Source organism: Dendrobates tinctorius, unplaced genomic scaffold, assembly GCF_039654945.1.
Source record: "Dendrobates tinctorius isolate UK_male_01 unplaced genomic scaffold, ASM3965494v1 ptg000037l, whole genome shotgun sequence".
Taxonomy (NCBI): Eukaryota; Metazoa; Chordata; class Amphibia; order Anura; family Dendrobatidae; genus Dendrobates; species Dendrobates tinctorius.
In genome coordinates this window covers 32,960,531-33,104,709 of record NW_027361705.1, presented here as the reverse complement: position 1 = coordinate 33,104,709, position 144,179 = coordinate 32,960,531, and the positions used below count along the sequence as shown (strand labels likewise).

The following is a 144,179-nucleotide window of genomic DNA, read 5'->3' as shown; positions in this document are numbered from 1 at the left end:
GGGTATATGGGCACGGGACTATGGGATGGAGGATGTGTGATGGGTATATGGGCACTCGACTATGGGATGGAGGATATGTATGATGGGTATATGGGCACGGGACTATGGGATGGAGGATAATTATAATTTGCTATAACTAACCACAGTTAGTTACTATGCCCGGGCAGCACCGGGCTCTTCAGCTATTATATATATATGTCATTGACACACACATATATATATATATGTATTTCATAGAGATATAGATAGCAGTATAGGTTAAAATACAATTGTCGGCATCTGTAAAATCATTTCAGAACCTGACAGGATATGAAACATGGTTTACATATAGTAAACCATTGCATAGCCGTTATTTTTTTATCTGTCCCTCACTAATAATGTTAGTAGAGTATGTGTGTTAAATTTTGGAGCTGTAAGTCTTAAATTTAATGATTAATTCACAGAAAAAACTGGCGTGGGCTCACGTGCAATTTTTAGGCCCCCCTGGCTAAAAAAATCTGCCCCCAGCCACCCCAGAAAAGGCGCATCTGTAAGATGTGCCAATTTCCGCACTTACCTGCTCTCTTCCCATTGCCCTGCAGAGGGTGGCATGCAGGGTAATAAGGGGTTAATGTCATCTTGCTATTGTAAGGTGACATTAAGCCTGGTTAATGGAGAGGCGTCAATAAGAAACCTATCCATTATTTATCCATTAGTCTGAAAGGGGATAAAAAAAACACACACATTAAGAAAATGACTTTTAATGAAATAAATTAACACATTTTTTCCATCTTTATTTCTCTCCCATTCTATTCGAAGCCATCGTTCTTCTGTAAAAAAAAATCCAAAATAAAAAAGCAACAATATCCCATACCTGTCCTCCGTACAGTCAAGTCCCATGCCACAATGCATCTGCAGGGGTTAAATAGTTTACAATCGGCACCGGTGCTGATGCGACCGGCCCGGCTGTAAACCATGGAGGAATGAAAGAAAAGCTGCCTGACCGGAGATGAACTGATTAGAGTGGGAACATTTCTGAACACTTTCCCACGCTGGTGAGTTCACCTCAAGTCAGGCGGGGAGTCTGCGCAGCCTCACTGACGTCAGCGGTAGTCACTGAGGCTGCACAGACTCCCCATCTGACCCGTGGTGAACTGACAGCATGGGAAAGTATTCAGAAACTTTTCAACACAAATCAGTTCATCTCCATTCAGGCGGGGAGGCTGCGCAGGCAGCTTCCCAGACTATGAGAAATAAGATTCTCTGGTCTGATGAGATGAAGATAGAACTTTTTGGTGATAATTCTAAGCGGTATGTGTTGAGAAAACCAGGCACTGCTCATCACCTGCCCCATACAATCCCAACAGTGAAACATGGTGGTGGCAGCATCATGCTATGGGGGAGTTTTTCAGCTGCAGGGACAGGACGACTGGTTGTAATTGAAGGAAACATGAATGCGGCCAAGTACAGAGCTTTCCTAGCTGAAAACCTCTTCCTGAGTGCTCTGGACCTTAGACTTGGCTGAAGGTTCACCTTACAACAAGACAATGACCCTAAGCACACAGCTAAAATAACAAAGGAGTGGCTTCAGTTCAACTCTGTGATTATTCTTGACTGGCCCAGCCAGAGCCCTGACCTAAACCCAATTGAGCATCTCTGGAGAGACCTGAAAATGGTTGTCCACCAACGCTCACCATCCAACTTGATGGAACTGGAGAGGATCTGCAAGGAAGAATGGCAGAGGATTACCAAATCCAGGTGTGAAAAACTTGTTGCATCATTCCCAAGAAGACTCATGGCTGTACTAGCTCAAAAGGGTGCTTCTACTCAATACTGAAAGTACTGTCACACTTAGCGATGCACCAGCGATCCCGACCAGCGATATCACGCGGTGAGGATCGCTGGTGCATCGCTAAGTGGTCGCTACTGAGCTGCCACACAGGCAGATCTCACCAGCGACATAGCAGGGGGTCGGCGGTCGCTACTTACTTGTCAGACGAGGCGATCCTGACGTCCTCCCGCCCACGTCCACACGTCGCTCGTCTCCACAGCGGGAAGCCCAGCAGGAAGCTGACGACGAGAAATGGTCCAGGACGTTCTGGCGCGATCAGCGATAACCAGCGGGGGAGCCGTCGGTGATAACTATCAGACACAGCAATATCGCTAGCAATATCGCTATAACATCACAAAAACCAGTGACGTTATAGCGATATCGCTTAGTGTGACAGGCCCTTGAGCAAAGGGTCTGAATACTTAAATACTTATGACCATGTGATATTTCAGGTTTTCTTTTTTAATAAATTTGCAAAAAATTCTACATTTCTGCTTTTTTCAGTCAAGATGGGGTGCAGAGTGTACATTAATGAGAAAAAAAAACTTTTTTGAATTTACCAGATGACTGCAGTGAAACAAAGAGTGAAAAATTTAAAGTGGTCTGAATACTTTCCGTGCACACTGTATATTATTACACTGGTTGGTCCACCTAATTGAACCTTTAGTTTTTCTGCATTCTCTTTTCTTTGAATTTACATACAGTACTATTCTTCTAACTGTATCTGTATACAGCACAGTGTTGTCCACTGTTCCTAATAAGATAGTAGTTGTTTATCAGTCTAGAGCAGTATATTGTCAAAAGTCAAAATTGCAAAAGATTGGCCGGCCGACCAACATGTATGGGGCCTTCTGACATTTCTCTAACAGATTATGTCAGGGAAGAGATGGATTTTGCCATTGGAATTTACAGGAAACCGACAGTTCTTTTCTTCAGGGGTGATATTAAGAACAAAAAAATGCCCTAAATTATAAGCACGGAGAACCAAGATAACACCAAACACCTATGTAGAGCAAAAAAAGTCCTCCAAACATAGAAATACATACAAAATAAATTTTATTGAATCATACACTTAAAAATGTTAAAAGGAAGTGTTCTGGAGATGTATACAGACCATACAGACAAAAACAAGCCAAACACTTGGCTCAAAAAATAAATGCATAATATCAAAAGAATAATTATATTGCCTCCATAATTATAAGCAATCTGCAACTACCTGCATAATGAATTATAATTACAAGGTGAACTTATAAAGCAGTTTTATGCAATAATCATCTATAGAATTAAATAAAGTGCAGAGTGCAAAAAAACTTATAAATAAATATACCTGGAAACTACTGAGGTTTCATCCCTGGCTGCCTCTAATGAGGCTAGCAAATTGTTAATACTATGATTGCAATGGGTAAATACCTCAAAACATAAAGCAGATAAGTAAATATCTCATAAGGGACGCCAGAGACAAGAGAGAAATGCATACCATAGCTCATGGTGCAGAGTAGAAAGATCAATATTAATCATAGGCATATAATGAGGAGCCAGAGGGATGAATAGTTACCCAGAGTGTCAGAAATCCCAGTGTACCCCTTAGGCTATGTGCACACGTTCGGAATTGCCGCGGAAATTTCGGCTGCAATTCCACAACTCTGTTGGGAGTTCATTTTCCCCTTCGTCACTGAGGTCTGGTGAAGGAAGGTAGTGAGCCTGATTATCAGGCACCTGAGCCTAATGAGGATGATTGGCTGAGTGGAGTCACGGACTGGATATAAGGCTGCCGACGCCCTTCTGCCCTGCGGGTGACTTCTCTGTGGACTTCTAGGACACCAGTCTGATTCCTTCTCCTCTAAAGCTAAGTTTTCTGTTTTGCCTGTTAGCATTTTTGTTTTGTTTTTTGTTTTCCTTGCTTTTCTGTATTCTGCCATTCCCTGCTGGGGTGAGCTGAATCTCCTTTTGCCTGTAGCTCTGTCTTCAGAATATTCCTGAGTACTGACTTAGCTTTTTTGAAGCCTAGCGTCTTCAGGGCCTTTTTCACTGTCAGTTTGTTGGCTCTTATTTTCATAGGGTTTTTCACGGATTGCAGACAGCAGCCTTCCAGTCCTTTTCTATCTAGCTAGCTTGGGCCCCGTCTTTGCTCAGTCTATCTTTCTGTCTGTGTTAGTATTTTCATCTTGCTTCACCGTCATTATATGTTGGGGGCTGCCTATTGCTTTGGGGTCTGCTCTGAGGCAGTTTAGTTTTCCCCTTTCTTTCTTTAGGCCTATTTAATTCTCCGGCTGTGATCGAGGGGTCTAGGGCATCGTAGGAAACCCCCACGGCTACTGCTAGTTGTTTGATAGGTTCAGGGGTCTGCAATCCGATAGCTGCCAACTTCTCTGGTTTTTGGACTTAGCTAGCTTTTCTGTTTTTGCCTCCTACGGTGACTCAATCATAACAGAATCACCCGCCATACCGCAGATCCTAGGGTACTCAATAGCAGGAAAGAATTGTGTTTAAAAAAAAAAAAAAGAGTGTGTATATTCTTTCCTCTATATCTCTGAGGCCGTAGGGGGAATTTTTTTTTCTCTCTCAATGGAGATAAAACAATTGTCTGATCGTGTGGAGCAGCTCGCTGCGGAAGTGCGGGGTATTTCCGCCTACCTTGCTCGTTCGCATGCTGTTGAACCAAAGATCCCTACACCTGATGTATTTTTTGGGGATCGATCTAAATTTTTGAGTTTCAAAAATAATTATAAATTATTTTTTGCCTTGAAGCCTAACTCGTCAGGCAGCAGGTTAAAATTGTCATCTCTTTGCTGCATGGCGATCCCCAGGATTGGGCGTTTTCTTTGAAACCAGATGGTCCTATTCTGACTAATGTGAACGCATTCTTTCAAGCTTTGGGGTTGTTGTATGACAAACCTAATGCTATTGATCAGGCTGAAAAGACCCTGTTGGCATTGAACCAGGGTCGAGATTCTGCAGAGTTATACTGTCAAAAGTTCCAAAAGTGGGCGGTCCTTACTACCTGGAATGATAATGCCTTGGCTGCTCTCTTTCGGAAGGGTTTGTCAGAAGCCGTAAAAGATACTATGGTGGGATTTCCTGTTCCCTCTGGTCTGGACGATTCTATGTCATTAGCCATTCAGGTTGATCGGCGTTTACGTGAACGCAGGATTGCACGAGAGGTGTTGCCACCGGTTGAACAGACGTCTGAACCTATGCAATGTGATAGAGTTTTGTCTAAGGCGCAATGTCAGGAGTTCAGAAGGCGTAATAAGCTGTGTTTTTTTCTGTGGAGATGCCTCGCATATTATTTCTGTTTGTCCTAAACAAGAGAAACGCTTTGCAAACACGTTTTCTGTTGGTGGTGTTCAACCTAAGTTTCTTCTGGCAATTACTCTGATCTTCTCCCTGTCCACATTTTCCGCCAAGGCTTTTGTGGATTCGGGAGCAGCGCTAAACCTAATGGACTTGGATTTTGCTAAACGTTGTGAATTTCCGATGACACCTCTGCAGACGCCTATCCCTTTGAGGGGGATTGATGCTACTCCTTTGGCTAAAAATAAACCTCAGTTTTGGAGCCAGGTGGTCATGCGGGTCGCCCCAGACCATCAAGAAAATTGCAGATTTTTGGTATTGCATGGTCTGCATGATGCCGTTGTTCTGGGGTTTCCCTGGTTGCAAATTCATAATCCAGTTTTGGATTGGAAATCTGTGTCTGTGGTGAGTTGGGGTTGTCGGTGTGCCTTTAGTGAGGCTCCGGTTTTTTCCACCTCTCCTCAGTCGCATGATGTTCCTGACTATTTGGCGGACTTTTATGATGTATTTAGTGAGAGTGAGTCTGCGTCCTTGCCTCCTCATAGGAGTTATGACTGTGCAATTGAACTAAGCCCGGGGTGTAAATTTCCCAAGGGTCGGCTCTTCAATTTATCTGTACCCGAGCACGAGGATATGCGGTCCTATATTAAGGAGGCGTTGGAGAAGGGTCATATTAGACCATCCTCTTCACCCTTAGGTGCCGGTTTTTTTTTGTGGCCAAAAAGGATGGTTCTTTAAGGCCTTGTATTGATTATCGTGCCCTCAATAAAATTACTATTAAATATCAGTATCCGTTACCCCTGATTTCGGATCTATTCTCTAGAGTTAGAGGTGCTTGCTGGTTTACCAAGCTTGACCTCAGGGGGGCGTATAATCTTATCCGCATTAAGCAGGGGGATGAATGGAAGACGGCGTTTAATACTCCGGAGGGACATTTTGAGTACCTGGTGATGCCTTTTGGGCTCACTAATGCCCCTTCTGTCTTCCAGTGCTTCATGAACGATATTTTCCGAGACTTTGTCGATAAATTTTTGATTATCTATCTGGATGATATTTTGATCTTCTCCAAGGATTGGGATTCTCATGTGGAACATATTCGGACTGTGTTCTGGATCTTGAGGGAGAATTCCCTGTATGTCAAAGGATCGAAATGCCTTTTTGGAGTACAGAGGATTTCATTTTTGGGATTTGTTTTGTCTCCGTCAACTATTGAAATGGACCCGGCCAAGGTACAGGCCATTTATGATTGGGTTCAGCCCACTTCTTTGAAGGCCCTCCAGAAGTTTTTAGGTTTTGCTAATTTTTATCGGAAATTTATAGCAAAGTTTTCTAGTATTGCCAAGCCATTGACTGATCTGACTAAGAAGGGTGCTGATGTGTTGAATTGGTCTCCTGAGGCTGTTGCTTCCTTTCAGGAGCTGAAGCGAAGATTTACCTCCGCCCCGGTTTTGCGGCAACCTGATATCTCACTCCTGTTCCAGGTAGAGGTGGATGCTTCTGAGATTGGTGCAGGAGCTGTTTTGTACCAAAAGGATCCTGTAACATCTAAAATGAATCCCTGTGCTTTCTTTTCCCAAAAGTTATCTCCATCTGAACGTAACTATGATGTGGGGAATCGGGAACTGTTGGCCATGAAATGGGCATTTGAGGAGTGGAGACATTGGTTGGAGGGAGCTAAACATCAAGTTGTGGTCCTCACTGACCACAAAAATTTGATTTACCTAGAGTTGGCTAAACGCTTGAACCCTAGACAGGCTAGGTGGGCCTTGTTTTTTACACGTTTTGATTTTGTGGTCTCTTTTCTTCCTGGAACTAAGAATGTCAAGGCAGACGCCCTCTCTAGGAGTTTCTTTGCTGATTCTCCTGTGGTGACCAAGCCTGCTACCATCTTAGGCGAAGGGGTAGTTCTTTCTGCCATCTCGCCCGATTTGAGACTTGCTCTGCAAGAGTTCCAGGAGGACCAACCTGAGCGTTGTCCCAGTGGAAAGTTGTATGTTCCTGACCATTGGAAGTAGAGAGTGATGTCTGAAGTTCATTGCTCTGCATTGGCTGGTCATCCAGGTATTTTTGGTACTAGAGATCTGGTGAGTCGCTCTTTTTGGGGGCCCACCTTGTCTCATGATGTCAGGAATTTTGTGCAGTCCTGTGGGACTTGCTCCCGGTCTAAATCTTGTTCTCGCTCAAGTGGGTTGTTGATGCCTTTGCCGGTCCCCAGGAGGCCATGGACCCATATTTCAATGGATTTCATCTCTGATATGCCTGTCTCTCAAAGAATGACTGTTATTTGGGTGATTTGTGATAGGTTCTCTAAGATGGTTCATCTTGTACCACTCCCTAAGTTGCCATCTTCCTCTGAGTTGGTGCCCCTGTTTTTGCAACAGGTGGTTCGCTTACACGGGATTCCTGAGAACATTGTATCTGACAGAGGAGTTCAGTTTGTGTCTAAATTTTGGAGGACTTTCTGTTCCAAGCTGGGAATTCAGTTGTCCTTCTCCTCTGCTTTTCACCCTCAGACCAATGGGCAGACAGAGAGAACAAACCAGACCTTGGAGTCGTATTTGAGATGTTTTATTTCCGCTGATCAGGATGATTGGGTTTCATTTTTGCCCTTGGCCGAATTTGCTTTAAATAATAGAGCTAGTTCTGCCACTTTGATGTCACCTTTTTTTTGTAACTTTGGGTTTCATCCTTGATTTTCTTCAGGGCAGGTGGAGCCTTCTGCCTGCCCAGGTGTTGACACTGTGGTGGAGAGAATGCACCAGTTCTGGGACCAAGTGGTGGATAAGTTATCTCTCTCCCAGGAAAAGGCCCAGCGGTTTTCCAATCGACATAGGACCATTGGTCCTCAGTTTAAGATTGGTGATATGTTGTGGTTATCATCAAAAAATATTGCTATGAAGGTGGCTTCTCCTAAGTTTAAGCCTAGATTTATTGGACCTTACAAGATTTTGGAGATTATTAATCCGGTCTCTTTTCGTTTGGCTCTTCCTGTCACATTTAAAATCCATAATGTGTTCCATAAGTCCTTGTTGAAGAGGTTTGTTGAACCAGTTGTTCCTGGGGTGACACCTCCAGACCCTGTATTGGTTGAAGGTAACATGGAATATGAGGTATAGAAAATACTGGATTCCCGTCTGGCTAGACGGAAACTCCAGTATTTGGTTAAGTGGAAGGGTTATGGTCAGGAGGATAATTCCTGGGTCTCTGCCTCTGATATTCATGCCAAAAGATTGGTGCGTGCCTTTCATCGGGCTCACCCTGATCGCCCTGGTGGCATGGTTGAGGGTTCGGTGACCCCTCCTCAAGGGGGAGGTACTGTTGTGAGTTCATTTTCCCCTTCGTCACTGAGGTCTGGTGAACTCCCTATTCTGGTGAAGGAAGGTAGTGAGCCTGATTATCAGGCACCTGAGCCTAATGAGGATGATTGGCTGAGTGGAGTCACGGACTGGATATAAGGCTGCCGACGCCCTTCTGCCCTGCGGGTGACTTCTCTGTGAACTTCTAGGACACCAGTCTGATTCCTTCTCCTCTAAAGCTAAGTTTTCTGTTTTGCCTGTTAGCATTTTTGTTTTGTTTTTTGTTTTCCTTGCTTTTCTGTATTCTGCCATTCCCTGCTGGGGTGAGCTGAATCTCCTTTTGCCTGTAGCTCTGTCTTCAGAATATTCCTGAGTACTGACTTAACTTTTTTGAAGCCTAGCGTCTTCAGGGCCTTTTTCACTGTCAGTCTGTTGGCTCTTATTTTCATAGGGTTTTTCACGGATTGCAGACAGCAGCCTTCCTGTCCTTTTCTATCTAGCTAGCTTGGGCCCCGTCTTTGCTCAGTCTATCTTTCTGTCTGTGTTAGTATTTTCATCTTGCTTCACCGTCATTATATGTTGGGGGCTGCCTATTGCTTTGGGGTCTGCTCTGGGGCAGTTTAGTTTTCCCCTTTCTTTCTTTAGGCCTATTTAATTCTCCGGCTGTGATCGAGGGGTCTAGGGCATCGTAGGAACCCCCCACGGCTACTGCTAGTTGTTGTTGATAGGTTCAGGGGTCTGCAATCCGATAGCTGCCAACTTCTCTGGTTTTCTGGACTTAGCTAGCATTTCTGTTTTTGCCTCCTACGGTGACTCAATCATAACACAACTCCCAGCTGCGGGCAATACGCATGCGGAACACTAGTGTGGCACCCCTGAGGCTCAGTCACCACAGAGGTACTGCACCTTCTCCTAAGGTGTGGTGCCCCACCATCCAGGTAAGTTGGAGGCTCCTGACCACGCTCCAACACTCGCACCCCACACAATAAAGTAGTTCAGCAAAACCACATTGCGGCTCCTTGCTTAGAGAGAAGCAGAGCACCTTTGGTGGTTCCCTGCTTGGAACACTAGACGTGTTGGGAGGTGGGTGGAGTTGAGAATACATATAAAAGAGCGGGAAGGTTTTAGGATTAGGTCAGGTCAGTCAGAGAGGAAGCCACTCAGAGAGGACTGGGGATCCTTCGAAGAGGGATGGAGGAAGGAATGCTGCAGCTGCCTCAGTGATCTGTGCCAGCTGGCACAGGAAAGGAAAGAATGAGAAAGACATTGAACCGAAGCCTGAGCTTACATAGAAGGGAAAGACAAGTACGGAACATGGGAGTGAAACGGAACACAGAGGACGTGGGTTAGAGGAAGAACCCTGCCTAGAAGTTCTAAGCGCAAGACCAGGGCCCGGTCCCCGAGGTTGTATGGACACTAATGGTTCTGCAGCAGACACCGGTGGAGTAGTGGGCTGTAAATGCACTACTCCCATCTAAGACTTGGGGGCACAACAGCAACACGGATAGAGAGCCGGGACTCGGAAGTAGAGAGTCCCCGAAGCAGGCTACAGCTGTCTGCCATACAAGTAGAGTTCTTGGGAACATCTGTCAGGAGGAACTCCAGTGTAACTCAGTACTAGGAGATATTCACACTTAAAGGCGCTATAGAGGAGACGTTCAGAAAAGGCACATAAGTTGGCGGAGTGTTGGAAGGGAGCATTCCATCTTGCCTGGAGGTTGACTGAGTCCCTGACCTGGAGGACATGGCACAGAAGCAGGCACTACAGACTGTGAGTAAAGCTTTGGAACTACATGCCCTGGTGTCCTCCATTCCTTCCTGCGTCCATCCGCCTGGCACTGCTACATCCCCTGCGCTAAACACTGCACCATCTAAGTGTCTCCACATCTACACTGCCCTGGGACAACAGCCCTGCCTGTGGAGGGCTATAAAATGATTGCTGCACCACACCATCTGTCCCGGAGGATCTGTATGCAGCGTCGGCTTAACACCTCCCTTGCCGAACACCACAGGTGGCGTCACGAACTATTCCATTAACTACATTCCCATCTCCACCATTGCTTGGGCGCCCAGGGCCACGGTCCGGGTCACCGCTGCTGTGACACGTCCTTGTTATGATTGAGTCATCGTAGGAGGCAAAAATAGAAATGCTAGCTAAGTCCAGAAAACCAGAGAAGTTGGCAGCTATCGGATTGCAGACCCCTGAACCTATCAACACAACTAGCAGTAGCCATGGGGGGCTTCTACGATGCCCTAGGCCCCTCGATCACAGCCGGAGGACTACATAGCCTAAAGACAGAAAGGGAAATCTAAACTGCCCCAGAGCAGACCCCAAAGCAAAAGGCAGCCCCCCACATATAATGACGGTGAAGCAAGAAGAAAGAACAAAACACAGACAGAAAGATAGACTGAGCAAAGATGGGGCCAACGCTAGCTTAGATAGGAAAGGACAGGAAGGCTGCTGTCTGCAATCCGTGAAAAACCCTATGAAAATAAGAGCCAACAAACTGACAGTAAAAAAGGCCCTGAAGATGCTAGGCTTCAAAAAAGCTATGTCAGTACTCAGGAATATTCTGAAGACAGAGCAACAGGCGAAAGGAGATTCAGCTCACCCCAGCAGGGAATGGCAGAATCCAGAAAAGCAAGGAAAACAAAACACTAATGCAAAAAGGCAAAGCAGAAATCTTAGCTTTAGATGAGCAGGAATCAGACTGGTTTCCTAGAAGTCCACAGAGAAATCACCCGCAGGCCAGAAGGGCGTCGGCAGCCTTATATCCAGTCATTAACTCCACTCAGCCAGTCATCATCATCAGCCCCAGGTGTTTGACAATCAGGCTCACTACCTTTCTTCACCAGAAGAGGGAGTTCCTCGGGCCTCAGTAGTGAAGGGGAAAATGAACTCACAACACGTCCTGCTGATACCGGCCCGGCACCGAGTACACCACGGCCCGGGGAGGATGACCCACTAGCTTTTTGCATGCATAATTAGCTTGCAGAATGCTAGCGTTTTCCAAGCAATCTGTAGCATCGCTTGGAGAAATGATTGACAGGTTGGTCACACTTGTCAAACATAGTGTTTGACAAGTGTGACCAACTTTTTACTATTTATGCTGCCTATGCAGCAACAATAGTAAAAAGGTTAGTGTACACATAACGCCATATTGCCCCAGTATATAAACTGAGTACACCGAGTAGAGACCTAGACATACATCTAGACAGGGCCTGACTAGGTTGTATACTTTTCTTATGCACTGTGCACCTTTGCTGTCATAGATGTATGTCTAGGTCTGTACTCAGTGTATATACTGGGGCAATATGGCATTATGTGTACACTAACCTTTGTGACCGTCTTCGGCATTTGTGCAGTAGACTAGCCAGTATACATATATAGGGACACCTTGGGTGCGGACGTCTAATATGATAGTTTGCACCATACACTGTGCATTTTTGCTGTTATTGATGTGTGGTCAGGTTTCCACTTGAGTATACACTGGGGTAACATAGCTCTATGTGTACACCTGCCTTTATGATCGCTCTTGGCATATTTATTGTAGATCAGCTTATATACATTCATAGGGACACTCTGGGTGGACGCTAGTTTTACTCTATGTAGATATTGTATGGGCTCATTATATGCACTTAATGTGTGCATTTGTGCTTGACCTTTTACTGTTGTGCAGGGGAGACCACATGTCTAGTATAAAATTACTATATGACCTTCATTTGTATTGACATACCACTTGGGCTATATTACAGGATGATTTACATCTTAGGTGGTTACCAGGCATGCTCTACCTGTCTTCAGTATATTATAACCTGTGCAGTATGAGTATAACAATTTTGTAGGGAGATATTTGTTAGTCATTATGATGTTACATGAGATATAATGTGATATTCCCTACTGGTAGATCATTGTTGCCATTTACAATTTTTTCTGCATTAAGTTATACTTATCTGTATACTTACCTTGTCTGGCCTGTTTGAACCGGAATCTCCTTTTATTGTGGTTTTTAATGTTTGGCCTGTGTGCCTTAATAAAATCTTATATTTTATGGCATTACTTCTTTGTCTGTTATGATATTTCTGTAATCTAGTAAGCAGTGGAGATCACATCACATGGTGGTGCATCCTAGTGTATCCTGTCTGGGGTAAGATAAGTGATGGCGTATTAATAGGATATGGTTTGCCTTCTAGGAACCACCCACTGACTATGAGAATAAATAGTCTACAGCCCTGATTTAGCACTCTGTCCACTTGAATGAGAGGTGGCTGGGGTTCCTCCGTGCAGAAAACTGAATCCGACAACAGAATTTTGGGGATCAAAACTCTTCAGATTACAAATTTAAATCCGCGTTGGGGCTCACACATTCTTGGTAGGGGTTCCAGAGGTTAGACCCACACTGATCATAAAGTGATGGCATATCCTTGTTATGCAAACACCACATGAACTTATATTTACTGTGGACTCAAGTTTCTTTTGTTCAAGATGTTCTTTTTGATGTAGAAATGTGTAGAGGAACACATCCTTCATTACATAGAATATTGGCTTTGATTGAGCCTACAAGCCTGTCCCCCGACTGCAGAGCTAACTTTCAGAGAAGCTTTGTTTTGCAGCAGTTGTGCCCTGCCATTATGGGTTATTAAAAGTCTTTTTGTGAATGAAGAGTCATCATGACAGCAAAAAGGCACCCAGGCAAAGTGGTGCTAATTACTGTGTTTGACAAAGTCTAATTACTGCAAGAGACAGCCGAGGAGGGAGAGAGAGGAGACATGCATGGGGAGCAGAGATTAGGCCAAGAGAAAGAACATGAGGTTGCAATACGAAGAACCAGAAAGAGAAAATATGTGCTAAGGAGATCTCATAAAAGAAGCGAGGCCTATAATGGCAATATAAAAAAAAACATTAAACATAAAAAATACAGGGAAAAATCAGAACCTGATTGTTTATCGATGAGCAGCAGTCTATAGAATGGCATAGATGCTCTGGAAGAGTTGCTGCTATGCGTACGATGACAACATTTGCTAGGGCTATCTACTGAGCCCTACCGTTGCTAGAAAGATTATCATAGATAGTAATATATCAAAGAACATTTTTATGTATGCTAAAACTAGCACAAAAGTGACCGACTATACAGATTCACCGTATGTTCTGTGCAAGTGAGTGTTGCAAGACGTTTTGAAGACCGAAAGATGTTAGCTAGTCATACATGAGATAAATGTCAAAATGGACAATTTTGACCTTTCTATCTGTGTGTAAATATTTTGCATAGTTGCCAACATTTTTAAGGACGTTTAAGTTACGCACCCCAAACCCTTCCTCTTTGGTATAAGATTTCTGGGTAGACTCAAGTTGGTCGTCTTGACAAAGCAATCGATTTTCAGATTACAACAGCAATATGAGCAACTATTTACTGCTCGGTTGTCCTGTGTGAGAGGGCAACACGTAAAGAGAAATGGGCCCTACTCATCAAAGCTTGTATGCCAGAAAACTGGGATAAAACGCTTTGCGAAGATGCAAAACTTGAGAGTGCGCACAAATTTTGAGACTTTTTGCCATTTTTACGTCATTTTTGACCAATTCCGAAAAAGTGGGCGAAGCTGGGTTGGGACAGGAGCATTATGGACTGTGGCTACCCCTGCTAGCCATATTCCTGACAACTAGTGGTGTTCCTTAAACCATAAGTGCATGGAGGCGTACGTGCCTCTTAATGAATCAAGCATCTTATGCACCACCCTGCCCAGTCATCAAGACCTGCTTGATGAATTGGGGTCATACACTCAATGAAAAAAATGAATACTTTTCAAAATTATGTTGATTGGTTTGGAGTCTGGACATTTACTTTGAAATTTCCTCTACTACCCTAAAAAACAGTTGTAATTCTTGACCTCTTAAAACTATATTTTTTATGGGAACATACATAGGTGAAGGTGATCGTGAGGGCTGACATTTTTCCTAACTTGCTGTAGTTGCCCCATTGAAGAGTAATAAGGAAGCTTTAAATGGCTGAAAATGAGAATAATAGATAACACAACAATGGTTAAGTTTAGCCTCTCTGTAAATGGGTTTCCCAGAAATAACAGAATACAGTAGGTAAAAAACAGTAGTTCATCCCACAGAAACATTTGTACAGAGCAGGGGTTGAGTGTGCATTTTTTTTTACCAATTCTATAACTTTTATTACGCTTGAATGCAAAATCAATAGGACCTGTGCAATAGGGATTTGCATGGCATTTAGCAGAAGGCCACCAAAAATTGTACATTGAAAGGTAAATGGGTGGATTTGTGCTGACCTGGCCAAGCCTCTGTGGTAATGGTACTGGGTCACGGTGGTTCTGAGTGCTGGTCGAGTCCGACCAAGGGCAGGCGCCAGTCTTTGTCAATTGTGGGGTTAATAATAAAAAGGTTTGTGATGCCAGTTTGGATGTTTGGCCTGGTATGGCCGGACACTAATGAGGGTTCCTGGGAGTTAAGGTACTGTCACACTTAGCGATGTACCAGCGATCCCGACCAGCGATATGACGTGGTCAGGATCGCTGGTACATCGCTAAGTGGTTGCTAGTGAGCTGCCACACAGGCAGATCTCACCAGCGACATCGCTGGGGACGGGGGTCGCTACTTACCTGTCACACCAGGCGATCCTGCGTCCTCCCGCCCGGCTCCACGCGTCGCTCGTCATCACAGCAGGAAGCTGACGACGAGAAGCGGTCCTGAACGTTCTCGCGCAATCAGCGATAACCAGCGGGGGAGCGGTCGTTGGTAAGTATCAGACACAGCGATATCGCTAGCAATATCGCTATAACGTCACAAGTTATAGCGATATTGCTAGCGATATCGCTTAGTGTGACAGGCCCTTTAGACGGTGATGGAAAGTAACAGATGAGTAACCTGTTCCCAACTAGGGCTGGCTCCCAGGGGAGTTGGAGCAGGGATGGTGCAGCAGAGAATTATCAGTGTTAGACAGGGTAATGATCAGTTGGTATCATCCTGCTGCTAATTATACCTCTGATAAAGGATTCCTTGCATCTCCAGGGGTCCAAGGTAAACAGTTACTGGATCCATGATCCCTTCCAGAGAGGAGGCAACTCAAATCCTGTGGAAAACTCCCTCTCTTGCAGCAGTGTCACTGATTCTATGCGCTGCTGAGCTCTTGGGCAAAAGCACACTTTGCTCTTTATCTGAAAACCAAGCAGTCTTTTAGTTTAGCACAGACCCTGAAAGTCTCTGTACCCTACGGACTGATACCCTGCCTCTTGCAGCTCTTCCTGGCAGAGACAGCTTGCTTCTCTCTCCTGCCTGCAGACCTCCATCATGCTACCTCTTCCTACATCTTAAGGCCTCTTTCACACATCAGTTTTTTGCCATCAGTCACAATCCAGCAGTTTTGGAAGAAAACGGATCCTTCACAGATTGTGAAAAACTGATGCGACGGATCCGTTTTTTCGCTGGATACGACTGCCCTACCTGTTAATAACTGGAGCATGCTCAGTTGAAAAAAACGGAATCCGTCGCTGGATTCTGTCATTTGACTAACAGCAACGGATCCTGAGCCCATAGGCTTCCATTATAGCCAACAACGGACGGAGCTGGAGCCGTCGCTGTCCGACTTTTCATCGGAGACAAAAAACATTACTTTGTCTGTCATCTCCGCCCAATGGACACAAAATTTAATACAAGTCTATGAGAAAAAAACGGATCCAGCGTCAGTCACTGCATCCGTTTTTTTCTAAAAACGACGGATTGCGACTGATGGCAAAAAACTGATGTGTGAAAGAGGCCTTACTCCTCTGCACATGGCAACCTCTCAGAAGCACCTCTTTCCCTCTCAGGGATAGTGCACACTTCCGGGTTCAGGCAAAAGTGCCCAATTTTCCAGTAAAATGTATGGATGCACTTATAACATCAGAGAACTTAGCCCTCACCATAGCTGGCAATACAGATAAATTATATTACACCAGCATGCATTTTGTGGTGCTACAGGCACGGGCAACACAGATTCATAACTGGCTTAGTGATCGGACCCAAAAAGTGGTCATAAAAGGCTGCACATCCAATTGGAAGAATGTCTCAAGTGGGGTACCACAGGGCTCTGCCCTGAGCCCTAACGTCTCTTTATTTAGATGAAGATGATTTAGGTAGACTTCACTCTACCTGACATTGAAATTAGCATGGAGGGTTCAGCCATAACTCTCAAGCAATAAGCTCGCTGTCTATATTTGACACACAACTTTCCTTTATTCCCTATAACTGATCACTCACTTGCTCAAGTCACTTGCATCTTAAAAGCATCTCCAGAAACCAACCTTTTCTCACTTTTGAAATTGCTAAAACTCTTACTATCGCTCTTATTCATTCTCAGCTGGACTACTGCAACTCTCTTCTGATCGGTCTCCCTCTTACTAAACTCTCTCCTTTCCAATCCGTCCTGAATGCAGCAGCCAGTATCGTATTTCTGTCCAGCAGCTTCACAGAAGCCTCCACCTTGTGCCAGTTATTACACTGGTTGCCTATTCGCTAAAGAATACAATATAAGCTCATATCTCTCACTCACAAAGCCCTCCACAGTTCTGCATCACCCTATATTTTCTCCCACATTTCTTGTTATCACCCTACACATTTCCTCCATTCACAAACTGACCTAAGACTATCATCTTCCATAATTCAAATCTCGCACCTCCAACTGCAAGACTTCTCCCGTGTTGCACCAGTTCTCTGAAATGCACTACACCACACAATCCGACTGTTATCTAGGTCCCACGGTTTTAAGTGTTCTTTCAAAAAAAAAAAAAAACACATCTCTTTAAACAAGCCTATTACCTCAATTTACTAACCTAACACTTCCCTGTTTCCTTCTTTTAAATATTATTCAGAATCTACTCCCTCCTATTCATCTGTCTCCATACCCTCCATGCACATGATAACTGCACCGTATAAGTGCACTTAACCCCTTAAGGTCCAAGCCATTTTGTAGGTCAATGACCAGGCCTTAATTTTTAAATCGGACCACTGCCACTTTATGTGCTTATAACTCTGGAAGACTTCAACAGATCCCACTGATTCTGAGACTGTTTTTTCGTGACATATTGTACTTCATGTTAGTGGTAAAATTTCTTCGATATGACTTGCGTTTATTTATGAAAAAAACAGAAATATGGCGAAAATTTTTAAAATTTTGCAATTTTCAACATTTTAATTTTTATGCCCTTAAATCAGAGAGATATGTCACAAAAATAGTTAACAACATTTCTCACATGTCTACTTTACATCAGCACAATTTTGGAACCAAAATTTTTTTTGTTAGGAAGTTATATGGGTTAAAAGTTGACCAGCGATTTCTCATTTTTCCAACAAAATTTACAAAACCATTTTTTTTTTAGGGACCACCTCACATTTGAAGTGAGTTCCCCCAAACTCACTTCAAATGTGAGGTGGTCCCTAAAAAAAAATTGACCCCCCCAGGTCAATATAACAGAAAATACCCAAAAGTGACACCATTCTAAATACTGCACCCCCTCAAGGTGCTCAAAAACACATTCAAGAAGTTTATTAACCCTTTAGGTACTTCACAAGAATTGAAGCAATGTGGAAGGAAAAAATGAACATTTAACTTTTTTTCCCCAAAATTTTTCTTCAGACACAATTTTTTTTATTTTGTCAAGGGTATCAGGAGAAAATGAACCACAATATTTGCTGTGCAATTTCTCCTGAGTACACCGATACCCCATGTGTGGAGGAAGACCAATCTTTAGGCGCATGGCAGTGCTCAGAATGGAAGGAGCATCATTTGAGATTTTGAATGTCAAATTGGCTGGAATCAAGAGCTGGTGGAGGCGTTGGTCTGCTCCTATCACCAAAATGTACCTTTCAGGTTATCCCTCAAGTACCCTCACTTGTCTTCCCTTCTTTTGAGGTCCATGCCGTCAGACTCTACACCCCCTTCTCCATGCGAGTGGCGGTGGTGTATCGTCCTCCCGGCCCCTCCCATCAGTTCCTGGATCATTTTGCCACTTGGCTTCCACATTTTCTCTCCTGTGACATCCCTACCCTCAACATGGGTGATTTCAACATCCCCATTGCTCTTCCCCTCTCCCCATCTGCTACTCACCTTTTATCTCTAACCTCCTCATTTGGCCTTTCGCAGCTTACTAATTCTCCAACGCTTGAAGACGGAAACTCCCTCGATTTGGTCTTCTCTCGGCTTTGTGCAGTGGATGATTTTGCAAACTCCCCTCTCCCGCTCTCTGACCACAATCTTCTTTCATTCTCTATCAAGAACTGCCAGGCTGCTCAGGTCACCCCCACTGTCCATACTTATAGAAACATACAGGCCATTAACACCCAGAAACTTATGAAGAACTTGCAGTCTTCATTGGCCCCTATCTCCTCCCTCTCATGTCCGGATTCTGCATTGAAGCATTACAATGAAACACTTCAAAGTGCCCTGGATGAATTTGCACCCCCTATAAATAGAACACCACAACGCAGATGGCGACAACCCTGGCACATGGTGCAAACACGTTTCCTGCAGCGGTGCTCCAGGTGCGCCGAACGTCTGTGGAGAAAATCCAATCTACACGAAGATTTCATCCATTTTAAGTTTATGCTTAGAACATACAACACTGCCCTTCACCTCTCCAAACAAACCTATTTCAACACCCTCATCACCTCACTGTCCAATAACCCTAAACGTCTCTTTGACACTTTTCATTCTCTACTCAATCCAAGAGTACAGGCCCCAACCACGGAGCTCCGAGCTGACGATCTGGCCAATTACTTCAAAGAAAAAATTGACCAGATCCGACAGGAAATTATCTCCCAATCACCTCATACCATGCACCGTCCTCCCTCCCCCACTGCATCTAACTCACTCTCTGATTTTGAACCAGTCACAGAAGAAGAAGTAAGCAGGCTCCTTGCATCTTCTCACCCAACTACTTGCACCAGTGACCCATTTCCGTCACAGCTCCTTCAGTCCCTTTCCCCTGCTGTCACCCCTCACCTAACTAAAATATTTAACCTCTCTCTCTCTTCTGGTATTTTTCCCTTCTCATTTAAGCATGCCATCATACATCCACTACTTAAAAAACCATCCCTCGACCAAAACTGTGCCGCTAACTATAGACCTGTCTCTAATCTTCCCTTCATCTCTAAACTCCTGGAACGCCTGGTCCACTCCCGTCTTATCCGCTATCTCTCAGAAAACTCTCTTCTCGACCCTCTCCAATCCGGTTTCCGCTCTTTACACTCCACTGAAACTGCCCTCACTAAAGTCTCTAATGATCTGCTAACAGCTAAATCAAATGGTCATTACTCCATGCTAATTCTCTTGGATCTCTCTGCAGCATTCGACACTGTGGATCATCAGCTCCTCCTCACTATGCTCCGTTCCATTGGCCTCAAGGACACCGTTCTCTCCTGGTTCTCCTCCTATCTCTCCGACCGCTCCTTTACTGTATCTTTTGCCGGTTCCTCCTCCTCTCATCTTCCCCTTACTGTTGGGGTCCCCCAAGGATCGGTTCTAGGTCCCCTCCTCTTCTCCTTGTACACTGCCCCTATTGGTCAAACAATCAGTAGATTTGGTTTCCAGTACCATCTCTATGCTGATGACACCCAATTATACGCTTCTTCTCCTGACATCACGCCAGCCTTTCTAGAAAACACCGGCGATTGTCTAAACGCTGTGTCTAATATCATGTCCTCACTATATCTGAAACTGAACCTGTCAAAGACTGAACTCCTGGTGTTTCCTCCCTCTACTAATGTACCTATACCCGACATTGCCATTTCTGTGTGTGGTTCCACTATTACTCCCCAGCAACAGGCCCGCTGTCTTGGGGTCATACTTGATTCCGAGCTTTCCTTTGCCCCCCACATTCGATCACTGGCTCGCTCTTGTCATCTGCACCTCAAAAACATTTCTAGAATTCGACCTTTTCTTACCTTTGACTCTGCAAAAACTCTTACTGTTTCTCTTATTCATTCTCGTCTCGACTATTGTAACTCTCTTCTAATCGGTCTCCCTCTTACCAAACTCTCCCCCCTCCAATCTGTCTTGAATGCTGCAGCCAGGATCATATTCCTCACCAATCGTTACACTGATGCCTCTACCTTGTGCCAGTCATTACACTGGCTACACATCCACTCCAGAATTCAGTATAAACTTATTACCCTCACTCACAAAGCCCTCCATGGCTCAGCACCACCCTACATCTCCTCCCTTGTTTCAGTATACCACCCTACCCGCGCCCTCCGTTCTGCTGATGACCTGAGATTAGCATCCTCAATAGTCAGAACCTCCCACTCCCGTCTCCAAGACTTTACACGTGCCGCACCAATTCTTTGGAATGCACTTCCCAGGTCAATACGATTAGTCCCCAATCCCCACAATTTTAAGCGTGTCCTGAAAACGCATTTATTCAGACTGGCCTACCACCCCAACACATTAACCTAATCTATCCTTGTGTGGCAGAGCCAAAAGATTTACCATAACCAGGTTCACCGCATCATGTTCCCACATGCTTTATGCCTCCATTAGCCCTCTGTGTCTGTACTGTTACACACTTAACATTGTGACTGGTCCATACAATCAGGGTAACTGTTACCACCCACCTTTCGTGTCTCCCTCTTTCCTCATAGACTGTAAGCTTACGAGCAGGGCCCTCATTCCTCTTGGTATGTGTTATAATCTACTGTATGTGATTATTGTTATGCTGTAATGTCTATTGTCTGTACAAATCCCCTCTGAAATGTAAAGTGCTGCGGAATATGTCGGCGCTATAAAAATAAAATTTAATATTTATTATTAAAAAAAAAAAAAAAAGAGCGAACGCAATGTCGCGTTTGTAGAGCCCCTAATGTACCTAAACAGGGTAAACCCTCCATAACTGACCCCATTTTGGAAACTAGACCCCCCAAGGAACTTATTTAAATGTGTGGTGAGCACTTTGAACCCCCAAGGGCTTTACAGAAGGTTATAACTGAGCCGTAAAATTAAAAAATCATATTTTTTCCGCAAAAATGATCTTTTCACCCCCAATTTTTATTTTCCCAAGGGTAACAGGACCCCAAAAGTTATTGTGCAATTTGTCCTGAGTACGCTGATACACAATATGTGGGGGGTAAACCACTGTTTGGGAGCATGGCAGAGCTCACAAGGGAAGGAACGCTGTTTAACTTTTTCAACGCAAAATTGGGTGGAATTGACATCTGACGTTATGTCGCATTTGGAGAGCCCCTGATGTGCCTAAACAGTGGAACCCCCCAACTAGTGACACCATTTTGGAAACTAGATCCCCAAGGAACTTATTCAGATGTGTGGTGAACACGTTGAAACCCCAAGTGCTTCACAGAAGTTTATAACGTAGAGCCGTGAAAATAAAAAAATCATATTTTTTCCACAAAAATGATATTTTTGCCACCAAATTTGTATTTTTACAAGGGTAACAGGAGAAATAGGACCCCAAAAGTTGTTGTGCAATTTGTCCTGAGTACGCAGATACCCCATATGTGGGGTGGAACCACTGTTTGGTCGCATGGCAGAGCTCAGAAGGGAAGTAGTGACGTTGTGGAATGCAGACTTTGATGGAATGGTCTGCGGGCGTCATGTTGCGTTTGGAGAGCCTCTGATGTGCCTAAACAGTGGAATCCCCCCACAAGTGACCACATTTTGGAAACTAGACCCCCCCAAGAAGCTTATCTAGATGTGCGGTGAGCACTTTGTACCCCCAAGTGCTTCACAGAAGTTTATAACGTAGAGCAGTGAAAATTAATTTTTTTGATGTTTTTGCCACCAAATTTTTATTTTCACAAAGTTAACAGGAGAAATAGTGAAAAATGAGGATGAATAAACTCATGGAGATCAACATCCAACACTGCGGAGACACCATCACATGTTTTTCAACGCAGTGATTCTAGAGCAATGCCCCCATCCCTTATGGGAAATATGCAAAAACATGCAAAACACAAGCCGCGGAGACACCATCACATGTTTCTCAAAGCAAGCAATGACTAGCCAGGTCTTTCCCCGGGAAGGAACAACCATGGGAAGGGCAGTCTCCAATGAAGGAAACCACCTATGCCAAAACATGGTATCCATCCACAGACAGCTGTTTCGGGGTATTGCCCCTCATCAGTGTGGAGTAGGAAACTGGCCAGTTGGAGTAATGCCTCTGCTACGCACTAAAAGAGGCTTTTTTTAAAGATTTTTTTGTAAGAAATGTTTGCATCGTCGTATTTTGAGAGCTATGATTTTTCTATATTTAGGCTGACAGTCATGTGCAGGCTTGTTTTTTGCAGGACAAGCTGAGGTTTCTATTGGTACCATTTTCAGGCACATAACATTTTTTTTTATCGCTTTCTATTCTGATTTTTGTGGAGGCAGAATGAACAAAAAACAGCAATTCAGGAACTGTTTTTTTTCCTCCATTCCACGTGTGGTAAAATTGATAAGGCAGCTTTATTCTTCGGGTCACTACGATTACAATGATATCTCATTTATATTTTTTTTATGTTTTGGCATTTTTTACACAATAAAAACTTTTATAGAAAAAATAATTATTTTTGCATCACTTTATTCTGAGAGCTATAACTTTGTTATTTTTTCACCGATGATGCTGTATGGTGGCTCGTTTTTTGTCGGACAAGATGATGTTTTCAGCGGTACCATGATTATTTATATCCGTCTTTTTGATCGCGTGTCATTGCACATTTTCCAAGCGGTATGATGATACCGCTTGGAAAAAGTATATTTTGCTACTTTTTTGTTTGGTGTTTTTACGGCATTCACTGAAGGGGTTAACTAGGGTGACGTTTTTATAGATGGGATTTTTACAGATGCGGTGATACCAAATATGTGTTTTTTGCTTTTTTTTTTTTTACTTAAAATGTGTATATTTTAGGGGAATTTTTTAAATTATTTTTATGATTTTTTAAAAAATATGCAAAAATAAAATTAAACAATTTTTTTTTTTTTTTACCTTGTCCCTTTATGGGACTTTCACTTTCACTTTGATTTGCAGGTATAATACATTGCAATGCTCCAGGGTGTGGTGCACGGAGTATGTACTTACTGGTGTGGGCTTCCTGGTCAAATAGCTCTCAATGCTCCAAAATGGCATGCTCTCCAGCACCAAAGGAAAGTAGTTAAAAGTTATCTTTTAATCATATAAGATAGAAAAATTGACAGAATGTGAACATATTGAAAAAAACATAATACTTACTTGTTTCAGGCTATGATTAACGGTTTTCCTACCTGAAAAGAGTAAGATTTTTTTTTTTTTAATATGTGCACATTCTATCAATTTTTTTATCCTATATTATTAAAAGCTAAATTTTAGCTACTTTACTTTGCTGCTGGAGAACATCTCCTTTTGGACCACTTAGAACCATGCAATAATTTTCAAATAAATCTGCTGTTTAGAGCCAATTTTATGCCATAAATTGAAAATTCGGCATTTGACTTTATCCACCGTATACATCATTCAACCGATTGTTCAGCCATCAGCTATCTCGGCCATCTCTTCAATGCCCAGGAGTAGGGATGAGTGAAAACTTACTGTACACTTCAGGGTCTTGTACTGGACACCTAGCGTCCAGTGCTGAACTCCGAACAAGGACTTCTCCTGGAAGTTCGTTTTACAGATGTGAAAGCCAGAGAGAGAGAGAGACAGAGAGAGAGAGAGAGATTTTCCAGCTCCAAAGTTCAGCTCCTCATTGATTTCAGTGAGGTTCGGGTACAGTTCTAGTCGGTCGGATACCAGAACCCAAACTTCCACAGGTTTGCTCATCCCTACAAGGTGGCTCTTTATGATAGTGGTGTCACCAAACTTGTCAGGTGGCGGCTTATCTCTGGGAGAACAAAGCGATTGGCAGTCTAAAATCAGACATACCCAATCAACATCTTCCCAATGATCAGTTGTTCAGGATCACCAAACAAATTAGAGTGTTGACTTAGGTTTGGCCAATATTAGTCTAAAGTGTATAGAGGGCTTTATCTTTCCTTCAGCACTCCCAAACAAATCTAAATTCTCAAGATAAAATATTATGTTATAATAAATTGTTAGCATTGAACTAAAGGTCGTAAAATTCATCAACAAGCTAATGTGGAGATGGTCTGCAGGCGTTATACTTGAAGGCTACTCTTACAAAGCGAGTGATGCTCTGCAGGATACACTGTCTGAGTCTGAGGGAGATGTGCTAAAGTACCACTGTCCATCCTCCTCCCTCAGGCTGAAATGTTGCGGTGGGGGGAGTAGTGACGCTACACTTGCAATATAAAAGCCTGGGCTTGGAGCAGGTGCAGGGAACGCACTTCTACAAATAGTAGTGATGCCTACACCAAACATCTCTGGATCTGCCGGGAAAAGCTTCAGAAGGGCTGTTTCGGAGCTTGATCCCAAACAGGCTGAGGCTATTCTGGTAAGAAGGAGAATCTAACCTTACTTTTTGTGCTCAGCGTAGTCTTCCACTTTGTGTATGTTATTTGTATTACAGCTTGCGTTTACTTTTCCTTCTTTTTATGCACGTATGTATTGTCCCAGTTGATTGGGGTTGTAGTCGAATGTAAAATGTTGTACACGTATATGTGATTGTGTAACCAATATGATTGATATAACATGGTGTATGATCAAATGTAACCCCTGATCACTATTAATCGGGATGGGGTCCATAATGACAGAGTAAGGCTTTTTTTGCGGTTAATTCCCACATATTTAATTAGTATTAAGGTGCATTCCATCCAGACGATTTTGCAAGATTAGAGAAAAATGGCTGTTTTCTTAAAAAAAAAAAAAACAAAACACAGCGCCACATCTGTCCCTAGGTTACGTCTGGTACTGCAACTGAATTGGGATACAATACAATCTTGTATAACATAGTAACATAGTTATTAAGGTTGAAGGAAGACTTTAAGTCCATCTAGTTCATATAGGTGTTGTGCTGCTTTTGGACAAACGCTGTCATACCCTTTTTAAATTTAAAACAACCACTGTAAGCAAAAAATAAAAATTTCCAAAAAATATTTGCCCTGTGTATGAAAGGGCTATTGACTAGTTAATAAATATAATAAGAAACTTACGTTCTAAGTCAGAAATATTTGTGTTGCATTAAAATGTTTTTTTCTTGTAATGAACCGATGAAAGGCTAATTAATTACAAAGCAGCTCATCCCAAAAAGTTGGTGGAACAGTAATGTCATTATTTCCCCATAAGGCTACAGTAACACAGTGGGTAAAAATCAGAAAAAACTTGACTCTTCATTTCTGGGAATAAAAGGTTACAAATGACATTATATAGTACCAATCTAAAAAATCCACCTGTGCTGTAATTTTTGCTTTGGTAACTTTACAACATAATTTTCTTGGTCACATAGTATCTGCTTGGAGCACAATTACACTAAAGCCAAGTTTGCATGACTGTATTTTTGTTCCGAGTGATGTCGGAGACAAAAATGACAAACGGACGGCACTAAGACCAATGATATTCAGTGGGGCTGTTTACTTTAGATGAGGGGTTTTTTTTTCACAGACTGAACCTTTGTGTGAATACGGTGAGCTTAGGTTAGTTTCACACTAGCGTATTTTACATGCAGCGCACGGCGCCACTAATCCCTGCCTCCTGCCCGCCCCGTCCGGTCATCTCCTCCTACTATCGCACACGGCCGCATGTCATCTGCGCACCCTATCTTTAGCATAGGGTGCGCAGACCGTGCGCTGGTCGTGCACTAGTAGGATTTTTGCGTGCGCTGCGCACTTTTGAAGGTGCGAAGAACACACCATGTTGCATTTTGGCGTGCTCAGCGCACCTTCAAAAGTGCGCAGCGCATGCAAAAATCCTACTAGCGCACGGTCTGCGCACCTTATGCTAAAGATAGGATGCGCAGATCGCATGCAGCCGTGTGCAATAGTAGGAGGAGATGACGGGGCGGGCAGGGGGCGGGGCTTAGCGGCGCCGTGCGCTGCATGTAAAATACGCTGGTGTGAAACTAGCCTTAGTCCATATGTTGGAGAAACTCGCCCATTCAAGTCTGTGGATGCGGAAAACAAAATCAGATCCCATACGGATCATCCGTACAAGGCTATGTGCACATGTTGCAGAATTTGATGCGGATCTGCAGCGTTTTTGGACGCGTGGAATTGCATCAAATCCATAGTGTAATGCACAGTCAATGGTAAATTAAGAATTGCTGTGCACATGTTGCGGAAAAATCCACGCAGATTTGCAGCATTTTTTTTCCCGCAGCATGTCAATTCTTTTTGCGGATCCGCAACAGCATTTTTTAGTGTGGCACATATATATTTCTCTTTCTTTCTCTGTCCATTCCCAGTACCGCCTAACAAATCCGCACAGTAAAAACGCTTTAAAATCCTCATGAAATCCGCAAGCGTCTTGCCCTGCGTTTTCTACCAAGAGATGCAGATTCTCTGCAAAAAATTCCACAGGCTAACCTGCAACGTTTGCACATACCCTAATAGTTCCATTGCAATTCTTTAATATAGCAAAGCGTATTTCATGCAAATTTTAATATATACTGATATACACTCACTGGCCACTTTATTAGGTACACCATGCTAGTAACGGGTTGGACCCCCTTTTGCCTTCAGAACTGCCTCAATTCTTCGTGGCAGAGATTCAACAAGGTGCTGGAAGCATTCCTCAGAGATTTTGGACCATATTGACATGATGGCATCACACAGTTGGCGCAGATTTGTCGGCTGCACATCCCTGATGCGAATCTCCCGTTCCACCACATCCCAAAGATGCTCTATTGGATTGAGATCTGGTGACTGAGGAGGCCATTTGAGTACAGTGAACTCATTGTCATGTTCAAGAAACCAATCTGAGATGATTCGAGCTTTATGACATGGCGCATTATCCTGCTGAAAGTAGCCATCAGATGCCTGTTCTTAGCTGAGAGGAGTGGTACCCAGTGTGGTCTTCTGCTGCTGTAGCCCATCTGCCTCAAAGTTCGACGCACTGTGCGTTCAGAGATGCTCTTCTGCCTACCTTGGTTGTAACGGGTGGCAATTTGAGTCACTGTTGCCTTTCTATCAGCTCGAACCAGTCTGCCCATTCTCCTCTGACCTCTGGCATCAACAAGGCATTTCCGGCCACAGAACTGCCGCTCACTGGATTTTTTTTCTTTTTCGGACCATTCTCTGTAAACCCTAGAGATGGTTGTGCGTGAAAATCCCAGTAGATCAGCAGTTTCTGAAATACTCAGACCAGCCCTTCTGGCACCAACAATCATGCCACGTTCAAAGGCACTCAAATCACCTTTCTTCCCCATACTGATGCTCGGTTTGAACTGCAGGAGATTGTCTTGACCATGTCTACATGCCTAAATGCACTGAGTTGCCGCCATGTGATTGGCTGATTAGAAATTAAGTCTTAACACACAGTTGGACAGGTGTACCTAATAAAGTGGCCAGTGAGTGTATAAAACTGGATACCATACTGGTGCCATGCAGATAACAATTAAAATGGTCCGTTTTTTCTGGATTAAAAAACGTTAATGTGAACTTAGCCTATATAAAATTTCTTTGGTAACCAACCAACCTAACTGACATTTTTGAGTGTGGGAGGAATTAGAATTTACGATCAGATCCCATCTTAACAAATGGTTTTTTGTTGTTTCTAGTGATGGACGAATCCATGGATGTTCGGGTCCGGCGGGTTCGGCCAAACATGTAAAAAAAAAGTTGGGTTTTGGTACCAGAATGGAAGAGGCAGACCCCAATACGCGTTTCGTAATGTGCTTCTTTGGGGGGCACATTGCGAAACGCCCGTTGGGTCTAGCTCTTGCACATCTGCAGCAGGTTGGTCTCCTTAGTCTGCCTATGCCATGTTACTCTGTCATTAAGTATACTAGTGTCCGTGCCTGTATTCAGCCCAGCTCCCTACTGGATTCTCACTTGTATTTAGATTTATATCCAATATTTATTAGTATGTCACTTTTACTTATTAACCTTTACCATATGACTGTCTTCTTTCAGCAGGTCTCTTTGGACCACTTATAATTTTTGCACTATGCACTTGACATTATTCTACTCATAGTTATTATCTTCCTGGGTATTATATGGCATGACCATATGACTACATGTACATAAAGCTACAACTTGTGTTCTTCTTTTTTTACTCTTATTACGCATTTACAGTATATAGACCTGTATACCACTACCTTGCGCATACGTGACACTAAGGTGTTGCTGCCCTCGGAATTTTAAATAAATGTTCATGTTTCTACTAAATATTTCCCATCAGGTTAAGCCTGCTGTCGCTGAAAACGGCTAGAGCAGGTGCCGCTGATAGGAGTATTCATCAGCTGGCACCTGTGCTATAAATAAAAAAAATAAAAAATGACATGGGGTCTTTTCTACTTTTAATAACCAGCGCAGGCACAACTGACAGCCCTCAGCTGTCAACATTATTATGGCTGATTATCAAGAATAGAGGGGTCGCACACCATTTTATAAAACCATTTAAATAAATTTTAAAAAATGGTGTGGGGTCCCCCCATTTTTAACAACTAGCCATGCAAAAGAAAATTAAAGGGGTGACTGGTAATCTCAGACCGGTGAGGTACAATGGATATTGCCCCTCCCAGTCTAAAAATAGCAGCCTGCAGCTGCACCAGAAAACGTGCATCTATTAGATGCTCCAATTCAGGCGCTTTGCATAATTCTTCCCTCTTGCCAGAAGAAAATACTTTAATTGAAATAATGACACAGACTCTTTTATTTGAAATAAAAATAAAAAAGCACAATTATAATCACCTTTTCTCCTAATCAATTGAAGCCCATGTCACCTGTAAAAAAACTGAAAATAATAAACAACCATACACTCACCTTTATGCCTAATCCAGTGACGCCCATGTCCCCTGGAAAAGAAGAACAATAATAAACAACCATATCCTTCACCTGTCCGATGTGAAGATAATACACACTGTCCCATGACTAGCTGGATGATTTGGATAGTGGTTGCATCAGTGATGGGTTTGCAATCCACGCCAGCCGACTCACACTGACACAGGAGCGTAATTGTGCTGCAGTGTGTAGCGCTGAGCTGCTGTGGGACAGTTCACCAGATTTAATAGCTGGTGAACTCCGATGACCTCACTTTCGGCCATTCTCGCTGCTTGAGAAAATTCTCACACAGCGAGCGGCACCATAAGTGAGGTATCCAGGGTTCATAAGCTTTGAACTCCGGTGAACTTTCTCACAGCAGCTCAGTGCTAGACAGTGCAGGAGCAATTACACTCCTGTCAGTGTGAGATGGCTGGCTGGGAGAGCAGTCACTGATGTAACTGCAAAATCATTCAAATCATCGGGAACGTTGTGAGACAACATGGATTATCTGCATATCGGACAGGTTAGGGATATGGCTGTTTATTATTTTTCTTCATTTCCAGTGGACAAGGGCATTGGTAGATTATGTGTAAAGGGGAGTATATGGTCATCTATTATTTTCTGTTTTTTTTACAGGTGACATGGGCTTCAATGGATAAGGTGTAAAGGTGAGTATAACTGCTTTTTTATTTTTATTTCAAATAAGAGAGTCTGTGTCATTATTTCAATTAAAGGATTTTATTCTGGCTGTGTCTATTTTACAATATAACTATGGGGTTAGTAATGGGTGTGTCTTATAAAACAGCTGACATCAACCACACAAATATTACCCTACTTGGCATGGCACCAGGGGAAGTGGAAAGAGCTGGACAAAGCACCAGAATTGGCGCATCAAATAGATGCGTCTTTTGTAGGTCAGCTGCAGGCTGCTATTTTTAGGCTTGGGGGGCCAATATCCATTGACCCTTTACCAGTCTGAGAATACCAGCCCCCAGCTGTTTGCTCAAGCTTGACTGGTTGTCAAAAATGAGGGGACATCAAAGCTGTTTTTAAAAGGAGTTATTTAAATCATTTAAAAAAAGGTGTGGGACCCTTCTATTCTTGATAACTAGCCTGGTTATCAAAAGTAAAAGAGACTCCACGCCATTTATTTAAAAAATGTATTTCTTTATAGCACAGGCGATTACTCCCATGAGCAGTGCTTTCTCTGGCTGTTTTCAGTGACAGCAGGTGTGGGTTGGTGGGAGTAGTACTCTCTCCTCAGCCGACGCCTGTGACCGGAGGTAACCTTTTTATCGCCGGTCACATCTACTGGCTCACGTTGTCATCTGACAGAGTGGGAACCGCAGCTCTCTGAACGGAAGTAATGATCTTATCGCCAATCAGAGTCATGCACATGGGAGTCTTTTGCATGGGGCAAAAAATGTATATTCATTGAGAACGTAGTACAATAAAGCCCTTAGAAATATATTTGTCTGAAGGAGATTTTATGTTTAAAACTCCAAAATACTATCGAAGACTAAGTGCACATGGAGGTTTTGGTGGAGAAACCAAGCTGAAACTATGTGGAAACTCTCTAAATCTGTCTCCAAGTCCTAAAATGACTGTTCCAGCAACATCTTTTTCATGCAGAGTCCATTTGGAATTTTCCTGAAAAATCGCTGAAAAACTGCTTAAATAAACAGACATAAAGGCTCGTGCACATGACTGTATTTTCGCTCCCTGTGCACTCTAACAAAACATTGAATTGCTGTCGGACCAATGTTAGTCAATATAGCCACGCATATATCCGATTTTTTTCTTTGGAGAGAGACGATCTGAGCAAAACATTGCAGCGAGCCCGTTTTTGGAATTGATTATTTTATCATACTCAGTCCTGTCAGTCAATGAGTCTGTGGAAGACATTAGATTGCACTCAGGTTACATCTGAGTTCAGTCCGATTTACACAGGCTGCCAGAATAGAGATGATGGTGACAGTTTTTTTTTCCATCTTCTCTTCATCCGAGAAAACAGGATCACCTTATGATAATAGTATTTTAATGATAAATTTAAAAATACACGTAGAAAAACCCTATAGTGTACAATAGCAAAAACATGCAAGCCTGATTGGATAGACTAAGACTCGAAACTAGGAGCTACAGTAATTAATGAATCCAACAATCACCACTTATTCTGTCTCCTCTTCTTATATATAAAAAATGTATCAGACTGATAACAGACACTATTCAGAGAGACAGGTGTATGATATTTGCTCCGAGTGTGATTAGCATAAACTACCCGATTCTCTCGGATGAGAGAAAATGCGCTAGTGTGTACCTGCCTTAATGTACCGCAGTGTAAAAACAACATTTGTGCACACGTCCAGTATTTTGTTACTTTTCTACTCGAAAAAAACTCCTCAAAAAACTCAGAGTGAACATACTTTTATGGCATTATAAAAGAGTCGTTTAGGTATGTACACCTGCCATGGAATAACATTTGGTAAAAAGGCATGCCCTAGAAGCACATGGGTGCACATAAAGAGCAGAATACCAAAACCTGTGGCCCTGGTGTAAAGTAACACTGATATTGTGGTCTATCACAGTGATGGGGACACAATTTTATAATTTTAACAGTCGGATGAAGATTTTATACCAATAAAGACCATGTCTATAAATGTAGCATGGGGACGTTTGCATCACCTCAAGAACCAAGAAGAAAATCTAGTCACGCAAAAGGTAAAAAAGTACGCATCCGCCAATTGTACTACAGTGTTGATCCAGAGCAAGAAATACATGTGTCTTCATGTTAGGAAAAAAAGGACCCCCCCCCAACTGTAATTATGTTCAATGAGTGGGTCCATGGTAGGAAGATCACCGTGAAATGTGTTTCAAGCTATTGGCAGCCATTATTCCTTAGGGAATTTTCACGGGATGATGATGACGTCTAGACCTTTCTAAATCCTGACACTGACTGTGATGTCTACCTTTACAGTCCTCTCGTTTCTTGGGCAGAAGGCAAAGTTTAATAGAAGATGCCCGGAAGGAACGCGAGGCGGCGGCAGCAGCTGCAGAGGCTGGAGAGTGTACTGACCCTCTGGTATTTGAGGAGAAGAATGGAAAGGCCATTGTCAACCTGCTCTTCTCCCTTAAAGGAAACAAGCCATCTTCCTTATCCCGCACTCTGAAAGTGTTTGAGGTAAGAACTTTCAAATAATAAAAGATGGTTCACATCATTAATTAACCCCACAATCATCGTATTGCCATTGAGCCTCAAGTTCAGCCCTATATTTACTTATTTCTGAAAGCTAGAAATTAAGAACAGCTTGATAATTGTATCATTGATGAGATCTAGATTATCTTTATATTAAATGTAATTGACATTTCTACATTTTCATCATCGCGTTACTAATGGGACGCTCATCTATTTGAAGAACATCTCCCATAGCCTCGATCATTGGAGCGGTGGCCACTCATATGCTGCTCTCCCTATTCATTCGTATGGGAGTTGTGAAAAATACAAAAATGAAGTCAAATCACATAAAAGTTCATAGATACATAAAAGAGCAAGAAAGAGAAACTCATGCACATCCAGTTATCAAACAGAGCTTATTGTTCAGAGCATTTTGTTGCTGCGGCCGGTCGGTGAATGGGATGACACTTGGAGTGTAAGATATTCCATGTTGTCCATGAGATGCTCCATGATGTGCCCTCTGGCTGGGATTGGGAGACAGACAGTGGTAATGTAATTTCCCTGTGGATGTGCCAGCTATCTGCTGCTGCCCCCGCTGTGGTAATGCGATCAGCGCTGTCACATTAGTGGTAATGCATTGATGTGCAGATACCTGCCACACAAATAGGGCAGGAGGAACAGTGTCTCACTGCCTCGAGCACCTGCACAATTTGACTGTCTCTGTTAACCCTTGCCTTCTGTAATGCTTGGCTTTAGAAAATAATTAACATCTCTTCTTGTCCTAAATGCAGAACATTTTAAAACATAGGCTATGTTAAAAAAAATTCTGCTGGGGGAAAGATGAGTTCATTACCGGCAAACCTTCTACCTATACCATTGTACATTGTGAAATAAACCACCTAAAAATTTAGTTATCCGTGCTTTAGTGCCAACAAGTGTTACTTTTTGTTCCATGGGCAACTGTATCTTTAAGTGTGGGTAACATTAGCCCTAATGGTCCCAAATATTTTGCCAAAATAAGTTGAGGTTTTTTTTTTTACCATTAAAAGGTATCTGTCAGCAATATTAACCCTCCCCAAAACCAGAATATTTAGGCATGTAGATGATAGAAATGAAAATTCATCAACACCTTTATATATTTTAATTGTTGCTGCATTCCTGAGAAATTAGAATTTTTATTCATATGCATATGAGGTGTTGAATGCTCTGGGCATGGCAGAGAACTTAAAGAGCCTATGTGTTTTACTGGGTTGTTTCCTCTCCCAGTACCAACCTCTTCACATTGATTGATAGCTCACTGTCTGACTTCCTTATCTTGTGTAAAGAATATGGGGGTCTATAATTTTTTGCCAATCAGCTATCATATCCAGTTCAAGATTATAGTCCTCTTACAAAGTGTGAAACTGAGACTGGAAACTATTCTCACTAGGTGACCGAGCTAAATTCACGCCTCCTGCAGATAGCATTTTTGTGATCCCAGGAACGGAACAAACGCCTGCCAAGGTCTCGACCTGTTCTAGCACCCAGGGGTAGGGAGTTATGTGGAAAAGCTAATAGAAGCCAGGTCGCAAAGCTATGTTTCATCTCCAAGTGTAACAGGGACCTGTCTGCATCCGATGGCGCCAAAACCACCTATGACTTTCCATAGAGAAGTTATGATCCATCATTGGTTTTGGAGTTTCAGCTGCCAAAGCAAGTGGTAAGGAAACTAGGGCCATCCTGGGGGCGGGGAAGAGGGTGACTGACCAAGGGGTTAAGTGCTCGTGCGATGATGTGGGCCTTTGTTCTCTGCCAAGGGAAGTCACACCGTGCAGCATGTTGTAAGAAACCAGAAATAGCTGGCCATCATACCTCCCATGTGGTTGCCAGCATCCAACGCCAGAACATCAAACCAGTAACTGACTTTTGTATCATCTGGTATTATCTGCTTATACTTTGGTACTTCACTTGTATTTGCATATCTGACCATTGCATATGTATAACCATTGTGTATATAGTGTATTTTCTAGTATAACCTAAAGGCGATTAAATATATAATTTGGCTGCTCTTTTATCTCAATCCACGCATCCATAAGTCTGTGGTCTTGGTTTTAACTTTCCATGCTACCAGGGCAGGGTTCTGGCCTAATATAATCCCTTTAACAGACCAGGCTTATATCTTATGAGAAACTGGTGGCAGTTCTAACAGGTGGATAAGGTTATGTTGCACTGATGCTAGTAAAAGGGGCCTCTCAGCCCATCAGGGTTGTGAGTGAGTGTGGAGCCACATCAGCAGCTGTGTGGGCCACCTTCTCTCACTCCCTGTGCCTCCCTGGGCCCATGTGGACAGAGGGTGTCTGTGTAAAACTGTGCCAAGCTGTCCTTATGTGTCCCTAGGGAGTGCGGTGATGTCAGGCAGGGTGGAGAAGGGCGGGTTTGTTACTTTTATGTATAGCCATTGTGTATATAGTGTATTGCTCAGTGTATCCTTAAGGAGATGAAATATGTAAATTAACCTTGGGTTGCTCTTTTATCTCGAACCACAAATCCACACGTCTGTGTTCTCATTTTAATGTCACATGCTACCTGTCTGGTTTCTGGCCGGATACAATCCAGTGAATGGACTGGGCTTATATCTGATGAGGAACTGGTGGCAGTCCTACCGGACTGGCAGAGCTCGGTTTAACTGGTACTAGTGAAAGGGGCCTCTTAGCCTGTCAAGCTTGTGAGTGAGTATGGAGGCACATCAGCAGCTGCATGGGCCACCTTCTCTCGCTACCTGTGCCTCCCTGGGTCAGTGTGGACATGGGGTGTCTGTGTAAAACTGTGCCAAGCTGACCTTGCGTGTCACTAGGGGTGCAGAAAGTCACATTACTGCAAGTGAGGAGACTGTACCACATGATCACTCTGACATAATAGTGACGTCAGGCGGGGTGGCGAAGTGTGGGTTCATCACATGTGGTGGCAGCAGAGGGATTCTGTGTGATCTCTCTGGTTTCATCCTTCACATGTGTTGACAGCGGTGGGATCGAGATAATAGTGTGTATAAGTGTTGGACCCATACTCCCAGACACTTAAGATTACCATCAGTAGCTTTTTCCCGCTGAGATCAGCTCAGCACTAGACCATCCGAGTACAAATACTGTAATGTGGGTGAGTACATCAGGTTGCAGCTGTATGTCAGTGATCAAAGATTGAAAACATTGCAGGTGGCACCAGGAACAGAGATAGGGAGATGAACAATGATACGGATGGTCAGTAGGAGGTGGAAGGCAATGTTGCTCAAACAGAGAGGGGTTGAGCCAAAGCTCCCCAAGCAACCAGTCGCCAACGGTCAATCCTGCAGTGGGTCGCTCATGATCTGCCTGTCCTCACAGCTAGACAGGCTTGGATGCCCTCCTGCAAGGTGCCCTGCGGGACTCAAGGTTGGGGACAAGGTCACCTATGAATCCTTCATGGCAGAATGTGAGCAAGAGTGTGAGCAAAAATTCTTAATAAATATAATTCTGGATTAATTATTCAGCGGCTCATATACAAAAAAATCAATCCTTAAAAGATACTTTATTGACCAATCATTAAAAAGTTTTCAAAACTTCAAAAAACAGGCAAACAAAAATAGGCTTATTGCTGATTTTCAAGATCCAGCCACAAACACTAGAGAGTCGTTCCAATGTCAGGTAGAGGGTGACAAACCTATTTGTCCCTATAGGGCCCTATATCTCTCTCCTACCTGACAGCGGAGGTTGGCACCCTCTTGATATGCAAATGGCGCCCTCGCTCCTCGGCGGCTCTCCCTAATCACCCTGTTGACTCCTATGTAAATAACATCAGCTTGGAGTACAACAGATGGCCGGGGACAAAAATATAACAGATAATAACCCCATGCCACAAACCACCAAGACAAAAATGTGAGGAATAGTAACTGGAAAAAACTCTAATTTTTGGCAGATTTGTAAACATTTGCTTTGGGAGGAAAAGGGGTCTAAATAACCCTATTTAGGTGTCTCCCTGCCTGACAGCGGAGCTTTTACACCCTACATTACTCTGGTGCCCCCGCTCCACGTGGGCTGACCCTTACTGACCCCTACACTTCTCACCCAGAAAGAGGGTGTCAGAGCATATTCTCATTTGCACAAGGAAAGACTAGAAGCAATGGGATGAAACTGAATGGGAGGAGACACAGATTAGATATTAGAAAAAAACTTTTTGACAGTTAGAGTGATCAATGAGTGGAACAGGCTGCCACGAGAAGTGGTGAGTTCTCCTTCAATGGAAATCTTCAAACAGAGGCTGGACAGACATCTGACTGGGATGATTTAGCGAATCCTGCTTTGAGCAGGGGGTTGGACCAGATGGCCCAGGAGGTCCCTTCCAACTCTACGATTCTATGATTCTATGATTCTAACATATGGCCAAGGGAGACAGGGGTAATAACTTAGAATTATCCCTGAAAAAATCCCCCCCAAAGACAAAAAATGTTTTAATAATAATAGAAAAATGTATCTGCAAACCGATGTATACAGTGTACGGGATAATAGTGCATTAGCAAAGGCAGTTGCAAGTAAAGGGGGTAAGATATCAATCAGAACAGATACACAATCATTTAAATGTTCTTAAGCAGCATTAATGTACATTTCTCACATCAAAGAACGCTGCTAATACCTCTAATCCCCAACAACACATTTTTCATATTGCATCATGCCCAAAACAATGAGCCATTGATCACTCAGGCTCAAAATTGCACTGTCCCAGAAAAAAAAAAAAAAAAAAATCAGCAAATTAACAAATATGTAAGAACTTAGCTCATGGCCACTGAAAAATCACCTCAATATATATAGTAGGCGGGGTGATAGTACTTTGACAAAGGCAGTTTCAAATAAAGGGGGTAAGGTATCAATCAAAACAGATATACAACCATCTGAGTATTCCTAAACAGCATTAATAAACATTTCTCAAATCACCAACCGCTGCATTTACCTCTAATCCCCCATAACAGCATATTTTCATATTGCTTCATGCCCAAAAACAATAAGACATTGATCACCCGGCTCAAATTACACTATCCCCAAGTATTAAATCAACAAAATTGACAAATATGTAAGAACTTAGCTCATGGCCAATGAAAAATCACCTCAACGCGTTTCCCTCCCGTAAAAGGAGTTCATCAGGAGGCCCATGATGTATTATGAATGCTCCCTCCGAGCATCAGATGTCATGCCTGGTTGCAGGTATCAAGTTCTTACATATTTGTTAATTTGCTGATTTTTTTGTCTTGGTGGTTTGTGGCATGGGGTTATTATCTATTATATTTTTGTCCCCGGCCATCAGTTGTACTCCAAGCTGATGTTATTTACATAGGAGTCAACAGGGTGATTAGGGAGAGCCGCCGAGGAGCGGGGGCACCATTTGCGTATCAAGAGGGTGCCAACCTCCGCTGTCAGGTAGGAGAGAGATATAGGGCCCTATAGGGACAAATAGGTTTGTGACCCTCTACCTGACATTGGAACGACTCTCTAATGTTTGTGGCTGGATCTTGAAAATCAGCAATAAGCCTATATTTGTTTGCCTGTTTTTTGAAGTTTTGAAAACTTTAATGATTGGTCAATAAAGTATCTTTTAAGGATTGATTTTTATGTATACAAGAGTGTGAGCACCAGCGACAAATTCTTCAGCTCCAACTCCAGCTCCAGCCACAGACCCCAGCCAGTCGCAAATGCCCTGAGATCCGAGTCCCAAAGCTACAGGCGGAGGACTTCCCATTGCGGGACAAAGGAGGGGACTTGGATTCTTTCTTCCTGGCATTTGAAAAACCTTGCTATCAATAATATCTGCTTGATAACCAGTGTGCTTGGTTTTTAATCCCTTGCCTCAGGGTTAAGGCCCTGAAAAGCTTTGGGTACCTGCCGAGTGAGATGACCCCGAGCTATGAGAACATCAAGCAGGCGCTGATCTGGCAATATAACTTGACTTCTGAGATGTACCGGAAGAAACTCCAGAGTATTCAGTGGGGTTCTGCTGACAGTTGGGCCGATCACATACAGGTCCTACTGAGAGCAGTTGACCAATGGACTACAAGATTGAAGCTCATCTTTATTCAGTAGCTGAAGGAGGTCATCACAACTGAGCAGTTTTTGTGTAACTGCCCTTCGGACCTCCAGCAGTATCTCCATGACCGGAAGCCAAAGGGGGCCTCTGCAACAGAGAGCCTTGCCAATGAGTATGCCAGCAACTGGACTCCATATTCCAAGAATCCTGCTGGATAGAGAGGGAGTAAGATGAACACAGTACCTGCTGTCCCTGTCCCATGCCCAAGGGAGCACCTGCCCATGCTTCCCTTTCCATGTTGGTGGGGGAACTCTGTCATCTCTGCAAACAGCGGGGACACTTCAGAGCCGTGTGTCCCCAGAACGGAAGGGCCTGTTGCTGTCCCAGAAACCATAGGCTGAGATGACTTTTGTGCAGCCTGAGCTGGTTGGAGGAGTCAAATTGGCACTGCCCATCACCATGATGTATTTGGAGTGGGTTGCTGAGAAGGTAGTGTAGGAGTTTGGGGTATCCTCAAATATTCTTACAAATGTTTTGGTTAGGACAGACTTGGGGAGACTAGTGTCCCAGTATGTGGCCACTGAACTCCCAAGGTCTGATCTTCCAGAGAACAATGTAAAGTCCACCCCTGTTATTGACAATGTGAATAACATGCCTACTGATGGGAATGTCGAGGTGGGTGACATACTGTGTCCCTCTTCCCTTGGGATGGAAGAATTCCATCAAGCAAACTGTAATATTGCCTTAGAGTGTGACCAGATGGCATGCTGGAACCAGTTGTCCTATGAGATTGCCACAGAGGGAGCAGACAGGGGGCAGATAGCTGCGGAGGGGAGCATGCAACTCATAGCGGGGCTGTCCCAGGAGAAATAGGGCTTCCAGGTAAGGCCTCTTTGCAGTGTCCCTCCACAACCAGGATGTCAGAGGGCCAAGTTAGTTAGTCTGGACAGGCAATTTGGTGGGAAGCAGAGAGGAAGTGGGCACTATTCGCAGTTGCATTGGCCTTGGCTTCTGTCACGTGCGGTTGTAGTGCTGGGAACCCTCGATGGCTACCCCTATTCTGGCCAAGTGGCTGCTGAATCAGATGGAGGCCAGGAGACAGGTCCGGTAGAACTGACAGAAGACGTGACAGTCTTGTCTATTTTGGTCACATCCAGTCAGGGCTTTCATGAAGTGTTGGAAACTGATGACAGCTTAAATGCTCTTAAGGAGCAGGCGGCAAAGCCTCCCTTGGACTCAGACCTTGACAGAGTGGTCTGAGACCAAGGAAAGCTGTACCGGATAATGGTCCAGCAGAGTTCTTCGGAGGCGTGGCATAGGGACTGACAGTTAGTGGACTGAATGGATAGGTATCTGCCCTATCCATTCAGGGCAGAGATGTAGATTGCACACAAGATTCCAATGGCCAAACATTTAGGGATCACTAAGACAAAGGCCAGGCTAGCCCAGTATTTCTACTGGCCAAGAATGGGGGCCGATGTTGATGCCTACTGCTATTCACGCAACACCTGAGAGTGGGGAAGGCAGGGTGGTGCCCAAAAGCCCCACTGGTAACTCTGCGAAGTATTGAAGAGCCTCTCAGGAGTGTGGCTGTGAATCTGATTGGACAGATGGCCACTCCCAGCAGCTCAGAGAAATGCTTCTTACTGATGGTAGTAGACTATGCCACCTGGGACCCGGAAGTGGTAAAAAAAACAAAAGAAATAAATAAGATCTGATATATATAGAACCAAAAGAAAAAACAGAACCTCTAAAATGTAACCTTTATTAAGAAACTCTAAAAAGCTCCAGTCTATATTGACATATCAATGAGAGAATCAGGTCAGGTTCAGGTAAAAAAAAAACCCACATATCTTTCCTTAATTACAGATATTTATGAAGAAAGATAGGTCAAGGGGATAGAGCATGATTATTTGTTTCTCTACCTGCCAGCAGAGGTTAGCACCCCATGGGAAATCACAGTGGCACCTTCCCTCCTCCACGTTGGCTTGCCCTAACTGACCCTGATAGGTATCCCTGAAAAAAGCTACTACCAACACCCGTAAAGTGCTTAAGTGCGATGCAAATATTTCTCAAACTTGACACTAAATTTCCTTTTGGTAATAACTGTGTGAGTGCCTGTTTTTTGATACATATAGATAACTATGTGCGCACTTCCTAGGTATGTTATTAGTAGAGTTGAGCAAAACAGGTCGGTCAGATTCAAAAGTCGCCGACTTTCGCCAAAATCGGGTTTCATAAAACGAAACCCGACCACAGTGTGAAGTCAGCCATGCGGTCGGCGACCCAAGCGCCAAAGTCGGGTTTCGCCGAATGCTTGCTCGTGACTTTTTTCAGCCAATGAGAGAAGCGGAGCGTAGCGAAGCGGGAGCGTAGCTGGAGTGGGAGAGAGAGAGAGAGAGGGAGAAGAAAGAGAGATTTCGCCGCCTCTAGGGTTAAAATTCATGCCAGGTGTGTTTACAGTCCTCCACTCACTGCCGACTTTTCTCCCCATTGACTTGCATTGGGTTTCATGTTTCACGACTTTTCCCTATAGTCGGCCAATTTCGTTCGACTCGACTTTTGAGAAAGTCGGGTTTCATGAAACCCGACTCGACCCTAAGAAAGGCAAAGTCGCTCATCTCTAGTTATTAGATAAATGATTTCCTTTAATATTCATAAAGATTTTTATATATAGACCAAGAATATATTTACTGGGATCCAGCCAAATCTATTGAGTACTAGGGCACTTAGTCGTAAATCGAGTAAGGTCACATACAACAATATTGTCCAAAATGGATACAGTAACAGAGTAGTGAACTAAATAACGCAGATATCACCTTCTCTTAAGTGACCCTCTCTTAAATGGGCCCCCACATAAGGGAATAGATATGTGATACGATATATGGGATCACATACAGCAGTATTATTCACAGAAAAAAACAGAGATTGATAAACTTAGTAGATGTAATAAAGCATGCGTGACCCTCTCTTCAATGTGCACTCACATACTGTATATATAGGAAATATGCAATAGAGTAAGGTTGTAAAAATGGCACATATGGGGTTACAAACCTTTTACAAACTGTGATGGTACAATTACATGCAGATAGCAAATATGTAAAAAGGCAAGATTGCAAATATAGCAACCTGGAAGCGGTAGCCATGTCATCCATTTGGGCCAACAAGGTGGCCATCGCCTTACTGTAGATTTTCTCCCGAGTGGGTTTTCCTCAGGAAATGCTCACCGACCAGATGACTAAGTTCATGTGGCAACTGATGGAGTCCCTCTGTAAGAAGCTATAAGTACAACATTAGGTGTTCAGCCCATACCACCCACAGATTAACGGTGTTTGCAAATGGTTTAATGGCACCCTGAAGTGGATACTTTGGATTTTAGTTAACTCCCATGGACGGGATTGGGAGCGGTACCTCCCGCACCTGCTACTTGCCTACCGAGAGGTGCCAGAAGCCTCAATGTGGTTCTCCCACTTTGAGCTCCTGTACAGTTGATGTGTGCGGGGGCCTCTTGCTTTGGTGAAAGAGGTCTGGGAAGGAGGCTTAGCCACCCCTGGAGTGTCACCCATCGAGCATGCTGTGCGCTTCTGAGACAAGATGCAGTCTTGGCACAGCTAGTGCATGATAATATGATGAGAGTCCAGGTCAACCAGAAGCGAAGCTATGACCAGGATGCTTGTGTGTTTCTGAGAGGACCAGGTGGGTAAAATGTGGCTACTGATATCCATACCGAAGGACAAGCTTCAGGTGGCTTGGGAAAGCCTGTACCTCTTGCACCAGTGGCTCAATGCTGTAACGTACCTGATGACCCTGGACCATGCCCAAGGAAGGTGGAAGGCCCTCCATATGATGAAAGCACATCATGAGTGGGAGGCCAATGCCCTCACTGCATGCAACCTGCCAGAAGAGGGAGAGACAAAGACCCTCCAGGATATGCCCGCCCAGGTTTGAGCAGGTGGGACCATCAAGGATGTGGAGACTTGAAACCAGCTCTTGTTGGACTAATGGTCCCAGCTGTAAGCAGCCCTACACCCCTTCTAGGATTTGTTCAGCAACAAGCACAGAAGGACCTTGTCAGCTGTCCCTCACATGGACACTGGGTATCACCCCCCAATCTGGCATTCAGCATATCGGTTCTCCATGGATGTACAGCAGCAGATGCGCTAGGAGATTAACAAAATGCTGAAGATGGGGGTCATCCAAACATCCAGTGGCGCTTGGACCTTGCCCGTATTCCTCGTCCCAAAGAAGAACTGGACAACCTTACCTAACTCAATGGGAAAAGGATATGGGTACCTCCTTTTCTGAAACACAAATTAAACACAATTATAGAAACTCCTATGGTCCCTCGCATTGCGTACGAATCCAGGAAAATTCGTTCAAAATTATAACTAGATGGTACATGACGCCCAAAAAGATCCATAAATGGCATCAAGCTACAGCGACAAATTGTTGGAGATGTGGAGAGAATGATGGCAGCTTTATCCACATCTGGTGGTCCTGTCAGATCCTTCGGCCCTTTTGGGAAGAAGTTTCCACAATCATAAGCAAGGTGCTGGGCAAACATGCTATCTTGAAACCAGAACATATTTTATTAAATCTTGCACTATGGCAGAACGATAAAGACGCTACTAAACGTGCACAATATATTCTAGCAGCTGGGAAATCCTTGATCCCTATCAACTGGAACTCCTCAAGTCCACCCAGTATACAGCAACTCTACACTAAAATTGAACAAATTTTTCACATAGAAGAATTATCAGCAAGAGTAAATTATTGCTCTGTTAATTTTAATAACACTTGGAGGTGCTGGACCTACTTTAGGTCTCATTCATCCTTCTACTCTGCAATTTCGTCATAACTCTTTACTGAACGTGTATCCCAAGGTGCTACTCCCCTCCCTCTTCAACTATTCCCCCTCCTTTCTATTCCCTCCACCTCTCCTTTTTCCCCGATTCCTTTTTATTTACTTTTATCATTCTTTCCAACAAATGTTGAAAGTTTCTATAATTCTTTTAATAACAGTGATTGAATCTGATGCACAAAATTGCCTCTGTGAACTTTGCCAGAAGCATTTAATACTGTTTCTATCATAGATACTGCTTCTTCCTCAAACACTGTTTGTTTCATTTATACCTTTTCAATAAAAAGAACATTGAAAGAAAAGAAGAAATGGACAACCTGACTCTGTGTGGACTACAGGGGAATCAACACTGTCACGGTCATTGATGCCATGCATCGATTACCTGCTCGATCAGTTGGCTGGGACCAAGTACCTGACCATCATTGATCTGAGCATGTTGGCAGATTCCCATGACTTGCGAGGTACGGGAATGCTCTGCCTTTATCACCCCTTTCGGACCGTACGAGTCCACAGTGATGCCATTCATAGTAGCATAGTTATTAAGGTTGAAGGGAGACTTTAAGTCCATCTATTTCAACCCATGTCCTATCTTAACATGTTGATCCTAAGGAAGGCAAAAAAAACCCCATGTGGCAAACAGTAAGCTTCACATTGGGGAAAAAAGTTCCTTCCCGACTCCACATGAAGAATTCCCCTGCCACTTTTCAGAGTGGATGGTCAACACGCTGCTTAAGGAACTTGAAGGGTATGCATATCTGGATGACATTGCCGTCTTCAGTCCCACCTGGTCGGATCACCTACAGCATCTGGCACAGGTGCTAAGGCAGAGCTGCGTGACCATTAAGCCAGAAAAGTGCCAGCTGGGCATGAGTGAGGTCCACTACCTGGGACACCGGATAGGTGGGTGGGTTCTGAAGCCAGAGCCCGGAAAGGTGGATGCCAGTGCATCCTGGCCCACTCCCAAGACCATGAAACAGGGGATGCCCTTCCTGGGCACCACCGGGTTCTATAAGAGGTTCTTCCCCCACTATAGTAGTCTAGTGAAGCCCCTGATGCACCTCACTATGAAGAAGCTGCCCTCTACGGTAAAGTGAACAAAAATAACTGTTAGACAGTGTGAAGAAACCAGATTATATCTTAAATATCCAGACGACTATGCTTAGCAAACCAAGGAGAGTTGACTTTTTATCTGTATGTTGGCTTTTTGATTTAAGTGTTGATTTCTGGTGGGTCAAGAAAACAGACTTTTGTTTGTCTAAGCCTGGAATATTGACTTGTAAGCTGATATTTGATATATCATAGTGTGCTCTTACCCTTGACGAATAATGAGGGCTACTGATCTGCTAATTATACATTGTGTAGCCCAGATAGTTTGTTGATTTTTAAAATAGAGTTGAAAAATCTATGCAAATAGATTACATAATCAAATAAGGCAACTTGTTTGTCACCATTCTTCTCCTTATCTGTGAGGCTGGACTGAAGGACACTGGGTAAATCTAAAAATAAGTTACATGCCTCTGTATAAAGAGACTCAGAGACAGAAAGACAGAGAGAGTGCGACACAGCCGGACATTCTGCAAAACACCCAACAGACGAGAGACAGGACTGCAGCCAATTCTTCATGGCACCATCACGAGGGACATGGATCTATCATTCTATAGGAAACAACCTATGAGTTTTTGGCTCTGGTTAGAAGGATACATATCTGCTCCATTGGCTATTGCTGAACCATGGATACATTTGTAGAAAGCCAGGATTGGGACCCACTGGTCGCCTGGCTCCATGGAGATGTTCGGATAAGCCAGGTGGTGACTCTCGTGTCAACTGGCTTTGGACCTTGTATGGACTCTATGGACTGTCATCTCCCTACGCTTGTCATTACCTCCTCTCTATGTGAGTACCACAGGTGGGGTATCCGACCCTGGGAGCTCTGACGTAACACCTGCCATTATTCCGGCGGGTCAGCGGTAGCGTGAAACTCTAATGTGCACCATGGGGAATTTTGCTGGGACTATTCTACGTGTTATCTGCCTGTTTTGTGGTTCAATAAAGCATTGCCACACTTTTACCTTCACCCTGCATTGTCTGAGTAGCGTAAAGCCCACATTAACAGGAGAGCGGGTGCTAGGCGGGACGATTTCTGATCCATGCGGTTCCGGCTAGCGAAATTGGGCACCCACCGACCCCCTGTTTCCCCACAGACGGTCTTCTGGGCACAGAAGGCTGCCTTTTCCAGCTCCCTGGTACTACAAGCATTTATATTCACATGGCTGCTTGTAGTACAAACTGATGGCACTGACTTTGGCTTTGGTGCTGTACTCAGCCAGGTTGCCTCTACTTGCCAAGACCACCCCATTTTGTACCTGAGCCAGAATCTCCTGCTTAGGGAGGTGGCCTACTCCATGATGGAAAATGAATGCCTTGCAATTGTGTGGACCCTGCCGTGTCTGCAGCACTACTTGTACGGACACCAATTCAACATGGACACGGACTACAGCCCCCTCAGCTTGCTATACAATGTATCCGGAATGAATGGAAGGTTGCGCTGCTGGATAATTGTGCTCCAGCAGTACCACTTCGCCATTTGCCAAAAGAAGGGCCAGGACCATGGTTATGCCGATCAGGTATTCCGGCAAGGGGAGATTGCAGACAGGCGTGATGGGGAACACCATAAAGTTCTGCCTACTAGCTCCCTCTAAGTGGGGGAGGTGTGAAGATTATGGGAACTATAATTTCTTATCAATAAACTATCATATCCAGTTAAAGATTATAGTCCTGTTACAAAGTGTGAAGCTGAGACTAGAAACTATTCTTAGTAGGTTGCCTAGCTAAATTCACGCTTCCAGCAGATTGCTGGTACCCAGCTATTCCTGGCTAGATGTATTTCTATTGAAAGCGTAAAGCTAATTAACCGATGAAAGAATTCCCCCTCTAAATGGAAGCCATAATTTCATAAGGAGTTATAGACTTATCGTACGTCCTAGCTGTATACTGGTTACATTTTCAAGATCTCGGAAACAAGCCGAACGCCCACCGGGGTGTCGACCCATTCTAGCACCGAGGGATAGGGAGATACGTTGCACAGCTAGTAGATGTCAGGTAGCAAATCGGTGTTTGACTATCCATACAGAAGTTATGATCCATTATAGGTTTTGGAGTTTCAGCTGCCAGATCAAGTGGGAGGGATACTAGGATCATCCGTAGGGGTGCAGAATGTCACATTGGTGCAAGTGAGGAGACTATACTGCATGATCCCTCCAAAGTAATTGTGATGTCAAGCAAAGTGGTGTGGTGCTGGTTCATATCATGTGGTAGCAGCGGCGGAATTCTTTGGAGACCAGTGGCTAGGGAAGTGCTCTGTCACTCGGAAATGCTGCCACAGATAGAAGATATAAAGGTGTCAATAAGTGTACATTTCAAAGATCTGCATTCCCATATATGTGGTTTGAAAGGGGTGGATTATAAATCGGTTGTCCACACTTGGGGCTCAAGTCTGCTATCACTCCATGTGACTGCAGACTTTTGAATCCTCACAATGCACACAGAGCATGCTGTCAGGATTATCCTATACCGTCACTGGGAGTGGGAGGTCATTGCAAGTATGTGATTTGCATAATTCCATTCACATTCCGACTAGACGTGTCCAGCCTCGCTCAATATACTTGTATTGTGCAAGGCCGCGTGCGTCTAGTTGCATGTGTGCAAATAACACATATAAATCAAATGCTCATCCGCTCCCAGCAGCGGTGTGGCACTGGAGAATCCTGACAGCACTCACATACACAGTGATGCCAGACTTGAACCCCAAGCCTGGACAACCATTCAATGGTAGACTCCTTGTACATTTTTTTTTATTTAATCAAAGTTAGCTTTTTCTACAATTCAGTAAAAAAAAAAATTGAATTCAGTTTGCTGCCCGGACCCTGTATCTAAATACACTGCCCAAACAAAGTGCTTTGTTAATTCCTTAAAACCCTACATGAGAACTCACACCTGGGGCTCATGTCCCACCTGACACTTATTGCTTCGTCATTACTGCTCGATGTGTAAGACCAAATATATACTAACATATATTTTACCAGTAGAATTTTACAGGTGCTTACCGTTGCCGTACAGACTTTCTTATGGCATGATCATGCACAGTATATTATTATTATTAATTTATAAAGCACCATTGATTCCATGGTGCTGTATTGAGAAGGGGTAACATACAAATTAGAGATATCACTTACAGTAAACAAACTAACAATCACAGACTGATATAGAGGGGAGAGGACCCTGCCCTTTCGGGCTTACATTCTCCTGGATGGTGGGGAAGGAGACAGTAGGTTGGGGGGTTGCAGCAGCTCCAGTGATAGTGAGGCGGTAGCTCCAGTAGTGGTGAGGAGGCAGCGGGGATCATTGCAGGCTGTAAGCTTTCCTGAAGAGATGGGTTTTCAGGTTCCGTCTGAAGGATCCGATTGTGGTTGATAGTCGGACGTGTTGGGGCAAAGAATTCCAAAAGATGGGGGCTATCCGGGAGAAGTCTTGGAGGCGGTTGGGTGAGGAGCGAATAAGTGTGGAGGAGAGAAGGAGGTCTTGAGTGGACCGGAGATTACGTGAGGGAAGGTATCGGGAGATTAGTTCAGAGACATATGGGGGAGACAGGTTATAAATTGCCTTGCAGGTCAGTATTAGTAATTTGAATTGGATATGCTGAGGGAATGGGAGCCAGTGAAGAGATTTGCAGAGGGGACAAGCGGAGGAGTAGCGAGGAGAGAGATGAATTAATCAGGCGGCAGAGTTAAGGATAGACTGGAGAGGTGTGAGATTGTTAGCAGGGAGGCCACAGAAAAGGATGTTGCAATAGTCAAGGCGGGAGATGATGAGGGCATGAACAAGCATTTTAGTAGAATGAGGGTTGAGGAAGGGACGGATTCTGGAAATATTTTTGAGCTGGAGCCGACAGGAGGTGGAGAGAGCTTGGATGTGCGGTTTGAAGGACAGGGCAGAGTCAAGGGTTACTCTGAGATAGCGGACCTCTGGTACGGGGGAAAGCATGATGTCGTCAATTGTTATAGATAAGTCGGGTAAGGAGATCTGTGAGATGGGGGAAAGATGATCAGTTCAGATTTGTCTACATTGAGTTTGAGGAGAAGATGGAGGATATGGCTGATAGACACTCCGGGATTCTGGACAGCAGAGAGGTGACGTCTGGGCCAGAGAGGTAGATCTGAGTATCATTGGCATAAAGGTGGTACTGGAATCCATGGGACTTTGAGTTGCCCCAGGCCAAGTGTATAGATTGAGAAGAGTAGGGGTCCTTGAACAGAGCCTTGTGGGACTCCAACAAAGAGAGGGTGGGATGAGGAGGTAGTGTGGGAGTGGGAGATGCTGAATGTGCGGTTGGAAAGGTATGAGGAGATCCAGGATAGAGATAGGTCTTTGATGCCAAAGGAGGAGAGGATCTGTAGTAGGAGGCAGTGGTCAACTGTGTCGAAAGCAGAGGACAAATCTAGAAGGAGGAGTATAGAGTATTGACCGTTAGCTTTAGCTGTAAGTAGGTCGTTGGTAATTTTGGTCAGGGCTGTCTCAGTGGAATGATGGGGACGGAAACCAGATTGTAGATTGTCAAAGAGCAGATGAGAGGTTGGAGGAAAGGTCAGCGTGGACATGCTGTTCCAGGAGTTTCGAAGCGGATGGGAGCAGCGATATTGGGCAATAGCTGGACATGGCTGTTGGGTCGAGAGTTGGCTTTTTAAGGAGAGGCGTGATTGTGGCATGTTTGAAAGCAGAAGGGAATGTACCGGAAGAGATAGGTTGAAGAGGTGGGTTAGGGATGTGCTAAGAGTCATGGTGAGGTTAGGGAGGAGGTGGGATGGGATAGGGTCGAAGTATATGTTGATACATGACCTCTGTTGTAGAGTCTTACTTGACCCATATTTAATAGCTTATCTAGATGTGATAACAAGAAATTAAAAAAAGACCAACTTTCACCCAAGTTCCCAGGACATTCTTTCCATAGGAGTACAACACCAGATGAGCTTATACCCCACACTGGTGTGTTGCTGGTCATTATAGTCCATTGATTTCTATGAAGATTGAGTCCTTAATTTTTTACTTGCACAAATTCTTAAACTATTTGTCATTTTCATAGACATTTGAAGCCAAAATCCAGCATATGGAGACACGACCTGGAAAAAAGGGAACTGGATCGAACTCAGATTTGGAGTATTTTATACGCTGTGAAGTTCATCGATCAGACCTCAACACATTAATGAGCTCCATTAGAAGAGTATCAGAAGATGTAAGGACCACTAAAGAAGTGAAAGGTATGCGTTGACCAAACCTGTGCATAGTATAATACAAGTATGGAGCATATTAAGAAAGGCAGACCCAAACCTGGGCTTGATACTCAAAGTGCATCATTCTGTTACCCCTAGACCTATGTGGCCTAATGTTATTCAATGTAGCTACCTCACCACGCCATGTGGTAGGGAAACCCACCCATGCTTGGAAAAACGGAAGGCACATTACAAATGACAGAGAAACTGAGAAAAATTCAGCATCAAACATTGGAGGATATTTCTCACGGAATCCCTCTGGTGCTGAATTTTTGGATTTCATTTTGTAAAGTACTGATATACCCATGCGAGAGGAGAGCACACCCTATGTGCAATCTGTGCAGCTAGTAGTTTTGGGGACCTGCTAGTATCCTGAAAGCAGCTTCCTACTTTACATACACTGGACTGATCTAATGAATTTTATAGCTCACAATTACTAGTGGATCAAATGTTAGAGGGTCATTGAAACATTCCGGGAGCCATTCTATGATGGCAGCTACAGAGCTAGGGAGCCATATTCTGTTTTTGGAAAGGGATCCTGTGTTGGCTGTGCCTGTCCATGAACTATACCGTATAGTGCCTAAATAACTGTATCAAATAACACTCCAAAGAAGCTGACATGTGCCGGGAAAGATTTGGGCTCGGTGCCGGAGCCCACATCAATGGGAGGGAGCCCGATGTGGACATATTATTACGCCCAGCGTTGGAAAGGGGGTTAATGGACTCTAGTGACGTTATTGGGAATGAGGGAAGATTCCGAAGTCATGTGCTGGGCTTTGCAAAGAGGAGAGGAAGTAACCGAGGAAGATCGAGTGTTTCCGGGAAAGAAGGAAATGTGTGTGATGATGTTGCTTGCGGTTAAAGAAGCATCCTTGTATATAGTTCATATCAAGTTACTCTACAGTAAATGTAGGTTTATTTATGAACTGTCGTCTCCCTCACTGATTTCTGTTACACGTGGTCCTGGCAAGTACAATAGCACCACGCAGTCTGCAGAGGCATATTGCTGAGATGGGCAAAGTCCACACACCCAGCCAGGACCCCTGTTTTCATGCAACATGCTGGGACGCAAGCACTAGTACCTCGCCCATGACTACCGCCCCGCGCCATGTTACACTTACACACACTATTATCACGGCTGAGTGTTACCTTAAATGTTATCGCATAGCACTCGGCCCAATGTTATACTATGCGGCAGCATGCTGCGAGTTCCTTTAATCGGATCCATGTCTATTGGAGCATGTGACATATTCTGTCCCCGGGGCCTGTGGCTGCAAATATGGCTCTGTGAGATGCTGAATCTCTTCACCTTACTTACAATTGGTGACGGTCACAGATAGCTCAACTCACACATGTTATGAAGAATCCAGAAGAGACTTTGATTTCGTTAAGAATTCTTGTTGAATGCATAAAAACAGCAGCAGGTAAAAAAGACTTTCTTCAGACAGGCTGAAAACATGTGTGCTTCTAATGAAGCCAAGATGGAGAATGAGACACAGGGGTAAGAAGAAGGAAGTGACATCACACCCAGAAGAGGGAGACAGAAGGGACAAACTTGATGGAAAGGGCGGATTTCAGCTATGCAAAACACAGGAAAACATAGCAACAGTAAACAATATGACAGACTGCAATACAGCACGTAAAATGCACAGGACAGTCTGTAAAATGTCTCATTCATGGGACATAACACTCCCCGTCTGAAATCTATAGATTTCATAATTTTTATGATGTCCTCTGGATTTGTCACTGTAGACCTGAAAAACAGAGGGAAAATAAGCATGCAAGTAATAACAACAACAGTTGTAGTCCAATTGTCATGGTCCACTCTTCAGTTGGAGGCATGACGTCCTCAACAGCGGAATAGACCGAGTCCAAATGTAAATCCATCTTCAGATTGGGGAAGCTGCAACGTGCAAACACTTCCACCAACCCAATAATCCACTGGAAGAAGTTCAAATGTTCCAACACAGCTGGAGGAATACAAGGAGGTAGGCTCCCCGCCATGAGCTGTGTCCATAAACATGACTTTCATGTGATGTCCTCCTTTGGTAAAAGTAGCACAAGCTCAGTGATTGGACGGAAGAAAATACGAGTTGAACCGCCTTTCGTAACCTTGACTTCTACCTTACGGATCTTCCCGTCATTGCTTGGTGTAACCTTGGTAATAAGACCCATTGGCCAGTCATTGCGATGAGCTTGTTTATCTTTAACGAGGACGAGGTCTCCCTCTTGGAGATTAGGTTTTGCAGTCTGCCATTTGTGACGGCTTTGAAGCAAGTGCAAGCATTTGGTTTTCCAGCGGTGCCAAAAGGCATTGGATAAGTGTTGTACCAGTTTCCACTGACGTCTGTAAATGTCCCCACCCACAAACTTCCCTGGAGGAATTGCGGCAGGTCCAACCTTCTGGGTAAGAAGTGTAGCAGGAGTAAGGATCATTGGTGTATCAGGATCCGATGTTACTGGTACCACTATACTGTCTGTGTAGACGGTAAATGAATCAATAGCAATGTCCATTTCATCCTTTACTGTTGTGAGTTCATTTTCCCCTCCGTCACTGAGGCCTGGTGAACTCCCTATTCTAGTGAAGGAAGGTAGTGAGCCTGATTATCAGGCACCTGGGACTAATGAAGACGATTGGCTGAGTGGAGTCACTGACTGGATTTAAGGCAGCCTACGCCCTTTCTGCCCTGCGGGTGATTTCTCTGTGGACTCTTGGACACCAGTCTGATTCCTGCTCTCCTAAAGCTAAGTTTGCTGTTTTGCCTTTTTGCATCTAAGATTTGTTTTTGTATTTCTTGCTTTTTGGATTCTGCCACTCCCTGCTGGAGTGTGCAGTGTTCCATGAGCTCTGTTTTCTGAAAGTACCTGAGTGCTGATTTAGTTTTTGAAGCTTAGTTGCTTCAGGGCCATTTTTATATCAGCTTGTTGGCTTTTGTCTCTGATAGGGTTTTGGCAGATTGCAGACAGCAGCCTTCCTATCCGTTCCTATCTAGGTAGTTTTTGGGCCCCGTCTTTGCTCAGCCTGTCTTTCTGTCTGTATAAGTGTTTTCCTCTTGCTTCACCGTCATTATATGTGGGGGGCTGCCTATTGCTTTGGGGTCTGCTCTGGGGCAGTTAGATTTCCCCTTTCCTTCTTTAGGTCTATGTATCTCTCCGGCTGTGATTGAGGGGTCTAGGTCATCGTAGGAACCCCCCACGGCTACTGCTAGTTGTGTTGATAGGTTCAGGGGTCTGCAATCTGATAGTTGCCAACTTCTCTGGTTTTCAGGACTTAGCTAGCATTTCTGTTTTTGCCTCCTATGGTGACTCAATCATAACAGAATCACCCGCCCAACCGCAGATCCTGGGGTACTCAATAGTAGGAAAGAATTGTGTTTAAAAAAAAAAAAAAGTGTGTGTATATTCTTTCCTCTATATCTCTGAGGCCGTAGAGGGAATTTTTTTTTCTCTCAATGGAGATAAAGCAAGTGTCTGATCGTGTGGAGCAGCTTGCTGCTGAAGTGCGAGGAATTTCTGCCTATCTTGCTCGTTCACATGCTGTTGAACCAAAGATCCCCACACCTGATGCATTTTTTGGGGATCAATCTAAATTTTTGAGTTTCAAAAATAATTGTAAATTATTTTTTGCTTTGAAGCCTAACTCGTCAGGGAGCCCCGCGCAGCAGTTTAAAATTGTCATCTCTTTGCTGCGCGGCGATCCCCAGGATTGGGCGTTTTCTTTGAAACCAGATGACCCTATTCTGACTAATGTGAACGCATTTTTTAAAGCCTTGGGGTTGCTGTACGACGAACCTAATGCTATTGATCAGGCTGAAAAGACCCTGTTAGCATTGAAGCAGGGTCGAGAAACTGCAGAGTTGTACTGTCAAAAGTTCCGAAAGTGGGCGGTCCTTACTACCTGGAATGATAGTGCCTTGGCTGCTCTCTTTCGGAAGGGTTTGTCAGAAGCCGTAAAAGATACTATGGTGGGATTTCCTGTTCCCTCTGGTCTGGACGATTCTATGTCTTTAGCCATTCAGGTAGATCGGCGTTTACGTGAACGCAGGATTACACGAGAGGTGTTGCCACCGGTTGAACAGACGTCTGAACCTATGCAATGTGATAGAGTTTTGTCTAAGGCGCAACGTCAGGAATTCAGAAGGCGTAATAAGCTGTGTTTTTTCTGTGGAGATGCCTCACATGTTATTTCTGTTTGTCCTAAACGTGAGAAACGCTTTGCACACACGTTTTCTGTTGGTGGGGTTCAGCCAAAGTTTCTTTTGGTGATTACTCTGATCTGTTCCCTGTCCACATTTTCCGCCAAGGCTTTTTTGGATTCGGGAGCAGCGCTAAACCTAATGGACTTGGATTAAACGTTGTGGATTTCCATTGACACCTCTGCAGACGCCTATCCCTTTGAGGGGGATTGATGCTACCCCTCTGGCTAAAAATAAACCTCAGTTTTGGACCCAGTTGGTCATGCGGGTCGCCCCAGACCACCAAGAAAATTGCAGATTTTTGGTGTTGCATGGTCTGCATGATGCCGTTGTTCTGGGGTTTCCCTGGTTGCAGATTCATAATCCAGTTTTGGATTGGAAGTCTGTGTCTGTGGTGAGTTGGGGTTGCCGGTGTACCTTTAGTGAGGCTCCACTTTTTTCCACCTCTCCTCAGTCGCATGAGGTTCCTGACTATTTGGCGGACTACTATGATGTATTTAGTGAGAATGAGTCTGCGTCCTTGCCTCCTCATAGGAGTTATGACTGTGCAATTGAACTAAACCCGGGGTGTAAATTTCTTAAGGGTCGGCTCTTCAATTTATCTGTACCCGAGCACGAGGCTATGCGGTCCTATATTAAGGAGGTGTTGGAGAAGGGTCATATTAGACCATCCTCTTCACCCTTAGGTGCCGGTTTTTTTTTGTGGCCAAGAAGGATGGTTCTTTAAGGCCTTGTATTGATTATCGTGCCCTCAATAAAATTACTATTAAATATCAGTATCCGTTACCCCTGATTTCGGATCTATTCTCTAGAGTCAGAGGTGCTTGCTGGTTTACCAAGCTTGACCTCAGGGGAGCGTATAATCTTATCCGCATTAAGCAGGGGGATGAATGGAAGACGGCGTTTAATACTCCGGAGGGACATTTTGAGTACCTGGTGATGCCTTTTGGGCTCACTAATGCCCCTTCTGTCTTCTAGTGCTTAATGAACGATATTTTCCGAGACTTTGTCGATAAATTTTTGATTATCTATCTGGATGATATTTTGATCTTCTCCAAGGATTGGGATTCTCATGTGGAACATATTCGGACTGTGTTCCGGATCTTGAGAGAGAATTCTCTGTATGTCAAAGGATCAAAATGCCTTTTTGGAGTACAGAGAATTTCTTTTTTGGGATTTATTTTGTCTCCGTCAACTATTGAAATGGACCCGGCCAAGGTACAGGCCATTTATGATTGGGTTCAGCCCACTTCTTTGAAGGCCTTCCAGAAGTTTTTGGGTTTTGCTAATTTTTATCGGAAATTTATAGCAAAATTTTCTAGTATTGCCAAACCATTGACTGACCTGACCAGGAAGGGTGCGGATGTGTTGAATTGGTCTCCGGAGGCGGTTGCTTCCTTTCAGGAGCTGAAGCATAGATTTACCTCCGCCCTGGTTCTGCGGCAACCTGATGTCTCACTCCCGTTCCAGGTAGAGGTGGATGCTTCTGAGATTGGTGCAGTAGCGGTGTTGTCCCAAAAGGATCCGGTAACATCTAAAATGAATCCCTGTGCTTTCTTTTCCCGTAAGTTCTCTTCATCTGAACGTAACTATGATGTGGGGAATCGGGAACTGTTGGCCATGAAATGGGCATTTGAGGAGTGGAGACATTGGTTGGAGGGAGCCAAACATCAAGTTGTGGTCCTCACTGACCACAAAAATTTGATTTACCTAGAGTCGGCTAAACACTTGTGTCATGATCCAGTGTTGGATCTGGCGGTATTAAATCCATTAAGTGAACTTTTTTTCCTTTGGTTCCAAAGTGTGTCGTGATTGCCCCCGGTGGCCATTAGAATTATCACGTGGTGTCGTTCATTCTAAGTTGCCCTGTGGTGGGGAATGGTATCGCACCTTAGGTTTAGGGTTGTTCACTTAATTATGGATCAGGTGTGACACCCTATATAGGTGTGCTCAGGGTGTTCACTCACTGCCTGTGATATTGTGAGATTGCTTTCACTTTGAGTGGGAGAGCCTGGAGGAAGGATGGAGCTGGTGAGGAGTCCTGCGCAGCTTAGCCAGGGGGGACGTGTTGCAGCTATGGTGTCTGGACGAAGGGCTCGCATGGCGTGGTGGGGTCGCAGTGATGGAGTCAGCGGGAAGTGTCTGCATGGTCTGGTGGAGTGGCTACTATGGAGAGTGGCACTCACCATGTGGGACTTGGCCGCTGAGCTGGACTCAAGCATGCTTGACTTCGTGGCAGAAGCTGAACACTTCCTTGGGACTCTGGTACTAAGCAGCTGCAACTGGTGTTGGACTCTGCTCCAAGGCTGCACTAAGGTGGAGGATCCTGTTATGGTGATGGATCCAGGTGGAGGAGAAGATGCACTCAGGTGGAGGGCTCTGTTGCTAGGAGGGCACGCAACAGAGCAAAGCTAAGTGGTGTTTCCCCTGTATTGTCTCTTTCCTCATGTGTGTTATTAGTGCAGTGGTGGGATTAGTCTCCGCACCGACCCATTCCCTAGTGAGGGTTTAGGGTCAGGGTGAGCAAGGGCGTTAAGGTACGCGTGCGGCGACAGGTGTGGAGCCTGTTTAGGGAATGTCAGGAGTGCAGGGAGACTGGCTCAGGGGAGCTTAGGAGGTCTCCATTTCCCCATTCCCTATCGCAGGGCCCACCATTGTTATAGTTTCCCAGGTTCCCCCTTTATTATTTGATTATCGTATGTATAACGTGTAATACCCAAATTCGCCAGGTGGAGGCGGTGTATCCACCTGCACGTTTTATTATTTAAATTCGCCCCACTGGAGGCGGTGTATCCAGGGTCGTGTGTCACATGGGTTCGCCTTGCGGAAACATCTGCGTCCTGACACACGTGACCATGACAGCTTGAACCCTAGACAGGCTAGGTGGGCCTTGTTTTTTACACGTTTTGATTTTGTGGTCTCTTTCCTTCCTGGAACTAAGAATGTCAAGGCAGAGGCCCTCTCTAGGAGTTTCTTTGCTGATTCTCCTGTGGTGACCAAGCCTGCCACCATCTTAGGCGAAGGGGTAGTTCTTTCTGCCATCTCGCCCGATTTGAGACTTGTTCTGCAAGAGTTCCAGGAGGACAAAACTGAGCGTTGCCCCAGTGGAAAGTTGTATGTTCCTGACCAGTGGAAGAAGAGAGTGATGTCTGAAGTTCATTGCTCTGCATTGGCTGGTCATACAGGTATTTTTGGTACTAGAGATCTGGTGAGTCGCTCTTTTTGGTGGCCCACCTTGTCTCATGATGTCAGGAATTTTGTGCAGTCCTATGGGACTTGCTCCCGGTCTAAATCTTGTTCTCGCTCTAGTGGGTTGTTGATGCCTTTGCCGGTCCCCAGGAGGCCATGGACCCATATTTCAATGGATTTCATTTCTGATATGCTGGTCTCTCAAAGAATGACTGTTATTTGGGTGATTTGTGATAGGTTCTCTAAGATGGTTCATCTTGTACCACTCCCTAAGTTGCCATCTTCCTCTGAGTTGGTGCCTCTGTTTTTGCAACAGGTGGTTCGCTTGCACGGGATTCCTGAGAACATTGTATCTGACAGAGGAGTTCAATTTGTGTCTAAATTTTGGAGGACGTTCTGTTCCAAGTTGGGAATTCAGTTGTCCTTCTCCTCTGCTTTTCACCCTCAGACCAATGGGCAGACGGAGAGAACAAACCAGACCTTGGAGTCATATTTGAGATGTTTTATTTCCGCTGATCAGGATGATTGTGTTTCATTTTTGCCCTTGGCCGAATTTGCTTTAAATAATAGAGCTAGTTCTGCCACTTTGATGTCACCTTTTTTTTGTAACTTTGGTTTTCACCCTCGATTTTCTTCAGGGCAGGTGGAGCCTTCTGCCTGCCCAGGTGTTGACACTGTGGTGGAGAGAATGTACCAGATCTGGGACCAAGTGGTGGATAAGTTCTCTCTCCCAGGAAAAGGCCCAGCGGTTTTCCAATCGACATAGGACCATTGGTCCCCAGTTTAAGATTGGTGATATGGTGTGGTTATCATCAAAAAATATTGCTATGAAGGTGGCTTCTCCTAAGTTTAAGCCTAGATTTATTGGACCTTACAAGATTTTGGAGATTATTAATCTGGTCTCTTTTCGTTTGGCTCTTCCTGTCACATTTAAGATCCATAATGTGTTCCATAAGTCCTTGTTGAAGAGGTTTGTTGAGCCAGTTGTGCCTGAGGTGGCACCGCCAGACCCTGTATTGGTTGAAGGTAACTTGGAATATGAGGTAGAGAAAATTCTGGATTCCCGTCTGGCTAGACGGAGACTCCAGTATTTGGTTAAGTGGAAGGGTTATGGTCAGGAGGATAATTCCTGGGTCTCTGCCTCTGATATTCATGCCAAAAGATTGATGCGTGCCTTTCATCGGGCTCACCCTGATCGCCCTGGTAGCGTTGTTGAGGGTTCAGTGACCCCTCCTCAAGGGGGGGTACTGTTGTGAGTTCATTTTCCCCTCCGTCACTGAGGCCTGGTGAACTCCCTATTCTAGTGAAGGAAGGTAGTGAGCCTGATTATCAGGCACCTGGGACTAATGAAGACGATTGGCTGAGTGGAGTCACTGACTGGATTTAAGGCAGCCTACGCCCTTTCTGCCCTGCGGGTGATTTCTCTGTGGACTCTTGGACACCAGTCTGATTCCTGCTCTCCTAAAGCTAAGTTTGCTGTTTTGCCTTTTTGCATCTAAGATTTGTTTTTGTTTTTCTTGCTTTTTGGATTCTGCCACTCCCTGCTGGAGTGTGCAGTGTTCCTTGAGCTCTGTTTTCTGAAAGTACCTGAGTGCTGATTTAGTTTTTGAAGCTTAGTTGCTTCAGGGCCATTTTTATATCAGCTTGTTGGCTTTTGTCTCTGATAGGGTTTTGGCAGATTGCAGACAGCAGCCTTCCTATCCGTTCCTATCTAGGTAGTTTTTGGGCCCCGTCTTTGCTCAGCCTGTCTTTCTGTCTGTGTAAGTGTTTTCCTCTTGCTTCACCGTCATTATATGTGGGGGGCTGCCTATTGCTTTGGGGTCTGCTCTGGGGCAGTTAGATTTCCCCCTTCCTTCTTTAGGTCTATGTATCTCTCCGGCTGTGATCGAGGGGTCTAGGTCATCGTAGGAACCCCCCCACGGCTACTGCTAGTTGTGTTGATAGGTTCAGGGGTCTGCAATCTGATAGTTGCCAACTTCTCTGGTTTTCAGGACTTAGCTAGCATTTCTGTTTTTGCCTCCTACGGTGACTCAATCATAACACTTTACAGCTTCAGCTAACTCCACTGCCAGAATGGCGGCACAAAGTTCGAGTCTTGGAATAGAGTGAGCAGGTTTTGGGGTTAGTTTTGCCTTACCAAGGAAGAATGCACAATGCATCTTGTTACCTTCTTCCAAGGCCTTCAGGTAGGCTACAGCAGCTAAAGCCTCTGTAGAAGCGTCAGAGAAAATGTGGACTTCTCTTCTGATTGTGGCTGAAAGGATGCCTGGGGAGTAACATGGGACTTGGAAATGCTCTAAGACCTTCAGAGACTTCTTCCTTGCCTCCCACCTTAGTTGTTTCTGGGATGATAGCGGAGTGTCCCAATCCATACTCTCGGCGGTCAACTGTCTCAAACAGTATCTTGCCTTGAATGGTGATGGGTGCAATAATCCCAAGAGGATCATAGATGCTGTTCACAACAGATAGGACTCCTCGTTTAGTGAAAGGTTTATCACAAGCTGACACCTGGAAAGTGAACGTGTCCTGCTTAATATCCCAAAGCAGATCGAGGCTGAGCTGCATGGGAGGAACGTCAGAACCCAGAACAAGATCCCTTACACCAGCAGCGTGATCCTCAGATGGAAATGCTTTCATTACCTTTTCACTGTTGGAGATGATTCTGTGGAGTCTAAGGTTCACTGTTGACAACATTTCCTGAGTCCTAGAGAGCAGATCAATAGTCTCTTCACTTGTGGGAAGAGACTTAAGCCCATCATCTACGTAGAAGTTTCTTTCCACAAATAGACGAGCATCAGACCCATACTCTCTCTCACCTTCCCATGCTGTCAGTCTTAGTCCATAGATGGCCACTGCAGGCAAGGGGCTGTTCCCGAAGATATGCACCTTCATCCTGTAGTCTATGACCTTGTTGCGGATGTCGTTGTCTTTGTGCCATAGGAATCTGAGGTAGGCTCTGCTGTCTTCTCTCACGTTAAAGCAATGAAACATTTTTTGAATGTCGGCCATTACTGCTACTGATTCTTGTCTGAAGCGAATCAGCACTCCTATAAGGCTATTGTTTAGATTAGGCCCAGTGAGGAGCAGGCTATTTAGTGAGATGCCTTCATACTGAGCACTGGAGTCAAACACCACTCTAATTTGGTCAGGTTTGCGAGGATGGTAGACACCAAAGGATGGAAGATACCAGCATTCTTCACCTTCTTTTAGCGGGGGTGCGGGTTCCGCGTCACCTTTATCGAAGATATTCTGCATGAAGTCGGCAAAATGTTTCTCCTTCTCCGGCTTTCTTTTTAAGGTTCGTTTTAGGGATGAAAACCTTGCCGTTGCTTGTTGCAGATTATTAGGTAGCCTTGTTCTTGGAGAACGAAAAGGTAAAGGTGCTACCTAGCTATTTGAATCATCTTGGGTGAATTCCTTTTCCATAATCTTTATAAATTCTTTGTCCTCCCTTGCAGGTGCTAGCTGGTTGTCTTCTCTTGTAGAGTTGAACACTGTTGACCCGAGGTCATCATTACGGGACAGGAATATGTTCGTGTCGTCAGAGGTTTCTTTCTTCCACTTGTTGTCAGTTATCTTCTCTTTCACCCAGTAATGATGTGGGCATGGTTGAAAGTAAGTGCTGCGACCATTCGGTAGGACATGAGTCTTAAATGAGGAAATCCTTGTGGGTCTCTTCACCTTTTCTATACAGACTTTGCCTATGATAACCCAGCCTAGGTCAAGGCATTGAGCAAATGGAGCGTCGTGTGGCCCGTTGATTTTCTGACGTACCTTGTGAAGTCGCAGAAGTTTTCTGCCAAGCAGGATCAGGATGTTTGCGTTGTTATCGAGAGCTGGTATCTTGCCTGCCAAAGTCTTTAGATGAGGGTGATGGAGTGCAGCCTCAGGAGTTGGAATTTCCTCTCTGTTGGACGGTATCTGATTGCATTCGACCTGAGTGGGTAAGGGTATCTCCACATTGTTCTCAAGAGAAGACACCATGAGTCCGTTGGCTCGTCTCCCAGAGACCTCCATAACACCGCTGCAGGTGCCTAGGGTGTAGGGGTGAGAGTTTCCCTTTAAGTCAAACATATCAAAGAGTTCTGACCTTGCAAGTGACCGGTTGCTCTGATCGTCCAGGATAACATACACCCTTGCGGTTTTCTCTGGTCGACCCTTTGGATAAACATTCACCAGGCATATCTTCGCACATGACATGTCCCAGAGGCCTTCTCCGCAGACTTCTGTGCATGAAGATATTGAGATAGAACTCACTGTTTGAACATCATCCTCCCCGCCTTGCCTTGTGGTGGGGGAAGGTGTAAACTGTGTAGTGTTAGATTGGGATGGATGGAGCGCTTGCACATGCTCCTCAATGTCACACTCCAAACACTTAATAGATATTTTGCAGTCCTTAGCAAAGTGTTCAGTAGAAGCGCAGCACCTGTAACATATCCCAAAGTTCTTCAGAAGCTCTTTGCGTTCCTGGAGTGGTTTCTTTCTGAAGCCGATGCATTTCTTTAATGGATGAGGTTTCTTATGATTGGGACACATACGATTAGGATTCTCAATCTTCTCACCTCTGTTACTCTTATCTTGTGATTCTGTATGTGTGGGAAGAACATCCGTCTTGTTGACGGACATTGGAGCTTGGTGGTTCCTGTAGTTAAGACGTGGATTCTCGTGTTTAGGAGATGAAGCAAGGTCGCTGTGTTCTCCATAGAAAAAACTTGGATCAGTCTTACAATCTGCAATATTTTCTATGAACTCGCAGAAGTAGGAAAATGGAGGGAAGGAGACTTGGTTTTCCCTTTTGTATTTTGATCCAAGCATGGCCCACTTATTTTGGATATTGGACGGCAGCTTGGAAACTATTGGGCTTACCCCGTGAGCAGTGTCCAGGTAGCTGAGGTAGACAGGTACGGGTCTGCTTTGGCCAGCTGAAGCTCTAACAGGAGGTTGCTGAGCTCTTGGAACCTTGTATTGTCCTTATTAGATACCTTTGGAAAATCCTCTAGTCGCTTGAACAGGGCCTTTTCTATGGCCTCAGGACTGCCATAGCTTCTTTCTAGCCTCTTCCATGCAGCGGTGAGACCCGCAATGGGATTACTGGTGCAGACGGATTTAAGCCTCTTGACCCGATCCGTGGATTGTGGCCCAAGCCACCTGATTAGCAGGTCTAGCTCTTCAGCGGCGGTGATGCCATGGTCACTGATTGTGGTTTTAAAGGTGCACTTCTAACCCCTGTAGTTCTCAGGTTTATCGTTAAACCTTGCAAGACCGGTCTTAGCTAGATCACGCCGAATCATGTACCTTTCAAGGCTGGTCATACCAGCATTCTCCGATTTTGGAAGGACCGTTGCTGGCTGGATAGCATTGTTCCTACAGTCTGTGCTTTGACCTGGGAATGCAGGTACGTATGGGGCAGCGTAGGCGAACAGTCCATTAACTGGCTTAATGAGCTTAGTTTCTGCCACACGAGACTGGAATTGTGTGACTGCCCAGAGTGTGGTGACTTGCCTGCATATTGACCTGCACGTATGTTTCTGTGTATAAGATTTGGTGAGGTGCAGGTTTCCGGTACATTTCGGTGCACAGAAGAGGATCAGGATGCAAGGTTGGCAGCGTATTGTACTGACCTTGTGTGCAGGATGCGGGTAAACACTCTGTGTCCTGTTTTCTCGGGGGAGCATCTATGCAGTCAAGAAGGATTGCAGGAGCAGGGGTAGCCCTGTATTGGCTTCGCACATAGTCTCTAGTACGCTTAAGAGGGTCTTCAGTATCAAAATCACTTAAACTGATGCTGTGTCTTTGGCTCCCACTGATGGCTTGTTCCAGGACCTTTAACCTTGCCATGGCTGTGGCATGTTCGCGTTCCTTCTCTAGGGCCTCTATTCTGTGCACTGCTTCGGCTGCCTCTATTTTCATCTCAGTTTCCTTTTGAGCGAAGGCATCTTGTATTTTAGTGGCCTCGGCTTCTGCACGTGCTTTTACGACTGTTCGCTGAGGGTTGAAGATTTTGGGGAGCGTGACTTAGATGATCGGTTTGACTGTCTGGCTGAGCCAGAAATACAAGATGACATCTCGGCTATTAGCGCGATTCTTGCCTCTGTCTTGGCTTTTATGTCGCGCACCATGCTTTCTCTCTGAGAGTTAAGTTGTTGGAAAGCTTGTAGCTCTTTGCAGGGAACTGACAGATTAAGTCTCTTTAAGGGCCCAGTCACACATAGCGACTCACCAGCGTTCCCGACAACAATATCAACGTGTCAGGATCGCTGGTGAGTCGCTACATGATCGCTGGTGAGCTGTCAAACAGACAGCTTCACCAGCGATCAGCACAGCGATGCCGAGCGCGCAGCGTCACTGTGTACTTTAGTTACCAGCGCGCTGATGCAGGGAGCTGGTAACTAAGGTACACATCGGGTTTCTAAGGTGCGTACGTCTCTTAGAAACCCGATTTGTACCTTAGTTACCATTTCCTGCTCGCTGGTCACTGGTCTCCCGCCTGTCACACGCAGCGATGCGTGCTGACTAGCGGGAGACCAGCGACCGCAAAAATGTCCAGGGCTTTCCATCAATGATCAGCGATACCGGCAGGGGGGCCGGTCGCTGATCGCTGTCACACACAGCGATCTCGCTGCAGGAAGTTCTATAGTTTATAGAAGCTGTGAGCTTTACAGATGAATCTGGTAAGTCTATTTTACTATTCTGTCCCCGGGGCCTGTGGCTGCAAATATGGCTCTGTGAGATGCTGATTCTCTTCACCTTACTTACAATTGGCAACGGTCACAGATAGCTCAACTCAGCTGCCGGCACACATGTTATGAAGAATCCAGAAGATACTTTGATTTCTTTAAGAATTCTTGTTGAATGCATACAAACAGCAGCAGGTAAAAAAGACTTTCTTCAGACAGGCTGAAAACACATGTGCTTCTAATGAAGCCAAGATGGAGAATGAGACACAGGGGGAAGAAGAAGGAAGTGACATCACACCCAGAAGAGGGAGACAGGGAGACAGAATGGACAAACTTGATGAAGAGGGAGGATTTCAGCTTGCAAAACACAAGAACACATAGCAACAGTAAACAAAATGAGAGACTACAATACAGCATGTAAAATGCACAGGACAGTCTGTAAAATGTCTCATTCATGGGACTTAACATGGCACATTGAACTGCACTCGGATGTCATCTGAGTGCAGTCTGATGTACACGCACAGAGACAATGGAGACCATGGAGAAGTTACGTTTTTTGTCTTCTCCGCATCTGTGATGTGATTCTTTCATTCAAGAGAATTGGATCACAGTAAGATGACACTTGGCTCAATCTTTGACATGAGTTTGAGCCAAGTGTCATTAGCACAATTGGCCTGATTCTCTTGCATGAGAGAATATGTTACAACACAATACGGTTAAGTCCAGTGGACGACACAACTTACACCAACAACAGGATGGAATGGGGAGAGGAAGGCCCTCACAGTAGGGGCACCTCCTGAGCTCCAACCTGTGCCTGTCCCTAAACTTCCCTAACGCCCTAAGCAGGTCCTTATCCCCGCCGCCATCATGAGCCTAGTCCCTGTTTGTCCCCTCACTATTCCCTGACTAGTGCACTGGACGGCAAGGACGCTAGCATCACCATTGCAGATGGTGAACAACACAGGGAGAGGGACAACAACAAGACAGACAGAAAAAGGAAAAATAGAACTTAACACTGTCCTCACTTAACCCCTTAATGACCGCCGATACGCCTTTTAACGGCGGTAATTAAGGGTACTTAAACCACAGCGCCGTTAATTCACGGCGCTGTGATTTAAGTGAATAGCGCCCCCCAGTGTCGGATTTTCTCCGGGGTCTCGGCTGCCAGGGGTAGCCGAGACCCCAGAGAACATGAATCGGTCGGTTTTTACCGACCCCCGCTTTTGCGATCGCCGTTATTAACCCTATAACGGCGACCGCAAAAAAAAAAAAAGCCGCGATTTTACATTTAATTTCTCTTACCTCTGATGTGATCGCACATCAGAGGATAGAGAAATAGGGTCCCCGATCCCCCCGGTCCCCTCCCGGTACCTCTCCCTTGTCCTCCGTCCCCTCCCGGTGGTCCCGCGCCCGCCGGCGTCATCCGATGGGCGCCGCCATCTTGAAAATGGCGGGCGCATGCGCAGTGCGCCCGCCGGGAATCTGCTGGCTCCGGCTGGCAGATTCCATTCATTATTTTGATCACTATGATAAACGATCATAGTGATCACAATAATAAAAATAGTACATAACCCCCCCGTTTATCACCCCCTTATATAGGCGCACACAATGAAATAAAAAAAATATTTTTTTTTTCAGTTTTCCATAAGGGTTAGGGTTAGGGTTAGGCTAGGGTTAGGGTTAGGCTAGGGTTAGGGTTAGGGTTAGGCTAGGGTTAGGGTTAGGGTTAGGCTAGGGTTAGGCTAGGGTTAGGGTTAGGCTAGGGTTAGGGTTAGGCTAGGGTTAGGGTTAGGCTAGGGTTAGGGTTAGGCTAGGGTTAGGGTTAAGCTAGGGTTAGGGTTAGGGTTAGGCTAGGGTTAGGGTTAGGCTAGGGTTAGGCTAGGGTTAGGCTATGGTTAGGCTAGGGTTAGGGTTAGGGTTAGGCTAGGGTTAGGGTTAGGCTAGGGTTAGGGTTAGGCTAGGGTTAGGCTAGGGTTAGGGCAAGGCTAGGGTTAGGGTTAGGGTTGGGCTAGGGTTAAGGGTTAGGGTTGGGCTAGGGTTAGGGTTGGGCTAGGGTTAAGGGTTAGGGTTGGGTTAGGGTTGGAGCAAGAATTGAGGGGTTTCCACTATTTACCAACTTTGGGGGTCTAAAAATTGGGATCTAAAAAATCATTTTTGTGGAAATAAAAAATACTTTTTATTTTCACGGCTCTGCGTTTATAAACTTCTGTGACGCGCTTGGGGGTTCAAAGTGCTCACCACACATCTAGATAAGTTCCTTAGGGGGTCTAATTTCCAAAATGGGGTCACTTGTGGGGGGTTTCCACTGTTTAGGCCCATTAGGGGCTCTGCAAACGCAACATGATGCCCGCAGACCATTCCATCAAAGTCTGCATTCCAAAATGGCACTCCTTCCCTTCCGAGCTCTCCCATGCGCCCAAACAGTGGTTCCTCCCCACATATGGGGTATCAGCGTACTCAGGACAAATCGCATAATAACTGTGGGGGTATGATTTCTCCTGTTACCCTTGTAAAAATAAAAATTTGGGGGCAAAAAGATCATTTTTGTGGAAAAAAAATGGATTTCTTATTTTCACGGCTCTACGTTATAAACTTCTGTGAAGCACTTGAAGGTTCAAAGTGCTCACCACACATCTAGATAAGTTCCTTAATGGGTCTAGTTTCCAAAATGGGGTCACTTGTTGGAGTTTTCCACTGTTTAGGCACATTAAGGGCTCTCCGAACGCAACATGGCATCCGATCTTAATTCCAGCCAATTCTGCGTTGAAAAAGTCAAACGGTGCTCCATCCCTTGCGAGCTCTGCCGTGTGCTGAAAAAGGGGTTTACCCCCACATATGGGGTATCGGCGTATTCAGGAGAAATTGTACAACAAATTTTGTGGTTGATTTTCTCTTTTAACACTTGTGAAAATAAAAAAAATTGGTTCTGAAGTAATTTTTTTCCAAAAAAAAGTTAAATGTTAATTTTTTCCATCCACATTGCTTTCGTTCCTGTGAAGCACTTAAAGGGTTAATAAACTTCTTGAATGTGGTTTTGAGCACCTTGAGGGGTCTAGTTTTTAGAATGGTGCCACTTTTGGGTATTTTCTGTCATGTACACCCCTCAAAATGACTTTAAATATGATGTGGTCCCTAAAAAAAATGGCTTTGTAAATTTTGTTGTAAAAATGAGAAATCGCTGGTCAACTTTTAACCCTTATAACTTCCTAACAAAAAAAAATTTTGCATCCAAAATTGTGCTGATGTAAAGTAGACATGTGGGAAATGTTATTTATTAAGAAATTTATGTGACACATCTCTCTGATTTAAGGGCATAAAAATTTAAAGTTTTAAAATTGCAAAATTTAAAATTTTTTTGCCATATTTCTGTTTTTTCATAAATAAACACAAGACTTATCGAATAAATTTTACCACTAACATGAAGTACAATATGTCACGAAAAAACAATCTCAGAATCAGCAGGATCCATTAAAGCGTTCCAGAGTTATAACCTCATAAAGGGACAGTGCTCAGAATTGTAAAAATTGGCCTGGTCATTAAGCTGCAAACTGGCTCTGTCGCTAAGGGGTTAAATACAGCGCTCAGCTGAAGATACGGCACCAGGACCACGAATTCACAAACACAGCAGAAGCACCGCTGCAACCAGAGAGCTCCTTACTCCAGGCTTGGTCAACATGGATTACTCTATCACCGACAGCTGATGGGTCATTTGACTTTTTAAAGGATGGTGGAAGTGGTCACCACCCATATCAGCAGACTAGCAATCAAACCAGCTTCCAGCAAGGAAACTGAAATTTAACCCTTGCTGCCCTGAAAGGAAAAAAAGCTACATTTAAATTATAGCGGAACCAGAGCTGCCACAAATCCAAAAATGAATTGTGACAGAATATATGGCAGGGTGAGTGCACCCTAATAAATGCTATCGCAAAAATGCTTTTCAGCTAAGAAAATTAAGCATAATGCCCACAATTGTAATCCCCAACTTGTAGCTGTCCAGCTGTCGGAAAGTATGAGTATTGCTAGTGCAGGAGGGCATTATATAACCATCGCTAACATATTTCCTTTCCTCAGTTACTCAATAAAGGTCTTTCTTTTGACACATACAGTTCACTGGTTTCCTACAAAAATTGCAGACCTGGACAAATGTCACCACTTGGAAACTAAGTTCGATCCAGATCTAGACTTGGAACATCCGGTAAGTTAGATATCTGTTTTTGTTAACTTGTCAGTCTACAGAAAAATCATTCATGATTTTTAACTCAAAATTGATGAAAATGGTCAGGCCCATATTAATACCGTCCCAGTAGCCACCGTATAATTTTTCCGCCACCAATGCTTTTTATCTTTCTAAATCTATAATTGATTTTTTTTACATTAAAGCGGATTTATCACCAGACTTAAGAACACCAAATTGCATAATTTCCTAAACAAATCTCTTGGACATGATGAGGCTGGTGTACATGCTATGAAAATCTATTCCAGAATGACTATGTAATCCTGATATTAAAACAAGCATTTTATGAGCAATGAAAGAACTTATGAGACAAGAGCATTCTTCCTCTGACTGCGCAGCTTGATTGACAACTGCAGCTGCTGAGCAGCGTGAGATCTCAGCAGCGGGAGGGACACTGAGGCTTGGTGGGTGGAGACTGAGTATAAACTCTTAAATAGGATTTGACTGGAGTTACATGTTTCAGCTCCATGTTCAACCCTCCATCAGGGACTCCATCTGAATGCAGAAAAAACTTCCTGACCGATTCTATCCATGGAAGGAGACAAAGAAGATCCTCCGGGAATTAGGATAATGTGTGTGGCTAAAAAGACACTGTCAGAAATTATGGATATTGGTATACTTTTGCCTCATTGTACGTAATAGCTCTGTTAGGGGTTCCATCTCAATATTGTTTTTTGGGGATTCAAAAGGAACCCTTGATGGAGTCCCGAACCTGACACTCCAATGTAATACAAACCCATTCGTCTAAAGCTATTCTCAGATGAATTTACAAAGTACACCAGCCTCATCATTTTCCAGAGATCTATTTATGCTGTTTTCAGTTTGTATTGTGAAATCTGGTGATGATTTAGGGAATAAATATAAATGCCTGTATTCTTTGACAGTCTGTAGCATTTTTTGTATGATAGGTCTTAGAAATCAGTCATGTAGAAACCCTTCCGAGAGCATGGAGATTAATCTCGTGCAGATCAGTTCCTCCTTTGGGTGGCAGAAGTTTGAGACCACACCATCTTAACCAAGGAGATGGGGCTTGGCTATCTTTTGTCCTGCTTCACAAAAGGTTGAGGGAGAGGCTTCTGCTGCAGCCACATGCAAGACATTGAGGAGGGTGAGGACACTGATAAACTTCTGAGATAAAGAGAGGGGCCTTGCAAATTTTATATATTTCTCAGATTTAACTGTAATCTTAAATAATACTGGAACATAGAAAATAATAAGATTGATGGAGGAATGGTTGGGAATCGGGATATTTTACAATTTTTTGCTAGTTTTCTTAATTTTATGTTAATGTTAAGTGCCTCATCTGGAAAACTTCCTTTCTGGCGGCAGTGTACCCAATTCTTAGATGGAGTTCACTTTCCAAATGGACAATCTATATATATATAAGAGGCATCATGATTACTCGCTAATCCCGCCGCCTGCACAGTAGCTCCGCCCCCACCACATCACCACACATAATCCCACCCCCCCACCCCATTACCACACACAATCCCGCCCCCCCACCACATTACCACACACAATCCCACCCCCCACCACATTACCACACACAATCCGGCCCCTACATCACATCACCACACACAATCCCGCCCCCCAACACATCACCACACATAATTCCGCCCCCACACCACATCACCACTCATAATCCCGCCCCCCACCACATCACCACACATAATCCCGCCCCCCCACCACTTCACCAAACACAATCCCGGCCCCCCCACCACATCACCACACATAATCCCGCCCCCCCACCACTTCACCAAACACAATACCGGCCCCCCCACCACATCACCACACATAATCCCACCCCCACACCACATCACCACTCATAATCCCGCCCCCCCACCACTTCACCAAACACAATCCCGGCCCCCCCACCACATCACCACACATAATCCCGCCCCCACCACATCACCACACACAATCCCGCCCCCCCACCACATCACCACACACAATCCCGCCCCCCCACCACATCACCACACACAATCCCGGCCCCCCACCACATCACCACACACAATCCCGCCCCCCACCACATCACCACACATAATCCCGCCCTCCCACCACATCACCACACACAATCCCACCCCCCACCACATCACCACACACAATCCTGCCCCCCCACCACATCACCACACCTAATACCGCCCCCCCACCACATCACCACACATAATCCCGCCCCCCACCACATTACCACACATAATCCCACCCCCACCACATCACCACACATAATTCCGCCCCACCACATAACCACACATAATCCCGCCCCCCACCACATTACCACACACAATCCCGCCCCCCCACCACATCACCACACATAATCGCGCCCCCCCACCACATCACCACATATAATCCTGCCCCCCACCACATCACCACACATAATCCCGGACCCCCACCACATCACCACACATAATCCCGGCCCCCCACCACATCACCACACATAATCCCGCCCCCCACCACATCACCACACATAATCCCGCCGCCCCAGCATATCACCACACACAATCCCGCCCCCCACCACATCACCACACATAATCCCACCCTCCACCACATTACCACACATAATCCTGCTCCCCACCACATCACCACACATAATCCCACCCCCACCACATCACCACACATAATCCCGCCCCCCACCATATCACCACACATAATCCCGCCCCCCAACCATATCACCACACATAATCCCCACCACATTACTGCACATAATCCCGCCCCCCACCACATTACCGCACGTAATCCCACCCCCCCACCACATTACCGCACATAATCCCGCCCCCCCACATTACCACACGAGGCTCCGTCCCCACCCATTACCACACGAGTCTCCATCCCCCCACATTACTTAGATGCTGGAATGAATAAAAAATGCACATCTTACTGAATCCAGTTTGTTTTTGATTTTACTCTGTGAATAAAATGTATCATTAGTATTATTCAGATTTTTAATGATTATTATTGAATGTTGTCATTATTTACTTTAGTTTAATCACCTGCAGCGTTAATTAGATAGCAATGAGCGTGCCGAGCGTTAGATGGCTGGAAACAGCTAGTTTTCTAATACTGTGCATTGAGTGATCATTGAAGTACAAGGTTAACCATGTAATATAACCCTAAATCGAGGTTTCCAACATTATAGCAACTTTTTACAATGACTCTGAGCTTTGGCTAGAGAAAGGTATTAACTGCTCTGACATCGAAATCAACTGAAATATTCTTTTGTCCTCATGGGTCAAGAGTAGTGTTGAGCATTCCGATACTGCAAATATCGGGTATCGGCCGATATTCGCTGTATTGGAATTCCGATACCGAGTACCGATATTTTTTTGCGTGGGAAATTTCTCACACAGCAATGCCATAAAGTGAGACTAGGGACTTTTTTTTTACAGTGGCGGAGGAATACAGTGCGGAAGGATACCTACCTCCCGTCATTGGATTCCTGGAGCCCGTAGAGAACGGTAGCATCAGCTGGTGCTGCTGCTCTCCACGCAAGATCGTCGTGGGACACTCGTGGACTTCTGTGGATCAGGGGTAAGTATATTGGTGGTTTGTTATTTTAATATTTATTCCACAGATGACAATGGCTTCGGAGAACAAAGTGACAAGTGATGGTGAGTATGTACTCTATGTTATATGAACTGTATGTCTATATGTATGTATTGTATGAATGTATTGTATGTAGTATATATGTATGTTGCATGCATGTAGTATATATGTAGTATGCATGTTGCATGCATGTGGTATATATGTAGTATGTATGTTGCATGCATGTGGTATATACACTCACTGGCCACTTTATTAGGTACACCATGCTAGTAACGGGTTGGACCCCCTTTTGCCTTCAGAACTGCCTCAATTCTTCGTGGCAGAGATTCAACAAGGTGCTGGAAGCATTCCTCAGAGATTTTGGACCATATTGACATGATGGCATCACACAGTTGGCGCAGATTTGTCGGCTGCACATCCCTGATGCGAATCTCCCATTCCACCACATCCCAAAGATGCTCTATTGGATTGAGATCTGGTGACTGAGGAGGCCATTTGAGTACAGTGAACTCATTGTCATGTTCAAGAAACCAATCTGAGATGATTCGAGCTTTATGACATGGCGCATTATCCTGCTGAAAGTAGCCATCAGATGTTGAGTACATTGTGGTCATAAAGGGATGGACATGGTCAGCAACAATACTCAGGTAGGCTGTGGCGTTGCAACGATGCTCAATTGGTACCAAGGGGCCCAAAGAGTGCCAAGAAAAAATTCCCCACACCATGACACCACCACCACCAGCCTGAACCGTTGATACAAGGCAGGATGGATCCATGCTTTCATGTTGTTTACGCCAAATTCTGACCCTACCATCCGAATGTCGCAGCAGAAATCGAGACTCATCAGACCAGGCAACGTTTTTCCAATCTTCTACTGTCCAATTTCGATGAGCTTGTGCAAATTGTAGCCTCAGTTTCCTGTTCTTAGCTGAGAGGAGTGGTACCCGGTGTGGTCTTCTGCTGCTGTAGCCCATCTGCCTCAAAGTTCGACGCACTGTGCGTTCAGAGATGCTCTTCTGCCTACCTTGGTTGTAACGGGTGGCAATTTGAGTCACTGTTGCCTTTCTATCAGCTCGAACCAGTCTGCCCATTCTCCTCTGACCTCTGGCATCAACAAGGCATTTCCGGCCACAGAACTGCCGCTCACTGGATTTTTTTTCTTTTTCGGACCATTCTCTGTAAACCCTAGAGATGGTTGTGCGTGAAAATCCCAGTAGATCAGCAGTTTCTGAAATTCTCAGACCAGCCCTTCTGGCACCAACAATCATGCCACGTTCAAAGGCACTCAAATCACCTTTCTTCCCCATACTGATGCTCGGTATGAACTGCAGGAGATTGTCTTGACCATGTCTACATGCCTAAATGCACTGAGTTGCCGCCATGTGATTGGCTGATTAGAAATTAAGTCTTAACACACAGTTGGACAGGTGTACCTAATAAAGTGGCCAGTGAGTGTATGTAGTATGCATGTTGCATGTAGTATATATGTATGCTGCATGCATGTAGTATATATGTGGTATATATGTAATATGCATGTTGCATGCATGTAGTATGCATGTTGCATGCATGTGGTATATATGTAGTATGTATGTTGCATGTAGTATATATGTATGTTGCATGCATGTAGTATATATGTTGTATATATGTATGTTGCATGCATGTAGCATATATGTGGTATATATGTAGTATGCATGTTGCATGCATGTAGTATATATGTGGTATGTATGTTGCATGTAGTATATATGTTGTATATATGTATGTTGCATGCATGTGGTATATATGTAGTATGCATGTAGTATATATTTGGTATATATGTAATATGTATGTTGCATGCATGTGGTATATATGTAGTATGCATGTATGTTGCATGCATGTAGTATATATGTAGTATGCATGTTGCATGTAGTATATATGTGGTATATATGTGGTATGCATGTTGCATGCATGTGGTAAATATGTAGTATGTATGTTGCATGCATGTAGTATATATGTAGTATGCATGTTGCATGTAGTATATATGTAGCATATATATATGTTGCATGCATGTAGTATTTATGTGGTATATATGTAATATGTATGTTGCATGCATGTGGTATATATGTAGTATGTATGTAGCATGCATGTAGTATATATGTAGTATGCATGTTGCATTCATGTAGTGTATATGTAGTATGTATGTAGCATGCATGTAGTATATATGTAGAATGTATGTTGCATGCATGTGGTATATATGTATTATGTATGTTGCATGTAGTATATATGTTGTATGTATGTATGCTGCATGCATGTAGTATATATGTGGTATATATGTAGTATGCATGTTGCATGCTTGTAGTGTATATGTGGTATATATGTATGTTGCATGCATGTAGTATATATGTGGTATATATGTAGTATGCATGTTGCATACATGTAGTATATATGTGGTATGTATGTTGCATGTAGTATATATGTTGTATATATGTATGTTGCATGCATGTGGTATATATGTAGTATGCATATAGTATATATTTGGTATATATGTAGTATGTATGTTGCATGCATGTAGTATATATGTAGTATATATGTAGTATGTATGTTGCATATAGTATATATGTTGTATATATGTATGTTGCATGCAAGTAGTATATATGTGGTATATATGTAGTATGCATGTTGCATGCATGTGGTATATATGTAGTATGTATGTTGCATGTAGTATATACACTCACTGGCCACTTTATTAGGTACACCTGTCCAACTGTGTGTTAAGACTTAATTTCTAATCAGCCAATCACATGGCGGCAACTCAGTGCATTTAGGCATGTAGACATGGTCAAGACAATCTCCTGCAGTTCAAACCGAGCATCAGTATGGGGAAGAAAGGTGATTTGAGTGCCTTTGAACGTGGCATGATTGTTGGTGCCAGAAGGGCTGGTCTGAGTATTTCAGAAACTGCTGATCTACTGGGATTTTCACGCACAACCATCTCTAGGGTTTACAGAGAATGGTCCGAAAAAGAAAAAAAATCCAGTGAGCGGCAGTTCTGTGGCCGGAAATGCCTTGTTGATGCCAGAGGTCAGAGGAGAATGGGCAGACTGGTTCGAGCTGATAGAAAGGCAACAGTGACTCAAATTGCCACCCGTTACAACCAAGGTAGGCAGAAGAGCATCTCTGAACGCACAGTGCGTCGAACTTTGAGGCAGATGGGCTACAGCAGCAGAAGACCACACCGGGTACCACTCCTCTCAGCTAAGAACAGGAAACAGAGGCTACAATTTGCACAAGCTCATCGAAATTGGACAGTAGAAGATTGGAAAAACGTTGCCTGGTCTGATGAGTCTCGATTTCTGCTGCGACATTCGGATGGTAGGGTCAGAATTTGGCGTAAACAACATGAAAGCATGGATCCATCCTGCCTTGTATCAACGGTTCAGGCTGGTGGTGGTGGTGTCATGGTGTGGGGAATTTTTTCTTGGCACTCTTTGGGCCCCTTGGTACCAATTGAGCATCGTTGCAACGCCACAGCCTACCTGAGTATTGTTGCTGACCATGTCCATCCCTTTATGACCACAATGTACCCAACATCTGATGGCTACTTTCAGCAGGATAATGCGCCATGTCATAAAGCTCGAATCATCTCAGATTGGTTTCTTGAACATGACAATGAGTTCACTGTACTCAAATGGCCTCCTCAGTCACCAGATCTCAATCCAATAGAGCATCTTTGGGATGAGGTGGAACGGGAGATTCGCATCAGGGATGTGCAGCCGACAAATCTGCGCCAACTGTGTGATGCCATCATGTCAATATGGTCCAAAATCTCTGAGGAATGCTTCCAGCACCTTGTTGAATCTCTGCCACGAAGAATTGAGGCAGTTCTGAAGGCAAAAGGGGGTCCAACCCGTTACTAGCATGGTGTACCTAATAAAGTGGCCAGTGAGTGTATGTAGTATATATGTATGTTGCATGCATGTGGTATATATGTAGTATGTATGTTGCATGCATGTAGTATATATGTAGTATGTATGTTGCATGCATGTAGTATGTATGTTGCATGTATGTAGCATGTATGTAGTATGTATATAGCATGTAGTATGTATGTAGTATGTATTTTTATTTATTTATTTTTTTTTTACATTCAACAGATTAGCCAGATGATGGGACTACTACTGTCCCATCATTGGCTAATGTGTCAATCACCGTCATGGTAGCAGGCATCGCCCGATGGGACTTGTAGCCCCATCGGACGATGCCTGCACAGCCCCCCGCAGCCTGCACAGACCCCCGTACAGTCGGCACAGACCCCCGGCAGGCCGGCACAGCCCCCCGGCAGGCCGGTACAGACCCCCGGCAGTCAGCACAGACCCCCAGGCAGTCGGCACAGACCCCCGGAAGGTTCGTACACCCCCCCGAGAGGCTGTACAAGGACAGAAAAGGGTTTTTCTTATTCCGATACCGGAAGTCCCATAGACTTGAATGGGACTTCCGGTATCGGAATCGGCGATACCCGATACTTTTTTCGTATCGGGCCGATATCATCCGATCCGATATTTTAGGGTATCGGATGGTATCGCTCAACACTAGTCAAGAGACATTCATTAATAAAAAATTAATATTACCTAATTTTTCTTCAAACTATTTAGAGAACTTAGTCAGCAGAGAGGCTGGGTCCACTACAAAATGTTTTTCCTTTGATCTTTTATTACCATTAATTATTGGTTCCTTGTCTCCCTTATTCAGGGTTTCTCTGACCAAGAGTATCGTAAAAGGAGGAAGATGATTGCTGACATTGCCTTCTCCTACAGGCAGTAAGATACTGAATGACAAATTTGATTAAGAATCACATACAGGACACATAGTATACAGTTAGGTCCAGAAATATTTGGTCAGGGACTGAATCATTATGATTTCAGCTCTGCAGGCCACTATTTTGGATTTAAAGTGAAACAACTGAAATACAATTGAAGTTTAGACTTGCAGGTTTAACTAATTGGGTTAAATAAAGATATCCTGTGAAATGTTTAGGAATTGCAACCATTTTTCTACAAAGCCTCCTCCTTTCAGGGTCTCAAAGGTAATTGGACAAATTAACTTTATCGTTAATATAATGCTCAGATTTAATACTTTGCAGACAACCCTTTGCAGACAATGACTGCCCTAAGTCTGGAAGCCAGGAAGGTCACCAAACGCTACGTTTCCTCCTTTCTGATGCTTGGCCAGTCTCTACTGCAGCTGACTTCAATTGCTGCTTGTTTGTGGATCTTTCTGTTGTAAGGGGGTGAAGAGAAGGAGGAACTTAAATGGGGTTACCTCTCCTGCTCGGTGTCTGGAACCACTTGGCCAGGCAGCAGCATTTCCTGGGGGAAGGTTATCGGACCTGGACCGACCTTTCCATGTGGCAGCAGGGGGCGGTGACCTGTTAGAAGGGGCTGCGCGCAGGAAGCAGAGCAGAGTCAGGATGGTAAATTTCAGGGAGCAGGAGACAGCACTGTCAGCTGCACCACATTCCCTGAGTGTGAGGGACCTCCGGCTGAGGACTGAGACAGACGGGCCGTATGCGGTGAGCGCCCTTTGTGTGAACGTGGACCCACCACCCTCCATGACCCGAGGAGACTCCCCTGACAGGTCAGAGACAGTTGCTAGTGTGTGCAGGCTCAGCGTACGCAGTGACAGACCTGAGCCCCTGAGAGTAGCTGGACTGGCCGAGGAGCATGGCATCATTCCTACGGTGACACGTTCTGAGTGTAAACTTGTGACTAAGAGTGGTGAGAGCAGGACCCCCTCACACCACCCAGCATCCTGTTTTCCCTGGAGGCTATTTCTTCATCATGTACAGAGACTTGAGAGTCTGCACGTGCTGCCGTTGACGGTGCCAACGTTGGAGAATTAGACCCTTCAATCAAGCTTTCTACAGACTGATGTTTGTTCCTGCCTTTGTTTATTTCCTTAACTACCGTATTACCTGTATTACTTGTTGCAATTATCCCCCTTGTTGCCCCTCCCTGCATGGAGTGACTATCCCTGTAAATAAACCTTTAACTCTTGGTCTGTCTCAGATCCGTGGCGACATCCTCCTAACCTGCAGGTTACTACACTGTCTTAAGTTTTGTCTTAAGCAAGTGAAATACTGCTCAATGGAGTTGGATCTGGTCATTGACTTGGCCATCACAGAATATTAACATAGTAACATAGTAACATAGTTTTGAAGGCTGAAGGAAGACCTTATGTCTAGTTCAGCCTATTTTTAGTGCAGCTGTTCTGCTTTGTTGATCCTGGGGAACCCACAGAGTAGAAGCCAATTTTCTCCAAAGGGAAAAAAATTCCTTCCCCTAAGCTGGGTCAACCATCTACCTATAATCTGTTATTCGTAACCTTCTATACTGTTACTCACAAGAAAAGCATCCATTCCTTTCTTAAATTCATTCAGTGAGTTGGCCATCACCACTTCCTCAGGCAGAGAATTTCAGAGCGTCACTGCTCTTACCGTGAAGAACCCTCTTCAATGCTGGTGCAGAAATTGTCTTTCCTCCAAGCGAAGAGAATGCCCCCTTGTTCTTGTCACAGTCCTTGGTACAAACAGTTCATTGGAGAGATCTCTGTATTGCCCTCTGATATACTTGTACATATATATTAGGTCTTCCCTAAGTCTTCTCTTTTTTAGAGTAAATAGACCTAATTTTGATAACCTTTCTGGGTATTGTAGTGAACCAACTCCATTTATCATTTTAGTAGCCCGCCTTTGAACCCTTTCAAGTTCAGTAATGTCTTTCTTGAGCACCGGCATCCAAAATTTCACACAATACTCCAAGTGTGGTCTGACGAGTGATTTGTACAGAGGGAGAATTATGTTTTCATTTCGTGTCCCCAGACCTCTTCTCATGCATCCCATGACCCTATTTGCTTTGGTGGCAGCAGCCCGACACTGGGCAGTCCAATTTAGCTTCTTACTGACAAAGATGCCTAAGTCTTTTTCCATGTCTGATTTCCCCAGCAGTTTCCCATTTAGTAAGTAATTGTATCATCTGTTTCTCCTTCCCATGTGCATAAACTTACACTTATCTGTGTTAAACCTCATTTGCCATTTTTCAGCCCAATTCTCCAATTTACTCAAATCTGTCTGTAGTTGCAAACTGTCCTCCTTTGTGTTAACTACCTTACATAGTTTTGTATCATCTGCAAATACTGATATTTTACTGTGTAAGCCATCCACTAGATCATTAAGAAATATATTAAATAGTAGGGGGCCCAATAGAGAGCCCTGTGGTACCCCACTAGTAACCCTGGCCCAATCTGAGCATGCACCATCAATAACCACTCTTTGTTTTCTATCACCTACCCATCTACACACATTTTCCCCTAGCCCAAGCTTTCTCATCTTACTTACCAATCTTTTATGTGGGACAGTGTCAAATGCTTTAGAGAAGTCGAGATAAATGACATCCAATGATTCTCCTTGGTCCATTTGAGAGCTTACATCCTCATAGAGGCTGATCAGGTTAGTTTGACAGGAGCGAGCCTTCATATTCCACTTCTTTGCCTTAAACTCCTGTGTTGCTTCTCGCAGTATGTTTTGGGTCACTGTCCATCTGTACTGTGAATATCTGTCCAATGAGCCTTGCTGCATTTGGTTGAATCTGAGCAGTAAACATCACCCTGTACACTTCAGAATTCATCCGTCTGCTTCTGTCTTCAGTCACATCATCAAAAAACCCAAGTGACCCAGTGCCTTTGGAAGCCATGCATGCCCATGCCATCACGCTACCTCCAAAATTTTATAGAGGATGTGGTGTGCTTTGGATCATGAGCCTACTCCATACTTTCTTCTTTCCATCATTTTGGTACAGGTTGCTCTTAGTTTCATCTGTCCAAAGAATGCTTTTCCAGAACTGGTCTGTGGTCTTTAGATTTTTTTTTTTAGCAAAGTCTAATCTAGCCTTTCTATTTTTATGACTGATCAATGGTTTGCACTTTTTTGGTGAACCCTCTGTATTTTCTCTCATGAGTCTTCTCTTTTTGGTAGACTTAAGGCCCTTTTACATTTAGCGATGCACCAGCGATCCAACCAGCGATCCGACCCGGTCAGGATCGCTGGTGCATCGCTAAATGATCGCTAGTGAGCTTTCATACAGAAAGATCTCACGGCGATGCAGCAGCGACGCAGCGCACGATACTTACCATTCACACACAGCGATCCTGCGTCCTCCCGCCTGCCTCCACGCGTCGCTCGTCATCACAGCAGGAAGCCCAGCAGGAAGCGCCCGACGAGAAATGGAGCCGGACATTCTCGCGCGATCAGCGATGGACAGCTGGGGAGCCGGTCGTTGGTAAGTATCACACATAGCGATATCACTAGCAATATCGCTATAACGTCACAAAACCAGTGACGTTTTAGCGATATTGCTAGCGATATTGCTTAGTGTAAAACTCCCTTTAGATACCGAAATACCAACTTCCTGGAGAGTGTTCTTCACTTGGGTGGATGATGTGAAGGGTTTTTTCCTCAGCATTGAAAGGATTCTGCTATCATTCACCACTGTTGTCTTCCATGGACGTCCATGTCTTTTTCAGTTCCCAAACTCACTAGTGCATTCTTTTTTTTTTTTATTTGCAGAATGCGCCAAACTGTTGATTTGGCCACCTAACATTTCTGCCACTTCGCTGATGATTTTCTTCTTTATTTTCAAATTAATAATGGTCTGTTTCTCTTCCATTGAGATCTCCCGTTGACCGTATGTTGTGGGTTCACAACAACAGCTTCCAAATGCAAATACCACACCTGCAATAATCTTCAGACCTTTTACCTGCTTGATTGATGATAGATTAAGGAGGGAATAGCCCATGCACACCATTAAAGAGCTTTTGAGATAACTGTCCAATTACTTTTGCTCCCTTGAAAAAGAATCAGCTACATAGTAAAAAGCTGTAATTTCTAACCCCTTACTCCAATTAGGATGTGAATAGCCTTTAAAAAATCCTTAAGGTTCAAAGTACGGACTTTAAGCCCATATTGATTATAACTGTATCTTGAATATGTTTGGTAAACTACTAAAATGCTAAAACCTTTTGTCACTGTAGAAATATGTCTGGGCCGAACTGTATTATTTTTATTATTATTATCACTAGATATTTATTATTGCACCTATGTATGTATTATTATTAGCTGGTATAGCTACATAGATGTAAACACTTATTTAATCTAGATGAATCACTTTAGTAGAGATATGTGTCTTAAGGCCCCTTTACATTTAGCGATGCACCAGCGATCCCGACAATGATATGACCCGGTCAGGATCGCTGGTGCATCGCTAAATGGTCGCTAGTGAGCTGCCACACAGGCAGATCTCACAGCGATGTAGAAGCGATCTAGCGGTCGTTACTTACCTTTCAGACGCGGCGATCCTGACGTCCTCCCATCCGCGTTCACACGTCGCTCGTCAGCGCCAGCAGGAAACCCAGCAGGAAGCGCCCGATGAGAAATGGAGCTGCACGATCTTGCGCAATTAGCGATGGACAGCGGGGGAGCCGGTCGGAGGTAAGTATCACATGTAGCGATATCGCTAGCGATATTGCTGCTGCCTCACCAAATCGGTGATGCGTTAGCGATATTGTTAGCGATATCGCTATGTGTGAAACCCCCTTTAGCAAAAATATGTGGCTGATTTGCAGTTTGCACTGCAGCTGATGAGCACGTGGATTAGCGGTATTGTTATACAATCGGACTAATCTCTGCAAAATCTGCAGTAAATTAGTGTCATGCTTCCTATTTCCAGTCTTTTATTCTCTGTAGTGGTACTAAAATCCAAGATAAAAAGTTGAAATGCTTGTAAACAGAGGTGTGGAAATCTCATTTAGATGAATGGGTTTTGGATTTCACATGGTTTCCCCCAACCTCTTTGTACAACCCTGATATTACCTGTCTGTGAGTCAAGTCCTTACATTTACCTATGCTTTTCTGTAGATAGTTAACTATTGCTGTATTTTATCATTACAGCGGTGATCCAATACAACGAGTGGAGTACCTGCCGGAGGAGATTGCAACCTGGTAAGCGGCAAATACATTTTTAATTAATAATAATAATCATTGCTATGGAATAACTAATTATTAATATTTTTTACTAATATTTTCAGGAAGCAGGTCTACTCTACTCTGAAGAGTCTGTACCCAACACATGCATGTAAGGAGCACCTAGAGGCTTTTCATCTGCTGGAGACCCATTGTGGATACAGTGAGGATAATATACCGCAGCTACAGGATGTGTCCTGCTTTCTAAAAGGTGATGTAGATGGGAAACATGACTATCCATCCCTGCACATCTAAAACAGTAAAACAGGTAGACAGATCAATATGTGATAGATAGAGATATGTGAGTTCAGTGGCGTAACTAGAGTCAGATGAGCCCGTTGCAAAATTTAGACCTGGGCTCCCACCACCATGTTGGTCAAATGTATGGGCCTTTGCAGGGTTCTAGATCCTATAAAGACATATGTGTTCACCCTCCATTTAATAATGTCACCTTCCTGTAATAATGTCCCCCATCCTTGCCCCTTTCTGTAGTAATGTCCCCTGTCTTTGCCCCTATCTGTAATAATATCCCTCTTCCTGTAACTTTTCTGTAATAATGTCACTTGTCCTGGGCCCCATCCTGACATAAAGTCCTTCATCCTTTGCCCCATCTTGATACAATGTCCTCTGTCCTGTGCTTCTTCCAGTTGTAATGTCCTCTGTCCTGTGCTTCTTCCAGTTGTAATGTCCCCTGTCCTGTGCTTCTTCCAGTTGTAATGTCCCCCATCCTGGCATAATGTCCCCCATCCTGGCCCCTTTCTATAACAATGTCCCCCATCCTAGTATAATGTCCCCCAGCCTGTGCCCATTCCTGTTGTTATGTCTACATCTAAGGCCCCATACTGGTATAAAGCCCTCTCATCCTGGACTCCTTCCTTGCATAATCACCCATCTTAACTCCTTTGTATAACAATGTCCCCCTGTTAGGGATGTCTGAACGCACTAATAAATAAATAATAAGTGGGTTCACCACCCGGGGTCCACCTTGCAGTAGGTGTTACACCACTGCTAGATAATGGCAGACGCACAATATGGCGGTATATCGCACACGGGTTGAACATCAGCCAGTGTGCTTTGAGTGTACTCTGTTATCACCACAGAGACGCTTAGAACCTAAATGTAAATGCTGAGCCTGTTGACCTCACAGGTTTCAGCGGTGTGCACACACGGTATACGGTCACAGGACTAGGCCCAAGACTCAGGGTCAGTGTCCGTCTAGACCTACCGTGCTACCGCAGATGCCAACAAGTGCTGCTGACTGCAGCGCGGCAACCGACCCTGCCGCCACACGACAATGCCCAAGAGGAGGTGCACTATCGGACGCTGGTGCTGTAAGATGTGAACTGTAGCCTGTAGCGCGCCACTGACTGGTGCTGACTCTATGACTAAAGCCCCGTTACACATAGCGATATCACTAGCAATATCGCTGTAACATCACCGATTTTGTGACGTAGCAGCGATATTGCTAGCAATATCGCTATGTCTGATACTTACCTCCGACCGGCTCCCCCGCTGCTCATCGCTGATCGTGCGAGAAGGTCTTGGATCATTTCTCGTCGGGCGCTTCCTGCTGGGCTTCCTATGGCGCCGACGAGCGACGCGTGGAGGCAGGCGGAGGACATCTGGATCGCCGCGTCTGACAGGTAAGTAGCGACCCCCGACCCCTGCTATGTTGCTGGTGAGATCTGCCTGTGTGGCAGCTCACTAGCGACCACTTAGCGATGCACCAGCGATCCATATCGTTGTCGGGATTGCTGTTGCATCACTAAGTGTAACGGTACCCTAAGTCCCTATCCACACAGGTAATATCAGAGGGAGGGGATCTTAATGAGTCATTCGCAGGCACATGTATTCATCATCATTCACACAGATAGCAATAAGAGTCTATACTAGCGCATGGCCGAGCGACCATGCGGGCCTTTTATAGCCGTGCGCCTCCGGGACCTTCCAGATCTCTGAGATGGACCAATCAGATCAGGAGAAGGGCCTGAGCACGTGACTCCCGATCTCCACTGGGAGATCGTCTCGTGAGCATGCCCAGTAGCGCGGTGAGAGGACTTAGCCTCTGGAGTGGCTTGCTGCAGAGCAGGCTGCGCTACTATTGCTGGTCCAGAGGTGGCAGCAACAACCAGACCCAGAGAACTGGTCTGAGCAGGGCGTCTGGATCGCCGAGATTGCTGTGCAGGTCCCTGAGAGGTCGGAGGGGAATGGGAGAACGCTGGCTGCGTGGCTCTGGATTCCTGCTGTGCAACTGCAGGAACCCGACGCCTAACATTACCCCCCCTCCTAGGGCCCCCCCTCTGAGCCTCGCTACGCTCAAAGGCCACGATCAGGAGCGGAGCGTGGATGTTCTCCACTGGCTCCCAGGTCCGGGCCTCTGGACCATGACCCTTCCAGTCCACCAAATAAAATTTTTTGCCACGCACAATCCTGCGTCCCACAATGGCGTTAACCTCAAACTCATCCGAAGACAAGTCTGATGAGCCGGCAGATGACTCGGAGAACCGGGCCATGTGAACAGGTTTGAGAAGGGACACGTGGAAGATGTCAGAGATGGCCAAATGTGGTGGAAGAGCCAGTAGACCACCAAGCTGATTCGCTTGAGAACCTTAAAAGGTCCGATGTATCGCGGCGCGAACTTGGTAGACTCGGCCGGCACTTGATATTTCGAGCAGAGAGCCACACCAAGTCGCCGGGGGAAAAGGTTGGAGCAGGACGCCAATGTGTGTCGGCGGACGCCCTCATTCTTTCTTTAGAGGCTCGAATAGCATCCTGGGTGCGATCCCAAATGTCGTGAGCCTCCATTGCCCAGTCTGCCACCCTGGAATCAGTGGAGGACACTTGCATCGGGACAGGGACGCATGGATGCTGGCTGTAATTAAGAAGGAACGGCGTCTGACCAGTGGAATCAGCCACTGCATTATTCAGGGCAAATTCAGCCCATGGTAGCAAGGATGCCCAGTCATCCTGCCTGGCAGAGACAAAATGCCGCAGGTACGTGACCAAGGTTTGGTTGGCTCTCTCAACCAACCCGTTTGTCTTGGGGTGATAAGCCGAGGACAGGTTTAGCTCAATGCTGAGTAGGCTGCAGAGCTCCCTCCAAAACCGGGACGCAAATTGGGGACCTCGGTCACTGACAATTTTGTCCGGCATGCCATGCAAATGGAATACATGTTTTATGAACAGTGTGGCAAGACCACGAGTGGAAGGCAACCGCGCGAGTGGCACCAGATGCACCATTTTAGAAAAATGGTCAGTGACTACCCAGATGACCGTACTGCCACCAGACTTGGGCAGGCCAACCACAAAATCCATGCCAACCATTTCCCAAGGTCTGTCTGCCACCGGCAGAGGATACAATAACCCAGCCGGCCTCTGTATAGATGACCTATTCCACGCACATGAGACGCATGCCTGTATGTATTCCTTCGTGTCTCGAGCCATGTGCGCCATCAATAAGACCTTGCCAGGAGTTCTGTGGTCCACTAATTGCCGAAGTGACCACCCACTCTGGACGCATGTGCCCACGCGAGAATCTCCGGCCATAGCTGAGGAGGGACAAAGGTCTTGCCCGGCGGCACTGACTCGAGAGCAACTGGAGCCACGGTCCTAAAACTCTCAGTAGGGAGAATTAGCCGAGGCTCAGCCTCCTCTTCCTCCGCTGAAACCACCGAGTGCGAGAGAGCATCCGCACGGACGTTCATCTCTCCAGAGAGATAGTGCAAGGTGAAGCGGGAGAAGAAGAGCGACCACCTAGCTTGACGAGAGTTCAAGCGCTGGGCCGTTTGTAAATAGACCAGATTTTTATGGTCCGTATACACCTGGAAGGGAAACCGGGCTCCCTCCAGGAGATGTCTCCACTCAGAAAAGGCCAACTTCATTGCCAGCAGCTCCCTGTCCCCGATGGAGTAGTTCTTCTCCGCCGGTGTGAAGGTCTTAGAGAAGAAGAAGCAGGGATGCTTCCGACCTTGAGCATCCTTTTGGAAAGGGACTGCTCCTGCACCGACGGAAGAAGCATCTACCTCTAGGATAAAAGGTTTATCCACATCAGGACGGTGTAAGATGGGAGCGCCAGCAAAATGAGATTTTAGAGACGAGAAGGCCTTGGACACTTGTTCAGACCAAGCCTTAGGATTAGATCCTTTCTTTGTGAGAGCAACCAGAGGAGCTACTAGTGTGGAGAAGTGGGGGATGAACTGGTGATAATAGTTGACGAACCCCAAAAAGCGCTGCACTGCTTTGAGTGAATGTGGTTCCTGCCAGTCCATTACCGCTTGCAGTTTCGCTGGATCCATAGCCAACCCCTGGGCCGAGATGATATAGCCCAGAAACGGCAAGGACTCCTGCTCAAACTGGCACTTCTCCAGCTTGGTGAAAAGAGGGTTCGCCCGCAGATGGTCGAAGACCCTGCAGACGTCTCTCCGGTGGGAGGTCAAATCTGGCGAAAAGATGAGGATGTCATCCAGACAGACCACCACCGAAGTAGAGAGCATATCTCAGAAGATGTTGTTAACAAAATCTTGGAAGACAGCTGGCGCATTACAGAGGCCGAAGGGCATGACCAGATATTCATAATGGCCGTCCCTGGTGTTAAATGCTGTCTTCCACTCGTCTCCTTCGTGAATGCGGATCAGGTTGTATGCCCCCAGTAGATCTAATTTTGTAAAGATCCGGGCCCCTCGCAACCTGTCAAATAACTCAGAGATCAACAGAAGAGGGTACTTATTTTTAACCATTATGGCGTTGAGACCTCTGTAATCAATGCAGGGACGTAACTCTCCACTCTTCTTCTGCACGAAGAAGAACCCTGCACCAGCCGATGACACCGACTTTCTGATAAAACCTCTTGCCAGGTTCTCCCGGATATATTGAGACATAGCATCCGTCTCGGGGAGTGATAGCGATACACGCAGCCTCTAGGAGGTTCCGTGCCTGGCAACAGATCTATCGGACAATCGTAAGGATGGTGCGGCGGAAGCGTCTCCGCAGATTTTTTAGAGAAGACGTCCGCGTACTGATGGTACGGTTTGGGAAGCGCAGAGAGATCCGCGGGTACTTCAGTGGAAGCTACCTGAACACTGCCCCTCAGGCACCTTCCTTTACAGTCCTTGCTCCAACCCAGTATATTCCCTAAAGCCCAATCAATATGAGGGTAATGGCAACGGAGCCAGGGAACTCCGAGAAGCACCTGGTCGATGCCATCAGGCAAAATGAACAAGGACAAAATCTCACGGTGGGACAGTGAGATTGAGAGACCGAGTGGTGCTGTCTGGTGGGTCATGTGAGATGGTAAAGGTGCACCATTAACCACCCTGATGGTCAGGGGTTGGGGCAGTAACACCAGAGGAATAGCGTGCTTTAGGGCGAAGGTCGAGGACATAAATTCCCTTCTGCCCCAGAATCCACCGACCTCTACCTCCCAGGTGGAAGCTCCGCTATCTAAGGTGCCTCGGAATACCGGTTTGGGAGAAAAGGGTTTCATATCAGTTAGACCACCATGTACGACCACTGGACGTGAACGTTTTTTCGACCGCAGAGGACACGTGCTAGCTGAGTGACCAAACTGCCGACACTGGTAAATAACGTGTGGAGCTTCGCACTGGACGTGGCTTGGGGCCGGCGCGAGACACCTCCATAGGTTCAGAGGGTGTAAGCTCCTGAGCGGGAAATCTTAGTGGCTCACAGAAGGTGGGAGCCAAGTTAACCCTTTGTCTCGATTGCACAGGTTCCAGCCCGTGCTCCGTAAACCGGAGATCAATGCGGGTGGAGATGGCAATCAATTCCTCCAGACTTGTGGGGACCTCTCTGGTTGCTAGAGCATCTTTGACATGCTCCGCTAACCCTCTCCAAAACACAGGGACAAGTGCTTTATCAGGCCACTCCAGTTCGGAAGCCAATGTCCGGAATCGGACGGCATAATGGCTGACCAAGAGAGACTCCTGTGTTAGGGCCAATAATTGGAGAGAGGTGTCGTGCGTGATCCGTGGTCCCAAAAAGACCGGCTTCAGGGCCGTGAGGAGCTGAGCAGCGCCCTGAACCATGGGGTCATCACGCTCCCACAATGGCATAGCCCACTCTAACGCCCTGCCTGATAGGAGAGAAACAATAAACTCCACCTTAGCCCACTCTGTAGGAAATTGCATGGCCAGTAACTCAAGCTGGATAGAGCACTGACTCATGAAACCCCTGCAAGCCGTGCTGTCACTGGAAAACTTATCGGGCAACGGGAGGCGGGTTATTGTCGGCATAGGCATGGGTGTTGACATGCGTGAGACAGCCTCTGCGACTGCCTGAAAAGCGGCCACTGTAGCATTCGCAGCTGAGGTGGAGCTCTCAATAGCTGCCAACCTGCTCTCCTGCTGCCAAATGTACCGCTGTAGCTGCTGCAGGTCCGCCATTACTAGCCAAACCATGGAGCTAGTATAATGTTAGGGACGGCGGAACGCACTAATAAATAAATAATAATAAGTGCGTTCGCCACCCGGGGTCCTCCGTGCAGTAGGTGTTACACCGCTGCTAGATAATGGCAGACGCACAATATGGCGGTATATCACACACGGGTTGAACGTCACCCAGTGTGCATTGAGCTTACTCTGTTATCACCACAGAGACGCTTAGAACCTAAATGTAAATGCTGAGCCTGATGACCTCACAGGTTTCAGCGGTGTGCACACATGGTATACGGTCACAGGTCTAGGCCCAAGACTCAGGGTCAATGTCTGTCTAGACCTACCGTACGTGCGGCGTCACTACCACGGACTCCAACAAGTTCTGCTGACTGCAGAGCGGCGACCGACCCAGCCGCCACACGACAATGCCAAAGAGGAGGCGCACTGTCGGACGCTAGTGCTGTAAGATGTGAACAGTGGCCTGTAGCTCGCCACTGACTGGCGCTGACTCTATAACTAAGTGCCTATCCACACATGTAATATCAGAGGGAGGGGATCTTAATGAGTCATTCGCAGGCACATGCATTAATCATCATTCACACAGATAGCAATAAGAGTCTATACTAGCGCATGGCCGATCGGCCATGCGGGCCTTTTATAGCGTTGCGCTTCTGGGACCTTCCAGATCTCTGAGATGGACCAATCAGATAAGGAGAAGGACCTGACTCCCGATCTCCACTGGGAGATCGTCTCGTGAGCATGCCCAGTAGCGCGGTGAGAGGACTTAGCCTCTGGAGTGGCTTGCTGCAGAGCAGGCTGCGCTACTATTGCTGGTCCAGAGGTGGCAGCAACAACCAGACCCAGAGAACTGGTCTGAGCAGGGTGTCTGGATTGCCGAGATTGCTGTGCAAGTCCCTGAGAGGCTGGAGGGGAATGGGAGAACGCTGGCTGCGTGGCTCTGGATTCCTGATGTGCAGCTGCAGGAACCTGACGCCTAACACCCCCATCCTAGTATAATGATCTCATTCCTGGTGTAATGTTGTACGTCTAAGGCCCCATACTGGTTTAAAGCCCCTCATCCTGGACCCCTTCCTTGAATAATGTCCTCCATCCTGGCCCTCTTCCTGGTATAGTGTCCTTTCTTCTGTTTTCTACAACACATTAATAAAAAAAAACAATTATTTTGCCTTCCTCCATTTCCATGACAGGCAGTGTCTTCTTCTGTTGCCTGAAGCTGACTTAGCTGTGGCAGTCATGGACAGCGCATGACGTCATCACCATGCACCATTCGTGATGGGCACACTAACATCACTGCTGGCCTATGATTGGTCAGTGGCATGTATTGCAGTGCAGGGAGCCTGTGAGTCTCTTCGCTGCAATACACTTCAGAGGATGCAAATCCCACGTTTAGGTTTGCTGTGCTACAGTATGTTACACATTGAGTGTCAGGATACAGTTCGGTACATGTGTAGACGAGAACTTTCTACCAGTACTTTTAGCAATGTCAAAATTGTGCTCACCTGGACAACTGAAAAAACAATCATCTATGATCACAATGTGCCTCACACATAACACAAATGAGTGTACATTGGAGAGTGAGCTTTTTCTTATTTGGTATTGACCATTGCTAGTGTTGAGCGATACCACCCGATACTGAAAAATATCGGATCGGAATGGATCGGCCGATCTAAAAAAAAGTATCGGGTATCGCCGATTCCGATCCCGGAAGTCCCATTCAAGTCAATTGAACAGAAATATCGGAATTAAAAAAAACCCTTTCTTTCCCTGTCGGTTAATTCTACATGAAGAAAAACAACTAATAATAATGTAGACTGTATTGTGGGAGGTGTAGGAGACATTAAAGCCATAGAGGTTTAGCCCAATCAAATGGAATAGCAGGAATTTTTTTTTTTTTTTAAAGACGTTCGTAGTTACAAAGATATTGACTATGTTAAAGTCTTTAATTTTTTGTCAGATATGTATGTTTCACTACTTCCATGCTCTTCACCTTCTTTTTTACTTCTCCCACACTTTCTCCTTCATCATCTTCAACAGCAGCAGTATCTTCTTCTTCTTCTATTCTTCTTCATATTCTTCTTCTTCATCTTCTTCCTATTCTTCTTCATCATATTCTTATTTGTGTCAGGCATTCCTGTAGTTGTTATCTATAAAAGTTTGAAGATTACACCTTCCGTTCAGCCTGTCACAAAAGATTTACAACAGGATTTGTCCGCGTTCAGTTTGGCCTTCAGCAGCAGGCCTTTTCCAGGGGCACCACGAGGAGGAACGGACTCACCCCCATACACTGCTTAGTCTTCTTCTGCTTATAAATTTGATAATCTCATTTGCTCAGATTTTTAGTCTTATGCTTAATGTTCTTCTGCTTTTGGTTTTTATGCTTCTTGGTCTTCTGTCTCTTGTTGTTCTGCATCTTGGTGGTTGTCTTCCTGTTCCTTGTCCTCTTGGTCATCTTCTTCAGGGTCATCTTTTAGGTATTCTTCTGTGTGGTCTTCAGGGTCGTCGTCTTCAGGGTCATTGTCAGGGAGATCCAGAGTGAGAATCAAAAACCATTTCCACAAGCTTAAACTTTGAAAAGTAGCAGAAGTTATAAGAAGGCTGAGGAACTGGCAAGAACCAGCTGATGGTACTGGATCCCGGAGGGGCAGCAGAATGAACAAGAGCCAATGGCACAACCGTGGACCAGCTGACGGTGCTGGAACACAGTTACTAAGCAGGAGGTACCTGTGCTCCAAAGCACTACCAAGGACCAGCAGACGTTGTTGGAACTCGGATACCGACAAGGAGGCACCTAGGCCAAAGGCTCTGCCGGGAACCAGCTGACGTTGCTGGAACCCGGATGGGTAGCAGAAGGTACCCATGATTAACAAAGTGTTGCGTCCTCGAGCAGGCCGCAGTTACCGAAACCCACAGTCCTACAGGGGGTGCTTTTCCTATTGGCACTATGGAACCAGCCTTTGTTACCAGAACCCGCAGTCCACATAGGAAGCACTGAAACTGCAGGCACCATAGACTCGGCTAACCCGACCGCAACACGACAGGACAACGTATAAGTGGCAAAGTGACGTTGATACTACCCGGAAACAGCAGGCGTGCTGTAACCAGGCTGGGCAGGAGGGAGTACCCGTGCCAAAGACACTGCCGAGAACCAGCTGACGGTGCTGGAACCCAGAGGGGCAGCAGAATGAACAAGAGCCAATGGCACAACCGTGGACCAGCTGACGGTGCTGGAACACGGTCACTAAGCAGGAGGTACCTGTGCTCCAAAGCACTACCAAGGATCAGCAGACGTTGCTTGAACTCGGATACTGACAAGGAGGCACCTCAGCCAAAGGCACTGCTGAGAACCAGCTGACGGTGCTGGAACCCAGATGGGTAGCAGAAGGTACCCATGAAAAACAAAGTTGCAAGGCCGCGAGCCGGTCGCAGTTACCGAAACCCACAGTCCTACAGGGGGTGCTTGTCCTATTGGCACTATGGAACCAGCCTTTTTTACCAGAACCCGCAGCCCACATAGGAAGCACTGAAACTGCAGGCACCATAGACTCGGCTAACCCGACCGCAACACGACAGGACAACGTATCAGTGGCAAAGTGACGTTGACACTACACGGAAACAGCAGGCGTGCTGTAACCAGGCTGGGCAGGAGGGAGTACCCGTGCCAAAGACACTGCCGAGAACCAGCTGACGGTGCTGGAACCCGGAGGAGCAGCAAAAGGAACAAGAGCCAATGGCACAACCGTGGACCAGCTGACGTTGCTTGAACTCAGATACCGACAAGGAGGCACCTCAGCCAAAGGCTCTGCCGAGAAACAGCTGACGGTGCTGGAAGCCGGCTGGGCAGGAGGGAGTACCCGTGGCAAACACACTTCTGAGCAGCAACATGCGATGTTGAAGCCCAGGGGTCAATCATGCAGCAGGCTGAGGCCAACTTGGAGCGAGTTTTATATTGGTTGTACACAACTACTGATTGTAACCGTGCTCCACTTTGGCCTCTGGCTCTACTGTCTCTAGTATTTTCCCTGGCCTCCAACCACACCAGTTGCTGCTCTGCAGTGTTGTCTGCACAATCCACACTTGTTCCTGAGTTACTGGGGCTCAGTCACGTCAGTTGATCCCCTGATGTGTGTCCGGCAAGGTGTCCTGCTCTGTCCACATTCCCACAACTATTAATGGGAATGGGGACAGAGCAGGAGACATTGCCAGACACATATCAGGGGATCAACTGACGTGACTGAGCCCCAGTAACACAGGAACAAGTGTGGATTGTGCAGACGGCACATCAGAGCAGCGACTGGCGGGGTTGGAGGCCAGGGGAAATACTAGAGACAGTACAGCCAGAGGCCTAAGTGGACCAAGGTTAAAAGTCAATAGTAGTGTGATGTTGGAGGCAGCAGTAGACTTTGCCATCTGCACAGCAGGGGAACAGCTGGCGTTACTGAACCCCACAGACACAGGAGCGAGTGTTTCTATCTGTGCGGACGGCACTTCCAAGCTACAACTGGTTGTGTTGAAGCCCAGGATCAATGCTCCGAGCAGGCTGAGGCCTACTTGGAGCAAGTGGAAAATAACATGTAGTGTGATGTTGGAGGCAGCAGGAGACTTTGCCATCTGCACAGCACGGGAACAGCTGGCATTACTGAACCCCACTAACACAGGAGCTAGTGTGTGTTTCTCTGTGAAGACGGCACTTCTGAACACCAACTGGCATTGTTGGAGACCAGGAAGAGGCATGGAGCAGGCTGAGGCCTGATAGGGTTGGCATGTGGAGGCAGCAGGAGACTTTGCCATCTACACAGCAGGGGAACAGCTGGCATTACTGAACCCCACAGACACAGTAGCGAGTGTGTTTTTCTCTGTGAAGACGGCACTTCTGAACACCAACTGGTGATGTTGGAGCCCAGGATGAGGCATGGAGCAGGCTGAGGCCTGATGGTGTTGGCATGTGGAGGCAGCAGGAGACTTTGCCGTCTACACAGCAGGGGAACAGCTGGCAATACTGAACCCCACTAAAACAGGAGCTAGTGTGTGTTTCTCTGCGAAGACGGCACTTCTGAACACCAACTGACGTTGTTGGAGCCCAGGATGAGGCATGGAGCAGGCTGAGGCCAACTTGCAGCACGTTTTATAGAGGTAGTAGACTACTACTGATTGTAACCATGCTCCACTATGGCCTCCGGCTCCACTGTCTCTAGTATTTCCCCTGGCCTCCAACCCTGCCAGTGACAGCTCTGAAGTGGCGTCAGCACAATCCACACTTGTTCCTGTGTTACTTGGGCTCAGTCCTGTCAGTTGATCCCCTGATGTGTGTCCGGCAAGGTCTCCTGCTCTGTCCTCATTCACACTACTAGTAATGGGAATGTGGACAGAGCAGGAGACCTTGCTGGACACACATCAGGGGATCAACTGACGTGACTGAGGCCAAGTAATGTTTTATGTTTGCCTCCACATGTTTTCTGCAGGGCAGGGACGGCTCGCCTGCTGAAATAAAAGTGGCTGGGCACGGTGTATTGTGGGACTGCCAATGCCATGAAGTCCCGGAAGGTGTCAGTCTCCACCTGCCTGAATGACAGCATTTCAAGGGCCAGTAGTTTGGCAATGCCAGCATTCAGAGCCTGTGCTCGGGGATGGTTTGTCGAGTATGGCCGCCTTTTCTCCCATGCCTGTGCTATCGATGGCTGCCGAGTGGCCTGGGAGTGTGAGGATGACTTGGAACGTGGTGCTGTGGGTGGAATGTCACAGGGTCTCCGGACAACATTGCCAGAGGTTCTTCCTTGGCGATCCTGTGAGGAAGCCGAACCAGCTGTGTGAGAGCTGGAGGAAGAGGCTCCAACACGAGCTGAAGAGGTGGTAGGTGGTGCTGTACGTTGGCCTACGTCTTCAGTGTGTCTGTGTAACTCCACCTCATGCTTGGTCTGCACATGTTTCCACATATTAGTGGTATTGAGGTTGCTGACATTTTTCCCTCTTTTGACTCTCTGATGACACAGATTGCATTTGACAAAGCAAATGTCATCTGAAACTGTGTCAAAAAAGGACCACGCACTGCAAGTCTTGGGAGCGCCCGTTTTGCCTTTTGAAAGTGGAATGCTCCTAACGGTTGCCGAAGTGGAGGCTACAGGCAACCAAGTCTGCCCCCTCCCTCTCCCTCCAGTTTTGGCCGTTCGGGGAATCTCTTCCTCAGAGCTGCTCCCACCACCTTCCTGTTCCTCACGCCATGATGGGTCAAGGACCTCATCATCTACACTCCCCTCTTCAAACACCTGCTTCTCCTGGGTTGTCTCGCCAGCACCGTACGCACCAGAAAGTGGTAACTGAGTCTCGTCATCATCTGATGCGTACTGAGGTGTGCTGACCATAGGCACTGGCCCACCCGCATCTTCAGATTCAGAGGGACAAAGAAGTTGCGCATCACTGCATTCTTCTTCACATTCTGGAATGCTGCTTGGCTGGCCCCCTCTTTCCAAACCATTAGATTCCCAGAACAGAAGTAGAGACTGTGATGGCTCCTGTCCAGGGCTCTCTGACTGCCTGGGCACTTTGGCAGGTGGTGAAGAGACAGATGGTTGCTCTTCAGTGCTCTGGCCCTGAGAGGATGTGGAAGTAATATGCGTTAGCTGCCATCCATCCGACAACGGCTTCAATTTGTTCCTCCCGCAGCAGTGGGGTACGGTGAGGTCCTACAAAGCTGCGCATAATGGACTGTTGCCTGCTAAAACTGGGGGATGCTGACTCACTGGTGCCAACAGCAGGCACAGAATCCCCACGTCCTCTCCCTGCAGAATCCCCACGTCCTCTCCCTGCAGAATCCCCATGCCCACGGCCACGTGCCTTACTCCCTGCCTTCTTCATCTTGATAGACTGAGAAAGATAGGCAGAAAAGTACAAAGGGGGACCTTAGTGTGCTTATTCCTGAACAGCTGGTTACAGGTATAAGAAACACAAATTTTATGAAGTGCGTGTGTCGACTACACTTTAATGGGAGCTAATGTGGCCTATACAACTTTCAAATGTAGTGTTTGGTGAACTTTGTTGTTTTTTTGGGGGGCAAAAAAAGCTAAAAGGATGTGACCAAAGATTGGAAAGTCAGAGTATCACCAACTTTCTGGAGCGATTACAATGCAGGCAGGTAACCTACAATGCAAAAGATGAGGCTCCAAAAAAATTGGGTAATACTAATCTGGCTGCAGCTGAAGGGCACAAGCCAGAAAAAAGGCTCCTCTATCTACTCCTATATAGTGTTTGCAACCAACCAATGTAGATGGATATGGATGGATGCACACTAATAGGAGAAAAAATGAGCTGCAATAAAAGAAAAATGTGTGAGGCAGTAACACGCTGAGCGGCCTACAACCAGACGTAGCTGCAGGACACACTACTCAGCGTGAGCTGCACTCACACAGTCAGAGACCTCTCAGACAGCCATGAACAGTGCAGCTAAGTGGGCACTAGCACTGAAAGGCTGCAGAAAGGCTCCGCTGTCTACTACTAGTGTTTGCAACCAACGTATATGGATACGGATGGAAGTACACTAGATAGAATTTTTTAAAAATAAGCAGCTCAAAAAGAAAAATATGTATGAGGCAGCAGTGAGGCACGCTGGGCAGCCTACAACCAGACGTGGCTGCAGGACCCACTCCACAGCGTGAGCTGCACTCACACAGCCCTTGCAGACAGCTGTGAACACTGCTGCTAGGGAAAAGAAAGCTACAGTGGTGGTTTATGTAGCCTGGGTAAAGCACAATATTGTTTTGAGAATCGCTATTTCTAACTGTCCCTCACAGTCTTCAACAGCAGCCTGTCCCTAACTGAATTCACAGCACAGTGACCAGAAATGGCGGCGGCAGTGGCTTTTATAGTGCATCATGACATCATTTCAGCAGCCAATCACAGCCATGCCAATAGTTAACATGCCTACATGCCTAACAGGATGTGCCCACACTTCTGAGGATTCCCATTGGCTGAATCAAAGCGAGCGGGCTGATAGCATTATGGGAACTTCCGATTTCGGTATCCGATTTGAAAAAAGTATCGGAAGTCAGTATCGGAATTCCGATACAGCAAATATCGGCCGATACCCGATACTTGCGGTATCGGAAAGCTCAACACTAACCATTGCACATTTTGTTTGAGTATCTTTCATTATTCTTTTCTGTATTTTGTGTAATAGGCCAGGGTCAGGCTTGCGAGAAACTCGCACAACTCTCGCATCTTAATACCTGGTACTGCCGCCGTTACTCAGGATCGGAGCGCTCAGCTGCATGGAAATACATGCAGTCGCACACTCCGGTCCCGAGTGCTGGCGGCAGTGCCGGGTGTTAAGATGCGAGAGTCGTGCGAGTTTCTCGCAAGTCTGACCCCGGCCATATAGAAACTATTTTGGACGAGACGATAATCTTCTGAATTTGCCCTTTTAACCCCTTCTCCTTTCTTTTTTTTTCATTTTTTCCTCTCCTTCTTCCAAGAGTCACTCATAAGTTATGACTTTTTTTAATTTTTACATCAATATAGCCACATGACGGCTTGTTTTTTGCACTCGACAACATACATATTACCATATAGTGTACAGGAAAATGTGAAAAAAATTGTTTTCATTTACCATGTTCGCTATATGGTAAATCTGACCTGACAATATGATTCTCCAGGTCATTACGAGTTCGCAGATTCCAAACATCTATAGGTTTTTTTCTTTTATTTAAGAGAGATGAAAAAAATAATTGGAAATGATACGAAAAAACATTTTTGCTTTCGTCACCATTTTCTGAGACCAGCAGCGTTTTAATTTTTTCGGGATCGGGGGATGGGTGAGGGCTTAGAATCATAGAATCATAGAATCGTAGAGTTGGAAGGGACCTCCTGGGCCATCTGGTCCAACCCCCTGCTCAAAGCAGGATTCGCTAAATCATCCCAGTCAGATGTCTGTCCTGCCTCTGTTTGAAGACTTCCATTGAAGGAGAACTCACCACTTCTCGTGGCAGCCTGTTCCACTCATTGATCACTCTAACTGTCGAAAAGTTTTTTCTAATATCTAATCTGTGTCTCCTCCCATTCAGTTTCATCCCATTGCTTCTAGTCTTTCCTTGTGTAAATGAGAATAAAGTTGATCCTTCTACAATGTGACAGCCCTTTAGATATTTGTAGACAGCTATTAAGTCTCATCTCAGTCTTCTCTTTTGCAAATTAAACATTTCCAAATCCTGCAACCTTTCCTCATAAGACAGGATTTGCAGACCGGTCACCATTCTGGTCGCTCTTTTCTGAACTTGCTCCAGTTTGTTGATGTCTTTTTTAAAATGTGGTGCCCAAAACTGGACACAATATTCCAGATGAGGTCTGACCAAAGAGGAGTAGAGGGAAATAATGACTTCACGTGATCTAGACTGTATGCTTCTGTTAATACATCCTAGAATTGCATTTGCCTTTTTTGCTGCTGCATCACACTGTTGACTCATATTCAGTCTGTGATCTATTAGTATACCCAAGTCTTTTTCACATGTGCTGTCACTTAGCCCTATTCCTCCCATTCTGTATATGTTTTTTTCATTTTTATTGCCCAGATGTAGTACTTTGCATTTCTCCCTGTTAAAAACCATTCTGTTAGTTGCTGCCCACTTCTCCAGTTTATTTAAATCTTTTTGAATCCTCTCTCTCTCTTCTCTAGTATTAGCTATCCTCCTAGCTTTGTGTCATCAGCAAATTTAATCAGTTTACCCTCAATTCCTTCATCTAAATCGTTGATAAAGATGTTGAACAATACAGGGCCCAGGACAGAGCCCTGTGGTACCCCACTTGAGACATTCTTCCAACTGGATGTGCAGCCATTTACGACCACTCTTTGGGTCCGATCACTAAGCCAGTTATGAATCCACCTAACAGTTGCCTTGTCTATTCCATACTTAGTCATTTTTTCAATAAGGATTGTATGAGATGCTTTGCCAAATGCTTTGCTGAAGTCAAGATATACTATATCTACAGCATTTCCTTGATCCACCCAATCAGTGATACCGTCATAGAAGGAAATTATTTTTTTGCTGATGCTTTTTACGGATGACAATTTGGGGTAGATACAATGTTTTCTCACCTCTTAGGCTACTTTCACACTTGCGTTTTTCTGCGCTGCGCGCGCAGTGCGAACGCGCAGAAAAACGCATCATGCGTTTTGTATGCGTTTTCTTCTTTTTTGCGCATTGTTCTTGCAAAAAAACGCATGCTTTTTTTGCACTGACGTGCGCATGACTATGCGCACGTCAGCGCTCCCATAGCCTATAATGTGTGTTAGGGTGAATTTTGTGCGCATTGCGTGCGCATGCGTTTTTTTGAGAGAGGTCGGACGCACAAAAAATGCAACAGGATGCATTTTGTGCGCCCAGGCGCACACTACAAAAAAACGCATGCGCATACAAACGCGTACAAATGCATACCAATGCGCACCCATGTTAAGGATAGGAAAAAAAACGCATGCGCATAAACGCAGCGCAAAAAAACGCAAGTGTGAAACCAGCCTTACTGCATTTTATTGCAATGTTGCCTTGGCCAAAAAAAAAAAGAAGTAATCAGGCAATTTGGTTCTTTTTCTCTTTACGCCATATACCAATCGGATTAATTTACTTTATATTTTGATAGAACGGACATTTCCGAACACAGATATACCAAACATCTATATATTTGTTTTTTTTTAATTTTTACATTTTTAATGGTGCAAAGGGGGTGATTTAAACTTTTGTATTTTTTTACTTTTTTCATATTTTTCAAGATTTTTTTTTTTTTTTACTATTTGCTGCCTTTTTTAGTCCCTTTAAGGGATTGGAAGCAACATTCGTCCATTTGCCTGTGCTAAACATAGCAGTGCTTCAGTGCGGCTGTTAAAGGCACTTGTTGGCTGATGAAATTAGCTGCCACGTGCGGGGAAAGATGCGGGGTCACACGCTGAGCCCGCATCAAAGGCAGGGACATGACTTATGACGTAAGTAAACGTCATGAAGGAGTTAATGATGGACAAGCACTTTGACCTGTTTTTCAGCTCATAACATTTTTGAAAATATAAATTTTTCATACCTTCCTAAAAGCAATTCTTTCTTTTTTTTCTAATATGTGATGTATGTGAAGCATATTGTAATCTCAGCTATTTGTTACATCTGTAGAGAGAGAGAGAGTTACAGATTGTAGTATGTTTTTATTTATCTCGCATTTTTCTTTCTTTTTTTTTTATTTCAAAGTGGCATGTTCTGTTTATGAACTGGAACATGTCTCTACCTGCTGGCAATTGTGTAAACTGCAATTGGTAAATCCGCACCCTTGGGTCGTCCATCTATAATACAACAAAGTGCAGCCAATATTTTGAAGGAGGAATAGAATGGCGTATATGTCTGCGGAGATTTTTTTGTAGATTTTCCCTCCGAGTTTCATCTGTTTTTAACATTGCTAAGAGTCAATGGATAAATAAAAAACTTCAGGCAGTCTACTTGCTTCAGGGAAAGAAAAAAACGGATAAGAAAAAATAGCATGATAAGAAAACTGGTCCATTTCTTTTTAATGGTAAATATACAAATTGTTTTTTTAGAGAGGAAAAGCATCTATTGAATGTAGCAATCCTAAAAGTCAATATCGACCCTTTATCGAGCCTTGCCATGTGACTTAGGATAAAAGCCAAACCAGAATCTTAATTTGCAGTCACTTGTTTCGGGGTACTGCCCCTCATCAGTGCAAAGAGTGAGATCTGATTTGGCTAAGTGAGAGGTCGCTGACCGGGATCCAAAGGGTAACGTTTCTCCTTGTAAAGAGTGACATGCAAAGCTTGGCATGCCAATGTGAGGAGGCTTTTAAGCCACTGGGAAATTAAATGTGCAAATTGCCTCTTCCGAGAGAATCTTAATTTGCAGACGCTTGTTTCGGGGTACTGCCTCTCATCAGTGCAAAGAGTGAGATCTGATTTGGCTAAGTGAGAGGTCGCTGACCGGGATCCAAAGGGTAACGTTTCTCCTTGTAAAGAGTGACATGCAAAGCTTGGCATGCCAATGTGAGGAGGCTTTTAAGCCACTGGGAAATTAAATGTGCAAATTGCCTCTTCCGAGAGGAAGAGGACTAGAACCAACTATTGGAAGTCAATATTTACCCTTTAATGAGCCTTGTCGAATGACTTTGAATGTGTGGATGCAGCCTTAGGTGATGTCATTTTATTTGTGTTTTGCAAGCAATTATAAAAGAGCTGATTCAACCGGGACCAACCCTGATTTGTGGCTTTCTTGTCTACTCATCACAGAAAAGACTGGGTTCCAGTTACGTCCGGTGGCCGGCCTCCTATCTGCTCGTGACTTCCTCTCTAGCTTGGCTTTTCGTGTTTTCCAGTGCACCCAGTATATTCGACATGCGTCCTCTCCCATGCACTCGCCAGAGCCGTATGTAATAAATCACAGTTGTACCATAACTGACATTATTGGACCATTTTCTCTAAAAGAGTGTAATCAAAATATTTCGGAGTAGGAGTTTTGGGCAGCACCAACTCCATATCCCTAGTGGAGAAGGAGTTGTGTATGTGAGGTTACTGACTAATAAAGTCAATGCGCAATAAATAAAAGGACAATTATTTGAATTTAATTGGTGCTGGTCAATAGGATCTACCCTCCTAGGACGTCTATACAGGCACGCAGGTCACAGGAAGCTGAATTAAATGATATCTTGATATCTGCGATCTGATGCCTTATTTGCATTTTTCTTAATATGTAAAAGAACTGTTAAAATCTATGGGTTGGACATAGATCTCCCTGACAAACTGCCACCAGTGCTTATTACAATGCCAATGTGAGACATGTAGATTAGGAGAGAAAAAGACATCAGATCGCAGATATCAAGGTATCATTTTATTCAGCTTCCTGTGACCTACATGCCCATATAGACGGCTTAGGACGGTTGATCCTACTGACAGATTCCCTTTAATGTACTGTATTTCTTCACTACATTTAAAAAATGTATCCAATCTATCATGTCGAGAATCCACTTTACATGAGGCTAGGACCTAATGGTCATTTCCATCAGTATGAGCCCCTTGTAGGCATGTATATTACATTAATGATGGTACTTATGGCGGTACAATCAATGAAGATATAATATTTGGCGGTTTTAATTAGGTTAAGTCTACCATGACTGTAAAAGGTTTCATCAATTGAGTTTCCGGATAAAGACGAGCTTCCATAGTCAGTGGATAACAGGGTGACTCTATTTGTAGAAACATACCCAGAACATGATATCCATAATCATTTCTCGTCCTGCTCCACAGGGACTGTTGTCATGAGCTGCTCGGACATGTTCCTATGTTGGCTGATAAAACGTTTGCTCAGTTTTCACAGGTAAATTTCAAAAGAGTTTTATTAAAAAATTGTCATCTACATGGATCCGAATGATGGAGTTAAAGGGGGAGATCATAAAATAATTGTTTGATATGTTGTAGAAACGAGGGGGTGCCCCCCAAAAAATGAGAATAACTTATTTAAATTTTTTTTTATTCAAGATAACATCTTGAAAACATTAATCCCCTGCAAAATCCTGTCCATTAGATGACACGCACTTGTCCCATTTCTCACACTGTTCGGAACACTTTTTATCTTCTTCTGATCTAAAGCTGCTAAGTGCCTCCAGCGATTTTTTTTTTTTTAAATCTCTTCTATGTCCTAAAAACGCTTTCCCTTTAGGTTTTTCCTCATTCTTGGGAATAAGAAGAAGTCAATGGGTGCTTGGTTGGGAGAGTAAGGGGGTGAGAAACTGTTGTCATGACGTTTTTTGCCAAAAACTGGTTGATTTTCAACGCTGTGTGGGAAGGCGCGTTGTCACGGTGAGGTGGCCAGTCCCCTGATCGCCACAATTCAGGTATTTTTTATCTCACTGCCTCACGCAATCGCTTCAGCACTCTCAGATAGTAATGTTGGTTCACTATGATGCCCTGAGGAACCAATTCAACATGAATGACTCCTTTGACGTCGAAAGAACAAACCATCATGGTCTTCAAATTTGACTTATGCTTTATTGGTCTGGGCGATGAAGCCGTCTTCCACTGGTTGGTCTGCGGTTTGGTTTGAGAATCATCAGTGTTAGGCTGTGTGCCCACGATGCGATTTTTAAGCGTTTTTGCCGCGATTTTCGGCACAAAAACGCTGCAAAAAAGGTTAAAAATCGTGTACATGACGCCCCCCATGCATTCCTATGGCATTCCGCACATGCTGTGCTAATGCTGCGCTTTTTTCCGCAGCGGAATCGCATCGCGGAAAAAAATCACAGCATGATCTTTCTTTTGTACGGAATCGCAATGAATTGCCGCGATTCCGCACCCATAGGAATGCAGGAGAATCACTTACTTCCCGCATGTGGCTATGCCCACCATGCGGGAAGTTAAGCGTCTCATGTGCGGTTGGTACCCACGGTGGGGAGGAGAGGAGACTGTCCTCCAGGCCCTGGGTACCATACCCCTGTAAAAAAAGAATAAAAAATCGGGGTATATTTACCTTCCGACATCCCGCGCTGCCTTCCCGGGCCTCAGCGTTCCCAGTAATGCCTTGCGGCAAGGTCCTGTGATGACGTAGTCTCGCGAGATCGCTATAGTAATGCGAGACCAACGTCATCACAGGTCTCACAAGGCATCGCTGGGAACGGGAGCGTCGCCGAGACCGCGCGGGACGTCGGAAGGTAAATATACCCCGATTTTTTATTTTGTAATTATTTTTTACATTCTTTCTTTTACCATTGATGCCGCATAGGCGGCCTCAATAGTAAAATGCCGGTCACACTTGTCAAACACTATGTTCGACGAGTGTGACCAACCTGTCAATCACATTCCAAGCGATGCTTCAAATCGCTTGGAATAGTGCTTGAATTTCGCACGGGAAAATCGAGGCAAAATCGCGAACATAATTGAGGTAAAATCGCGCGGAAAAAACCGCGCAATTTCTGGGAAGGAGTTCGGTTTTCAGTGTCCGAATTTAAACGCAACGCGGGCACATAGCCTAACACCAAGATCCATCCCCTGAGATGACTTTTGACAAAAAAATCAGGGTCAGCCCCTTACTTGCCCGACCTAGCTCCCTGCAATATCTTCATATTCCCAAGTATGAAGAAAAACCTAAGGGGAAAGCCACTAAATAAAAGTTGGGACAATTGCATACCATCTACTGGACAGGACTTTGAAGGGGATTAATGTTTTCAAGATGTTATCTTGAATAAAAAAAGTAAGTCTTGTTTTTTTTTGGGGGGGGTACCCTCTCGTATATATAAAAATTTCATGATCATAAAGGTGGCATTGCCCTGCCAATTTCTTAAAGGGAACATGTCCCACCAGGTTTCCTTTATATAACTGTCAGGTGCTAGACTCATGGGCATCACTGGTCTGTGCTCTGCCCCCACAATCGACAGCGCTCCTGTCTTAGTTGACGTGACTGATGTATCCGACGTTACCCACGGTTTGTTGAACTCTCATGCCTGCTCAGTAGGGAACAGCAGCTGCGCAGGTGCAACAGAATCTGTGGATGATGTAGGAGAGGTCAGCCACGTCTATGAAGGCATGAGGGCTGGGGATTGAGGCGGCACCAAGCACTCTCCGGAAACACCTATGGACCAGACTGCTGACGTTGCTGCTTATTCTATTTATTGGAGGCATGACGGGGCTGAAAGTCACAACGATACCTCACCCTATGATGAAGCTGCTGCGATGGGGAATCTTGAGTGGACAATTGCAGTGTGTGTTTTTAGTTTTTTTTTGTAAGGTTTTAATACCCCAGAAATGTCCAGACATAAGGCAATAATATGGAGTACTGCCTTCTCCTCTAATTAAAGGAATCTGTCACTAGGTTTTAGTCACCTAAACTGAAAGCAGCATAATGTAGAGATAGAAACCATAATTTCAGTGATGTGTCATTTATCCGGCTTCTAGCTGTAGTTTTGAAAAAATCACTCTCTTATCAGCAGGAGATTATGATTAGAGAACTAGTAAACCTGCTGCCTTGTAATCCTCCATATTCCTGAGTGGCGTATAAGCACGCCACCATTACTAGTTAGCCACTTTCTGCCTATGCACAGTGTACACAGAAAGCTGCCAATCAGTGATGTGGGGTTATACAAAGCTCAGAATTCAGAGAACGGCTAAATCTGCAGCAGATAAAATTGAGATTTTTTCAAAAGTGCAGCAAGTATCTTAGTATGCAATACATTGCTGGAATCAGTATCTCTGCTCCTACATCATGATGCTGTCAGTTGTGATAGTAAATACATGGCGACAGATTCCCTTTAAAGCACTGAAAGTGCTTTATGTGACACTATTAGAATAAGTCTAGAATTATGCTCCAAAGGTTTTCAATTTTCACATGATCTAAACATATAAGTAAATTTCACTTTTTTTGTTTTCAATTTGTACATCTGAACAGATCCTAAGATGCATCATATGGTAGAGACAATTGAATTTAGTGCAAAAAGGAGTAATTGCAAGAGACATATGCTTTATGCACCTCTGGAGCCTTTCCATACTGATGTACATGTATGTTGGCACCATATAGAGGGGATGAAATTAGTATTGAACACATCACCAATTTTCTAAAGCTGCTATGGACATGTGGGTCGCCCTCCCAGGGCTGTGGGGTACTCGGTATCGGGCCGGTATCAGCGGGATGTGTCACAGCAGCGATGACCGTGACCCTGGGCGCCCAAGTGGTACCCAGATGTAGCGGTGCTGAGTGTGTTAGCGCAAAAATGAATGGAGGACACCGGGGCTTGTACTTTAGTTCCAAAGCTTTACTCACAGTCTGTAGTACACACAGGTGCCTGCCTCCGTGCCGTGTCCTCCGGGTCAGAGACTCAGTCAACCTCCCGGCAAGATGGAATGCTCCCCTCCAACACTCCGCCAACATGTGCCTTTCTGAACGTCTCCTCTATAGCGCCTTTAAGGCTACTTTCACACATCAGTTTTTTGCCGTCAGGCAGGATCCGGCTATTTTTAGAAAAAACGGATCCGGCATAAATTTTGGAGAACTGTAGAAACGGATCCGTTTTTTTGCTGGATCCGTCTAGCAGGTTATATCTGTTCCTGGGGGCTGGCCAATTGGATCTGAGCATGCGCAGACTTAAAAAAACGGATCCGGTGGCTGGATCCGTCTTTTTCTGGATCCGGCGCATTCCGGCGCCCATAGACTTTCATTGTAGCAAAAAGCTGGAAGCGCCGGATCCGGCGCTTCCGGCTTTTTCGCCGGAGACAAAAAACGTTACAGTAGCCGTTTTTTCCAGACGCCGGAATGAGACAAGTTGCCGGATCCGGCAAAAAACGGATGAAACGCAATGCCATCCGGCACGATCCGGCGCTAATGCAAGTCAATGGGGAAAAACTGGATCCGGCATTGCATTTTGCCGGATCCGGTTTTACAAAAAAAAGCCGGATCGCGCCTGAAGGCAAAAAACTGATGTGTGAAAGAGGCCTAAGTGTGAAGTACTCCCAGTACTGAGTTACACTGGAGTGCCTCCTAACAGATGTTCCCAAGAACTCCACTTGTACGGCAGACAGCTGTAGCCTGCTTCAGGGACTCCCTACTCCTGAGTCCCGGCTCACTATCCAAGTTGCTGTTGTGCCCCAAGTCTTAGATGGGAGTAGTGCATTTACAGCCTACTACTCCACCGGTGTCTGCTGCAGAACCATAAGTGTCCATACAACCTCGGGGACCGGGCCCCGGCCTTGCGCCTAGAACCTATAGGCAGGGTTCCTCCTCTAACCCACGTCCTCTCTGTTCTACTCCTTCGTTCCGTACTATTCTCTCTTTCTTATGGAAGTGCAGGTTTCAGTTCTACATCCTTCTCCTTCTTTCCTTTCCCGTGCCAGCTGGCTCAGATCACTGAGGCAGCTGCAGCACTCCTTCCTCCATCCCTTCTTCCAGGGATCCTCACTCCTCTCCGAGTGGCTTCTTTACTCACTCCTCCTGTCAGACTCAACTGACTCAGACTGTCCTGTAATCCTAAACCTCCCCACTCTTTTATGTAATCTCAACTCCACCCAGCTCCCGGCACATTTAGTGTTCCAAGCAGGGAGCCACCAAAGGTGCTCTGCTACCCTCTGAGCAAGAGCCGCAATGTGGCTTTGCTGAACTACTGTGTAGTGTGGGATGCGAGTGTTGGAGCGTGGACAGGAGTTCCCACCTTACCTGGATGGTGGGGCACTACACCTTAGGAGAAGGTGCAGTACCTCTGTGGTGACTGAGCCTCAGGGGCGCCACATACCCCCGTTAAACACAGCACATCCGCGGGCTGCAAGGCAAAGAAAGTTGACAATACAGGAACATACAAATTTTTACAATGCTGAATAAACATTTTTTATACTAAACTTCCCAATGTGAGAGGTACTCACTCTTGAACATTGCAAACAATTCTTAATTAACTATCTACGTCTCTAGTCAAAAGTGCAATTTTTAATACCGTACGTAATTCAAAGTGCTATCATCTGTTACTCACTATCACTTCAGTACTCTTTATCAATACATTTCTTTCTTTCTCTAGTGCACATTTTCTACTTCTTTTCAACTCTGAGTGATAACAGTGGTACCTGGTTCATCATCTACATTTTTAATTATTTATTCAAATCTTTCATCTTTCTATCAAAACATTCCTAATTCTATATAAAAGCTATCATAAGACACATTATCAAATACTTCACATTAAAATTTTTCAATAATTCTTGTAACCGCTGGACACCACTCCCAGCCTGGATCTCTTGCAGTGTTCTTTGATTGGAGACACGCTCCAACTGAGGTAGACGCTATCTTCGAAAAGTGTCCTATGTAAAACCAAGAGAGAGCACCTAAAGAGGCGCAAACTATTTACAAAGGCAGTTCTGGATCATACAGCGTTCATGATCTCCACAGTTCAGGTAAAGAGGCTGCCAACAAAACAGGGCAACACAGAGAAAACAAAACTAGGACATGATAAACAAAAATAGGGAATCTGGTGCAAAACAGGAAACAAAGCACAACTGTGCAAATACCCTCCTGGGTAACGAGAATGACTGGGAACTGCCACCAGATGAAATACTTTGTGTTATGATGAGTCACCGAAGGAGGAAAAAACAAAATACCAGCTAAGTCCAGAAAAACCAGAGAGGTTGGCAGCTATCGGATTGCAGACCCCTGAACCTATCCACAACAACTAGCAGTAGCCGTGGGGGGTTCCTACGGTGCCCTAGACCCCTCGATCACAGCCGGAGAGCTACATAGCCTAAAGACAGAAAGGGGAAAAACTAAACTGCCCCAGAGCAGACCCCAAAGCAATAGGCAGCCCCCAACATATAATGACGGTGAAGCAAGATGAAAACACTAAAACAGATAGAAAGATAGGTTGAGCAAATGATGGGGCCCAAGCTAACTACATAGGACAGGATAGGAAAGCTGCTGTCTGCCATCCGCAAAAACTCTATCAAAATGAGCCAACCGACTGATAGGAAAACCAGGCCCTGAAGTCGCTAGGCTTCAAAAGACTATATCAACACTCAGGTATATTCTGAAGACAGAGCAAAAGATCAACAGATCAGAGACAAAAATGGAATTCAGCTCACCCCCGGCCGGGGATGGCAGAACTCCCAAAAAACAAGGCAAAACAAAAACAAAATAGAAGAGTACAAAGCAGAGCAGAAAAACTTAGCTTTGAGACGCAGGAATCAGACTGGTCTCCAAGAATCCAGCAGGAAAATCACCAGCCAGGAAGAAGGGCGTCAGCAGCCTTATATCCAGTCCTCAATTCCAGCCACCCAGTTATCATCTAGCTGCCCAGGTGTTTGGTAATCAGTCTCACTACCTTCCTTCACCAGAGGAGGGAGTTCATCAGACCTCAATGGTGAAGGGAAAAATGAACTCAACAACTTTGGGTGTCTTCATTCTGTTGCTGGTTGCTTGCCAAAGGGCACGGTGGTGATAACTGGTGCGATGATTGTCTAGGGCCTTGAAGCTGTGGTAAAGGGAACCCATAATGCATATCAATGCCCATCAACTGTTCCTCATGGGTGGATGGCTCTGTTGCTCAGGTGCGTGGCCTAGCACCTAGGGATGTCGCAGCTTGTCGGCACTGATAGGCAACTACATGGGGACTTGGCAGCCAAGGGATCCCGAGGTCACTATCCCAAAGCGACCTAGACTCCTCCAATCCCCGAAGATGTCGAATCATGCGTGCCTGTTCCAGCCGTACCCTTCTCAGTAGGGACCTCCTCCACCTCCCCATCTCCGACAGTCCAGTGCCCCCAGCCGACTCAACCCATTAGGCGGGCCGGGGTATATACCTGGTGCCTCCCGGCGGTGCGGTCTCTGCTCCGCTGCAGGCGTAGTGGGAGTGGGCTCTGCCCGGTGGGACACCGAGGACGGCGGTGGAGCTAACGGCAGCTCCGGATCCGCGGGGGTCTCAGTAGGGACCTGCGCGGCCGCGTCAGGTCCGGACGGGGGCTTCTCTTCCTCCGCTTCCACTCCCTGTGCTGTGTACAACTCCTCCGGTAGTAGCGGCAGGGAGGGAACAAAGTACGCTGCCGGTGGCATGGCAGCTGTTGCAGGCTCCACATGGTCTGCCTGGAAGAGGTCCGGTGCAGCAGCGGCGGATACCGGTGTTGCGGGTACTGCTGGTGTAGGCCCCTCCTGGGCGTGCTGCAGATTCAATGTCCATAGCGCTTCCTGCCTCAGTTGCAGGCGGCGCGTCAGCTGGGTGATTTTGTCCTCCAGCTGCTGGCTGTTCATCTCAGATACGGGGTCGGAGCCTTCAGCCATGGCGCCAGGGAGATTCAGCATGACCTCCTTGCGCTCCGCAGGCCTCCTCCCGTCTCTCTCCAAGATGGCGTTCTCGCGTTCTCCTTCCTGCCTCGGCCCCTTTCCTGCCACTGGCTTCTGCCCCTCCTTCTTGGGGTGGCGTTTTCTTCCAGAGCCTCTATACCAAGCCAGTATACGAACCCCTCGGGGGGTGGGCCATGCTGCTGTCACATAGTAATTCAGGCAGGGGAGGCCCAAGACTGTTCGCGGTCTTTTCCTAGGACCTCCCATATCATCACGCCCTTCTTCTCCGCGCCAGCGGCCATTTTTAATGTTCATTTTACAGTCTATTAAACTGGGTCTTCTGCACATTCTCAAAAGTTTTAAGTCCAACAAATCTTACTCACACAGAACCCGATGGCATCGGGTCTCGTCATCCTGTTCGTGACGTCAAGTTGGGTCTCCCTCCCAGGGCTGTGGGGTACTCGGTACCGGGTCGGTATCAGCGGGATTTGTCACAGCAGCAGTGACCCAGACCGTGGCCCTGGGCGCCCAAGTGATGGGGGAATGTAATGGTTTGAATGAATAGTTTGTGACGCCACCTGTGGTGCTCGGCAAGTGAGGTGTTAGGCCGACGCAGCTTGCAGATCCTCCGGGGCTGGTGGTGTGTTGCAGCCAAGATGGTGAAGCTCCCCACAGGTGGAGCTGTAGCCCCAGGGCAGTGAAGATGTAGGGGAAGAGGAGAGGCGCAGGCAGTGTAGAAGCTGGTAACCAGATGTAGCGGTGATGAGTGTGTTAGCGCAAGAATGAATGGAGGACACCGGGGCTTGTAGTTCCAAAGCTTTACTCACAGTCTGTAGTACACACAGGTGCCTGCCTCCGTGCCATGTCCCCTGGGTCAGGGACTCAGTCAACCTCCAGGCAAGATGGAATGCTCCCCTCCAGCACTCCGCCAACATGTGCCTTTCTGAACGTCTCCTCTATAGCGCCTTTAAGTGTGAAGTACTCCCAGTACTGAGTTACACTGGAGTGCCTCCTAACAGATGTTCCCTAGAACTCCACTTGTACGGCAGACAGCTGTAGCCAGCTTCGGGGACTCCCTACTCTTGAGTCCCGGCTCACTATCCAAGTTGATGTTGTGCCCCAACTCTTAGATGGGAGTAGTGCATTTACAGCCTACTACTCCACCGGTGTCTGCTGCAGAACCATAAGTGTCCATACAACCTCGGGGACCAGGCCCCAGCCTTGCGCCTAGTACCTATAGGCAGGGTTCTTCCTCTAACCCACGTCCTCTCTTTTCTACTCCTTCGTTCCGTAATATTCTCTCTTTCTTATGGAAGTGCAGGTTTCAGTTCTACGTCCTTCTCCTTCTTTCCTTTCCCGTGCCTGCTGGCTCAGATCACTGAGGCAGCTGCAGCACTCCTTCCTCCATCCCTTCTTCCAGGGATCCCCACTCCTCTCCGAGTGGCTTCCTTACTCACTCCTCCTGTCAGACTCAACTGACTCAGACTGTCCTGTAATCCTAAACCTCCACCCACCTCCCAGCACGTCCAGTGTTCCAAGCAGGGAACCACCAAAGGTGCTCTGCTACCCCCTGAGCATGGAGCCGCGATGTGGTTGTGCTGAACTACCCTGTTGTGTGGGATGCGAGTGTTGGAGCGTGGACAGGAGTTCCCACCTTACCTGGATGGTGGGGCACTACACCTTAGGAGAAGGTGCAGTACCTCTGTGGCGACTGAGCCTCACGGGCACCACACATGAAATTCTCACTAGATCTCAGTAGCAACATATCCAATCCACACAGGCAATGAAATCAAACCATAGATGTCTATAAATTAAGTTATGTGTAATAATGCGAAATGACACAGGGAAAACATATTGAAAACTATTACTGAAATTTATTTAATACTTGGTACGAAAGCTTTTGTTGGTGATGGCAACTTCAAGACGCCTCGTGTATGGAGAAACTAGTCACAGACATTGCTCAGGTATAATTTTGTCCCATTTTTTCACATAAACACTCTTCAAATCCTGAAGCTCCCATGGGCTCCTTCTATGGACTCTGAGCTTTTAGTTCCTTCCATACATTTTCTATTGGATTCAAGTCAGGTGATTGGCTGGGCCATTCTAGCAGCTTTATTTTCTTTCTCTAAAATCAATTGAGACTTTCTTTGCCTGTGTGTTTGGGATCATTGTCTTGCTAACATGTCCACTCACATTTCATCTTCATCATCCTGGTAGATGGCAGATTTTTATCAAGAATGTCTCGGCAGATTTGTCATTCATCCTTCCTTCAATTACATGAAGTTTGTCAGTGCCATATGCTGAAAAACATCCCAACACCATGATGCTCCCACCTCCAAATTTTACTGTTAGTATGGTGCTTTAGGGGTGATATGCAGTGCCTTTCTGCCTACAAACATGGAGTGTATTATAGCATCCAAAGAGTTCAATTTTGGTCTTGTCTGTCTAGACTATATTCTCCCAGTATTTCACAGGCTTGTCTAAATGTTGTTGACCAAACCTAAAACACACTTTAACATGCTTTTTGTGCAGCAATAGTCTTGCATGGTGAGTGTACACACAGACCATGGAGGTTGAGTGCATTACTTAAAGTTTTCTTAACTATAACTATCATTGCACCTGCTGATTCCAGGTCTTTCTTTAACTCTCCACAGGTGGTCCTTGGCTCTTTGGCCAGCTCTTCTGATCATTCTTTTCACTTCTCTGTCTAAAATCAAGACCACCTTGGTTTATGGAGAAATTATATGCTTTCTACTTCTGTATTATGGCCCCAAGAATGCTCACTCGAACATTCAGTAGTTTACAAATTCTTTCATAACCAATGCCATCTGTTGTGAGTTCATTTTCCCCTTCATTACTGAGGCCCGAGGAACTCCCTCTTCTGGTAAAGAAAGGTAGTGAGCCTGATTATCAAACACCTGAGGCTGATGATGATGACTGGCTGAGTGGAGTTACTGACTGGATATAAGGCTCCCGACGCCCTTCTGCCCTGTGGGTGATTTCTCTGTGGGATCCTTGGAGACCAGTCTGAATTCCTGCTCCTCTAAAGCTAAGTTTGCTGCTCGGCCTTTTGCTTTGTGCTTTGACTTTGTTTTGCTTTGTTTTTCTGGATTTCTGCCATTCCCTGCTGGGTGTGCTGAATTCATTTAGCTCTGTCTTCTGAAAATACCTGAGTGCTGATTTAGTTTTTGAAGCCTAGCTGCTTCAGGGCCTTTTTCATATCAGCTTGTTGGCTTATGTCTTTGATAGGGTTTTGGCAGATTGCAGACAGCAGCCTTCCTGTCCTTTCCTATCTAGGTAGTTTTGGGCCCCGTCTTTGCTCAGTCTATCTTTCTGTCTGTGTTAGTATTTTCATCTTGCTTCACCGTCATTATATGTTGGGGGCTGCCTATTGCTTTGGGGTCTGCTCTGGGGCAGTTTAGATTTCCCCTTTCTTTCTTTAGGCCTATGTAATTCTCCGGCTGTGATCGAGGGGTCTAGGGCATCGTAGGAACCCCCCACGGCTACTGCTAGTTGTGTTGATAGGTTCAGGGGTCTGCAATCTGATAGTTGCCAACTTCTCTGGTTTTCTGGACTTAGCTTGTATTTCTGCTTTTGCCTCCTACGGTGACTAATTCATAACAGCCATCAGTATGTTTTGCAACAATAGGGTTGAGAAGGTCTTGAGACAGCTCACTGGTTTTACCCCTCATGAGATGTTTCTTATGTGGCACCTTGGTAATGAGACACCATTTTATAGACCATCAGTTTTACCAGCTGATGTTATTATTCACTAAGTGTCAGGACTGCTTTCTAATTACTGATAGATTTCAGCTGGTGTCTTGATTTTCCATGGCTTTTTGCACCTCTCTTTCTTCATGTGTTCAATACTGTTTCCCTTTGTCATTTCCCATTATTACTCATAACTTAATTTATGGACATCTGTAGTTTCATTTCTTTGCCTGCGTGGATTGGATGGGTTGTTACCAATACTTGGTGAGAATTTCCTGTCAATCGCAACTTTAGAAATACATTTACTTAGAAAATTGGTGACAAGGTGAATACTTATTTCATAAGTATAAAATATAAGTATAATATATTAAAAAATAGCAGATAAATAATCATTTATATTGCTGAGTCTATATGTTTTATGAAGGACATTGGCTTGGCATCGCTTGGAGCGACAGATGAAGAGATTGAGAAACTTGCCACGGTAAGAACCATTAAAGAATGGATGTGATCCACAATACAGGTATGATTATTGGCGTTTAATTAAGCTGCTGCTATACAGCCCCTGAGTGGGTACAATATAAATGTAGGCTAGTTTCACACTAGCATATGGAGGAGCTGCGGAGGGATGAGCACTTCCTCCGTGAAGCTCTGCCCCCTGCCGTGCCCCTTCCGTTCAGCTCCGCCTACGTCGGCATGCGTCCTGCATACCCTATCTTTAACATTGGGTACGCAGGCCATGCCGATGTATGTGGATGCCTCCGGATGCGTCGTTTTGACGGTGCTGTGACCTGCGCCGAATGTAACGTATTGCATTTTGTTGCGGTCGTCGCACCGTTAAAACGACGTACGTGGAGGCAACCGCATACATCGGCATGGCCTGCGTACCAAATGCTAAAGATAGGGTACACAGGCTGCATGCTGACGTAGGCGGAGCTGATTGGAGGAGGCGCGGCAGTTGGCGGAGCTTCACGGAGGAATTCCGCATCCCTCCGCAGCTCCTCCATATGCTATGTGAAATTAGCCTTATCCATTTATTCAGCCACCAGGTATATCTGGGAGGATGAAGTTCATGCATCAATACTTAGCATTAAAGCAGTTTAATCGTATTGATATTTGATAACGTTTGACTGCATGAGATCCGGCAGACCTTTAATCTTGGTCTGCCACTTCATTCAGTGTGTGGGGGGAGTTAGTGGGGCTCCTCCATTCTTGTGGTCAGTGGGACCCCCAGGGGTGGGACCTTCTGCAATCAGATTCTTGTCACAATGACACAACTATGACTTATAGTTACTGCTAGAGGTATTGTGCACATATTGCTGTATCAATGATTTGTAACACGTGTCACTCAGCCAAAGATCGCACTATGCCACTACTACGTCTCAGCATAATGTAAACCATCAGCAAGCTGATAGTGATCTGCAGTATTTTTGCAGATTTGCAGTTTCAGCCGTAATAAAAAGTTACGTAGAAAATATTTTCACTGCCAAGTAATCAAAATTGCCATTTTCATTTAAATGGAATCTGTCAGCAGGTTTTTTATACCTCATCTGAGAGCAACATAATGTAGGAAAAGAGACCCTGATTCCAGTGATGTATCACTTAGTTTACTGGGTGCAGTAGCTGTGATACAATCAGGGTTTTTAGGGAGCAGTCAGCGGTACTAGATGGACAACGATCGCATTGCAATGCTCGGACTGGCCGCTGGCTCTCCGGGCCCAAGTGTAACAGTTGATTAGAAATATAGTCTGTTACGCTCAGGTCTGGAGAGCCAACATCCATCATCGTTGTATACGACCATCTGACTGCGCCCTTAGATGCAGGATGTAGCAGAGCTCAGAAAGCTGACCCCACCCACACCACTGCTGACTTGGCCCATGCCACAACTATCTATGTACACTGTATATTGACAGTGAGCTGCTTATCAGAGGATGGAGTGTGATTAGACCATGGCTCATGTGAGTTGTAGTCCAGGCAGTGACAATCTCTTGGTGATAAAACCTTCATTGTATAGAAACAACAGCACATAGCTTAATAAGTGACACATCACTGAACTCTGTGTCCCAGCCCCTATTTCATGCTGCCTTCAGATTACATCATAGTAAAATCTTGACATGACGTGGTGGTGACTTGACCTATGGAGATTCCTAGTCAGCAGAGACCCCAGAAAGTTTAATGGGCAGACATAGGGGCACGTAGGAATGTTTGAAACATGCTCTTTTTTGCTTTGTGTAAATCCATATAAATCTCTTGTATGCTATATGTATAAGAATAGAAGTTGTTTTAACACTTTGTTTTCAATTGCATGTTGTGACAGCTCTATTGGTTTACTGTGGAGTTTGGACTTTGCAAGCAGGATGGAGAAGTGAAAGCCTATGGTGCCGGTTTACTGTCTTCATATGGTGAATTGCTGGTATGTATTATTCTACAATTGGAAAATTAGCATGGGTATAATTATACTGGGTGCAGGGGATACAATCACACTCAGGCACTGAATCCTAGGGGGCCCAAAAGGTCCAGATGTGCAGATACATTCTATAAAAGACCCATGATAGTTGGAGGCTCTGTTTGAGATTTTGCATTTGGGCCCATAAGTTTTTATTTATTTTACTCACTTATATAGCCCCATTAATTCTACAGCGCTTTACAGACATTATCATCACTGCCCCCATTGGGGCTCACAGTCTTGATTCCCTATAAGTATGTCTTTGGAGTGCGAGATGAAAACTACAAAAACACATGGAGAATATACAAGAAGAACATACAGCATACATACTAGCAGATTTTGTCCTTGGTGGGATTTGAACCCAGCGCTGCAAGGCTGTAGTGCTAATCACTGAACCACCGTGCTGCCCATGTTTCAAGTTATGCTCAATGAGAAGTAATTTTTTGTTGTCAACATGTCCTAGAAATATTCATTGTTAACACATCATCTATTGACCATGTCTTCTGGCCATCACTGGATCTGCATCAGCCATGGTTATGGCAAGTTTTTTTCCCTCAAAGAGTAAGATGGTGAACAAGGGCATTGTGCCATGTGATGAGCCATATAAGTATTTTAATGAGCCAAGATACTAGAAAAGCGGATTTACTCTGCGTTCCTGAAATTCCAATCAAGGATCCAAGAACAAAGATTTGTTAAAAGTGGTTTAATGTCAATGCATTTCGAAGTCAACTGTTGTGGTTGCCCTTAAAGAGGAGTCAGTTGACTTTGAAGTGCGTTAGTGGGTCGACCTCCCAGGGCCGTGGGGTACTCTGTACCGGGCCGGTGTCGGCGGGATGTGTCCCAGCAGCGGTGACCCGATCCGTGGCCCTGGGCACCCAATTAATAGGGGGGAGTTTGAATGATGGAATGTAGCTAATGGAAATAGTTTGTGACGCCACCTGTGGTGTTCGACAAGTGAGATGTTAAGCCGACACTGCTTGCAGATCCTCTGGGGCTGGTGGTGTGTTGCAGCCAAGATGGTGAAGCTCCCCACAGGTGAAGCTATAGCCCCAGGGCAGTGTAGATGTGGAATTAGAGGAGAGGCACAAGTGGTGTGGAAGTTGGTACCCAGATGTAGCAATGCTGGGTGTGTTGACACAAGAATCAATGGAGGACACCAGGGCTTGTAGTTCCAAAGCTTTACTCACAGTCTGTAGTACACACAGGTGCCTGCCTCCATACTGTGTCCTCCGGGTCAGAGGCTCAATCAACCTCCTGGTCAGGTGGAATGCTCCCTTCCAACACTCCGCCAACATGTACCTTTCTGAACGTCTCCTCTTATAGCGCCTTTAAGTGTGAAGATCTCCTAGTACTGCGTTACACTGGAGTTCCTGCTGACAGATGTTCCCAAGAACTCTACTTGTACGGCAGACAGCTGTAGCCTGCTTCGGGACCTCCTCACTCCTGAGTCCAGGCTCACTATCCAAGTTGCTGTTGTGCCCCCAAGTCTTAGATGGGAGTAGTGCATTTACAGCCCACTACTCCACCGGTGTCTGCTGCAGGGCCATTAGCATCCATACAATCTCGGGGACCGGGCCCCGGCCTTGTGCTTAGAACTTCTAGGCATGGTTCTCTCCTAACCCACGTCCTCTGTTCCCTTCAAGTTTCAGTTCAATGTCTTTCTCCTTCTTTCCTTTCCCGTGCCAGCAGACCCAGGTCACTGAGGTCTGCTGCAGCACCTCCTTCCTCCATCCCTCTCTCAGGGATCTTCTTTCCTCACTCCTCTCTGAGTGGCTTCCTCTCTCAGACTGACCTGTAATCCTAAACATTCCCACTCTTTTATGTATTCTCAACTCCACCCGCCTCCCAGCACGTTTCGTATTCCAAGCAGGGAGCCATCAAAGGTGCTCTGCTACACTCCAAGCAGGGAGCCGCAATGTGGCTTTGCTGAACTACTCTGTTGTGTGGGGTGCGAGTGAAGGAGCATGGTCAGGAGCCCTCAACTTACCTTGATGGTGGGGCACCACACCTCAGGAGGAGGTGCAGTACCTCTGTGGCGACTGAGCCTCAGGGGCACCACATACCCCCCTGTTAAACACAGCACATCCGCGGGCTGCAAGGCAAACAAAGTTGACAACACAGGAACATACAACATTTTTGTAATGCTAAACAAACATTTCTTATACTAAACTTCCCAATGTGGGAGGCACTCATTCTTGAACGTTGCATACAATTCTTAACTATCTAAAATCTTAAGTCAAAAGTGCAATTTTCAGTACAATACGTAATTCAAAGTGCTATTGTCTGTTACTCACTATCACTTCAGTATTCTTCATCAACACATTTCTTTCCATCTTTAGTGCACATTTTCTACTTTCTTTTAACTCTGAGTGACAACCGTGGTGCCTGGTTCATCACCTACATTTCCAATTCTTTTATTCTTTATTCAAATCTCTCATCTCTCTGTCAAAACATTCCTAATTCTATATAAAAGCCATTTCCTAGTTACCAATACTTTCATAAGACAAATCATTATCAAATACTTCACATTAAAACTTTCAACAATTCTTGTAAACGCTGGACACCGCTCCCAGCCGGGATCTCTTGCAGTGTCCTTTGATTGGAGTCATACTCCAGATGAGATAGACCTTATCTTCGAAAAGTGTCTATGTAAAACCAAGAGAGGGCACCAAAAGAGGTGCAACTATTTACAATCGCAGTTCTGGACCATTCAGCGTTCATGATCTCCTTAGTTCAAGTATAAAGGCTGCCAACAAAACTGGGGAACTCTGGAAAAATATACTAGGACATGATAACCAAAAATAGGAAAACTGGTACAAAAAATAGAAAACAATGGCACAACTGTGCAAATACCCTCCTGGGTAACGAGATTTACTAATGGTTGTTTCCTCCTGAGGTTTCTGGACTGGAACCGCTACCAGATGTGATGCTTTGGGTATCTTCATCTTGTTGCTGGCTGCTGGCCAAAGGGCAGGGTTGTGGCAGCTGATGTGATTGCCGCCTAGGGTCTTGTAGCTGTGGTAAAGGGAACCCATGATGCATATCGATACTCATCAACGGATCCTCATGGGTGGGTGGCTCTGTTGCTCTGGTGCGTGGCCTAGCACCGGGGGGATGCCGCAGCTTGTTGGCGCTGATAGGCAACTACATGGGGACTTGGCAGCCAAGGGATCCCGAGGTCACTATCCCAAAGCGGCCTAGACTCCTCCAATCCCCAAAGATGCCGGATCGTGCGTGTCTGTTCCAGTCGTACCCTTCTCAGTAGGGACCTCCTCCACCTCCCCATCTCCGACAACCCAGTGCCCCCAGCTGATTCTTCCAACTGCCTCATTTTGAGTTCCCGCAAGGCAGCCTCCGACAACGTGCAGTCAGAGGGCAACCCATTAGTAGGGCCGGGGTATATACCTGGTGCTTCCCGGCGCCGCGGTCTCTGCTCCGGTGCGGACGTAGTGATGGTGGGCGCTGCCAGGTGGGACACCGGGGACGGCGGTGGAACTAACGGCAGCTCCGGGTCCGCAGGGGTCTCTGGCGGGACCTGCACAGCCGTGTCAGGTCCGGGCGGGAGCTCCTTTTCCTCTGCTTCGGCTCCGGGGCCCCATACAATTCCTCCTGTGGCGGCAGCGAAGGGGCTCCGGATGCTGCCGGTGGTGTAATGGCAGTGGCAGGCTCCATGGAATCTGCCTGGGGAAGCTCCGATGCTGCAGTTACCGCAGGTGTAGGCCCCTCCTGGGTGCGCTGCCAGTTCAGTCTCCACAAGGCCTCCTGCCTCATTCGCAAACATTGGGTCAGCCGGGCAATCTCCTCCTCCAGCTGCCGTCGATTCAGCCTAGAAGCAGGGTCCGAGCCTTAAGCCATGGCGCCGGGGAGATCCACCTCCCCACGCTCCGCAGGCCTCCTTCCCTCTTCTTCCATCATGGCGTTCTGGCGTTCTTCTTCCTGTCTCGACTCTTTTCCCGCCACTGGCTTCTGCCCCTCCTTCTTGAGGCGGCGTCTTCTTCCAGCGCCTCCATACCAAGCCAGTATACGAACCCCTCGGGGGGTGGGCCATGTTGCTGTCTCATAGTAATTCAGGCAGGGGAGGTCCAAGGCTGTTCGCGGTCTTTTCCTAGGACCTCCTGTTATGATTGAGTCACCGTAGGAGGCAAAAACAGAAATGCTAGCTAAGTCCAGAAAACCAGAGAGGTTGGCAGATATCGGATTGCAGACCCCTGATCCTATCCACACAACTAACAGTAGCCGTGGGGGGTTCCTACGATGCCCTAGACCGCTCGATCACAGCCGGAGAATTAAATAGGCCTAAAGAAAGAAAGGGGAAATCTAAACTGCCCCAGAGCAGACCCCAAAGCAATAGGCAGCCCCCAACATATAATGACGGTGAAGCAAGATGAAAACACTAACACAGACAGAAAGATAGACTGAGCAAAGACGGGGCCCAAGCTAACTAGATAGGAAAGGACAGGAAGGCTGCTGTCTGCAATCCGTGAAAAACCGTATGAAAATAAGAGCCAACAGACTGACAGTGAAAAAGGCCCTGAAGACGCTAGGCTTCAAAAAGCTAAGTCAGTACTCAGGAATATTCTGAAGACAGAGCAACAGGCAAAAGGAGATTCAGCTCACCCCAGCAGGGAATGGCAGAATCCAGAAAAGCAAGGAAAACAAAAACAAAACACAAATGCTGACAGGCAAAGCAGAAAACTTAGCTTTAGAGGAGCAGGAATCAGACAGGTGTCCTAGAAGTCCACAGAGAAATCACCTGCAGGGCAGAAGGGCGTCGGCAGCCTTATATCCAGTCCGTGACTCCACTCAGCCAGTCATCCTCATTAGGCTCAGGTGCCTGATAATCAGGCTCATTACCTTCCCTTACCAGAATAGGGAGTTCACCAGACCTCAGTGACGAAGGGGAAAATGAACTCACAACAACCTCCCATATCATCACGCCCTTCTTCTCCGCGCCAGCGGCCATTTTTAATGTTCATTTTACAGTCTATTAAATTGGGTCTTCTGCACATTCTCAAAAGTTTTAAGTCCAACAAATCTTAGGCACACAGAACCCGATGGCATCGGGTCTCGTCATCCTGTTCATGACACCAAGATTGGGTCGCTGTTGTGAGTTCATTTTCTGGTCCACCAGTTGGGAGTTCTCCTTCCAGGCTCCCTCTGGTGGTAACAGGAGGTAGTAAGGCTGATTTAGTCAGTAGAGGTCTGCCACCTGATAATGAGGATGACGATTGGACCTCAAGAATCTCAGACTGGATTTAAGACAGCCGACGCCCTATTCTGGTGCTGGTGATTCCTTCTGCTTGTCAGGTCTTGGTTTTCAGCTCTGTTCCAGTCTTCTCAAGCTAAGTTTTTCTGCTAATATTCACACTTGATTTTGTTTGTCTATTCAGTTTTTTGTGTGGTCAGCCAGCCCCGGCTGGGGCTGTGCTGAATTTCCACTCTTATCTATCTGTATATGCCAATTTGCTTTTTGTCCCTTATTAGATTGGCCTCTTTTTGCTCTGTCTCAGAATATTTCAGAGTGCTGATATAGTGGGAGAAGTCTAGTGACTTCAGGGTTAATTTTGCTATCAGAAGTGTTGGACATTATTTTTGTAGGGTTTTTGGCAGATTGTAGACAGTGTCTTTGCTTTCCTATTCTTTCTAGTTAGTTTGGGCCCCATCGTTTGCTCAGCCTATTTTCCTGCCTGTGTTTGTGCTTTCATCTTGTTTCACCGTCAATACATGTGTGGGGGCTGTCTTTCCTTTGGGGTCTGCTCTGGGGCAGTTAGTTTTCCCCTTTTCTTGCTTTGGCTTATTTAGTCCTCCAGCTGTGACGATCATCGTAGGTACGCTCCACGGCTGCTGCTAGTTGTGTGGTTAGGATCAGGGATCTGCAATCTGCATAGTTACCAACCTCTCTGTTTTTCTGTAACTTAGCTTGTTTAGTTTTTTTCTCCTCGGTGACCAATTCATAACAGGTCGCCCTCCCAGGGCCGTGGGGTACTCAGTACCGGGCCGGTGTCGGCGGAATGTGTCACAGCAGCGGTGACCCGTTCCGTGGCCCTGGGCGCCCAATTAATAGGGGGGAGTTTGAATGGTGGAATGTAGCTAATGGAATAGTTCGTGACGCCACCTGTGGTGTTCGGCAAGTGAGATGTTAAGCCGACCCTGCTTGCAGATCCTCTGGGGCTGGTGGTGTGTTGCATTCAAGATGGTGAAGCTCCCCACAGGTGAATCTATAGCCCCAGGGCAGTGTAGATGTGGAATTAGAGGAGAGGCACAAGCGGTGTGGAAGTTGGTACCCAGATGTAGCAGTGCCTTGTGTGTTGACGCAAGAATCAATGGAGGACACCAGGGCTTGTAGTTCCAAAGCTTTACACACAGGTGCCTGCCTCCGTACTGTGTCCTCCGGGTCAGAGGCTCAATCAACCTCCAGGTCAGATGGAATGCTCCCTTCCAACGCTCCGCCAACATGTACCTTTCTGAACGTCTCCTCTTATAGCGCCTTTAAGTGTGAAGATCTCCTAGTACTGAGTTATGGGTCACCCTCCCAGGGCTGCGGGGTACTCGGTACCGGGCCGGTGTCGGCGGGAGATGTGTCACAGCAGTGGTGACCGGGTCCGTGGCCCTGGGCGCCCAATAAATGGTGGTTTGTAACGTGGTTTATATGAATAGTTTGTGACGCCACCTGTGGTGTTCGGCAAGTGAGGTGTCAGGCCGACCCTGCATGCAGATCCTCTGGGGCTGGTGGTGTGTTGCAGCCTAGATGGTGTAACTCCCCACAGGTGAAGCTGTAGCCCCAGGGCAGTGTAGATGCAATGGAAGAGGAGAGGCGCGGGCTGTGTAGAGGATGGTACCCAGATGTAGCGGTGCTGAATGTGTTAGCGCACAAATGAATGGAGGACACCAGGGCTTGTAGTTCCAAGGCTTTACTCACAGTCCGTTGTACACACACACGGGTGCCTGCCTCCGGGCCGAGTCCTCCGGGTCAGAGACTCAATCAACCTTCGAGGAAGTTAGTACTCTCCCCTCCAACACTCCGCCACCTTGTACCTTTCTGAACGACTCCTCTATAGCGCCTTAAAGTGTGAAGATCTCCTAGTATGGAGTTACACTGGAGTTCCTCCTGACTGATGTTCCCAAGAACCTCATCTGTATGACAGACAGCTGTAGCCTGCTTCGGGGACTCCCTTCTCCTGAGTCCCGGCTCTCTATTCAGTTGCTGTTGTGCCCCAAGTCTTAGATGGGAGTAGTACATTTACAGCCAACAACTACACCGGTGTCTGCTGCAGAACCATAAGTGTCCATGCAACCTCAGGGACCAGGCCCCGGCCTTGCGCTGAGAACCTACAGGCAGGGTTCCTCTTCCAACCCACGTCCTCTCTGTTCTCTCTACTCCTTCGTTCCGTACTTGTCTTTCTTTCTTATGGAAGTGCAGGTTTCAGTTCTACGTCTCTCTCCTTCTTTTCTTTCCTGTGCCAGCTGGCTCAGATCACAGAGGCAGCTGCAGCCCTCCTTCCTCCATCCCTTCTCCCAGGGATCCTCACTCCTGTCTGAGTGACTTCCTACCCGACTGACCTCCTGTCAGACTGACCTGTCATCCTACACTTTCCCACTCTTTTATGTATCTTAGCTCCACCCACCTCCCAGCACATCCAGTGTTCCAAGCAGGGAACCACCAAAGGTGCTCTGCTACTCTCTAAGCATGGAGCCTCAATGTGGTTGTGCTGAACTACCCTGTTGTGTGGGGTGCGAGTGTTGGAGTGTGGAAAGGAGTTCCCACCTTAGGAGAAGGTGCAGTACCTCTGTGGTGACTGAGCCTCAGGGGCACCACAGTTACACTGGAGTTCCTCCTGACAGATGTTCCCAAGAACTCTACTTGTACGGCAGACAGCTGTAGCCTGCTTCGGGGACTCCTCACTCCTGAGTCCCGGCTCACTATCCAAGCTGCTGTTGTGCCCCCAAGTCTTAGATGGGAGTAGTGCATTTACAGCCCACTACTCCACCGGTGTCTGCTGCAGGACCATTAGCATCCATGCAACCTCGGGGACCGGGCCCCGGCCTTGCGCTTAGAACTTCTAGGCAGGGTTCTCTCCTAACCCACGTCCTCTGTTCCCTTTTACTCCTTCGTTCCGAACTAATCTCTCCCTCTCTTATGGAAGATCAGGTTTCAGTTCAATGTCTTTCTCCTTCTTTCCTTTCCCGTGCCAGCAGACCCAGGTCACTGAGGTATGCTGCAGCACCTCATTCCTCCATCCCTCTCTCAGGGATCTTCTTTCCTCACTCCTCTCTGAGTGGCTTCCTCTCTCAGACTGACCTGTAATCCTAAACATTCCCGATCTTTTATGTATTCTCAACTCCACCCGCCTCCCAGTACGTTTCGTGTTCCAAGCAGGGAGCCACCAAAGGTGCTCTGCTACACTCCAAGCAGGGAGCTGCAATGTGGCTTTCCTGAACTACTCTGTTGTGTGGGGTGCGAGTGTTGCAGCGTGGTCAGGAGCCCCCAACTTACCTGGATGGTGGGGCACTGCACTTCAGGAGGAGGTGCAGTACCTCTGTGGCGATTGAGCCTCAGGGGCGACACATTAGCACTAAACATCTTTTAACTAATCTTGGTCCTAGGATCCTCAACTTGAATTTCAGAAGCTCAGAGTAAATCCGCTTTCCTGGTATCTTGGCCTGTTGATTCATAGTGGATGCTGAAGCTGTTGATAACAGATAGTGGTTGTGTCACACACAACCACACCAGGTGAGAATGTGTCAGAGGAAACGATGATGCCTCTGAAAAGTCCCTGCATGATGTGACATTAATGAGAAACGACTGCCATCTACTGTCGGGACGAAGCTAGGTGGACCAATTTGAACCAGAAGAATTACAGGGAGAGACAGTTCTTGTGCTGGACCTGGTCAGGTGCCTTGCACAACAGAGTTCCTGGATATAAAAGCCCTGAGTGTCAAATCACAGGGGAATTTGGAACCAAGAAGAGAAGCTGTGCAGGCGTGCACCAGAGACTACACTGAAGCCAGTGTGACAGGCCACAGTGGAAAGCTTTTGCCAGCAGGGTGCCGGTCACCGCCAGACAAGACCCAGAGACTCAACTACGCCAGTCATGTCTCAGAGATAAGACCTGCACCCGTCAAGACCCAGAGTCCAGGCTGTGCCTGTAAAGACCAGAACCTTCACCCCAGGCCGATCAAGTTCCAGAGGCCAGATCAGGCCCATCAAAAGTCCGGACTCAGCCCTCTATGCCCAAGCCAAGGAGACGCCTGCCGATGGTTAAGCACCGAAGATCTGTGAAGAGACATCAACCAGAGGAGGATGCCTGCGGTTACAGAGAGACGACACGAGTGGGCAGAGCCGTTACTTCCAGCTATAACGTACAGTACAGGGTTTGGCCTGGGTTTGGACAAAAGGTGGAGTGGGGGCCGGTTGAGGCACAGAAGGCTTAACGCTCCCTGATAGATTTTGTTAGTAGGATTGTGGCCTAGCGGGAAAACCCGGTGACCCCCGCTAGAACCATTGTTGCAGAAAGAACTAACGTGGTAACTCCCAGGAACCCGTTTATCACCCTTATATAAAGAACATTAGTATAATCCTTGAGGGACATTCCCCGCTATTCTAATTGTATTATTTCATGGTTTATTGTCGCTCGCACTGTTTGTACCTTCTGTGAGTTGCATTTGGTCTCCTGCATTACTCATATTCTATTTTTACCAAATTTGCCTACTTGGATAAGGCCCTATTTGCGCTTTACTTTCCCTTATAGCATGATATAAGCATTTTAGGTCTACTTTTCTCTGACAGAAATTGTGCAAATGTTTCATAGATGCACTAAATTGAATAATGTTTTTTGGCTCATTTTGCATTCATTTTTATGAAGTAATGTTCGTTGACTCTGTTCCTTTTAATTTTTCTGTGAGTTCGTAAATTACAATGGAAATGTGCTCAAGGGCCTGGCTGGGTAACATTTTTGGCAGTGGCACATGGCAATTAGAAGATGTGCTAAATGTGCATGTCTATTTATGAGTAACTGTCATTTCATTTTTTATTTCATAAATCCTAGAATCATAGAATATTAGAATTGGAATGGACCTCCAGGGTCATCGTGTCCAACCAATGCTCAATTCACTGAACCATCTCAGACAGATGTCTGTCCAGGTTCTGTTTGAAGACTTCCATTGAAGGAGAACTCACTACTTCTTATGGCAGCCTTTTCCACTCATTTATCACCGTAACTGTCAAAATGTTTTTTCTAATATCTAATCTGTGTCTCCTCCCATTCAGTTACATCCCATTGCTTCTAGTCTTTCCTTGTGCGAATGAGAAGAAGGATGATCCCTCTACACTGTAACATCCCTTCATATATTTGTAGACAGCTGTTACATCTCTTCTCAGACTTTTCTTTTGCAAGCTAAACATTCCCAAATCCTCTAACCGTTCCTTATACTGTAGGACATCGGACAAATCAACAGAACAGGTGAAAAAAAGAAACTTTGCAATGTATCTTATTAGGGAAATTTGCTATTTCTTCTCCCTCTGGACTAATCATTGATTCTAAAAAAATTCTCAATTCACAAAATTCTCAATTCACAAATAAAAGCTGTCTTCAGTGAATTCAGCCGTTCCCATTACCGAGATAAGAGATGACAGCTGGTGCTCATAAAGTTCTATGGAGAATTGGAACTGTCGTTTCAGCAGAACTTGCAGCAGAATGTCTGTGTCGGCCTCTAGATCCTCCTTCCTTTATAGAAATTTCATAATCACCAACTGTCTTCCCTTATCTCCTTAATGGAAACTCGATCGTCACTGAATACAGGTTTTACCCCTTAATTGAGAATGAAAGATCACTACAGTAGGAGAAAGAAGCAGCTTAGATATATTACAAAGTTGCTTACTTTCATGTGAACTATTGATTTATTAAATAAAAATGAAAACAGTTGCGCTTTAAAGGGAATCTGTCACCTATTTTTCGCATATAAGATGCGGCCACCGCCATCAGGGGCTTATCTACAGCATTCTGTAATGCTGTAGATAAGCCACCTAGGTAGCCTAAAAGAGAAGAAAAATGAGTTAGATTATACTCACCCAGGGGCGGTCCGGGTCTGGTGCCTCCCATCTTGTAGCAATGACGTTCTCTTGTTTGCTTCCCCGGCGAAGGCGCACTGCCACTGTAAAAAAAATAGTCCCATCGGACGATGACTGCACACCTACAAGACCCCCAGCAGGCCCGTACAGACCCCCGGCAGCCGACAAAGGCCCCCGGCAGGCCTACAGACCACCAACAGCCGGCACAGGCCCCCGGGAGGCCCGTACAGACCTCTGACAGCCGGCACAGGCCCCCGGCAGGCCCGTACAGACTCCCGACAGCCGGCACAGGCCCCCGGCAGGCCCGTACAGACCCCCAACAGCCGGCACAGGCCCCCGGCAGGCCCGTACAGACCCCCGACAGCAGGCACAGGCCCCCGGCAGGCCCGTACAGACCCCCGAAGCCTGCACAGACCCCCGGCAGGCCCGCACAGACCCCGCCCACACACACAGACACGCACAGTGTCCGCCCACGCACCGCCCACACTCTTTTCCCCTCCCAAAATGGATGTACAAGGAAAGAAAGGGTTTTTTTTTAATTCCGATATTTCTGTCCCATTGACTTGTATGGGACTTCTGGTATCGGAATCGGCGATATCCGATACTTTTTGGGTATCGGGCCAATCCAATCCGATCCGATATTTCTCAGTATCGGATGGTATCGCTCAACACTACTCATCAGACTTATGGTCTTTGGCAAACTTTAGCCTGTCTCTCCTTTGCTTCTCATTGATGAAAGGCTTTTTTTCTAGATTTACATGACTTAAGCCCTGCCTCTGCTACGAACTGCTCTTGCCATGCACTTCACCCCAGCTGCCATTTGCCATTCCTTTTGACGGTCCTCCCGGTCAGTGGAGAGTCGTTTTCACCCTCTGCTGGTCTGTAGCTTTGTTGTCACTAATGTCTGCTGCTTGACCTCGTTGTAATGGACTACTGTCTTAGAAATTTTAAGGATGGAGGCAACATGACACTCACTGTATCCCTCTGCTAGTAAAGCCAGAATTGAGCCCTTCTTTTCCTCACTCAAGACTTTTCTTTTCAACTCCTTTGGCATGGTTAAAAGTTATTTTTTCATTCCTATTACTTTTGGGATATTACTAGCACTTGTTTTGCCATCCAGCTTGTCCTATGGCAAGAGGATTGTGAACACCACAGCAGGGTTTTTTGTACTTTCCTTCATTAAATAAGATTTGGTTCAGGTGATCACCTAATCAGAAGCACATTAAGTAGAATGAGGAATACTCTGGTAGGAATTCAACTGACACTGGAATGGAATGGCTGTCAGACATGGAGAGAAGCTGATTTTTATAAAACTGTGCAGTGGTCTCTTAATTTTTGCCAGAGCTGTAATTTTTACAATGCGATTTTCTGGATTTTATTTTTGATATTATATCTCTCAATGTTACATATTTCCCCCCACTGTATGTAGATCACATACTCACAATTTTGATCGGATAACTGAATTTATATATTTATTTATGGTTTTTTTTCTAAGCACTCTTTGTCTGATGAGCCAGAGAGTCGACCCTTTGACCCAGATGAAGCAGCAGTACAGCCATACCAGGACCAGAATTACCAGTCTGTATATTTCGTATCAGAAAGTTTCACAGATGCTAAGGAAAAACTAAGGTATGACAAAGAGGAATCGAAAAATATATACTGTACATCGAATATTAAGCAATTATTTTATTTCAGTACGAGTCCTAGATTAAAAGAGTTGTCCAGTATTCTTAAACTTTTTTTATCTAGTCTTGAATGCTCTTGCAAATTAGTCCCTACACCCTAAAACCTGAATTAGGCTGTGCTGCAATACCATATTGTAGGTAATAATTTTGAAAAGGTTTGCTAAAATGTGCCATGATCAAAAATGGATTGAGTGTAAGTTTTGCTTTATGAGATTCTTGCCCAATCTTCCACCTTGGTTTCCTTGGTCCACTTTAGTGCTTCTTTACAGTGATGTATTTCCAAAGCCATCATCTCAACATCCTGTGATTTCCTGAGAAGCAATGACCAAGGTTCAGGACAGGACTGAAATGTTGGCCATTGCATATTATAATACCTGACTGCATAAAGCAACATCATAATTTTGCGTTGCCTTTGGTGCACTTTTGTTCAACTTCATTATCTATTTGAGACTACTTGAGTACAACTAGTAGTGCATCTTACAGAGTTTTGACCATAAATGTGAAACGTGTTCCAGAGTCATCACAATTCACGTAACAGGATGAATATGCACACAGAAAAATGGGAATATTGGAAATTGCTGAATGTGCTCACTTGGCTATTTCCGATACTTACATTTATCTCTACGAACAAGACTGGTGAACACTTATCTTGCCTCCTGGTGAGGATCACAGTGTTTAGATTAGGGACAGGCATATCATTGGTGCAACCTGTGCTGCTGCACAAGGGCCCAAGTGGTAAGGGGGTATCTACCACTTTCAAAACATGTGAAATTGTGCATTATAATGAACTATTAGACTGCAAAGGACCCATATACTGCTCTTGCAAAAGGGCGCTTTTCTGTCTGTTTCCACCAGTGGTTTAGATCTTTGGCTATGTTCACCTCATGTTTAACATATTCGTGGGAAAATCTCCAGGCCTAAACACTAAAAAAATGCATAGGGTAATATTAGCTCAACACAAGCCAAAAAATGAACCTTTTGTCCTCCATTCATCACAAGTATCTGTTTAAAGGGAATCTGTCTCCGGAAGCTGGCGGCCTATGTAAATTTCCTTTGTCCGGTCCGATGGGCGGTGTTTCTTCTTTCTCCACCCTATCCGTGGCCCCCGTCTGCATTCTTTGCCGGTATTAGAGAAGTTCAACTTCATAGTTCGCGTGTGTTCAAAGCAATCTTGCTTCACGCATGCGCAGTATGCTTTGCCCAACTGCGGGCAAAGCCAAAAATCATTAATACGCATGCGCCGATGCACTATGTCTCAGAAGTATTTCGCTGTGTTCCGGGACATAGCGTACAGGCGCATGCACAGTAATGATTTTTGGCTTTGCCCGCAGTCGGGCAAAGCATACTGCACGTGCGTGAAGCAAGATTGCTTTGCGCACGCGCGAACTATGGAGTTGAACTTCTCAAATACTGTCAAAGATCACGGATGGGGGCCACGGATAGGGTGGAGAAAGAAGAAGAAACACCGCCCATCGGACCGGACACAGGCCATTTACATAGGCCGCCAGCTTCCGGTTACAGATTCCCTTTAATGCACATTGGAATAAAGTCGTCCAAAGCCACTGATATCGACAAGATTAGCCAACAATCTTATGTGTATGGTCTCCTCCCAACTCCAGTACCCTAAGACAACTTACTCAGTAAAAAATAGAAAAAAATCTCTAAAGGCCGAGTCTGATGTATATACCTTAATATTGTCATGGCTCTGTTACAGAATATGCTGGGGCAAAGGGGTTCCTGCCCCTAAAGTTAGAGGCACCTTAGCTATCCCTGCTTCCTGGAATACTTCTCATGGTGAAGATGGAGGGGGCCACGTGCCTTGCTGAGCTCATAAATGAGCCCTTATCTACCCCCTACCCCACCAGGGGAAGTGGGGAGTTGTAGTGTATAAAAATATATAAATCAGACTAACAAAGGAGGATGTACAGGGATAAATAAAAATTCCAATCATTCAAATATGCGATCACAAACAACAGAGTGGAACACCGGGAAGTAAAGGAAGGAAAAAAACAAAATAGGACAGGATGAGGATATGCACACAGATAAATCACCAAGCACCCGTTTTCTGAATAACACTCCAAACTCCTCCTCAAAAAAACAAAACTCCAACTCCAGAACCAGGCAGTAAGAAACTAACTGATTGACAGATGTGAGCATATATAGTAGAGGGGAGTGGCCAACACTGAACAGCTGAGACCATCAAAGCAGGAAAGCTCCTGCAGCTCTCAATTGAACAGAGAAACCCTTGCACTACTAGCAGAAATATGCACTGTTTTACATGATGGTGAAGTTTTTCTAATCAGTGCAGGAGTACATGAAATCAGACACCACGGTCTTCTGGCCTCTCTCTGTCATGGTAAACCTGTGACAAATATGTAACATATAACATATATAGAGCACAGATGGGGCCACCAAGCAAAAGTACCTAGAAGAGGGAGTCTGTTATGATTGGGTCACCGAGGAGGAAAGGAAGACCAAGCTAAGCCACAGAAAACCAGAGAGGGTGGTAACTAAGCGGATTGCAGACCCCTGATCCTATCCACACAACTAGCAGTAGCCGTGGAGCGTACCTAGGATGATCCTAGACGCCTCGATACAGCCGGAGAACTAAATAAGCCTAAAGCAAGAAAAGGGAAATCTAAACTGCCCCAGAGCAGACCCCAAAGGATAGATAGCCCCCAAACATATATTGTCGATGAGACAAGATAGAAACACAAATGCAGGTAGGAAAATAGACTGAGCAAATGATGGGGCCAACACTAACTAGACATGACAGGAAAGGAAAGACTGTCTGCAATCACGCAAAAACCCTGGTTCAAAAAATGCCCAACACGTCTGATAGAAAAATACTGAAGTTGCTAGACTTCGCCCGCTATATCAGCACTCTGGTATATTCTGAAAGCAGTGCAAAAAGAGGCCAATCTAATAAGGGACAAAAACAAACTGGCACAAGCAGTAACATAAGGATGGAAATTCAGCACGGCCCCAGTCGGAGCTGGCTGATCACACAAAACTGAAATAGACAAAACCAGATCAAATGTGAACAATAGCAAAAGAACACTTAGCTGAACATGCAGGGACTGAGCTGGAAACTAAGACCTCAGGAGACAGGAAAAAATCACCAGCAGGGATAGAGGGAGTCGGCTGTCTTAAATCCAGTCAGAAACTCCAGATCTCCAGTCATCCTCCTCATTATCAGGTGGCAGGCCTCTGTTAATTAGATCAGCTCCATTACCTCCAGTAACCACCAGAGAGAGCCCGGAAAGAGAACTCGTGACCCCTCTGTCAATACAACCAGCTTCACTACCTTCACTAGTAACCAGAGGTAGGCCAGAAAGCGAATTCACAACAGGAGTCAGTAGATGCATAATCTCCCCGATTGTCGCTGGACAGATGATGTAGAGAGAGAGAAGGTTCAAGTCTGTTGGGCTTCCAATGGCTGATCCTTTTATCTGGGACCGGCTCTCTTATAGAGAATACTGGAGCATTCGGAAAAGTCATCTATTGCTGTATATGGGGTCTTTAGTTTTGGTGCATGCACATTGCATGCAGGATCTTAAGTCCTATTATATGATCGTTGCTGTATATAGGGGTCATTATTCCTGCCATATACATGAAATAAAAGCCAGAAACATCCTGTGACTATAGCTTTATTGATATAAACATTAGAAAAAGAATTGAGTTTACCTTTATTTACTGTCCTCTTTATATAACCTATTAGTTTACATGATATATCCCATGATGTGTTCCTATATTCAATTTCCCATCCCACAGGACCTACGTGGCTCATATAAAGAGGCCTTTTGCGGTGCAGTACAACCCCTACACTTTGAGCATCGAGGTTTTGGATTCACCGAGCCAAATTCAAAGTTCTTTGGAAGAGCTGAGAGACGAACTGCAGACACTGACAACTGCCCTCAACATCCTCTCCTAGCAGGCAACAGTCAACATCTCTTACCCAATGGAGGCTTCCTGGGCACGCTGCATGACTTCCGGTCTTCACCATCTCAGTTTCATCGCTGTGGTCGGCTCATCTTTTTGTATGGAATCTGTCAGTTCATCATTATGTACAAATATGAATCAATCTGCATTTTGAATACATTAGTACATAATATCAAGGAATTACTGGATATGTAATGGCTTATATTTGCAAATCATGCTTATGGTCTGGAAACGCTGTTGTGCATGACGAACTGCGTTCTTTTGCTCCTCAGTTTCTGTTCTTAAATAATTATTGTGTTTCTAAATGGTTTCGAAACATGCAATAAATAATAATAAACAACTTATCAAAATTTTTTCTTTTTTCCTTTTTGGTTTTGATCATGTGATTTAAAGCCATCTGGAAGTATATTTTAGGGCATTTACAAATATCATAGGTGTCTTACTACTGGTTTTAAGCTCTTCCCAATATAGGATGTACTCTGGGTGCAGGTGAGCGCTCTCTGTGTTACACAGCCGACATCTGCCTCTAACAGCAGCAACAGGAGCTGAGCTCAGATCGTTGCTGTTTAATCATGTAGATGCCGCAGATAAGCTCTGACAGAGGTACTTAAATGGTTCCCCTGTATGTGCACACCCATGATCAAACAATCTCAAAATTAACCCCTTCCAGACCATGCAACATGATTCTCCAGGTAAGTGCAATTTATATACTGTATATATTAATTACACTTACCTGGAGAATCATGTTGCATTTTTACTAGACAATTAACATTGCAAAAACAAAACATAAAAAGAATGATGAAATTTCTTTTTTTCCACCAGATCACCCCAAGAGTCTGACCTTCTTGATTTCGAGTAGGGGAAAGTGGGAAACCGACCTTTCTTGTTGGCGCATAGCATCCTTTTCCTGGTGACGTACTTCCTGGTAACGCTCAGTGACACGCAAGCCTCGAGGCTGCGTGTCAGTGTATGAGCGTCATCGGAAGTGTCAGAGGTAGGGGAAGATGCGCATGTGCACAGAAAGGAAGGCTCTGGGACTCAATGGAACGACAGGGAAAGAGGACAGAATGGGAAACTGCATTGATGGTTCCAGGGTCAAAGATATAATCTACATAGGGGAAAAGAGTCAGAATGAAGTGCAGAGATAAATATCAACTCCAGTAGTACTCAAATAATATAGGTATATCGGAAAATATATAGTAACACATGGAGGTTCCATGTTAAACCAAAGGTTTAAAGTGACTGTGCATATAAAGAGAGGGTGCTAGAAAGAAACAGACTGCTTGTAAAAGGATCAGATCAATAAGCCTAATCAGTACCACCATTCATAAATAAGAATGTAGAGGTACACCAAAATGAATCTAATTGTGAAATATCAGTCATTTGTATCAATAGTAGATAGCCAATATAAGAGTGACCACACTCTTATTAAAGTGACAGTTTGTAACATAGAAAAAAGTGACAGTTCATAGAAGTGTTGCATAGACAATACTGAAATTAAAAAATAATAATAATACCATTTACAAAGTGTGAAGAAGGGATTGAAAAAAGGAGGGGTTATAGTGAAAATAGACTGAATCTCCCAACTATTTAGAAAATATAAAATGTATGTGTGTATAGCTATAAGTGTAGCAAACATATCAACCAAACAAAAATCTACATATACCTAAAGTGACAGTGCATTTCAATGTAAATATAAAATACGTATAGAGAAAAGACTTTAATAGGCTCAATAAAAAGAGCATGTTTGCAATATGTGGGGGAAGTTACCCATTCAAAAATGTCTGTGTATAAATATGTAAACAATTAAAAGTGACACTGACAGTGCATAATAAAGTGTTAACCAAGGTGCTATTGCAGCAACAATTCCTGGATAATAGGATCTAAAAAGAAAATAGCAATGACCAAATCTTCAAATGCTGAATCAGGAGAATAGTGGCACTCAAATTCCCTTTAAAAACAGTCCTTTATTATGGAATCATGTCAAACAACAGAGGCAGGAGAGAGCGATGTGGACAAAACGTCAGGACTACGGCCTTTTCACGCCGGTGTGCACTTCTACAGATTTTTTCAGCTCTCAAAAACTGGCCAATGGGAATTCAACAAATAGTATTCTTGAAATGAGCCGAATCGGTCATAAGATATGAATTCGTCACTGTTGGCTTTCTGTATACGTCAGTATGCAGGACACCATCATCCAAAGCTTCAATCTCAAATCCAGTAATTGTCTCCTGACTGATTGAAAGATAAATTTCACATTAAGGTCATTAGCATTAAGTTTACGTATCAAAACTCCAAGTTCTTTTCTGTACCCTCCATCTCCAAGACTCCGTCTCCGTCTCCAAGACTTCTCTCGTGCTGCTCCAGCTCTCTGGAATGCACTTCCCCAGACGATCAGACTGATACCTAGCCCTGACCTATTCAAGCGCGCTTTGAAAACCCATCTCTTCAAACAAGCCTACCACATCAACTACTCAGCAAGCTAACTTTGCCCTGTTCCCTCCTTCCAAATATTATTCTGAATCTGCACCCTACTATTCATCTGTCTCCACACCCTTCATGCACATGATAACTGCACTTGATACTTGTCTATTGCACTTAAACACACGGGCTGATGACCGGATCATGCAGCTTTATATGAAAATCCCTATTATAATTGCCAGACCTGAATTAACAAGCATTTCTCACCTACTGTGTCCCCCCATTTCCTTGTAGATTGTAAGCTTGCGAGCAGGGACCTCACTCCTAATGTCACTGTTTGAATTGTCTTAACTTGTATTGAATTTATTGTCTGTACATGTCCCCGCTTAATTGTAAAGTGCTGCGGAATATGTTGGCGCTATATAAATAAAAATTATTATTATTATTATTACCCTCCCAGACAAACAGAATGTCGTTAATGTACCTCATCTAGCTGTGGACTTTTCCCATTTCCACAATTTCATCCCCCATAAAAATCCTTCTCTACCAAGCTTACAAGAACAGACTTGCATACGAGGGGGCCCAGGATTCCCCCATAGCTGTACCTTGGAGTTGAAGATAGACATTTCCGTTGAAGATGAACAATATAAATTCAAGCAGTGTCACTGTGAAGTCAGCCGGGGGCCATCAAAATTACGGGAGTGTAAGAACCACTGTCGATGTCAGGCCATCACTGTGTTTGATTGAGGTGTATAAGGCCTGTACGTCAGCTGTCACCAACAGCATATTGTCCTCTAGCTGTAACTGATCTATCCGTTGAAGAGCTTGGTTGGTATCCTTGATGAATGAAGGTAAAGTGGAGACAATGGGTTTTAGTAAGTAGTCCACAAGGTCTGAGATAATCTCACATAAACCCCCATTCCCAGCCATTATAGTTTACCCAGGAGCGTCCACAGGATTTTTGTGTAACTTGAGAATGAGGTAAAATAGGAATAATTTTAGGTGATAATCTCGAATTCTGACCAGAAAGTTTTTAAATATGAGGCCATAATTGAATGCCTTTTCCTGGATAGTGATAAGAGTCTGTTGAAAAGACGATAGGGGGTTACAAGTCAGTCTTTTGTAACATTGGTTGTCATTGAGTAATCTGTATGCCTGCCATTTTGCTAGATTCCCATCCTTATCAGTGGGCTTGAACACCACGTCATTCCGGAATCTAAGATCTTATAGTGCCATATGTATAATGCCAGTCCTCTTCTGTTGTTGCCAGCGATATATCTTATGCATGTCATAATCCTTTGGGTCCCGTTTCACTTAGCGAAGAACCAGCGATCCCGACAACGTTACAACCTGGTAAGGATTGCTGGTGCATCGCTAAATGGTCGCTAGTAAGCTGCCAAACAGGCAGATCTCTTCAGCGACGCAGCAACCATCCAGCGATCCTCGGAGGTCGTTGGTACCTTGTCACACAGCAGCTTTTCTGAATGATTCCAGCCTGTGTCCCTGAGTTCTGCGTCGCCAACGAGGTCGCTCGTCGGGTCAAACACAGCGATGCATGCTGGCCAGCGGGATGCCGACGATGGAAAAATGGCCCAGGACATTCGAGCACGATCAGCGATATCCATGGGGGGGGCTGGTCCCCGCTGCGTGTCACATGTAGCGAGATTGCTGGCGAGGTCGCTGTTGCGTCTCAAAATTGGTGGCGCGCAGCGATCTCGCTAGCGATCTCGCTATGTGAGATGGGGGCTTTAGTTCATGTAGATATTTCTTTAGTTTCCCTTGACCAACGTTCTCCTCCCACTTGTCTACTTTTTACCAAGCTCTGCTTTTTTACATATAGTGTTTTTAATAGAATTGAGTAAAAATTAATTATTTTATCTTCATTAATTCTTTGCATATCTTCTTGCCTTCCCATATCCATTTGCATATGGGATTTTGTTGTTGTATCATGAATGAAGTGCCTTTCCCTACATAGGATGTTATGTTAATTTAAAAAATGTACTCCAGCCTTCCCTCTCCTTGTAAAATGTTGCACAATTTCTTTTGTGCATAAAATCTAAGTGGAACTCTAGACTTTGCCATGAAAAGTCGTAGAAATGATTCTTGACTTTGCACAAAATTCATGAACCACGTGCACTATGTGGAAGAATTTGGCGCAAAAAAATGTAAACAAATACCACGGGATAAAAAAGAAAAATAACAAAAAAATTTTTTTAGTGCTTCCCTCAGTTTGGATTTATATATGAAAAGGGCCCCGGGGGTATGGATCCTTTGGAGCGACTTTTTGAAATGTTGCAAAAAAGTCACAAAATCAATCTACTCACCAGATGGCGTAAAAAGACCAGAAAGATTCTTGAACATAAGGATTTTTCTGGCTAATCTATGCAGTGACCAAGATGTCATAAAACTTGGGTATTTACATTTAATTTTTTTTCACATTATAAATATGTATTTCAATAGATAGCGTAAACATGTTTTGAAATAAACCAGGTAATTCTTCATTTATACCATATTTAATACTGTAAGTTCTTTTTATTACTTTTTTTTCTTTAATTGTATACAATGCATACTGTTATTTCATTTGGCTTACATTTTGGCCATCCTTTGGCTACAACCCAACCTTTTAAAATTGATGGATTATCCTTAGGATAAGTCAGCAATATTAGATCAGGGAAGTAACCAGTGAAGGAAACAAGGCGAGCATTATTTTCAACTGGAGGTAAGTTGAAAACTATTGTGGAGCAGAAAACTACTGGCTCCTCAACCCCACCCTTTCTCTACAGCTACAGACCTATCAGGGGTCTAAAGCTACTGATCTCACCGGCTTCACGCCGGAATGTTCTATAGATGTGGGCCTCTGATATGCCTGTGGCTATAGAGCACGTAAAGAACAGAGAGCCACCCAGGATAAGGAACAGGGGACAGAGAACAGACCCACTTGATAAGGGACCAGGTGAAAGATGTTGAGAAGCAATGTGAGGGCAGATTGTGGCATAACAATATGGGCCATATATAACATATATACTTGTGTATAAGCTGAATTTGAATTTTTCAGCACATTTATTTGTGCTGAAAATGCCACCGTCGACTTATACACGAGACATTGTCAACAGAAAAACTTACACAACAAGATTTGGCCTTACCAAAACCCTGTCTGATGACAAATGCAGGATGCAGCTGGCCTCCACTAATAAAGGCAAGGGGCAGCTCAAGTGCAAACTACTGATAAAAGCAACCACCCCACACCTAACAAACCATGGTGGGGTTGGCTGCCTAGTTGGAAAAATGCACATAGATAAGGCTTGCATAGGACGTCAGTCACACATATATAAGTGTGATGCAAAGTGTCTGGCTTGCAACCTATTGATGATGCCCATAGTATTATCAGGCGGGCTGCTACAGCACTATAATAAGCAACACACAGTGACAGGCGCCCCAATAGACCAAGCCTACAGAAAGAGGCCCGGCTGCATCCCGCAAAAAAATGATATGATAAGTGCAAACAATTAATGCATACAACGAGTACATTAAATGAGGTATTGGTTAATATTTTGGCCAAAATAGATAGAGCCTGCAAGCCAACGTCAAGGCTCCTCATAATATTGCAGGTCCCTAACGCTAATGTCAAAACAGCTAGCATAGAAAAAATTCCAAAAAACTCACACAACATGATATGGCCTTACCAAAACCCTGTCTGATGACAAATGCACATATAGCAGGATGCAGCAGGCCTCCACTTTCTGTTGGCTTGGTCTATTGGGGCGTCTGTCACTGTGTGTTGCATATTATAGTGCTGTAGCAGCCCGCCTGATAATACTATGGGCGTCATCAATAGGTTGCAAGCCAGACACTTTGCATCACACTTATATGTGTGACTGACGTCCTATGCAAACCTTATCTATGTGCATTTTTCCTACTAGGCAGCCAACCCCACCATGGTTTGTTAGGTGTAGGGTGGTTGTTTTTATCAGTAGTTTGCACCTGAGCTGCCCCTTGCCTTTATTAGTGGAGGCCAGCTGCATCCTGCTATATGTGCATTTGTCATCAGACAGGGTTTTGGTAAGGCCATATCTTGTGTGAGATTTTTTCATTGTCAACAGAAGCAGGCAGGGGAGGGAGAGCGGTGGAGCAGTGGGTGGCAGAAGACAGGAGCTGGCAGATGCTGCTGTAACTGTGCCTGCTGCTAAAGAGAAATGAATATTTGCTGCACTGGCAATGAATAATCATTTCTCTTATAACATGCACAGTTACAGCCTAAGCTACCGGCTTCTAGCAGCTATAAAAAAAACAAAACTCCTACTTACCTTCCCTGAAACCCCTCGCAGCATGTTGTTCCAGCTTCCAGCAGCTCCTGCAGCTGAGCGATCACGTGTCCACAGTGAGTGGAGAGAGGTGAATATTCATTACCTTAATGAGCGGGGACACATGATCACCCGGCCGCAAGAGCTGCTGGAAGCCAGAACAGGATGCTGCGAGGGAACACAGGGAAGGTAAGTAGGAGGTTTTTATTCTATGCTTTTCTCATGAGGGGCAACACATACAAGGATAGGGATGAGGAACCAGGCATACAAGGATGGGGATTAGGAGCCATGCATACCAGGACAGGGATGAGGAGCCATGCATACCAGGATGGGGTAGGTGGACATTGTTACTATATCGAAGTCACATAGGGGTACATTATTAATGTATGGTGGCCACATAGGGGCACATTAATAATTTATGGGGGCCACTTAGTGGGATATTATTAATTTATGGGGGCCACTTTGGATTATATTGCTAATGTATGGGCCACAAAGGATAATATCACTGCTATATCAGGGCCAAAAATAGGAAAGTTACACCTGTTCAGGCTATAATTGGCGGATTCTGTATGGGTGCCATAGTGGGCATATTGGTACTACATTTGAGCACAAAGGGGACATAAGCATTACTGCTGTATGGGGACACATTGGGAAACACAATACAGTCCATCATTAATGGGATATATTGTATTTTATTTTTGGGGACTTTGTACTGAGGGATCAAAGGAATGTTCAGTTATTGTGTGGCTTCTTCCAGCCAAAATTTGTCTCTGCAAAATGTACGGTAATATAGCGGTCTGTGCTGAATGAAGAAACGTGAAAATTACTTCAATTGATATCACCGAAGAGTATTTGGAGGGGGTAATATTAGCGTTGTTGGTGTTATATATAGTTTTTGTGTTATTATTCGGTCAAAATCTGGTGGTAATACATGAACATGACATTGCGGTATTTTATCAGTAGTATTAATGGTATGTTAGTCTTGGTAGAGTACGTTTTTGTCATGATCCGAGTTGGATCTGACAGATTTAAATGCACAAAGTGAACTTTTTTTCCTTTGGCCTTGTGCCAAAGTGGTGTGATTGCCCCCGGTGGCCATTAGAATTATTACACATGGTGTTGTTCATTCTAAGTTGCCCTGGTGGTGGTGAGTGGTATCACACTTTAGTTTTAAAGTGCACGTTAATTATAAAGCAGGTGTGACGCTCTATAAAGGAGTGTTAGGTGTGTGAAATCATTGTTGGTGATATTGTGAGTCATTTTCAAGTAAGCCTGGGTGAAGGAGGGAGCTGAACATGAGTCCTGTGCAGCCCGGCCAGAGGGGTTGAGCCAGCTATGGAGTCTGCAAGGAGTGCTGGCATGGATTGGAGGAGTTCATCGCTGGAGTCTGCAAGAAGGGCTGGAATGTCGTGGTAGAGTTGCAGTTTATGGTGTCAGCAGGAAGTGCTTGCATTGCTTGGTGGAGTGGCGACTATGGTGAGAGTTGCACTCAGCATGCTGGACTTGGCTGCTGAAAGCTGGACTCAAGCATGCTTGACTTCTTGGCAGAAAAGTTGGACTCGAGCATGCTGGACTTTTTGGCAGAAGTTGGACTCATCCTTTCCTTGGGACTCTGTTTACTGGGCAGCTGCAACTGGTGGTGGACTCTGCTCCAAGGCTGCACTATGGTGATGGATCCGGTTATGGTGATGGATCCGGGTGGAGGAGAAGATGCACGCAGGTGGTGGGCTCTTTTGCTAGGAGCGTGCACAACAGAGCAAAGCTAAGTGGTGTTTCCCCTGTTTTGTCATCTTTCCTCTTGTGTGTTTAGTGCAGTGGTGGGATTAGTTTCCGCACCGACCAATTCCTTAGTGAGGGTTTAGGTCAGGGCGAGCTAGGGTTTTTAGGTTCCTGTGCGCGTCCGGTGCGGAACCGGCATAGGGAGCGTTAGGAGTGTAGGGACACTGGCTCAGGGGAGCACAGGAGGTCTCCACTTCCCTATTCCCTATCGCAGGGCCCACCATTGTTAATGTTACCCAGGTTTCCCTTTATTATTTAAATTCGCCTTACTGGAGGCGGGGTTTCCAGACTACTGTATATATAAGGTGTATTACCTAAATTCGCCAGTTGGAGGCGGTATATCCAGCTGCACATTTTATTATTTAAATTCGCCCCACTGGAGGCGCTGTATCCAGGGTCATGGGTGTCTTATGGGTTCGCCTTGCGGTACTCGCTGTGTCCGACACACGTGACCGTGACAGTTTTGCTCAGAAACAGAATGGTGGTTATATTCGAATTCTGTGTGGTAGCAGCATAAGTTAATGGTGTTACGGTATTATTTGTTTTTTTGTGGCATTATTGTTATAGTGGAATTTGTTCAGTAATAGTACAAAAATAATATTTGTGATTCAGTTATTATATGAATGTGTTATTTAGAAGTACTACTTTATGGGGGTCTAACATAGGCTTTTTCAATGCTACTGGGGCTCATGCATCTGAGCAATATTATAATATAGGGGAAATATGGTAACCCAGATTAAAATTATGCCCTAGAGCTCATAGGTTTCTAGTTACGCCACTGGGTTTAACTTTTAACCATGCCAAAGGAGTTGAAAAGAAAAGTCTTGAGTGAGGAAAAGAAGGGCTCAATTCTGGCTTTACTAGCAGAGGGATACAGTGAGCGTCATGTTGCCTCCATCCTTAAAATTTCTAAGATGGCAGTCCATTACAACAAGGTCAAGCAGCAGACATTAGGGACCACAAAGCTACAGACCGGCAGAAGTTGAAAACGACACTCCACTGACCTGGATGACCATAATCTTATTTGAATGTCACTCAGCAACTGCAGGATGACATCAAGTGACCTACAAAAGGAATGGCAAATGACAGCTGGAGTGATGTGCACAGCAAGAACAGTTCGTAACATGCTCCTAGAGGCAGGGATCAATTCATGTAAAGCGAGAAAGAAGCCTTTCATCAATGAGAAGCAAAGGAGGGCCAGGCTGAAGTTTGCCAAAGACCATAAGGATTGGACCATATTGGACTAGAGTAAGGTAATCTTCTCTGATGAGTCTAATTTTCAGCTTTGCCCAACCCCTGGTCGTCTAATGGTTTGACGGAGACCTGGAGAGGCGTACAAGCCACAGTGTCAATCACCCACTGTGAAATTTGATGGAGGATAGTTGATGATCTGGGGATGTTTCAGCAAGGCAGGAATTCGGCATGTTATTCTTTGCGAAGAACGTATGAATCATGCCGCTTACAAGGTTATCTTGGAAAAACAGTTGATGCCTTCTGCTCAAGCAATGTTCTCCAAATCTGAGATCTGTTTTTTCCAGCAGGACATTGCGCCATGTCACACAGCTAGTTCAATCAATGTGTGGATGAAGGACCACCACATCAAATCTCTGTCATGGCCAGCCCATTCTTCAGACCTGAACCCCATTGAAAACCTCTGGAATGTAATCAAGAGGATAGTCACAAGCCATCAAACAAAGAACTGCTTACATTTTTGTACCAGGAATGGCATAAGGTCACCCAGAAGCATTGTGAAAGACTGGTGGAAAGCAGCCAAGACGCATGAAAGCTGTGATTAGCAATCATAGTTATTCCACAAAATATTGATTTCTGAACTCTTCCTGAGTTAAAACATTAGAATTGTTGTTTCTAAATGATTACGAACTTGTTTTCTTAGCCTTATTTAAGGTCTGCAAGCACTGTATTTTTTTGTTCTTTTGACCATTTCTTATTTTCTGAAAATAAATACAAAATTCAGTGCTTGGAAATTCGGAGACATGTCAGTATTTTGTAGAATAAAAGAGCAATTTACATTTTACTCAAAAATATACCTGTAAAGAGAAAAATCAGACAAATTGATAAGTTTGCAGTGGTCTCTTTCTTAATTTTTGCCAGAGCTGTATATTGAATGTGCAACATTCAGCATTTTTGTCTTCAGCTGACTATACCCTTCGATCCTCTCAAGATCTCCTTCTCTACTCCCCTCTTATCTTTCTCCCACAACTGCATACAAGACTTCTCCCGTGCTTCCCCCATACTCTGGAACGCTCTACCCCAACACATCAGACTTTCGCCTGCCACAGAAACCTTCAAAAGGAACCAGAAGACCCACCTCTTCCGACAAGCCTACAACCTGCAGTGATCCTTAGTCTACTGAACCGCCGCCCGACCAGCTCTACCCTCTCCTAGTGTATCCTCACCCATCCCCTGTAGACTGTGAGCCCTTGCGGGCAGGGTCCTCTCTCCTTCTGTACTTGTGTGTGCCTTGTATTACTTATGTTTATTGTACTTGTCTATGTCTGCCCCTTTTTCACATGTAAAGCGCCATGGAACTGTCACGATCCAGGTTGGATCTGACAGATTAAATGCACAAAGTAACCTTTTTTTTCCTTTGGCTGGTTGCCAAGGGTGGTTTTGCCCCCGGTGGCCATTAGGGTCATTGCACTGTGGTGATGTCACGGTCACATGTGTCTGGACGCAGCGAGTACCGCAAGGCGAACCCATATGACACACGTGACCCTCCAGTGGAGTGAATTTAAATAATAAACACGTGCAGCTGGATACACCGCCTCCAACTGGCAAATTTAGACATTACACGTATATACAAAAGTCTGGAAACCCTGCCTTCAGTAAGGCGAATTTAAATAATAAAGGGTAAACCTGGGTAACATTAACAATGGTGGGCCCTGCGATAGGGAATAGGGAAGTGGAGACCTCCTGAGGTCCTCTGAGCCAGTGTCCCTGCACTCCTAACGTTCCCTATGCCGGTTTCGCAGCGGGCGCACAAAGGAACCTAAAAACCCTAGCTCACCCTGACCTAAACCCTCACTAGGGTTGGAAACTAATCCCACCACTGTACTAAACACACATGAGGAAAGATGACAAAACAGGGGAAACACCACTTAGCTTTGCTCTGTTGCGTACGCTCCTAGCAACAGAGCCCAACACCTGCGTGCATCTTCTCCTCCACCCGGATCCATCACCATAACTGGATCCTTCACCATAGTGCAGCCTTGGAGCAGAGTCCACCACCAATTGCAGATGTCCAGTAACAGAGACCCAAAGATGAGTTCAGCTCCTGCCCAAAAAGTCAAGCATGTTTGAGTCCAGCTCTCAGCAACCAAGTCCTTCATGCTGAGTGCAACTCTCTCCATAGTCGCCACTCCACCAGCACCCGCTCCCCAGCAGCGACTCTAGGGGGCTTCTTTGCCAAAGCCGCAATTTTGATTTCCTGGTTGCCTGAGCAGAGGCCCCAGACCCTGATAACTGCTGCTGCAGCAGCTCTAACACACCATGCCGCTCCCCACTCACATCAGTGAGGCCCGTCAGCAATTACTCATAGGTCTCCACATGGCCAAGGCTCACGAGAAAAAAAAGTAGGGTTGGTGATAATGTCAAGGTCACGTGTGTCTGGACGCAGCGAGTACCGCAAGGCGAACCCATATGACACACGTGACCCTGCATACACCGCCTCCAGTGGAGCGAATTTAAATAATAAACACGTGCAGCTGGATACACCGCCTCCAACTGGCGAATTTAGACATTACACGTATATACAAAAGTCTGGAAACCCCGCCTCCAGTAAGGCGAATTTAAATAATAAAGGGGAAACCTGGGTAACATTAACAATGGTGGGCCCTGCGATAGGGAATAGGGAAGTGGAGACCTCCTGAGCTCCTCTGAGCCAGTGTCCCTGCACTCCTAACATTCCCTATGCCGGTTCCGCAGCGGGCGCGCACAGGAACCTAAAAACCCTAGCTCGCCCTGACCTAAACCCTCACTAGGGAATTGGTCGGTGCGGAAACTAATCCCACCACTGCACTAAACACACATGAGGAAAGATGACAAAACAGGGGAAACACCACTTAGCTTTGCTCTGTTGCGTACGCTCCTAGCAACAGAGCCCACCACCTGCGTGCATCTTCTCCTCCACCTGGATCTATCA

At 45.3% G+C, this 144,179-nt stretch overlaps 1 protein-coding gene across 2 annotated transcripts; it reads left to right on the top strand.

Annotated features, from left to right (window-relative positions):
• The first annotated feature begins 24,683 nt into the window (after window positions 1–24,683).
• TH (tyrosine hydroxylase) lies at window positions 24,684–131,869 on the top strand. Of its 2 annotated transcripts, none has more exons than XM_073574054.1 (13): window positions 24,684–24,814; window positions 32,215–32,418; window positions 49,434–49,608; window positions 67,789–67,877; window positions 76,179–76,246; window positions 81,430–81,480; window positions 81,567–81,712; window positions 100,168–100,303; window positions 101,182–101,251; window positions 112,803–112,859; window positions 114,693–114,788; window positions 127,385–127,518; window positions 131,349–131,869. In XM_073574054.1, the coding sequence occupies exons 1-13, from the start codon at window positions 24,725–24,727 to the stop codon at window positions 131,506–131,508; spliced, it is 1,476 nt and encodes a 491-aa protein (XP_073430155.1). In that variant the 5' UTR covers window positions 24,684–24,724; the 3' UTR covers window positions 131,509–131,869. The 2 variants fall into 2 exon arrangements, with proteins under 2 accessions (XP_073430155.1, XP_073430153.1); XM_073574052.1 differs by lacking the exon at window positions 24,684–24,814 and adding an exon at window positions 28,083–28,211.
• The last annotated feature ends 12,310 nt before the right edge of the window (window positions 131,870–144,179 follow it).

Coding starts and splice junctions, on each gene's coding strand:
- TH (XM_073574052.1), top strand. CDS start 28,113: ATGGAAGAGGCAGACCCCAATACGCGTTTCGTAATGTGCTTCTTTGGG. Junction 112,860..114,692: donor AGATTGAGAAACTTGCCACG/GTAAGAACCATT, acceptor ATGTTGTGACAG/CTCTATTGGTTTACTGTGGA. Junction 114,789..127,384: donor CTTCATATGGTGAATTGCTG/GTATGTATTATT, acceptor TTTTTTTCTAAG/CACTCTTTGTCTGATGAGCC.